This window comes from Dendropsophus ebraccatus, chromosome 1 (assembly GCF_027789765.1).
Source record: "Dendropsophus ebraccatus isolate aDenEbr1 chromosome 1, aDenEbr1.pat, whole genome shotgun sequence".
NCBI classification, from domain to species: Eukaryota; Metazoa; Chordata; class Amphibia; order Anura; family Hylidae; genus Dendropsophus; species Dendropsophus ebraccatus.
This window is the reverse complement of record NC_091454.1, coordinates 68944171-69088349: the sequence shown is the minus strand read 5'-3', so window position 1 is coordinate 69088349 and position 144179 is coordinate 68944171. Positions and strand designations below refer to the sequence as shown.

At 42.5% G+C, this 144179-nt stretch overlaps 3 protein-coding genes across 4 annotated transcripts; all 3 read right to left on the bottom strand.

Annotated features, from left to right (window-relative positions):
- Window positions 1-10122: 10122 nt before the first annotated feature.
- PCYOX1L (prenylcysteine oxidase 1 like) lies at window positions 10123-23871 on the bottom strand. The gene is made up of 6 exons (XM_069955140.1): window positions 23769-23871; window positions 22377-22583; window positions 20518-20692; window positions 18663-18874; window positions 17240-17380; window positions 10123-11911 (listed from the first exon to the last, which is right to left on the bottom strand). The coding sequence occupies exons 1-6, from the start codon at window positions 23851-23853 to the stop codon at window positions 11244-11246; spliced, it is 1488 nt and encodes a 495-aa protein (XP_069811241.1). The 5' UTR covers window positions 23854-23871; the 3' UTR covers window positions 10123-11243.
- An 8054-nt stretch (window positions 23872-31925) lies between these two features.
- On the bottom strand, window positions 31926-46380 carry GRPEL2 (GrpE like 2, mitochondrial). Of its 2 annotated transcripts, XM_069955119.1 has the most exons (5): window positions 46250-46380; window positions 40957-41064; window positions 39588-39741; window positions 38558-38639; window positions 31926-34414 (listed from the first exon to the last, which is right to left on the bottom strand). In XM_069955119.1, exons 1-5 carry the CDS (start codon window positions 46321-46323, stop codon window positions 34083-34085), a joined length of 750 nt encoding a protein of 249 aa, XP_069811220.1. In that variant the 5' UTR covers window positions 46324-46380; the 3' UTR covers window positions 31926-34082. The 2 variants fall into 2 exon arrangements, with proteins under 2 accessions (XP_069811220.1, XP_069811229.1); XM_069955128.1 differs by lacking the exon at window positions 40957-41064 and having other exon boundaries at window positions 46250-46378.
- A 19910-nt stretch (window positions 46381-66290) lies between these two features.
- On the bottom strand, window positions 66291-141680 carry AFAP1L1 (actin filament associated protein 1 like 1). Its single transcript, XM_069955106.1, has 18 exons — window positions 141280-141680; window positions 99129-99257; window positions 97755-97832; window positions 95261-95449; window positions 94907-95005; window positions 88990-89201; window positions 88209-88388; window positions 87565-87645; window positions 80553-80643; window positions 80154-80306; window positions 75091-75302; window positions 74749-74894; window positions 74580-74646; window positions 74335-74449; window positions 71135-71299; window positions 68967-69145; window positions 68287-68406; window positions 66291-66881 (listed from the first exon to the last, which is right to left on the bottom strand). Exons 1-18 carry the CDS (start codon window positions 141293-141295, stop codon window positions 66858-66860), a joined length of 2256 nt encoding a protein of 751 aa, XP_069811207.1. The 5' UTR covers window positions 141296-141680; the 3' UTR covers window positions 66291-66857.
- Between the last annotated feature and the right edge of the window lie 2499 nt (window positions 141681-144179).

Below are 144179 nucleotides of genomic sequence, written 5' to 3'. Positions count from 1 at the left end.
GTACCTTCAGATAGCTGCTTTTAATCGAAGATCTGTCCTGGGGTCCGTTCGGCAGGTGATGCAGTTATTATCCTAAAAAACAACTTTTAAACTTGCAGCCCTGCAGACTGGGCTGAGGATCCCTGCCCAGTACACCCTATGGGCAGGCTTGCTTCGGGGCTCCCAGTGTCTTCACGTCCCGCTCAGCCAATCAGTCCGCTGCGGCGGAGCAGCACACTGATTGGCTGAGCAGAACGTGCTGGGAACCCCCGAAGCAAGCCGGAGCGGGGACCAGGTGATGTATAGGCTACAGCGGCCGGGGGGTTAACGGGGCGGGCTGCGGACAAACTCGCAGCATGATGTGCATCCTGCTGCGAGTTTGTCTGCCCATAGGGTGTACTGGGCAGTGATCCGCAGGGTGTCTTGCTGCAAATTTGCAGCGAAAAACCCGCTGCGGATCGGTTATGTGTAAAAGCAGCCTTAGAGTTCCTGCAGAGTCCATGCTCTAATGGGAAAGAGCTGATTTGGTGATATCAGAGACACATATTTATTTTGCCTTGCACTGCATTTCTGGGAAATGTGATTGTTATGAAACCCTTATGTTAGTCTACAGTTAGTTAGTATGCAACTCTAATCAGATACTTAACTTGGCAAATACAATTATTATTATTTTTTTGTATCTGGATCTAGTTATCAGCACTAGTTACTCTCACACTCAAATTGTGTAACCCATTATTACTCTGACAGTGCTAGGTTTCTGGATCTGTAAGAGAAGAACAGCTTTCATTTACTGTTACTACCTATTACTTGGTCACAATCAAAATGATAAATGGCTCAATAGAAGGAGACAATGTCACTAGTGATTTTCCTGACAGTCAAAGCTGTAAGTTCACAAGCGGCAGAACGTCGGCCATAACTTCAGTTATGCTTTCCAATATTTTTTTACTTATTTTATCCTGCGTACATTGGCCCAGATTTATCAAACTGTGTGAAATAGAAACTGGTGTAAACCGCCCTGCTTTCATTTTAACAGAGCTGAAAACTGGGCTGTGATTGGTTGCCGTGTGCAGTTTACACCAGTGTACATTTTACACAGTTTGATAAATCTGGGCCTAATTTGTCAAAAACAAAAAATGATTTCTGTGCCTGAAAAATTAATTCTATACAACTGAATAGGGTTGAATAGCTCTATTCAGATTAATAGGAAAGTAGCAGAAGTTTCTAAAACTTATCCGCTACAACTCACCCTATTGTTCCCCATAGTAGGGATGAAGTAGGCCGTGTTGCAATTCCTTTAATAATTGTAAGATTACATGCTATTATATTGGATAATAAAATTTGCATTGCAGCTGTTACCTTTATTTAATTTGCTTGTGACTAGGTTGATGTAAATTCAAAAAAACGTATTTGGCCCAGCAGCACTAGTCAATCCCTTCTGTTAGGTACAAATGAAGATGCACGCTGGAGCCCACTATCCCTGGTGGGTGTGTAGACTTGAAGAAGGAGAATCCAACAGCATCCAATGTAATCAGGAAATCTTCAAATTTGTATTGGCTCACAAGTATAATACGACGTTTCGACTCTACATGAGTCTTTGTCAAGTATACATCAACAGTGTGCAAGCAGTGGTTTAAAAGGGACCAACCCAGATATCCCAACCAATCAGACCACAATGTGGGCGTGAAAAGTATAAAACACGGGGCTTAGCTACAAAACCTGGCACGGGCACAATTCAGTATGTACTATAGAAGGCATAAATACATAGCAATAAGTGTATAAGATAGACACCACATGGTCTGGTAAATATGTACTGACCGCTATAAAGGTCCAAACCCTTACAATACATAATAATAATCATATAATACCGGTACAACAGTACCTGCGTAGATCAGGGACACCATACCTGTACATCAGTAACTGTGTGATACATCAGTAATCATGTGGATCAGGGTCACCATATCTGTATCATAGAAGACATAGGGGGCCAGGTTGTGATCCATGCCAGAGAGTGTATCGCTCCGTGCTGAGAGTGAGCGGCGGCTAGTGCACCTAAAACCCGGCCGTGACGTCAGGCGGGCTCTGCCGCACGTGGCTGAGAAGCCGGAAGTGACGTATCGCAAGCGAGCGAGGCCGGTTTCCAGGAGGAGGATCCGGAGGCGCGGCCTGGGAGACAGCGACGCGTGTCCATGGTAACAGCAAGGGAGCTGTCAACCAGGACCAGCGCAGGAGTGGGAGACCGAAATAGCATCAATCACGGCTCGTGGGGAGGTGAGTATATACAGAAGGCTGAAAAACAGCAGCCTGAAAAACAGCAAGTGGAAGATCAAGGAATAGAGGAGACTGTGGACCTGCACCCAAAGACAATCAGCCAAAGCGCTGGGCAGGGGCTAAGGTACTACAACATAAAGGCAAATGGGGGGACTGACATGTGATGTCAAATAAAGTGCCTATGAGAGGTCACAGGGGCTGAATACAGCCAGGCACAGCCGGGTACAAATAACCCTGGTAAGGTAGGTGCCACTCGCGGCTATGGAGGGTGAAAAGCCATACATCCGGGGGGGGATGTGCCACCAATGACCGTAACCCACTGCACCCACACAATGTCGTGCAAGGTCGGTGTGATCATCGGACAACTCATTCAGCTGATGGTCCCCTGTAGGGGAGGCCAGGAATGGTTCCACAGGCTCACCCAACAGACAACGCACACAAGGCAGAAATGTACCAAGTAACAGTGACCAGGCAACTCCTGTCCATATACCACACACACCCTCTAGTCATATGCAATAAGGTTTATTAGGGTCTATAGTGACAAAATATCAGTACCAAGTGTACTCAAAATGGGAAAATGTGACATGCAGCCATATGGCGCTATGGGTATATCGGGTGCAGGAACCACAATCGGATAGAAGGAAGTTCAGAGATGAGAAGCTCCATGAGTCGGATGCTCGTTCCCTTCCAACAAGGCCGCGTCACCGAGAGTCCATCCTGTGTATAAAGGATACAAGAAATATATAAGTAACTGGTGACACTAGGCAGCATAGTCATAAAGGGATATATTATGGGATAGGTCCTAACTAGAAAGTAGTGTGTACTATATACATAATAAAAACAAGCCATTGATGTCAAACAGCTAATGTATCAGATGAGGCAAAAAGAAAAAGAGAGACATGAGCAGAGTCATAAGTGCCGTTTGAGTTCATGGTTCAAACCCCTGGGGTGGAGGGTATCAAGCTGGAAAATCCATTCAGCTTCCCTCTTCTTAAGGAGTTGTCGTCTATCTCCACCCCTCCTTAGAGGTGGGATATGATCGATGACCCGAAATTTAAGTTGACTGATTGTATGTTGGGCTATGTGAAAGTGATTGGGAATAGGTAAATCAAGCATGGAGTTTCTGATGGTACTCTTGTGTTTGCTAATCCTTGAGCGAACCTCCATTGTGGTTTCACCAACATAAGCCAGCCCACAAGGGCATGTGATTAGATATATCACGAACCTAGATGAGCAAGTATATCTGTGTTTCAGCATAAAGCGTTTGCCCGTGTGTGGGTGTGGGAAAGAGTCCCCCTTGGTCATGTTGCCACATGCTGCACAGTTAAGACATGGGAAGTTACCTTTTCTTGGAGGAGGAAAGAAGGAAGAAAGTGAGGAAGGATTGGGTTGATTGGCAGTCAGGGTGCTGTCACTCTTCACCAGTAGGTCTCTAAAATTGCGTCCCCTTCTATAGGCCATGATGGGTGGTTCCCTGAAGTCATGAATGTCAGGGCAACCTTCCTGTATGATCCTCCAATTTCTTCTGACAATAGAGGCTATACGTGGACTAAGGGGATTGTAGGAGGAGACAAAAGGGATCCTGGAGGTGGATCTACGGTCTCGTTGTGTCAGGGTTTCCTGTCTGTCCATCCGGCTAACTGTGTCACGGTGTGTTTTGACTAGTTGATGTGGGTAGCCTCTCTGTATGAATTTGTGGCACATCTCGTCCTTTTTAAACTGCTGCTTGCACACTGTTGATGTATACTTGACAAAGACTCATGTAGAGTCGAAACGTCGTATTATACTTGTGAGCCAATAAAAATTTGAAGATTTCCTGATTACATTGGATGCTGTTGGATTCTCCTTCTTCAAGTCTACGCACCCACCAGGGATAGTGGGCTCCAGCGTGCATCTTCATTTGTGCCTAACAGAAGGGATTGACTAGTGCTGCTGTGCCAAATACGTTTTTTGAATGTCGCATCCCAGCCAGCGGGCACCTCCCGGCACAGGCAACACTCCAGGGTTGCCACCTATTGGTTCTACTGTGGCTCCAAGTACCTTCAGCTATACAGAGGATGAAGCTAAAAGAATAGTGGACAGACCCAGAACCAACGGGACCTTTCTCCATGCACCAGCTGCCGATGTTATCAAATGTAAGTGGGAGGCTGAACGTAAGAGACTAACCTCATTAGATTTACATCTGACAACACTTATTGAATATTACAAAGCGAAGAGGATCCCCAGAGGATTGCGCCCCCACTTGCGTCCTACCTTGTATTCCAACAACCAGGCGTTCTGCTCGAAATTTGAAGCAATTACAAATAAGTACTGTTTTGATCTTATTCTGTTGAACCTTGAATTTCTGGAGCCAGAGGTCGAGACATGCCGCATGAATATCGAGAAACTTGAGGGGGAACTCCTCACCCTCCTGAACTCCACGGAGTGGACCGATCTAAAAACCAAAGTGGATAACACAACTGAAAGGTTTAAAGACGAAATCAAGGCTGTCAAGAGAACAAAATGGCACAGAGATCTCGATGACTATACCCATGGTCATATATACAGCTGGCAGAATCCAAACCCCGCGGCCGACCAACACTGTGGTAGAGGAAGAGGACAGAGACCAAAACCGCCCCAATATAGGAGAAGGCGACCAAGGAAACCCGCAACAGTTCGGCTTCACCACAGCAGAATCCGACACATCGGACGACGCCACTCAAGCCTCAGGACCCGTAACAGCAACTGGATCCATTACGGCGCCTTTTTTAGGCACAACCCCCAGGGGGGGTCCAAGCAGCGAATCCGGCGCAGTGGCAAAAAACACCAACGCCAGCGGAAGAGCCACCACCACCACGAAGGGGACAACATCACGGATACGTTAAGAAGACCCCCTGAAAACAACGAACTTGTGGTAAATATCTCTTCTTCACATTTTGACCCTAATACGTTGACTGTTCTAGCTAAGGGCTTATAATTTTGCCCAGTTAATAATACTGACTGGTTCAAACTGGAATCGGAGTTACAAACATTTTTTAGACAATAACGACTGAAGTCTTTCTTTCACCAACATACACCTAGTGACACTAATCATTCCCTCCCCACTACGGAGCTGACCTCGGCCAATCTAGGTTTGAGACCCAAAAGTAATTTTTCTCCCCCTCCCAATGATAACTGTGTTGAGGCCTACGTAAAACTAGTATCTGAGGACATTAAGAGACTGCGCAATTCTCAGACTAAAGCAAGGGTCTCCCAGAATCTCTCACGACAGGAAAGGGGACTTATTGACAATTTGACAAAGAACACTGAGATTACAATTAAGCCCGCTGACAAGGGTGGTGCCCTGGTCATCATGGACACCTCCCAATATGTTGCTGAGATCATGGGACAATTGTCGGACTGCACGATTTATGAACTACTTGATCATAATCCCACCATTTTGTACAAAACGGAACTAGGTAAACTAACCCTTACGGGCAAGGATAACGGATTGATCGATAATAAACTATACGAGTTTTTGTTACCTCCCTTCCCAGTGGTCCCGTTACTATATACTCTACCCAAGATCCATAAGAACCTCCAACAACCACCCGGACGCCCAATCGTATCGGGTTGTGGTTCCCTTTTTAACAATCCAGCTATTTTTTTGGACAAGGTACTACGCTCATTTGCTATGGAGGCACAATCATATAAGATACAACTGATTTCCTGCTCAAAATTGCAGATATCACGGTAGATTCCAATACTATTCTTGCTTCATTTGATGTTGTTTCTCTGTACACATCCTTCGAGCACCCATTAGGGCTACAAGCTGTCAAGAAATGTCTATTGCTTTCAGAATTGTCACCACCATGCATTGAGTTCATCCTCGGCCTTCTGCAGTACATCCTGGAACACAATTACTTTGAGTTCCAGGGGCGGTACTACATACAGCGCCAAGGGACCGCCATGGGGTCCAATGTGGCCCCCACATACGCTAACATCTACATGGCGGTCCTGGAGGATGAATTCATCTACCCCTTGGTACACTGGGGACACGTTGTCAAATGGTTAAGATATATCGACGACGTATTTCTTGTTTGGTCAGGGACTGGGGACACCCTGCACGATTTTCTTTCTGCTCTGAATCTGATACACCCTAAACTACGTTTCACACTGGTACATTCGGACACAGAGATCCAGTTCCTAGACACACGCATCTACAAACAGGGGACGACCCTTAGGTCCGACTTATATGTTAAGCCCACAGACCGTAACAATTTATTGACGTTCAAAAGTTTTCACCCCAGAAGCATGGTTGAATCCCTACCCAAGAGCCAGTTGCTGCGGGTAAGGACAATCGTAAGCGACCCCACCGTAGTAGATGCCCGACTTGAGATGTGCCACAAATTCATACAGAGAGGCTACCCACATCAACTAGTCAAAACACACCGTGACACAGTTAGCCGGATGGACAGACAGGAAACCCTGACACGACGAGACCGTAGATCCACCTCCAGGATCCCTTTTGTCTCCTCCTACAATCCCCTTAGTCCACGTATAGCCTCTATTGTCAGACGAAATTGGAGGATTTTAGAGACCTACTGGTAAAGAGTGACAGCACCCTGACTGCCAATCAACCCAATCCTTCCTCACTTTCTTCCTTCTTTCCTCCTCCAAGAAAAGGTAACTTCCCATGTCTTAACTGTGCAGCATGTGGCAACATGACCAAGGGGGACTCTTTCCCACACACGGGCAAACGCTTTATGCTGAAACACAGATATACTTGCTCATCTAGGTTCGTGATATATCTAATCACATGCCCTTGTGGGCTGGCTTATGTTGGTGAAACCACAATGGAGGTTCGCTCAAGGATTAGCAAACACAAGAGTACCATCAGAAACTCCATGCTTGATTTACCCATTCCCAATCACTTTCACATAGCCCAACATTCAATCAGTCAACTTAAATTTCGGGTCATCGATCATATCACACCTCTAAGGAGGGGTGGAGATAGACGACAACTCCTTAAGAAGAGGGAAGCTAAATGGATTTTCCAGCTTGATACCCTCCACCCCAGGGGTTTGAACCATGAACTCAAACGGCACTTATGACTCTGATGTTTGACATCAATGGCTTGTTTTTATTATGTATATAGTACACACTACTTTCTAGTTAGGACCTATCCCATAGTATATCCCTTGATGACTATGCTGCCTAGTATCACCAGTTACTTATATATTTCTTGTATCCTTTATACACAGGATGGACTCTCAGTGACACGAGTGGCACCTACCTTACCAGGGTTATTTGTACCCGGCTGTGCCTGGCTGTATTCAGCCCCTGTGACCTCTCATAGGCACTTTATTTGACATCACATGTCAGTCCCCCCATTTGCCTTTATGTTGTAGTACCTTAGCCCCTGCCCAGTGCTTGGGCTGATTGTTTTTGGGTGCAGATCCACAGTCTCCTCTATTCCTTGATCTTCCACTTGCTGTTTTTTAGCCTTCTGTATATACTGACCTCCCTACGAGCCGTGATTGATGCTATTTCGGTCTCCCACTCCTGCGCTGGTCCTGGTTGACAGCTCCCTTGCTGTTACCATGGACATGCGTTGCTGTCTCCCAGGCCGCGCCTCCGGAACCTCCTCCTGGAAACCGGCCTCGCTCGCTTGCGATACGTCACTTCCGGCTTCTCAGCCACGTGCGGCAGAGCCCGCCTGACGTCACGGCCGGGTTTTAGGTGCACTAGCCGCCGCTCACTCTCAGCACGGAGCGATACACTCTCTGGCATGGATCACAACCTGGCCCCCTATGTCTTCTATGATACAGATATGGTGACCCTGATCCACATGATTACTGATGTATCACACAGTTACTGATGTACAGGTATGGTGTCCCTGATCTACGCAGGTACTGTTGTACCGGTATTATATGATTATTATTATGTATTGTAAGGGTTTGGACCTTTATACCGGTCAGTACATATTTACCAGACCATGTGGTGTCTATCTTATACACTTATTGCTATGTATTTATGCCTTCTATAGTACATACTGAATTGAGCCCGTGCCAGGTTTTGTAGCTAAGCTGATTGGTTGGGATATCTGGGTTGGTCCTTTTTAAACCACTGCTTGCACACTGTTGATGTATACTTGACAAAGACTCATGTAGAGTCAAACGTCGTATTATACTTGTGAGTCAATAAAAATTTGAAGATTTCCAGATTACATTGGATGCTGTTGGATTCTCCTTCTTTAGGTTGATGTAAATGTCCAGCTGTAGCATCTATGAACTCTGCATGTTACAGAGGTATACTTTGTTAAAATTTCTCAACATTTTGTACATTTCGACATAAATATACAGTGATATGCATCACTCTTAGGTACAGCTGGGTTCACACTACGTGAATCATTCAGCTGCATTTGTGGGCATCCATTTTCATCCATTTCAAAATGGATATAAAAAAACCAGCACCACCTTTTTGTGTACGTTAAAAAAATTGATTAGTTTGGATCCTCTTTTTTTATATAATGGAAGTCAATGGAAAACAGAAGCACAAAAATGCATCAGTTTTTTTTTTTGTTTTTTTTTAAAGTATGAAAAAAATGTAGTGTGAACCCAGTCTTACCCGTAAAAACAAAATGTATAAAATGTATAAAAGCCCAACAGATGCCAGATGGACATTCTCCGGACATCTTCACAATTCTTAGAAAGTCCAAACAGCTAATCTCTGAGCACCATAAGCAATAAATTGCTGCTTGGACATGAACTTTGGAAGCTTTAGGACTTCTTTGAATTGTAAGTGCATATGGCATTGGGGATTGCAGCAGTCCCGGTGTGCATCCCATACATCTACCTACTGGATATGCTATGGAGTGCAGTCAAAATTTGTTTTGTCTGATATCTTCTGACATTTGTCAGGTGATTGAAACTCTACGGACACGAGCTTTCCCACTGCATACACCAAAGCTGCAAAGTCAGCATCTTGGGCTGGGTTCATACTCTGTACTGTATTTACGTATTTTATTTGTTTGCCTTCCATTTTAATACAAAAGTGAACAACAAGCCAACAAGCTATGTATACAGCAAAAAATTTATAGGTTGCAATGCGTTTTTTCTTATATTGTATGTCAATGGGAATCAGAAGCAATACATTTTATCTATTAACATATACATCTTTGTATATGTTTAAAAAAACAAAACAATTTTTTTTAAATATTGTTTTCTACTTTACTTTGTTTTTATGGCCTTAGGCGAGTTTCACCTGGTCCTATTCTCTAAAGACAACAACCTGCTGATCTTACTCCTTGCAAATCTGCAATTCAAAGGTATTTCCATAGGAAGCCGCCGTTTGCCATACATGAAGTAGTAACACATGCTTTCAATTCAGATGAAATCGCCAACCATGTAACACATGGAGGCCTAGGTAAACCAGATCAGGAACCAAGCACTCTTCAAAAGACACAACATTTATAAGTGCACATTAGTTTTCCTGCTGTAAAAAGTTCATACAACTTGATTTAAAATTTTACTCTTTGAACAAAACATAACCTCAACCACCAAGCAAACTGCTGCTGACCCAGGCTTCCCGTGAATAAATCATGACTCTTATTGTCTAAAAGGTAGTCTGGCCCCGAAAAGAGACTACTCATGCAATTGTTCCGGTGTGTATATAAACGCATGCACAGGAAACATAACCTGGTGACAATTCACAGATACAGACTGGAATTAAAAGTAGTCATCTGGACAGGATCCATTGGTTTCAACTGCAGGTCAGGTAGTGGACTACAAGGGTGTAATCCAGTTCGGGCGCACTATATAATATACACTTATAAAATGATTTACAATCTTCTCTGGCCTCTGGGAAACAAAAATGTACTAAAATAAAAGAAGCATATTTAGTTAAAATCACCGATAATTTATTTAATCAAGTAAAAATAATTCATCACTTCACCTTATTCCTGATATCCATGCAAAAGTGGTAGGATGGAGGATTCCACCAAGTAGGTTGCTACACATACACTACAACATACAGTGACTTTCACGGATACAGCGCTGACTGCTTTTTGTAGTGACGTGGTGTGAGCTATAACATGGAAAAATTACAAAGCAACGGCAGAGACATAATACGACCACAACAGGCTGCATTTAACAAGGACGACGACGCAGCTATGCTTAGTACAAAATCAATATTGTTTTTCCAATTTCCATGCAGTTATCCTAATGTTATAGTATGCAGAAAAGTCTCTTCTCTAGAGCACTCCCCGGTCTGCACCATAGAAAAATAAATGTAGCAAAAATCTGGTTTTAAAGCTTTGATAGAGGGTGCGACCAGCTTGTGTTGAACATTGAAGAGTAGAAACCATTGTAGCTCTGGTTGGCTAAATAATAATAAATAAAAAGTGACTGGGATTTTGTGTAGTTTATCTTTGTTAATATGACCAGTAGAAAGAATGTAAACTTAACAATGCGTATTCTCTCCCTATAGAAAAGCAAAAGTGCAGATCTTCAATAACCTTTCATTCTGTTTTATATGCCATGTACAATCACAGAGCAAAGTTCTTTTATACATGGCTCCTGGCATTTCTTCAGTCCAAGGCCCCCAGATCTTCTTTATACGAAAGGGGTACAATCCACAGTGTGTGCCCAGAGAAATGTTCAGCTTTTATTATGTAGTGTTAAGCGGCTTATGACATCCCACTATTACCAGGTGCGCGACTTGCCCATCCAGGTTTATATTGTAGAGATTAAAGTCTGATGCTGACACAATGAAAATAGAGTGAAAAATGTTAAGCAAAAAGACGCACGGATCACAATGTTTGCTCTTTCTATGTGGGATGCGGTCCTCAGTAATACAAATAACCCAATAACTTCCAGTTACTCCAAGCAAATTTTAAATAATATTGTAATCCAACATCCGATAAGAAAGCTGTCCAGCACAGAAGACCCAGAGGATATGCCGTTCCTGGATATACAGTGTTAAATGCATTATGTCATGATAAACAGTCACATACTTGTGCCAGGTGATAAATCGCCCTACAGTTCAGTCTTCAGTTTGTGCATTAGGTCTTGCTGGTCGATTTTCTCATTGAGTTCAAACCAGCGATTAAAAGCCAAAAGAGCCACGTTTTTTGCAGCAACTGCGCTCATCTCCACAGAGCTAGCGGCCCACTCTGCGCCATTGAGGTAATAGAGACCATCATGAAGAATAATAGGAGGGAGTGGCCTTGAGGAACCAGCTGTTGCATAGCTAGGAAAGGCTTGCCACTCTATTACTTGAACAGAATAATAAGACTTAAACAGGGTCTTTAACTCCTTTCTGTCTAGAGGCCTTGGAGACGTCACTCGCCATACTGCAGCTTCCTGGGGAGGCTTGCGGCGGAAGCCAACAGACACGTTTACCGGGCACAGACTTTCCAGGCTATGAAATATAGCATCCGGAGTGTCCATAGAGAGGATACTTGCAAAAGGAAAAAGTTTGGGATCAGTAAAGCCGAAGTAGGAGGAGTTAAGGTAGCCGTGGACAATGGAAGAAACTATCCGATGGTAAGAGCCCACAGGTTCAGGAAAAGAAGGCTGGAGGTTCAGGAACGAGATAGGATAGCCAGATTTGTGCAAAGGGGCAGCCACAATCACCAAGTCATAGTAATCTGACCCAAGAGTCCCCTCCTGCTCGTATTGAACTTCATACAGGCGCTTCTTCTCTGCAGAGGAATCAGACAGAATAAATGGACGGGTGAAGATGTAGAAAAAATAAGTTACAGTGCATTCCTCATCTTTACATAGAATATACCACCACTACATTACAGAGATGTAGACCTGTTTCCCCTAGTTTTAAAATGGTTGTCTGGGAAAATAAAATCTATGAGGGAGGGATAGGCTTTATCAATGCTTTCATCAGAAAACTATTGTAAAAAAAAGTCACACATTCTTGCACAAAACACAAGAAAACTTAATGTTTGGGCAAAAAAATACTAAGGCAGATTTACTAGAAGAAGCAATATATAGGAATAAGAATTCAATATTGTAACTTCAATGCCTCAAATTTTCCAGGATAACATTCTTCCATTTCTGTATGTTTACAGAGAATCTGTCAGCTGCAATTCTCATTCCAAACTGCTGACATTGTTAGATAGGTGTTAGTGCAAGGAGACACATGGTACCTTTCATGTATCCAGCACTGCTCTCAGAACATAGAAAAAAGTCAAAGAAGCTTCCCTGAGGGCTGTTCTTACATAATAAGCTAAATTCTTTTATTCTATGGTGCAAATAGTCAAAGAGGCGTTCCTGAGGTGCTGAGGGCAGTAATGCAGCACTCAGCAGTTCAGGAGCTGAGAAAAACACCTCTTTAACTAAAGAATAAAAGCAGTTTTTTGTTTTTTCTATGTTCTGGGAGTACAGTTGGGTGTATGAAGGGTACCATGTGTCTCCCCTGCCTAACAGCTATCTAACAGTATCAACAGTATGAAAGGTGAATTACAGCTGAAAGATTCACTTTAAGGAAAGGCATTACTAAAGTAAAAACTTCTACATTTACAAATGTTGCTGTTATAGTTAAAATATTTGAAATTAATATATCATAAAATAAAAAGCAAGGCAGGGGAACCTAATAAACAATGTTTACTTACCAGTCCTTGTGCCATTTTTGGCTAAAATCCAGGTACGTCACGTACCCAGCTCTTCCTACTGAAAGGTCATAGCACAGCTAAGCAATTGCCCGCTCAGCCAATCAGTGACTGAAGTAGTGTCCCATCTCAGTCACTGATTGGCTGAGCGGGCAAAATTGATCAGCTGGGTACGTGATGTTGCAGCTTTAGGCTATGTTCACACTACGGATGAGACCGGCCGTTCGTGACTCCGGCCGGGTCACGGAACAGCCGCTCTCAGCCCGGATCATCACGGCCAGTACTTAAGTACCGACCGAATGATCTTTCCTCCGTGGAGCTCTGATGCGGGCGCATCAGCACACGCCCGCATCAGAGCTTCCCATAGCCCACAGTGAAGCAAGCGGCCGGAGCCGCTCGCTTCACTGTGTGAACTGCCAGGCTCTTCTGCGGACGGAATTCACTGAATTCCGTCCGCAAATAATGGACCTGTCAGTTTGCGGCGCCGCATGGGAACCGGCTGGAGCGTATACGATGTGTGTACGCTCCGGACGGGATCCCATAGCAAACAATGCTATGTTCCACCCCGCAAATCTATGGCTGTAGTTCTGCGGCGAGAACTACGGCCGTAGATTTACGTAGTGTGAACATAGCCTAAAGAGATGCAGGACACCACGGCTGTCATCCTGCCTTCCTGATTTTTTTTTATGTCATGGGACATAACATACAATGTATTTCACCTTCTGTCTCGCTCCCCTTACCTTGTAAATTGTAAGCCCTCATGGGCAAGGTCCTCTATCCCTATGTACCAGTCTGCCATTTACCTTATTCATGTAACGTGTGATTTTGTAATGTTCAACACAAGTTCAAAAGGATCTCTTTATCGTTATTGTTTTTTCTTAACTTAACATTTGCTCTAAAAATGAGCATGACAGATGTTACTGCAGCTCTTCCATAGAGCATAGAGCACATTATCATGAAATACAGTGACACAATGCAAGGTTGTGGCTCCCTCTGGTGGAAAATACAAAGCATTTCATAACCTTGTAACGTCTGGACTAAACAGATGCAATCTGAAGACTGATGATACAGCTTAAACTCCCTGTTAAGAATCAAAAACTACATTAAAGCAGTGTAATTTACCATTTTTCACTTTGGATGTTACTTTTATGCTGATGACACAGATGTTACTTCCTTCCTTACTTTCTAGGATTCTAGTGTCTACTGGCTATATCCTCCTGCTTTCTAAAACTGAGCATGGCAAAAACATAATTCATGACCTCCCCCACTACTGTAGATTTGATACGGGAAGATTTGAACAGGTTCAGAGCTCCTGGCATCTTAATGACAGATGATGCCAGGAGTTTCTGATGCCGTCCCGCAGCTTCACACTCCGTAGCATCAGTGATTTACAGAGCATGTGCAGGCCCCCTAAGTCAAATTGAGACCAATAAAATTTAATTAAAAGAGAAGTCCCATGAAACTAAAAAGTGACATGAAGGCAGGGGGGTGCGGAAATAATAAACAAAGTATATTTACCAGTCCTTGCGCCCCTGTAGCACTGCTTCCGGGTCTCGCTGACAGCTAGTGAATGACTAGGACGGTGTCTCACCCCAGTCACTGATTGGTTTAGCGGGCAGTACATCAGCCAGGTAGGTGACACTGCAGTTGGAGGAGCTGCAAGAGGCCAGTGGCTGTCAGCGAGACCTGGGAGCGGCACTATGAGGAAGTATACTTTGTTTATTGTGTTCCCTCACTGCCCTACCTTCCTGTTTCGTGGGACTTCTCCTTTAAAAGAAGCCTCCCAAAAATAAAGCTAAAAATAGTACCATAGAAAAGATTTTTGGAGTATCCACACTTATAAGGACCCTTCAAATAAAGCTAACTTATTATTTATACCGCATGGTGTAAAAATAAATAAATCAGTTTTTTTCCCCTTTATTAAGCATGCTTTTAGTTTGCAAAAATACTAAAACATTGAAAAATGTACTAAACAAGTTTGAAATAACCATATTGATAGCAACCTATGGAATTGAGTTATGTCTACTGCACATTTAGACTAGGTTCACACTGCATTTTTGCTGTCTGTTTAATGTACGTTAAAAAGGGAAAAACAGATGCTGATGTATGCCATATTGTAGATCCATTTTCCATTGACTTACATTACAAAACAAAGGATCAAAGTGGATCAGTTTTTTTTAACATACACAGAAAGGTGGTTGACCACATTTTTCTGTATGTTAAAATGAAACATATGGAAACAGATGGGGAAAAAATGTGAACCCAGTCAAAGGTTTTTTTTGTTGTTGTTTTTTAACACCAGTTTTTTTTGCAGTATTTTACTGAGCATTTTTTACCTGCTTACAAAGCTGGAGCTAAAAGTTAGGTAGAAGTCAATAGGAAGGAAAGATAAAATGCTTTTTCACCTAGTTCGAGGCACAAAAAGATCACAGGTATTTTGGGGGGGATTTTTTATACCAAATCAAAACATATTTTTGATGATATTACATTTAGGCAGAAAATGCTCATTTAAATACTTGCAACTCATGACTAAATTAAACATCATAGGAAGCAGGATGACATGGAGACAAGGCACTGCTAAAAGCGGCGGGGGATCAAGGCAGATGAGTACGACTTTTCTTTCTATTTTTTTTACAGAACCTAGAGTTCATTAACCCATAGCTGCACCAGGACGTTACTGAACGTCCTCGTGCCGCTATGGGAGTTCAGAGGGGGGTCGCGCGGCGACCCCCCTCTGAACTGTGGCGATCCCGGGTGCCGCATGTAGTCCGGGATCGCGGCTATTAGTGGGCACGGTCCGATCGCCGTGCCCGCTAATTAAGTACTTAGAAGCAGCTGTCAAAGTTGACAGCTGCTTCTAAATACTTGCTCATATCCATCCCTGGTGGTCTAGTGGGGGATCGCCCCCCTGCGGCGCGATTGCGGGGGGGCAATCCCCGCATCCATCCCGGGCCGGGGTCTGCGCCGTAATGGCGCTGATCCCGGCTCGGCATTCTATTGCTTTTGGCTGCAGCAGCCAAAAGCAATAGAACACCGATCTCATGGATTCATGCAGTATAACTATACTGCATGGATCTCTATGAGAGATCAGAGTGCATATACTAGAAGTCCCCCAGGGGGGCTTCTAGTATATGTGTAAAGTAAAAGAAAAATGTATTTTTAATAACACAAAATCCCCTCCCCTAATAAAAGTCTGAATCACCCCCCTTTCCCCATTTTATAAATAAAAATAAATAAATAAATTAATAAACAAACATGTTTGCTATCGCCGCATGCGTAATCGCCCGAACTATTAATTAATCACATTCCTGATCTCACACGGTAAACGGCGTCAGCGCAAAAAAATCCCAAAGTGCAAAATTGCGCATTTTTGGTCGCATCAAATCCAGAATAATTGTAATAAAAAGCGATCAAAAAGTCGTATATGCGCAACCAAGGTACCGATAGAAAGATCACATCATGGCGCAAAAAATTACACCTCACACAGACCCATAGACCAAAGGATAAAAGCGCTATAAGCCTGGGAATGGAGCGATTTTAAGGAACATATTTTCTTTAAAAGGTTTTAATTTTTTACAAGCCATCAAATCAAATAAAAGTTATACATGTTACATATCGTTGTAATCATAACAACTTAAGGAACATGTATAACGAGTCAGTTTTACCCCAGGGCGAACGGAGTAAAAACAACCCCCCCCCCCCCCCAAATAAAAAAAACATTTTTTTTTTTTCAATTTCACCACACATATAATTTTTTTCTGGTTTCCCAGCACATTTTAGGCAAAAATTACATCTGCCATAGCAAAGTACAATTAGTTGCGCAAAAAATAAGGGCTCATTTGGGTCTCTAGGTGGAAAAATGCAGGCGCTATGGCCTTATATACACGAGGAGGGAAAAACGAAAACGCAAAAATGAAAACTGGCTGTGTCCCCTAAGTGTTAAATATTTTTTTAATATTTAAAACACTCACAGTAACAGATCTTATACATGGGGTAGGAAAAACTATAATGCAAACTAAGGGTGCCTTTACACAGACAGATTTATCTGACAGATTTTTGAAGCCAAAGCCTTAAATGGATGTGAGAAGAGGAGAAATCTCAGTCTTTCCTTTATGACCTTTATAGTCTGTTCCTGGCTTTGGCTTCAAAAATCTGTCAGATAATCTGTCTGTGTAAAGGCACCCTAAGGTAGTACTAATTGTTGCATGATGGTAAAATTCCTATTGACAAAACTTCGCTTATATGGCAGTAGATGCTAAAATATTTTATTTTAGGCTTAGCATTACTCTTTAATTATTTATTTTTTTATAAACCAGCAATGTTGGCATTATATCAGAAGCATTAAGATTTGTTATGCCATGTGTGCATATGTGTTATGCCATGGACAGGTCTGTGAAAAATATATACCTGTGTTGTGGAGAGACACTGCCGTCACCCTTGCGTGGATAACATTAGCTTTTGTCAGTTTCAGCAAACCTGAACAGACCAGCTTATTACCACCTTCTACGGACCACATACTTCCCTGAGCAGCCGCCAAAGACATGGCACCTAAAAGAGATAAACAGCACATGTGATAACGCAGATAATATAGCGTTCATGAAATACGTCATCTGACGCTACAGAAGAGACAGTGATAATAGCATTTCAATAGTTTACAACAAATCCTTGCTGAAATGGGCATAATGAGACAGACATGTGTAGTACCTATTATATCATTGATGGGTAGGAGGTTTCTGGGATGCCAATATTGTTAACTTATCCTTATGAAAGGCCATCACTATCAAATGCGAGAAGGTCCAACTCTCCACACCCCTACTAATCAGTTGTGTGATCAGGAAAATGTAGCGGCCCCCTCATTGCTTTCCTTCCAAACATCTACAGCAGAGTTAGTAAGGACTTACACTGCCCATTAGGGCAGGGCGATATAGACAAAAAAATTTAATTTTCGATTTTTAAAATTTTTGGGATGATTCTCTATTTAAATTACTACATCGCTGCAGTTACAGGATCCTGCTGTACAGCTCCAGTAACTGCAGCGACGCTATCACCTCTGCCCCAATCACGCCAACTCAGTTGTCCCTGCAGCCTCCTACTGCTGTCAGGAGGGGAGCTCGTCCAGCACCTCGCCGTGCCGCCAGCCCCTTACCTCGCCACGCTGCTATCTCCGTCCATAGCTTGCCACATCGCACTGTCAGCCCTGTGCCTTGCCACAACGCCAGCCCACCCGCAATGATTTTTTGTGAAAATCAAATTTATCACAAAAAAATCAAATAGATTTCCAAATTCTGGGGGCGAATTAATGGAATTAATTCGATTAATCGCCCAGCCCTACTGCCAATACAAGCCTATGGGGGGGGGGAAGTTGGCTGGGTGGTAACCAGGGGGAATATCATAAACTAGTTATAGAATGGCTGAAAAAAGTGCTACTCCTCATGTACACACACAGGATACTTTATCCAAAAAAATCTCCTGACATGACAGACACGTTTTCATTTCATACAAGTCTAATGAGGTATCACAATGGAATATGGCAGAGTTCTTAGAAAAGATGCACTTTGTAAAGTAGTATAGGAACCTGAATGAATAAATGGATGCAGTACAGCCATGAGAGTTGAGTTTAACTTGCATATTGTGGGTCTTTTCCCTTCTCTATACACTGTTCTTTTGTGAGTGTTTTGCTCTTTTCTTCTCTGTGGCTCCCCCTCCCCTCTCACAGCATGCAGTATCACATCAAATGATGATGAAGATGATGAGTGATGAAGAGAGTTTGCAGCTGCTTGTCCTTTACCATTTTTAGGCAGCTGAGCAAAATTATAAATCTATAACTTACCAGCTAATGCTGGAATCGACACAGGTTGTCCATAGCTGGATTTCGTTACAGCGCTGATCACATCATCAATAAATCGCTGTGACACTCCAATACCTTGCAAAGATTCCCCAACCGACCTGTGTGTCATATTAACAAAGTGATCCCCTCCCAGTGAACGAAGGAGCCCTTCTATGGTTGAGAAAGCGTATTCATGAGCTTGATATTTATATACTCTGTAAAAAGAACACATTAATAACGTGTATTATATCCTAGTTGGCTAGGCACTTTTTTAAAATGACTTCTGTTTGATCATAGCGTTGCCTCACTTCTTGGGTTGTCTATAGCTAGTTGGGGTTGTTCTGAGCGTATACAAAAATCGCTGGATAGCTTGTGAGTTAGACTACTATAGCTTGTGACTTATTAGCTACTATATATCATGCAGTAAATGTTGTTTTATTTTCGTTTTGACACAGTGCTCTCTGCTGACATCTCTGGCCGAGAAAGGAACTGTCCTGAGCAGGAGAGGTTTTCTATGGGGATTCATAGAAAAACGAGACAAAGTTCATGTCTCGGCCAGAGATGTCAGCAGAGAGCACTGTGTCAAAACGAAAATAAAACAACATTTACTGCATGATATATAGTAGCTAATAAGTATGGGAAGACTTGAGATTTTTTAATAGAAGTAAATTACAAATCTATATAACTTTCTCATATAAGTTGACTTGAAAGAAAAAGATTAATCGCTGGACAACCCCTTTAAGGTGACTGCTGCTTACATACTTGCGGCGGGATGACATTTCCACTGCAAGTATGTAATCCTATTGAAACTGACAGGAGGGGAATCACAGAAGATTTTGCTGCAAACTAGCAGTGTAAAATCTGCTGCGATTCTGTTACGTGTGAACCCTCTCTACTTGTAACAAGCTGATTGCTGGGGGTCTGATTACAGGGACCGCAACCATTAGGGGCCTATTCCAAGGAGCGATAATCGGCTGAATCAGCCCGATTCATCCGATTATCGCTCCGTGGAATAGAAAGAACGATCAGCCGATGATCGTGTCATCGGCTGATAGTTCATTTAGGTTCAAACCTAAAATCATCGGTCGCCACCTGCGCATCGCTACGTGGAATAGCAGGCGCGGAGGGCGACCAACGATTTCACAAACATCATACATTACCTGTCCAGACGCAGGTCTTCTCCCGATCCCGTGCGGCAGCATCAGCTTTGGATCGGCCTGTCTGAGCTGACAGAGCCGCGGCCAGTGATCGGCTGAGCGTTCTGCCCATTCAGTCAGGCCACTCCGAAGCTGATGCTGCCACGCGGGACCGGAAGAAGGAGAAGACCTATGCCTGGACAGGTAATGTATGAAACAAGGGCTGCAAGGACATCGGTAACGATGTCCCTGCAGCCCTCACTAACGATTGTCGGGCCGCGGAATAGGCCAAGTAAACGAGCGTCGATCTAGCAGAATAAGGAACTCTGTCAGCTCTGCAGAGAATGAATGAAGAGCAGGCCTCCTTGGTCGCACAGTGATGTCTGTGTGTCTTTCTTAAGATCAGTTGTCACCCAGTGATCAAACCCACAACAATCAGCATGTTATCACCTATACCGTGCATAGGAGATAACAAGCTGATATCGGAATAATGTGACCCTGTTTGCAAAAATTATAATTTCAACATGGGGGATGGCAGGCTGATCTTCGGTATGAAAACAATCAAACATTCAAAACCTGAAGTCTGGTGTGTGTGTCTATTTTGTTGAAAATCAACTTGAACAACTTGAAAATCTACCATAATATATATTTCAAAATAACAAAGTGTGAGGGTAACTAAATGGCTACTCCAGACTTGAGAAAATATTTTACCAATGACTTACCTCATAAATTTTTCCATGACTTCTTCCACCCACATCTGTAGTCTCAAGAAACTGATTCCATAATGCCACCAGAGCCGAAAAAGATTTAAGAGATACCAGTCCGTCTCCTCCAGAACCAAATGCTCGCCATTGAAAATAGCACTCTTCCCTGCCACCTCTTTACGATGCTTTAGCCCTTAATAGGAAAGAAGAATTTAGTCAGCAGAACTAGCCATAGATGGAAAAGATGCCACCAATCTCATCAGTATTCTGATACATTCTGTTGTTAAAGTGGTTGTGCAGGAGAAAACAATGGATATTTAATCCACAGAATAGGCAATCTAATAGGTTGACCACATTTTATATACAACAAAAATAAAAACTATAATAAAACAGCTACAAGTTTTTTCTAAAAGCTGGTCTATATGCAAGATGGCGCCATCCAGGAAACTACATTTCCCAGCATGCATTGCACCTCAGAGCCAACTGCCAAGTATCTGCCTCATCTTGTAGCATCTGCCCATCTCTGGCTCAATCTGCTTCTGTTTTACACTGTAAACAAAATATCTATCTTTTATCCACAGACATCCTTATGGTATGGCAGTATAGGGTATTTTGAGTTCTTTAAGATTCTGAGGGAATTTGGGGGGGGGGGTGCTTTGGGTCAGGTACTTTAAAAATGATGTCTAGGAAAACACAAGAAAGGGGAAAAGTAGGAGGTCGCACGGGGTCTGACCTCTGCACCCCCCGCCAATCTCTGTATCGGGCCCCGCCAGCTCTGTTATGAATAGAGCCGCTGGCCCGGCATACAACCTCTTTAAGCGTATCCTCTCTACAGCGCACCTCATGAAGTTAAACAGGCTTTAACGTAGTGCAGTTTAACAGAATTTATGTAGGTACATACAGTGCAGTACACTCCAACAGAAAGACAGGGGTGACAGTGGTGACAGTGATAAAAAGCTTCTTAGCACCCACACATTCCCCCTGCTTCTCACAGGGGGGATACGGTACAGATACCCGAGTTTCGCCAGTGTTATCCTGTAATCCATTTGATTCGTACTGGGCTGAATTTTTTCTCCTTATGGCAAATCCAGCTCCTGTGCTGTGATCTCTGGCTGCTGTTAGCACATAAATCTTTCCTTCTCTTTCACTGTTTCTACATTACACACAGGACACTGCTTCCTTTTACCTCACACAACACTGATTGAACTACCTTCCAGATTACTGTTAACTTCCTCACTGCTGGACAACTAGCAATGTTGTGTGCTGACACCTCCGGCGTTCCCTAACTGACAGACAGATTAATTAAGGGGTAATTAATTAACCCTTGACATTGACAGTCAACCTTACCCAGGAACACATATCCATCTACATAGATAGATTAGAAACAGAGAGAGATGAAACAACTGTTTCTTTTCCCCTATACTGCTCTGAAGGCTGTCACTGTTCTATTGTTTCCTCGTCCCTTAGCCAGGTGCTCACTGATTGGTGTGATGTTTATGGTGGGTGGGGTTAGAAGATAAGGTGTTACAGCTTGCTTGGTAACAGAAGAGACAGAGTTTATGTGACTTTAGCCTCAGAAGGGAGGGAAAGGACAGAGGAGTCGAGACCATGTGGAACAGAAAGTGAGGAGTTTCTGCAGCTTCAGGATGTGCTGCAGACAAATGGCCCAATTCAAGTAACAGAAATATATTGCAAGCAAAAATTATGGGTAGGAATTCAACAGGGTAAAAGTTTCTTAAGTGGATTACCCCTTTATGAATCTGATGTAATTTTAGGCTATATTTATGCAGGAATAAAGACTTTTTTGAAGGATTCACAAACTTTTAAACACCAATGTAATTAACATGAGTTGTAAGTATACGCATAAGAAGACTCACCCAAAAGCTTGACAAAGTCTTGCATGTGCAGGTTCAGTGAGTGAATGGATGGGCTGCCACATTCATACTGCTGGCTATTCACGGTTAGGGTGGCCAATCGCCCACCGACACGGTCGGCCTCATAAACATCAATCTGCACTTGGGGTCCAAACTGCTGATGAAGAAAATATGTAACGGCTGAGCCTCCTATTCCGGCGCCAACTACAGCTGCAAAAATATCAAGAAATACACAGTATGAAAGAATAATCCCATAACAAAGCAAGTGTAGCAATATGCAACCATTTTGTTTCTTCCTTATTTTCATATGATAAACATATCTCCCTACTACTTATTAAAGAAGAGCCAAGCTCGAGCACTCTCAGATTCTTCTGAACCTGAACGCTCTGCACTTGATTACTAGTGGCTGAAGAGGTTGGAAGCATCCATAAGTACAGTGCAGTGCGGCTGGCTGTGGCTTCTTCCACATCTGAGCAGCAGTGAGTGCAGATGTGCAAGGAATTGAAGGGGCAGCTGCAGCACTACACCAGTGATGTGTGTCCCCTTCATTCTCATGATCAGTAGGGGTCTAAGAGGTGAGATCCCTACTTATAATAGAATAACGATATATCCTAGAACTAGCCCTCAGCCCTTATTACATTAATTGCGACCTTATCGTTTGGGGTCTATATCTCCTACAAAGACCTATGTGCCCCATGTTGATAGAGCCCAAACTCTGTGGCTTCTGATCATACTCCCTTTCATCTGCCCCACAGTTATTACTGATGTACATTAGGCAGAATAGTAAAAAAGTAAAAAAAAAAAAAAATAGAGGTAATATGACTGCAGTATCAGACTACAGTGTTTGCAGTCTGTTGCCATGGATTTCTAATAGCAGACTATTAGCAGTTTGCCAACATTGATAGATATACATTATTAAAAAGACATAAAACAACATAGTATCTGACCGTCCCTCTTAGCATCCTGTAGGGATGAGTGTATTCTCCATTCAGCACCAACATAGGCAGTCACCAGGTTCAGTTTCCTAGGTCAAGGTGTTACAGCACTAAAGACTGCAAATGAGGGCGACATCAACATCAACGGCACATAGTATAGCAGCATTTCTTCATGCAGCCATCTGTACAGTTATATTAGGGAAGGCAGACATATCTGACTATGCTGATCCAGTGCCCCCATGTTATTCTATACATATCCAGATTCCACAGCCCCTACCCCAGGGAGGATACATAGAAGCCTCTGCCACAGGGTTATTTCCCATTGATGTTAATGACATCTGCATACTGGGTCCCTGGTGCAGTCCCAGCCATACGGAGGGAGCACAGGTTGCACGATGCAGCTGGTACAAGCAGGTGCCGATGGAGGCTCCACCTTGTGCACCATTATCCCCATATATACCTATTCTGCCAGGCGGGTCTGGGGGCCCCGGCTGTCCGGCGCATAGCTGGGTGACCACAGCCATCAGCAGCAGAAGCGGAGCCATGCTGAGGATGAGAGGGGAAAGGAGAAGCTCACTGTGCCGCGGCTGGCCAATCACAGACCAGACAGGGTAAGGTGAAGCACACTGAAACCGAGGCGTGGAACGCAAGCGTCTCAATACGCATGCGCAGAAGTGCATCTGTGGTACAGCGCCACGCACTGCAGACGAGAGCTGTGGGTGCTGTGCTAATGGCGCAAGCCCTGCGCAGAGGTTGTGTCTCTGAATATATGTAGAATGCACCATATACACTATACAATACATGGAGATTGGTGAAAAACGCCAGCCACAGACTGAGACAACTCTACATTTTATAGATAGATCACATTATTTATAACCTGCCAGCAGGAACAATCCTGACCAAGGATTTAAGAAAGCTTTGCAAAAGAGGTGCAGTGGGCAGGGCCGTATTTACCACTAGGCACCCCTTGTGTTTAAAATCGTATTGGTCAGGTCTGGTATGGCAGTGTTATCCACTCACAGTAGGGTGGTATTGGTCAGGTCTAGTATGGCGGTATTGGTCAGGTCTGGTGTGGCGATGTTATCCAGTCACAGTACGGCGGTATTGGTCAGGTCTGGTGTGGCGGTGTTATCCAGTCACAGTATGGCGGTATTGGTCAGGTCTGGTATGGCAGTGTTATCCAGTCACAGTAGGGTGGTATTGGTCAGGTCTAGTATGGCGGTATTGGTCAGGTCTGGTGTGGCGGTGTTATCCAGTCACAGTACGGCGGTATTGGTCAGGTCTGGTGTGGCGGTGTTATCCAGTCACAGTATGGCGGTATTGGTCAGGTCTGGTATGGCAGTGTTATCCAGTCACAGTAGGGTGGTATTGGTCAGGTCTAGTATGGCGGTATTGGTAAGGTCTGGTGTGGCGGTGTTATCCAGTCACAGTACGGCGGTATTGGTCAGGTCTGGTGTGGCGGTGTTATCCAGTCACAGTATGGCGGTATTGGTCAGGTCTGGTATGGCAGTGTTATCCAGTCACAGTAGGGTGGTATTGGTCAGGTCTAGTATGGCGGTATTGGTAAGGTCTGGTGTGGCGGTGTTATCCAGTCACAGTACGGCGGTATTGGTCAGGTCTGGTGTGGCGGTGTTATCCAGTCACAGTATGGTGGTATTGGTCAGGTCTGGTATGGTAGTGTTACCCAGTCACAGTATTATCGTATTAGTCAGGTCTGGTGTGGCAGTGTTATCCAGTCACATTATTATCGTATTGGTAGGGTCTAGTATGGCGGTGTTATCCAGTCACAGTATGGGGATATTGGTCAGGTCTGGTAGTGTTACCCAGTCACAGTATGGCGGTATTGGTCAGGTCTGGTGTGGCGGTGTTATCCAGTCACAGTATGGCGGTATTGGTCGGGTCTAGTATGGTGGTGTTATCCAGTCCTAGTATGGTGGTATTGGTCAGGTCTGGTATGGTAGTGTTACCCAGTCACAGTATTATCGTATTGGTCAGGTCTGGTATGGTAGTGTTACCCAGTCACAGTATTATCGTATTGGTCAGGTCTGGTGTGGCAGTGTTATCCAGTCACAGTATTATCGTATTGGTAGGGTCTAGTATGGCGGTGTTATCCAGTCACAGTATGGGGGTATTGGTCAGGTCTGGTAGTGTTACCCAGTCACAGTATGGAGGTATTGGTCAGGTCTGGCAGTGTTATCCAGTCACAGTATGGCGGTATTGGCCGGGTCTGGTATGGTGGTATTATCCAGTCACAGTATGCCGGTATTGGTCAGGTCTGTTATGGTAGTGTTACCCAGTCACAGTATGGTGGTATTGGTCAGGTCTGGTATGACAGTGTTACCCAGTCACAGTATTATCGTATTGGTCAGGTCTAGTATGGCGGTGTTATCCAGTCACAGTATGGGGGTATTGGTCAGGTCTGGTGTGGCGTGTTATCCAGTCACAGTATGGCGGTGTTATCTAGTCACATTATGGTGGTATTGGTCAAGTCTGGTATGGCGTTGTTATCCAGTCACAGTATGGTGGTATTGGTCAGGTCTAGTATGGCAGTGTTATCCAGTCACAGTATGGCGGTATTGGTCAGGTCTAGTATAGCAGTGTTATCCAGTCACAGTATTGCGGTATTGGTCAGGTCTGGTGTGGTGGTGGTAAATGTGACGCCTGGAGCTATTACCTACCAATCTACCAATCCTGTGGTGAGAATTCCCTCAAACAATATGCAGACGGCTCTAATCATTGATTCAATGTGAAAATTTGTTTACGTTTTGAGCAGTTAAAAACCATGAAAAACTTGATTCAGACAATGTTTCTACATGTAGAGAAATGCATGTGTCCGAAACCAGGCTCCCATTTCTTCTCCAGTAGTTATGTGCTGTTACGTGGATTATTGGCCATATGCCTATTGGTTACCGCATGAGGGTCTGGTTTCGGCTGCATGTGGTGTCGTACAGTAAATGTGGGAACGCGGCCTAAGACTGATCAATATGATGTTTAGAAAGTAGAAAATCCTAATGGTAATTGGTGAGTGAAGATGGGGCGTCTGCAGGTTTAGTGCCTAGGGCAGCAGCAGCTGGTAATATGGCCCTGGCTGTGGAAATCCTTTTGCATATCTAATGCATGTTTCTGTCTATCTATATAAAATGTAGGGTTGTCTCAATCTGTGGCTGCCGTTTTTCACCCGCCAATAACATTATTTAGTCAGTCTCCATAACATTCCTAGCATATAATGTCCCTAGCAATGTACATTGCAATGAATATAGTCAGCAGTCTGCCCAGGAGATGCTGGGGTGGAAGGGACTTAGGTAGGTGCTACTTGTCAAAGTAATATCCACATGAATGACTCTACAGTGTACTCCAAGACATGTGCTCCATTGACAGATTATGTAGGGGGGCACATAATTGTATGTGGGAAGCGGGATTGTCATTCTGTTGAATTGCTTGCCGTCATGGACGTTTTGATAAAGTTGTTAGGAGGTGTTGTGAGCAGTGGGTATGTGATGGCGCACACAAATTATGGAAATTTGCTTTCATGGCACCCATTACATGTCCTGCCATTGACAGACAGCCACCGTCACCTTCTTTTCAGTCATGTTGTCAACAAGAAACCTGCACTGTAGCAATAAATCCAGGTTTAGAATCCAACAAGGTCTGGTTTTGGTATGGAGGTCCATGGTGAACCCTTTAAACCTCACTTTCTTGTGAAGCGACGCAAAGGCCCATTTGCTGGTGTGATGATTTGGGGAGCCATCGCATAGGATAGCTGGTCAGCCCTAGTAGTGATACCAGGGACACTAACATCTGAACATCTGGCAGCCATGTGTGTTGCCTCTCATGGCAGAGCCTCCAGCAAGTGGCTTAGCTACCATAGAGTCAGGGCAGGCAGCAGCTATGGGGCTGTGAAGGAGAGGGCCCGGGATGAATAGGGAAGATAAGAAGCATCCTGTGTCCTTCTGCTTAACCCCTTATATACTGCAGTGTGTAAGTGACCCAATGTTCACTTACATGCTGCACAAAAAAGGGTTAAAAACAGATGACAAGGAGATCTCTACTTCACTGCTCTAATAACCCCTGACCTCTGTTCTCTGGAGCTCCTGCAGAGGTCAGGGGTTATCAGTGTTCAAGCCTGAAGCAGATATCTAATTGTCTTCTGTTTTTAACTCTTTTTTTGTGCTGCAGCATGTAAGTGAGGTTTGTGTACATAAGGGGTTAAGCAGAAGGTAGTCTGCTCCTGCACCTATGTATTCAACCATAATGGCTCCTAATGGGCCCTTATAGTTAAATACAGTGGACTGACAGAGCAAGCAGCCATTGGCTCTTCCAGTCACTTTTGTGGCTGTAGGCAGGATTCTGCTCTGACAGAGATTTTATTTTTTGGCCACATCACCGAGCCTATATATATATATATATATATATATATATATATATATATATATATATATATATATATATATATATATAGTGCATTGTGTTGTCCACAGAGGACCCCATGAATCCTAGCTACGCCCTTGCCTCCAGCTGGCATTTTTCAGCAGCATTATGCTCACCCACACTTAACAAGGTTTTCCAGGAATATGTCTGCTGGATTGCAACATGTATAGCGTCACTGTCATAACTTTCAAAATCTAAATCAATGGGATGTAATATAAAGCAAGTTTGCAATTTACATTCATTATTTTTTTTATTTATCATGCTGTAAAACAAAGCTATTCTTACTTGTATCCAGGTCCAGTCTCCTGAAGGCAGCTTTTTAGTCTTGTGCTGGATAAAAAAAAAAAAAAAAGACTAAGGGGAAGTTCACACTGAGTAAATCAGTCGGACATGTCCATTCTTTGAGCGGAGAGTGGAGGCGCGCAAGCTCTCCCATAGAAAGGCTATGCTACACTGAGGTAAGCAGGATTTTCCACCGCCAAATTCCGCCTGATTGTAAGCATACCCTAAGGCCTTAAGCACACGTTCAGTATTTTTTCCGTGTCCGTAGATTCCTCCCATTATCGGATTGGGCATCTGTAATGCATTCGTATTTCCGTAAATTAGTTTTTTTTTAGAAACACAATCTTTCAACATGTGACTAATGTCTCATTTTTTTTTGTGAAATATGGATGCCAAAAGCTTACAAACCATAAAAAATAGTGGATCCCATTGATTTCCATGAGAGAATCCGCAAAAAATATGGGTCTGCACTGGGACATGTCCTTTTTTTCAGGATGGGTTTGCGTCCTTGTAATCTACTGATCATGTGGATAGCCTAATAGACATTAATGTGCACTAACTCTAGTACGGAAGTATGGATCCGTAGATTACGGGGAGTGTGAATAAGGCCTAAGTCCCGGCCAGTACATAGTGTCACACCTCAATGCGTCCATCAATCACATGCCTTCTCTGTGAGTGCAGATGACCTGGGAAACATGGGACTTCCTGTGTTTATTTATTTTTTTCAAAGAGTCTAAATACAGGAAGTGCCGTGTTTTCCATGATAAAAAAAATGTAAATGGCAAACTTGCTTTATATCACATGCCCTGCTGATTTTGAAGTTATAATGACAGAGACACTAACACTCCCTTGGCATGCCTGGTTGCCAGATTTACCACCAATCAAATAATGATGGCAAGCTGGCTTCACCGACCTAAAGCGTGCAGGATGTACATCCCATTTACAATATTTGTGGGCAAATCTGCCACAGGATGCCAAATGGAACCTATATGCCTCCCTGGCCAACTTTATCTCTTTTTGTATCCAGGCTACAGGCTAAACAGGGTACTAGCACCTGCATTCAGTTATACAGTTTTTCCCAATAGACCTATCCTTTAGCTGTAGTACTATATTCACTAAAAAGAGGCCCCAAATATTTAGTTGTATCATCCACTAGAATGAAGCAATGAACAACCCCCCCCCCCACAAAAAAAAAAAAAAAATAATAATCACTACTAGTATAGTGTGATGGTAGAAGTGATCTGTTTTCTGCAAGGCGCATTTTGACAGGAGGCTTTATGTTCCTGAATGTATCAGCAATCGGCAAGCATATTGGTGGATTAGCAATTTCAGTTTGGATGTTTTGCTTCAAACCTACAGTGCAAGCTTTGTTCTAGTAGACTTTGCCTTTGAGAATACACCAAAGGAAGAAGTCTGGTGATCTCAGATCCAGAATTTGTAGTGGCCAAAGCCCCTTTTAAATTATCTTGTTGCAGAAAACAACCCTCAACTTTGATCATCCAGTTCATTCACTGACAAGTCCATGTATACAGCAAGCTCCTCTCCATCGCCCATTTAATAGGGGCTTTACTATGTATATATGGACAATCTACCACTTCCACAATAGATGCTGTTTTGTTTGTGAATTTACACAGTTCACTGCTGTGCACAATGTCTGGCTGGGGTAAATTCTGTCTAATTGTAAAAAAAAAAAAATATATATATATATATATTTTTTTTTAACTCTTCTCTCTTTAACCCTATTTAGTACTTTAAAATACACCCTCTACCATTTTTGTAGCCCATCTTTGTACCCATTCTATTTTATCAATGTCCTTTTTTAGGTGAGGTCTCCGGAACTGGACACCGTATTCCAGATGTGGTCTCACTAGAGCTCTATACAGCGGGATCACAATCTCCCTCTTCCTACTGGTTATACCTCTAGCTATACAGCCCAGCATACAATTTGCTTTCCCTACCGCCTGGTTGTACCAGTTACTCATTTTAGGGCTGTCAGAAATCACTGCCCCCAAATCCTTCTCCTCTGCAGTCTTTACCAACACAGAACTGCCAATATGATACTTGGATACATGATTCCCCCTCCCCAAGTACATTATTTTACATTTGCAAATATTGAACTGCAGTTACCATTGTTTGCATCTACAGTTTTCCCCCAAAATAAGATAGTACTTAAAATTATTATTTTTTTGCTCCCAAAGTGGCACTATGAGGGACATTTAGTAAGGAGTCCAATGTGTATGACTATTCTAATAAGTAGTGTATATTTTGTTCCAATATCTTGTGACTGATTTATTAATGCAGCACGGCTATAGTAAAAGTATTGAAATAAAAAGACGCAAAAATTGCGCAAGCATATTCACCTGGCACTGACCAGACGTAGGCCTACACCTGTTTATGAGACTTTATAAAAATGTCGCAAATGATAAATTAGGGCGCTATTCCCAGATTGTCCCAGATTTTTTTGGCGAATACTCAAAACAGGCAGATTGAAAAAAAAAGTTGCATCTAAAATATTTGCTTGGCCAATACTGGTTCATAAATAGAACTTAGAACAAAAATGGGTAAAAAACAATTCAATAACATACCTAGAAATATCAAAAAATCCCTTGCTAAATCCCCCACGTCTTATATTTGGGGGATGTCTTCTTCCCCATCCCCACACCCACCCCTCTGGGTCTTTATGGGGAGTTGTATCAAAGGCTTCGCTGAAGGCTTTGAGAACCTCTGACACTATGTACAAACATATCTTACACTACCAAGTAGCACCACAAACTGTCCAGTGGCTCACAAGTACCTTGATTCAGATTTCATTGGAGTTCCCCCAGAATACCATACACCATCTAATCAGGCTTATGTCCAGCTGTTGTCAGGAGTACACACAGACACATGTACTGTTCTGAAATTCATGCAAATTGGATCTGGCTGGGAACATTTTTTTTCTTTTTTTTAACTTTGATTGATTTCTATGTAAACTAGAACCTCAGAGGGTAGATATGTCTGGTTTCCATTGACTGTTGGTATAACATTTGGTTCAATGAATTACAATTACAGTAAAGATCATTAACATGAATAGTTCAATAGCAAAGGTGTGATTAAGTGTTCCGTATGGACAGATTCACGTGTCCGTGATATATGGTCTGTCAGCTGGCTATATATATCATATCACCACTAACGGAACTCCCTGCATCATAATTCATTATAATGCAGTGAGCTCCAGAACGGCTACAGCTACACACTACTGATCTGACATGGCTGTCTCAGTACAAAAGCATAGTGCTATAACCGTTTAGGAACTCAATATATCATAATAAATTATGATGCAGGGAGTCCAATAGAGTTCAGTCCATGATATACAGCCAGCTTACAGACAGAATATGTGAATCTGGCCCTAAGGGTATATTCCCACTGCAGAATACGTGGAGACTTCAAGCAGATTCCACTGCATGGCCTCCGCTTGAAGTTCTGCCCATCCCATAGACTTTATATTCACCAGTGAATTCCGACGGCGAATATCATTAAGTCTATGGGATGGGCGACCTAACGCATGGCGGAATGTGCTTGAAATCTCTGTGCGTATTTTGTAGTGGAAACATACCCTAAGGGTATAAACCCACACACCGTATACGCAGCAGATACGCAACAAATACACAGCAGATTTGTTGGTAAAGATTTGATGCTGTGTTCAGTTATTTAGATCTAATCTGCTGCGAGTTTGCTGCGTATCGCAGCAGTAAATACGCTGCATATACGGTGTGTGGGTTTATACCCTAATAGTTTGAGCAGTGTGTATTGTAGAGAGCACATCACATGTCTAATGGTCCTAAAATTGTATATAGAAATGGTAATAAAACTCTGAAATACTGTATTGCAATCAGCTAAAGGAAAAAAAAAAAAAAATTCAATACACTAATATGCACAAATCATTTTATTTGTTGAAACACAACTAAAAAAACAAAACAAAAACAACAAAAAAGTGTGTCCCCTGAATAGACACATTTCACGCTTTGCTGCACAGTTTCCCCTTTCCAAAAGCAGCTCTGTACAAGACCAACAGAGGCACACAATGACAATGTCACATGCTTCCCTGGCGACACTGCACATAGAATTGAGAATCAAAGCCCTTGTAGTGCGTTTCCCAGTAAACCATGTACACACATACATATCAGTCATAAGGCCAGCTCACTGGTTATGTACAGAGGTAGATAGAGGAGTATAATACAGTACCCTGACATTCACTAAAAATGGCCTGGTGAAGAAACATTTTTCCTCCGTTTCACCAGCATGAAATGTTAGTCTTACAAACCCCCTATATAAAACAACACCCCCTTCATTAACACTTCTCTACAACATAAAATAAAATCAACACAAACATTAGACCAATAAAGTGGAAAACTATTACAAATTATGGAAGGTCTCAACTACACGAGGCTGCAAACCATTTACTATACTATTTTCGGCATTAGATCCCTGTATGCACAAGAACCATTAGACTAGCAGCCTGGTATCTGTAAACATCAACGTTTGTTACAGAAAGAAAGGTTTAACATTAATAAATCAATAACAATGTGCTTATATGAGTCGATATAAAAATATTCTATTCATTCTAATTTTTCTCTATAGAAGAGGATGCATATCTATAATATTTTGGGTCCAGGTGTAAATGTATGCAGCTCACCTATTTTGTAGACAACATTTTAAACCCAGTTTAGATGGCACAGGAGCATAATACTTAATTTTAAAAAGGTGGAGCCATTACTCTTTATATTTGGGACAAAAGGGGCAATGTGTCTCCTCTGGGAGACTGCCCTAAGCTGGCATATGGAGTCAGGCCATGCAATGCTCCACAGCCAGGCAGTAGCTCTCTTCCAGAAGAGAAGTCTTGCTTTCTTATGCCACCTGTTGGAGGTCGCTTCCTGTAAATCACAAGCTCTTTTCCTTCTGAAAGTTAGTTACTTTGTTTATATATTACATTTAAATAAATATTATAAACCTAACACTAACAACTCCACCTTTAAGGAAGTGATGTGGTTCAGTGGAAACAACCCCTGAGGCCACAGGTCACAATTGATGTATGCTGTGGTGCAGAATAGTTGTTGGCCACCCAGAAGGTTCAAATATATTGCTAAAGGAATAACCATTGCAGTGGTCTCTACATTTATAGATTATAGTATGTGAAAATACATTCTATTTACTTAACATCTGAATGGTTGCCATTTGTCCTACATGCATCTACAGTGGCAACTAGGAGACGCTGCTATTCTAATATTCATTAGTGTGGTGTAATATGGGTTGGAGATCAGTTTCTTTCTTTTTCAGTACGGATTTCCCCAGCTCTGTATGCTGTGCTTTTCCAACTATATAGATTTCAGCAACACACAGCCACTACAAAAGGGCAAAGTGAAAGTGTATTTATACAACCTGAGAATATGTCTTCACTCTACTCCGAGAGGTGGTTATGTTCTACAGAAATGTACATAGCTGACAACCATGAATTGCAACAATGCCTGGAAATCAGCTCAAGGTTATGCTATGTTGACACTTTTCTTCGAAAGAATAGCAAAGCATGCTACTATTTCACAGCATGCAGCACCATTTTGTTTGGGAAAATGCCAAATTGAGCGCCAGAAACCGACATAAAAAATAGGCCCTAACGTAATAACTGAAAATGATACAAACTACCCACAATGAACTTTTCTTTTAGCTTTTCTATATAACTCCACCCCTAAGGAAAGCTTTAAGAAAAATAAACTAAACTAAACTATAGACCTAAAATATTCTTCATGCCATCCAAACATCATAATAAACAGATAATAAATAAAACAAAGATGTAAGATACGTCCCTTAATCCCAGAGATGATTGTAAAGCACAGTGTAAGAACTGCACCAATGTGAGGTTAGGGTAAGGCACTCCAGCAGGGAGTAACCCGCGACTTATGAGGAGCAAAGGCTTTGAGTAAAGTCTCCCAGTAATGAAAGGAAAAGAAGCACAAGTAATCTAATCTGAAAAAATAAATAACGGGGATTTCTCAGAGGAACAAAGAAGGGGTTTTGGATCAAATATGCTTCATTGCTGTGTTTGCACCGCAATTCCAACATGAGCATGACGTATGGTTCTACCATGTAATTTGTATCCATCTTGCTTTATGGTGGTTACACTCCCATGCCTCATTCCCTCTGCAGGCAAGTGAGCGACTACTTCATGGTCGTAAGGGTCATAGTCTTCTCCCACCGGGGTCATTTTCAGTAGTCCGTGTTTAGTGAAAATGCTTTGCAGTTTCCCTTGAATTGAACTTAAGGTTTCCGACACATCCATCTTCCCTTGCTCTTCTGATTCGATCACTGCCTGTTCCAGCATATCTGCCACCTCCACCAAGTCCCGACAGAAGCTCTGGATACCTGCAAAATGATCACAGTGAACGTCAATTCTCTTTAACGGATTTTACGAAGCCCAATCACAACTGATCAGTCTACTAAAAGTCTTTTGCATGCATTTATTTTATCATCATTTCACAGTTTAACCCTAGATATAATGTACTGGGTCTTTTGCCTTAAAGAGTCACTGTCGTTTTTTTTTTTTTTTTTTTGGCAGAAATCAATAGTGCAGGCGATTAAGAAACTTTTTGTTTGTTAGGGACAAAGTTCTTGATGATATCCTTGACTTCCTAATGTTACAGGGAAAGTCTTAGCATGGGGGCCCTCCCCTCTTCTCTGCCGACATCTCATTCCTCTTTTCTGAGGTAGATCTCGAGAGACACAATGAGGGAGGGGGGTGCTTAGTATGGACTCGGGCTAAAAACGTGTCTTCTCGTGGGAACTAGGGGGAACAGCATTGTATGTCTCCAGTTATATACTCTTTCTTTATGTATGCTCCCTGGCAGTATCATATATTGATGTCGCTGTTTATGTATCCTTTCTGTGAGTTGTAAAAACGTAATAAAAATTTTAATGTATTTTTTGTATACCTATTTTTTTTTTTTTTTAAAAGCTTTTGTACCAATTTTGAGTGAACTTTTTCATGAATCCTGTGCTCAGGGTAAGCTACCCGTGTCCATGAGTGAAGCAGTTGTTGCACTCATCCTAAAGAAAGGAAAGGACCATCTGGATATTGGGGCATATAGACCCATATCGTTATTGAACGTAGATGCTAAGCCATTTGCTAAAATCATTGCTGCAAGATTAAAGAACTGTATCACCAAATTGGTGAGTGCAGATCAGAATGGATTTATTCCTGGACAATCAATTTTTATGAATATAGAAAAAGTGATGACGAATATACAGACTGGAACAGAGGCGCCCTGCTCCATCCTGTCTATAGATGCGACCAAGGCATTTGACAGGGTGGAGTGGGGCTTCCTCTGGGCCACACTTAGGCAGTTTAATTTGGGTTCGGAAGTAATTAAATGGATAAGAATGCTATATGAAGCCCCTATAGCGTGTGAGGATAAACGGCACCCTGACTGAAAACTTTCCCCTGTTGAGGGGTACCCGACAAGGGTGCCCACTGTCCCCGCTGCTTTATTCTTTATATATCGAACCCTTAGCTGCGGTGATTAGAAGGGATACAGGAATAGAGGGGTTTGGCGCCCGAGGGGAGAGCGATAAAATAACAATGTATGCAGACGATTTGCTCTTATTTGTTGGTAACCCTAAAAGATTCCTACCCAGAATTATGGATAAGATGATGGAGTTTGGTGGTTATGCTGGGTTGGACATTACCTGGTCAAAATCTACTATTCTAAATAGTGGTAAAAATGAACTTCTATATGAGGTTCCTGGGTTACAGATAGCCAAAAAGAGCATCGAATACTTGGGAGTCCATAAAAGTAAGGATCCAAAAGAATTTTGTACACTCAATCTGAAACCATACCTTAAAAAAATTAAAAAGCAAGTGGCTATATGGTCTAAGTTGGCCATTTCTATGGCAGATAGAGCGGCTTTAATAAAATGGTGGTACAACCGCAGGTTCTTTATTTCTTGAGGGCATCCCCTATGTGGGTCCCGGATAAGTATTTTAGTAAATTGGACGGGATTTTGGGAACTTTAATTTGGGGCACGGGAAGAGTAAGGGCAAGATATAATAGGTTTGCAACACTATCAGAACTGGGAGGTATGAATACGCCAAATTTTCGTCTATGCTATTACCCTCTCTAACATTAGGAAAAGCAATATGAATTGGTTGGGGGAATTTATTTTAGGGGCACTGTCGGGGGTATATGGATCACTGAAGCCTTAGAAGGATGGAATAAGTACTATGGTTTGTTGAGTCACTTTTCTATTTTTGTAATGTGGCACAGAGTGTGGGAAAAATTGAAAAGATGGTTTAAGATTGATGGTAGCTTGGTGTATGCACCATTATGGAATAATCCCATAAAGGAATTAGATACCTTTCAGGGTAAGACAATCTGGAAGGAAGCAGGAATAATTAAGATTAAACACATGTATAAGAATGGTTCCCTCGGATCTTTTAATGACCTGAGAGAACAATATAATTAAAAAAAAAAAAAACACTGGTAACACTATATACAATTAGTTCACTTGACACAGAGAATACAGAATAAGGATAAATTAGTTATTAGGGAATGCAGGCTCACTCATTTATTAGATAAGTTAGTTGGGGGTAGGAAAGGTGAGATTAAGCAAATTTACACGGTGATAATAGAGGAGTTGGGAATAGCATATGATAGTAAGGTAAAGTGGGAGAAAGAAATTGGTCAGATTTCAGAAGAGGAATGGGGTAATGTTATACGGAATTGTAACAGGATATCTTTAAGTACAAACCACCACTTTACGCAATTTAAAATAATACAACGGTTGCATTTCTACCCAGATCTGCTACGCAGAATAAAGAAAGTGGAGAGGATTGAGTGTCCAAAATGTAACGAACCCAATGTCAGTTACATCCATATGCTGTGGGGATGTAATAAAATTCAGGAATTTTGGGGTACTGTAGTGAGGGAAGTAAACACTAGGTTAGAAATCTCACTTCCGTATGTTCCAAGTGTTATGATCTTAGGGGATACTACCAATATACAGACTAACTATAAGCAAGTGGTTAGCCTAGTTTTATTCCTGGCAAGATTGGTTATACTTTGAGGATGGATCCAAAAGCAAGCCCCAGTGATGAATGAGTGGTTGAATCTTGTGAATAGAGTGAAGCAATATGAGTATATATATTATAATAGAGGAATTAAGGGTATGAAGAAATATAAGGCTGTATGGTGGAAATGGGTAGGAGGTGATCAATAGGCAACATGACTGATGGAAAGGTTTTTTGTTTATGTTTTTTCTCTTCTTCGCTCCTGCTCTTTGGGGGAGGGGATGGAAAATGTTGTAGTATAATTTTTTGTATATGTCCTTATTTTAAATGTGAAAAATAAATATTGAAAAAAAAAAAAAAGAAACTTTTTAACTGGGCTTATTAGGCAAATATGCCATTATCTGCATTCAAAAAGCCTTGCCCCAGGCCCCCCCTCCTCTCATTATCAGGAAATCTCGACTCTTTTACACAGGCAGGCCCTGTCTGTCTGGAGAGGGGAGGGGGAGGAGTGAGGTTAGCTGCCAGCAGAGAACAAAGGACTACACAGAGGGGTCTGTGTGTATTCAGAGGTCAGTGCTGAAGTCAGAGGAGATAGCCTGGTGATGTAGCTGTAAATTTACTCTTTGCTGTCCTGCTTTGGTGCCTCATCTCCCTCCACCCCCCCCCCTCTTCATAGAGAACAATGAAGACAGGGCGGAGAGCTTCAAACTGCTTTTCATGATAAAAATGCATTTTTCAGCTAATAAACCCAATTACAAAGTTTCTTAAAATCGCCTGTACTATTGATTTCTGCAAAAAAAAAAAAAAAAAAAAAATGTAAACGACTGTGACACTTGGCAATTTACAGTGCAAATACCAATCTTTTATCTTTTTCTATCATATGAATTATCATCTGACAATGGCATTTTCGAGTCACCTGCAAAGCGTTCTAAAGGTAATGGTTATTGGCAAGTGTTATCAGGTTCTTTTTTAACCAGGCAAAAGAGACTTATTGCATAGCTCCCATTTAATTTGTAAAGCTTTTAATTCTGCTTCTGCCCTTCAAAAAGTGCCTAAATTGCACATCCTTATTAGTGAACAATAAGGTTTATGGCTATGATTTAATAAGCTCGATTGAGGAGAACTCCAGACATGCTGTACAGAGCACGGTACTGGCAACGGAAGGGTAAAGAGGAAGGATAGAACATAAGTAAGAGACACAGTAGCTGCAATGAACTAAAGAAACACTCTAGGCTAGTGATACATAATTGTGGTTAAATGCCAGTTCTAGAAATAGCATCTCTCTCCATTAACCCTGCCCTCATCACTCACACACAACCAACCCCATTTGGACGGTATCCAGACCTAGTTAGTTTATGTTTGCTGCATATGATAAGTCACGAGTCTCTTAACACTCTGTGGTGCAAAAGAAGTGGGAGAACAGGCAGAGTATTCAGGGTCGGTATATACTCGTAATGCTTGTGTCCGAGTGAAGCTGCTGACAGAAAGAATCCAGATCTTACCAAAGAGTTTTGCATCCTCCACAAACTTCTGGGTTTTTCTTCTAACACTTGTAGCGTCTGCTACAGCTTTTCTGTATTGCTCCTAGCAAAGAAAAGATAAGGATTATTATTATAGTAAGAACAATTTAGTGAGTTGTCTAACAGTGCTGTAACAGTACACCGTAAAAACCTTGCACTCTGGTACTGTCCAGATACCTGGAGGTGTAATTGCAGGTGTACAGTCATGTAATACCCACAACAGTAAGAAAGTTAAAAAAAAAAAAAAAAAAAAAAATGTACAATGTGGCCAACAGCAAAACACAAGATTTAAATAGGGCCATGCTGCAAATATTCAATTTGCTCAGTTACTCACATTAACTACAATCTATAGGCAAAGGGATCAAAGTTTTCACTATACAAATAAGTTATTGCCTGGGATTCCTGACATATAAAATAAGATAAAGTGAAATAAGTGAAAGCACATATCAGTGCAGCAGGATTACAAAAACATAACTGCTTTCTACTAAAAACAGCACGGCCCTCACAGTATGCGAGGTATTACAACTTAGCTCAATTCATTCCAGTGGAACTGTAATACCACACACAAACTCAGGGCAAAGGTGGCACTGTTTCTTGAAGAAAGCAGCGATGCTTTTACAATCCTGTATACCTTCTTTATAAGGGAATGATATAATATTACACAAGCCTCTATCACTCTTTTCTACATCCTGGAGAAACAGCTGGAAATAAAAAAGAAATGTTTCAAACATGGTGTTAAGTGAAAATGGCTCAGCTGCCCCTAACAACCAATCAGATTCCACCTTTAATTTTCCAAAGAGTGAGGAATGGAAGGTGGAATCTGATTGGTTGCTAGGGGCAACTGAGCCAGTTTCACTTAACACCATGTTTGATACATTTTTTTTATATTTCCAGCTCCCACCATGTGTCTACATGCCCTAACAGTGGCAGCAATCTGGAATGTGAATTACAGCTTCCATTTGACAGATCCATTTCAATTATGTATGACCACTGTATCTTTTTAAGAACCTACTGTTAAATCCCGAATTTGCTCTTCAAGCTTTGCAGTCTTCATCTCCAGCGATTTAATAGTATTGTTCTGTCCATCATTAGAACCACCACTGCTTGTGGTCTGGCCCCCAGAAGTTGTCTGTTGAGCAGTGGTGCTATAGTCACATGCTGAACATCTGTCATAAAAACAAGAAATAGTAATTGTAAGTCATTATAAATAATCCAGATTTTCAATTAACAGCAAACATCATTTATCCCAAAACATGTATAAACATAAACATGTACTGAGCCTCCTCAATAGGGAAACAGAGGGGGTAGGGCCAGTAAATAGAGGCCATTGTGTTCACAGGGTCTCCTACTTGACCCCCTATTATGACAAAACATAGTTGCTGCATTGAAGTGTTTAACAATAGGTTTATTCCTGAATGCTGCACCACAGGGACCCTATGTAAACCTGTCTTGCACTTGTAATTACAATCATATTCCAAGACCCCAGAAAGTGAAAAGGCAATAAGATTATTTGCTTTTCATATTAACAGAGTCCTCTAATGTGGCCATGTTTTGCAACAAATCTGCTCAGTGTGACTAGGTGCGTAGATTAGATATGAAAACCAAAGCCTCGAGAGGCACATACTACAAGGAGTGTGATTTCCCCAATGTCTAATTATTTCATGTAGATTGCTACCCAAGAATTTTGCGAATGTTAGCCAGCTAAAATTCTACACCCATCTATACATCTTCTGGAGAAAAAAAAAAGTTTTTAAATTAACTGTTGTCAGAAAGTTAGGGCCTGTTCACACTGAGTAAAATAGGTGGAATTCCACAGCGAAATCCCCCCTGCCTCAGTGTCTCTGGGATGGCCCGCACACCTCCCCTTCCACCCCTCTCTGCTCAAAGAAACAGGGCAATTCTCTGAGCAGAGAGAACATACCTTAGTGGGAACATACCCTTATACAAATTTGTAAATTATAGTTAAAAATCTCGAGTTTTCCATTATTTATCAGATGTGTTTCCTGCAGGAAGTGGTGTATTCTTTTCAGTCTGACACAGTGCTCTCTGCTGCCACCTCTGACTGTGTCAGGAACGATCCTAAGGGGATTTGTCACTACTCTGGACAGTTCCTGACATGGACAGAGGTGGCAGCTGAGGGCACTGTGTCAGACTGGAAAGAATACACCACTTCCTGCAGGACATACAACAGCTGGAAAATACTGGAAGTAGTAAGTTGTAAGTAAGTAAATTACAAAACTGTATATCTTTCTGACACTGGAAATTTAAAAACTATTTTCCCTGGAGTACCCCTTTAAGTCCTAAAAGATGTTTTCCAGGGAAATATAAAACTTTACTAAATGCCTCTCTGTCGTAAAACGATAGAAAGCCAGCAGACTTACTTCTTCGGCTCCTCTGGCTTTGATGTTGTCAGATCTTCCGTTCCGTCTCTCGGTCCTTTTCCTTCTCCATCCGATGACGCCCCATTTCCTGCTCCGCCAATCACAGAGCTGACAACGGCAGAGGTGGTAAGTATGCTGGCTTTTATTGTTTTACTATACAGGGGCATATAGTCTACTTTTACATTTCCTTGGGAACTACCTTTAGGTCATATTATGACCTATTAGATACCAATGTTATCAGTAAGGTGAATAACAGAATTATTGACCACTGCTTTTCACATGTATGAGCCACATGCCTAAAACATTAAATGGTAGAATGACTAAGGGCCCTATTTCACCAACAGATTATCTGATTATCTTTTTTTAAAGCCAAAGCTAGGAGTGGATTTGAAAAAAGGAGAAATCTCAGTCTCTCTGATTATAGTCCGTTCCTGGCTTTGGCTTCAAAAATCTGTCAGATAATCTGCTTGTGTAATAGGGTCCTAAATACTACATTATGTGATTGCTCCATGTTTTCAGATTGTCCTGGATTCTCTCGGCATGCCTTTGAAACACATAGGTACATTATTGGCTCATGGCAGTCTATGGGCCAAAAGCCATAGGTTAATAGAACAAAAATGCTGTATTGTGCCATCTATGCGAGGCCTTAGTAGAAATAGTAGCTAACAGCCATCCTTTCCAAGATATTGATGTGTGCATGACTGGATTTGTTGCTGCCCTGTCCCATGTAAGTCTAGTATGAGTTTTAGGAACTAGACGAATGTAATGCATTCTAGTTAATAGCAATGGTTCAATGAGACCATACACAGAAACAGGAGTTCTGAGCAGGTCTCCCTGTCAGAGATACAGGCTCGTGATTAGAGAGTTTCCCCTTGTTCGGTGGAGAGCCTCTCCTCTACAGCAGGAACAGTCTCATAAATCTGTAAGTGACTGAGACTACGTGAGGGAGAGAGGGAGTAGAATGGACTCCTTGGTTCCTCCTCTCCCCCTCCCAGTGTGAGGAACTCTGATGTACAGACTGAAGCTACAGCCCATATTCCCCAATCCAAAGTCCAGAACAGGACCCACAAAGCTCTCTCCTGATCTACAGCCTAAAGTTACCAGGATTTCATCCAACTTTCCAGTCAGACAATTCTTCATTCAGGGGCATAAGCAGAGAGCAGAGTTTTCTGTCAGAAACAATCATTTTTATGAGATTTCTAAAGCACATCCTGATTATGTAGCCTTGTGTTAAGGTCAAATACTTGTCAACCGTGTGAATGTAGCCTAAGGGCCCTATCACACGGGCGATTATTGGGAGAACAGGCTGCTATTGCCCTGTGTAACACGCTTAGCTCAGTCATTGGCTGATAGCATGCTATAATTATCATGTGTCAGCCGCACATCTCCCTATATAACAGGGCCTGTCAGATGAGTGAATAATCTAGTAATTACTAGTGTGGACCATGTAGTAGACTCCTTAAAGCAGCACTGATCTACCTCACAGCTGCTTACATCAAGTCTGCCAACGTAATACCACCAAAGATGCCTCCACATGGGGCAGATACACTGTAGATTTGTCACAGTGGAGAAAACTCTCCACCTATCAGAGTAGCAGAAAAGTGGATGCTATTCACATGCTGAAAAGAAAAAAAAAAAAAAAAGGAAGAAAATTTTCTTTTTGGGGGTGTGGGTGCTACTGCTGTATTTCTATTTAAAAAAATATAAGAAATAGAAAATAAACTACTCCCCCTAAATCCACACAGTTGCTGCAAAAATTTTGGAATAACAAATGCAGCCTTTGTAGAAACCCACTCTTTCTATGCATAATCCACAAACCTCTACTTCAATCATGTGACTGTCTTGTGAGATTGGGTCTAATGCAATGCACATAGGTCAGGATAATGGTGGTGCCATCTATGTAAACACTGCAGCAATGGCCATTAGCATTCCCTTGAAACAAGTGTGAACCAACAATGTGTCCTTATCTCTGCTCAAACACCTCGAGCACAGATGGGACCACCAAAGCTGATAACTAAACAGAAACTTCATTAATCTGGCACTCCAGCGACATGGGAACAGGATCCCAGCACTTGAAGTGGCAACACACCTACTATCCCCCCCCCCCCATGTAGAATGGGAAAGTATATTGAAAGTAGAAGTAATATAAAACTTCCTGAAACCAGTAGAAATTGTATCTGATGCAATAGTAACAATGGAACAAGTTCTACTTTGGGCAGTGATGAATGGACTGTCTATAATGTGACTGACTGCTCCCAGGGCTGAGGGAGGGGTGCAGGGTACTACAGAGGACTAGAGAGCTCCCCCTGTCCTCTTATCTGCTCACTGCTCTGCTGAGATAAAAGCATTCTAGTTTTTACTAGACAGGGCGGATATCAGCAGCAGCAGGGGGTCATGGGATAGTTCTCACTTCACTGCTCTTATAGATGGCAGAAGGAAACAGCAGTCATATATATGGGCTATATGGATATCATTATAGAAACATGCCACCTAGGCATTTCTGTGGGACATATAAGGTGACAGCTATATATTCAAGTATACCTCTATATATGGGGCTGGACGGGAAGCAAAGAGGTGGCAGCGACAGAACAGACGGGCAGGCAAATAAACGGGGAGCAGAGAGGAGGCTGACAGGCAGTGGCTTGCAGGCACAGCGGTGGACAGCCCCGAAAAGCAGAAGGACCTCCCTGTAGTCAGAACAGCACGCACCGGACCTCCCGACATGCAGTAAGGGACTTGTATGTTGCAGGGAGGAAATGATAGAATAGAATTCCATTCCACCATCTCCCTGAAAGGGGTCAGTGATTTGATCAAATCCCTGACTTTCTTCAGGGAAATGATGGAACGGCTTGGCCCATCATTTCCGGGGATTTGATCAAATATATATATATATATATATATATATATATATATATATATATATATATATATATATATATATATATATAATCACTGGAACACCACATTCAAGTCTTATATACTCCAAATTTCACACATAATATGAAACGGGAGGGGAGGAACGAGAAAAAAATAATCACTACTGCCTGTCTGGAATGTGCATGGTCTTCCTTGGCCTAGGAAGTATAAATGAGGTCTATGGCACATACACAGCATTCCTGACATGTCCGGGAGCAATGCTCACATTACACTAGGAGCTTACAATCTTTAGTTAGGATGACCCAACAGGTATTGTAGCCTCAGGCAACTTCCTACTGGGAGACATTAGACATGGCTAATTCTCAAAACCAGTGCTAACCCCCCCTCACCCACCAAGTACTGTACAAGACTGATTTATATATAGACCGCTCGCCCTGAGGTTGTGTACATTGGCACACCTATGGGGTCAAACAGCTGCAATCCTGGACATACTAGAGGGCAGATGGACTAGACAGAGACTGATTGATTGATTAGATAGATGGACTAATATAATGCAAGTATCTGGACAATAATTAGATAAAACATAGCAGCACTTTAACTCAAATGATGAAAAGCATGAGGTCCTTTACTCGCTCTTATAGGTGTGCAGTTTTTCAGACTAGCTCTGTGGGCTCATGAAACAAAAAAGACACCAATTTAACTATTTGAGAAGTCACTGAGATCATACATGGAAGACACTAGAGATGAGCACAACTGGAGTCCAATTGTTTGGCATTTGATTCCTTGTGGCAGAGTTGGATTCTGCCCTGGGGAGTTCAAGAAAACATTACACAGCTGTATCCACATATTAGGGCTGCATCAAACTACGTCGGCCACCGTTATCAAATGCCAAACAATTGGACTCCAGTTGTGCTCATCCCTAGAAGACACCTATAAAGGAAAGACTGAAAGTCTTCTCTTCAGATCCATTTCTATGTTCAATGACTGCAATAAAAACCTAAATGTGTAAAAAGACCCTAAGCCAGGGATGGGGAACCTTTGGCCCTCCAGCTGTTGCAAAACTACAATTCCCATCATGCCTGGACAACCAAAGCTAAAGCTCCTGCTGTACAGACATAATGGGAATTGTAATTTAGCAACAGCTGGAGGGCCAAAGGTTCCCCATGCCTGCCCTAAGTCAAACACCAAAAAAGTGGAGCTCCCTCTGCAGAAGATAAGTGGCTACTATCTCCTATGGTGTAATGCAGCAAGAATGAGCAGCAAAGTCTATCTGGTCTCATGCCCTGAATAGGAAATACACTGCAGGCCTATGCACCAACTGGGTGGGGGCAAATGCTCTAACAATCCGTGTCTATGATCAATGTCACTTAAATCACTTAAAGACAATAGGATTTTGTTATGGTAGTTACGTAGTCCACGCCATTAGGTATATGTGTATTATATGACCTGGGGACAACCAGGATGCTGTGGATTACCATAGGAATGTCAGCGATTCCTCCCTTACAGATGGTAATCACAGTCCAATCTCTTGTTCTTGTGTAAATGAGAGCTCTTTGTGTGGTAAGTGAATGGCCACTGCTGGGGTAGCCTGCTGTTCACACATGGCAGATAATAGCAGCAGGGGGGCTACTACATACATCAGTGATAACACAGGTGGCTCCAGTCACTGTGTGTGGCCTTTACACCTTAGGTTAGGTTCACACACAGTATTTTGCAACCAAAACATGCAGTGGACACAGAAAGGCTCTGTGCACACACTGTTGAAGCTGAGTGGATGACCGCCATATAACGGTAAATGCCATTATTTCAAGACAACAGACATTTTAAAATACAGCAGTTATTTACCGTTATATGGCAGCCATCCACTCAATTTCAACAGTGTGTGAACAGATCCTTTCTGTGTTTGCAATCCATTCCGTTTTGGTTGCAAAATACTGTGTGTGAACATAGCCTGACCTGCAGGACACAATGGGACACCAATCTAGCCAATACTTTCTCTGCTCACAGTAACATTCGGGATAAATGTATGCTAAAGACTCCCCATGATGTCTCTTACTGGCCCTGCTCACTTTTACTTCCACAACTCCCAGCATGCCCGGACAGTCCTGGTTTTAGGACAGCTGGAAACCCACAGAGCTATAAAGAAGAGAAAGGCTTTACCCTCGAAGTCCTGGTCACGTGACTGCACGGCTCCCTACATATGGGACACCTAGCCGCCCCCCCCCCTCATAACCATCCTGTCCCGTTGCCTAGCAGCCCCCTCCCCCCGCCCGCAGCATGTGTGGTCAGCTCTGCAGCGGTAACTATAGAGACTAGCGACCTGTAATGCACAGACCCCATAATAAGGCTGTATAGTGCTGTATCCACCATGTAATGCACAGAATGGCCAGCCACCCCCACAGCCCTTAGCGCTCACCTGCTATAGCGGGCCCCGTGTGATAGCAGCACCCGCAGTTGTCCAGCCGCAGCTCTCAGACCAAGTCCAGCCATGTTCACACTTCACGTCTTCTGGTAATAGTAATAGTAATAATAATGGACCTGGCGCGCATGAGCAGTAAAACTACTACAGTAAGGGGGCGGGGCAGGAGGCAGCCAATAGGAAGAGAGGGGCGGAGGAAACTACAATTCCCGCAATGCAATTCGCTGCCCAGCTGCAAGGTCGTGGCTGTGAATAGGATCTAGTGATTATTCTTTATGTCCTTATACTTATGCACATATGTTATTAGGATTTTCTTGCCAGAATTCACACACTGATGATTATTACAATTACACAAATTCCATCTCTAGAAAAAACTCCAAGGGCTAAGGTCATGGGAAGAAAGCACAGCAGAAGCAGGATATATATATATATATATATATATATATATATATATATATATATATATATATATATATATATATATATATATATATATATATATATATAAGACTAGGCAACCCCATTGTTTGCTACAGACAGCTGCTTCACAGTCCACCTTCAATGGCTGGAGGTGGGATTCTCTCAATGTAGGGTGTGTATATGTAATATAGGGCTCAGGATCTAGCAGAATAGGACCCCCCCCCCCCCCCCCCTAATACAGCAGAGCCAAAAAAGAGATACGCTTGTACTTGTCCCTTCTTTAGCCTATACACAAGGTCACAAACTCAAAACTATATGTAGTATAATTACAATCAACCATACAATATATGGGAATATAAATAATGGAATGGAAACCAAAGAATCCAGAGCACTGCTGTCCCCGTCAGTGACCCTGTTATATAGATTAACCACCCTCACCCGAACAATACAGTAGACAAACCAGCTTCCCCAGTTATAAATACCTCTCTTTATTAAATCATAGGGACAAGACAATAAACAGGGGATTGTTTAACCTCGCAGGGTCTTATTAAAGCCACCAAACTCTTTAGGAAGGGGCGTACCGTCCCAAAATGCATTATAGGTATATCAATGCAGTTATTGAATGCAAAGCCAGATATGGAGTAAAAGGGCCCTATTACAACAACAGATTATCTGACAGATTTTTTTTAAAGCCAAAGCCAGGAATGGATTAGAAAAGAGGAAGAATCTCAGTTTTTCCTTTATTACCTGTTCTCTGTTTACAATCCATTCCTGGTATTGGCTGAAAAACATCTGTCAGATAATCTGTTGGTGTAATAGGGCCCTAAGTGAAGGACATCTATCAAGCAAACACTGAATCTTCTCCTCTTCTCAAATTCAATCCTGGCTTTGTATGACGTCACTGCCGTTAAAAACCTGAATTTGTGAACACACCATGAACAGCACAGCCAGTAAAAACAGTGAAATGGAGATAATGGACATGTATGGAATCAAACATGGATAAAAGATTATTGAGCTGGTTGAATGATCATATATTGTAATTGTGACATGTATTCCGAGTCTCTAGAGGCGTGAATGATAAGTTCCCAAGAGGCACAATTAATGTCCGCCCTATGGATCTGTAGAAGACAGACTGAGTACAAAATCCTTTGAGAGAACTCTCTTCTATGCTGTCTGAGTGAAGAGCCGATCAGTCCCTGTTTTATACAAATGAAAATATATTTTGCTATTATTGTTTGTTCAATGTGTGAGGAAAAATGTATGAAAAAAAAAACAGGAAAATACAATGTAAAATGTCAACCAGCCAACAAAAATAGATGCGCCATGCACCATGATTCCCTATGCTAATCACTGTAAAGGGATATGAGAAGTGCCCTCACCTGCAGGGGCGTAGCTAATGTCTCGTTGGGCCCTGGTGCGAGAGGTCAACTTGGGCCCCCCCCCCCTTTCACGACCAAGTGATGCTACTGGTAGGTGTATGTGTGTGTATGTAAATATATATATATATATATATATATATATATACACACTCCAAGACAGATATTACCAATAACACCAGCATATAGGAAGTGAAAATATTATCACCATATATATTACCGCCATACTGTTACTGTATACTGAGACCAATATTGCCAATAATACAAGTATACAAGGGGCAAATATTAACGCCACACCACAACCATCACCACCATATTGTTACTGACCAAAACCAGTATACTAATTCCAATAAAACACAGTACCAGATAACAAGTAACAAATATTACCACCACATACTGACTAACACCACTGCTGCTACTGAATAAGATCCACTGTACACAGATCACTATCACCTCATACAGTCATATAGAGGTGAAAGCAGCTGTACACAGGTTCTGTACACCATATACATTACAGCGCAGATATACGCAGGTGACTCACAGGGGACGTCTTCTCTGATCTGAGTTCTTTCCTTTTCATCTTCTTCTCCATCTGCCCTGGGCCGTTATGAGAATTTCTCCGAGCCACGAATCCACAGAATCTGCCAGACAGACATATTAGTCTCCTCACACTGACACCACCCTCATCTCTATACACACTGCACATCTGTACTGTCCCCTTTACACCCTCATTTAGTAGGTATAGTATATATAGATGGCCCCCACTGCATGTTGCACCCCCCCTTCCCTTATAGATGGCCCCCTCTCCCCCTCTACTTATAGATGACCCCCTCCCCTTATAGATGACCCCCTCTACCCCCATTATAGATGCCCCCTCCCATTATAGATGCCCCCTCTCCCCCCCATTATAGATGCCCCCCTCCCCTTATAGATGACCCCCTCTACCCCCATTATAGATGCCCCCCCTCCCCTTATAGATGGCCCCCACTCCCCCCCTTGAAGATGGCCCCCTCTTCTCCCCCCCTTATAGATACCCCCTCCCCTTATAGATGACCCCCTCTCCCCCCCTTGAAGATGGCCCCTCTTCTCCCCCCTTATAGATGCCCCCTCTCCCCCATTATAGATGCCCCCTCTCCCCCATTATAGATGGCCCCCTCTCCCCCCCTTGAAGATGGCCCCTCTTCTCCCCCCTTATAGATGCCCCCCTCTCCCCCCATTATAGATGCCCCCCTCTTCCCCATTATAGATGCCCCCTCTTCTCTTCCCCCCTTATAGATGCCCCCTCTCCCCCATTATAGATGCCCCCCCTCTCCCCCCATTATAGATGCCCCCCTGTTCTCTTTCCCCCCTTATAGATGCCCCCCTCTCCCCCATAATTTAAGGGGTGAGCAGTGCAGTGGCAAGGGGGGCCCTCGCGGGCCCCCCCTCGTAGCGGGCCGGGTCGCAGCGGCGACCGCTGCGACCCTGGTAGCTACGCCACTGCTCACCTGGGTGAGTCGGACAGTGGGCACGACTACAAGCATAGCTGTAGTGGATGCCTTTTATTTCAGCCACCTCCTCCCCGGTCCCCAAAAAAAGTGCCCCCGTGCTGGATAAGCCCTTTAAAGGGGAATTCCTTCTCATAATGATGTCTTCCTGCTCCCAGGAAGGAGCACAGGAGTTACATAATATGCTTAAAGTGTACCCGTCCTTTGTAAAAACTTTTGACATGTCAGAGACTTGTCAAAAGTTTTGATTGGTCTGGGTCTGAGTGTTCACACCTATACCAATTGGGAGAACGAGTCGGGAGAAGACTGCGCTAGCCGCGATCCTCTCCCCGCTCTTTGTCACGTGATCAGTCTGGCTCCGACTGATTGTCTATGTAAGTCCATGGAGCCTAACTGATACGACGTGATACAGAGCAAGGAGAGGACACACTGCAGCATGGTCCTCTCCCCGCACATTTTGCTGATTGATACGGCTCTGAACACTCAGACCTGGACCGCTGTTTTTATGTCATAGAGACATGTTAAAAGTTTTTTACAAACAACAATGACACTTTAACTCCCATTGACTATAATTAGAGATGAGCGTGTAGTACTCGATTGAGTGGGTATTTGATCAAATAGTACACTATTCAAAATACTTGTTTTTGATCGAGCAGCCGACCAAATACGCAGTAAAAATTCAATGCTCCTCCCACCTTCCCTGGAGCCTTTTTTTGACAAATAACTATGCAGGGGGGTGTGAGAGGCCCTAGGAGCATGCTGGCATCGTGTAAACAGTGTCTACACTGATTGGCTGGCTTACTCATGTGACCTACAGAGTATAAGAACTTGGCTTTTCCTGCTACCATCATCTGACCATCGTCAGATACCATGTTGGACTTAGACCAGGAGAGAGATTGCTGCAGGGAAAGTGAGGTTTTAGGTGATTGTGGGCAGGGAAGACCACAAAAGCCCTTGTTAGGGCTACTAGAAGACACAACACAGTATATTCTGTCCATATATACAGTGATTTGGCCAGCTACCTGTACAGCAGCTGCTTTATTCAGACAGACAGGCAGCTGGTGTGTATTCTAAACGTCCTGCACTGGGTTTTGTTGCTTCTCCAGTCCAAGGGTACTATTAGACGGGCCGATAGGGGCCCGATAACAACTGCAAACGAGCGCCGATCTAGAAGATTTACTGGGCCTATTACACGCCCCGATAATCATTTAACAAGGGCTGCATGGACATCGTTACCGATGTCCTTGCAGCCCTTGCTTAAATGGTATAATTTACCTATCCACGCTCCAGGGCTGCTGCAGGCGGTCCCTGCCTGTGATCGGCTGAGCGGGCCTGTCAGCTTAGCCAGGTCGCTCTGAAGCTAGAGCGCGTGGGACCTGTAGAGAAGCGGACCGCAGCAGCAGCCCTGGAGCGTGGATAGGTAATGTATATCGTCAGTCGAATTGGGACAGTGAGGATTGTCAGACATTTTAGACAGGCAAGACCCGAAAACCCTTTGTTAGGGCTACAGCATATATCTATATTCATACAGTGCACAGACTACCAGGCATCAGCTACTTAGGCAGGCAGTGTATAATTTTCCTGTGTTGGCCTATTACATGTAACATCCAAATTGCCACAGTGCAGTACATAGGCTGTGATAGTGGCGTAATGCTGCGACTTTGGCGTGTTAGATGTACCCAGGCATGCTTCCCCTGCTGTCCCTGTTGCATTCCAGAGGTGTTGGCATGAATTTCTGAGGTGTCGTGGTGGACTTGAAAAACTAAATTCGACCACTTGGAAATCACCAAGTCACATGCATTTTTCTCCCATAGACTTTAATGGGATTGGATATTTGATGGAATACTCGAATTTCGCAGTCTGCTTGAATCGAATTTCGAACCTTCGAATATTTCACTACTGCAAGCTTGGCTGTTTATATAGTTTTACATAAACAGCTTAGCTCGCGTAAAGTCAATAGAAGTTATGCAAATTGTATAACCCCTGCTGTTTTCCTCTGGCAACTGCAAACAGATCAGAGGGGGCTGGGAAGCTATCTTTATGAGATGGAGATACCTCTTATCATGGCTGATCGTCGGGTGAATGATTGTTTGTAGGAAGATAACGTTCATTTATCGGCTGATCGCATCTTCTGTGGCTATTCATACTATTGTTACCGGCTGCGCATTGTCTTGTGTTAATAGGGGATGTGCGACTGACAATGATGAAGTACAGGGCCACACTAATGATGCAGCCCACCCACACAATTGATCAAGGCTCAGTAAACCAAAGTCAATCACAGAGACCAGACAGGAGTGATGCTATTTTTGGAGACAAAAAGACCCCTTTTATTCCTGGGAAACCCCATAAGGAAAATACCTACTAGGAAGACAGAGAACCTCACATTGTGAATTGTTGTGCCCATATTATTGCCAGAAGCTTTGGCCAAACTCCCAGCATTACAGGGATGTATGATGCAGTTAGTTTGGGTCATTACTCATTGTTGAGCCAGGACTTATGGCTACAATATGGGTGCAATAATGTAACCACATGGTGGTATGGGTCTGGCCTGGTAGCTATGATAAATGATGCATTGTATATCTCCTGCCAGACTCTACAAGGTCACCTCTGCCTGTGGGGGCTGTTGCTAGGCAGGTAAGACCTGTTGCTAGGCAACTGTCTGAGGTCACCAAGACATTTCCTGGCACGCTGTGCATTTGCAGACATTGGTTCATGCATGCTCGTGTATCATGACTCTATGATAATGGTTCATGCATGCTCATGTATTATGGCTCTATGATAATGGTTCATGCATCCTCATGTATTATGGCTCTATGATAATGGTTCATGCATCCTCATGTATTATGGCTCTATGATAATGGTTCATGCATGCTCATGTATTATGGCTCTATGATAATGGTTCATGCATGCTCATGTATTATGGCTCTACAATACAGGTTCATGCATGCTCATGTGTTATGGCTCAATGATAATGGTTCATGCATGCTCATGTGTTATTGCTCTATGAAAAGGGTTCATGCATGTTCATGTATTATGGCTCTATGATACAGGCTTATGCATGCTCATGTATTATGGCTCTACGATACAGGTTCATGCATGGCTCATGTATTATGGTGTTATGATATCATGCCTCTATGCTTTTATTCTGAACCATCCTGGAAGAAAAAATATTCTCCAACAGAAAAATTGACTTAATTGAAATGTAAACATATTGTAGGATAATCTGCTATGACTATTGCACAGGTACATTTTCACATGGTTGGGAAATTTGTTTTCAGTGAGTAACTTTGGGATTTTTCAGCTATGGGCGGCCGGAGGGGGGAGGTTAGGTAAGATTAACAATTACCAGAAACAAGGAGGGTGGGATATCTAAAGTGGTGTCTATATAAGCAAATGTGTGGTCATTGTCTTGCTGATGGGGCATACCACACACTGTCCTGACTCCACACAGGAAGCCAGGGCTATTTGATATGCTAATGACATATGGAGTTGTGGAATGTTACAGATCTCCCTAAAAAGAGTCACCATGTGAAGTGCTAACAAAGGGAAGGGGATAGACTACGCACACAAAACGTCCAGCACCAAACAAGCTGGTCTGGTTCCCTTAAAGAGAGTGTACACTTTATCTTCTTATGGCCCTATTCCACGGAACGATTATCGTTCGTTTTCGGACGATATCGACCGCTACGGACGATAATCGTTCTGTGGAATAGAGTGCAACGATCAGCCGACATCGTTCATGTCGGCTGATCGTTGCAGTCGCTTGTTTTTCAACATGTTGAAAAACAAGCGACTGATATAGCAGCGATCTGCTGCCGTCGCTCCGTTGAATAGGAGCATCGGCAGCAGACGCTGCTATATCCTATGGGCTGCCCGGACGATCAGCGATCCTCCGAGCAGCCCCCCCGCAGCTCCCCGCCGCCCCTCCTGCACTCACCCGCTCGCTGCAGCCGCGTTGAATAGCAGCGGCAGCGAGCGGCGAACGAGGAGCAAACGAGCGCTAATAGCGCTCGTTTGCTCCTCTAAAACGACCCGTGGAATAGGGCCATTAGTGGAAAAAGAAAATGCATTGTGTCTGTTCTCTGACATAATAGTGGATAATACCAGGAAATTGCAGAAGTTCATTTAAGTAATAAAAGCAATATAACAATAATATACTGTGCGGCTGTGTTTGCATTTACATTGAAAGTGGCATCTGCAAGGGAAGCATACGGTACTACTTTTGCCATCAAAACAACAGAAACCCCAAAAGACCCAACTGAAAGCCAATGAGGTCAGTTGAGTGGCATTGGAATCGGGTGTACAATAGATCTGGCACAGCATTGTGTTCTGAATGGAAGCAACAATATGTGTATACAGAGCCTTGGTGCAATGAAAAAAAACCCAAGAATTGATTTCTGTTTGTTCATTTGTTCAATCTAGACATGGCAAAGAAACACCAACTTTCAGTCCAGGTTGATGGGGTTGCACCGATCTAGCAAAGGGCCCTCTGCTAGGACCAACCACAACCTGGCCCATTAGGGCAAAGAGCAGAAACTCCATCTGAAAGGTAGCATTGGAGAAAAATGAGTGCTACTATGTTTTATTTTCCATTTTTTGTAGATATATTTTAGAAATATATAATATTTTAGTCCGATATAAGGACCTGTAATTGTAATTACAGGAGATGTTATTTTTCTGAAACACTGGTAGCTAGTGGGAACATGAGATTACCCAGAGTAATACCATCCAAACACGGGGTGTAGCTCACCTTATATGTATTGGTGGCGACCAGGTAGTGTAAAGACGCCGGCACCGACCAGGTAGTGTAATGAAAAAAATTCAGTAAGCTAATTGCTGCATTAACTTTACAGAGATTGTTTTTGTGCAGCCTGAAGTCCTCTATGCTGCTGCCCTAGCATAGTTTCTCAAGATCTTTAGGTACACATTGTGTGGACTGGGTTTGAGCCTTCTAGAATGGATTGCAGGTCCTCCTGACTTCTCCCTGTAGTGTAATCCACAATACCCTCTTTTTCAAGTATCATTAAATCTCACCCGATGAGATATTGTATTGGGTATACATTTTATATTTTAGGACACAAGTGTCAATCCTGGGGACAGTCAGCTGTTGCAAAGCTACAATTCCCATCATATCTGGAAGCCAAAACAAAAAAAAAAATGTTGTTTTGCAATAGCTGAAGGGCTGCAGGTTTGATGCTTCTGTTCTAGGACCTTAAAGGGGTTATCCAGCGCTATGAAAACATGGCCACTTTCTTCCAGAGACAGCCCCACTCTCGTCTCCAGCTTGGGCGGGTTTTTGCTGCTTAGTTCCATTGAAGTGAATAGAGCTTAATTGCAAACCACACCCAAACTGGAGACAAGAGTCATGTTGTCTCTGAAAGAAAGTGGCCATGTTTTTGTAGCACTGGATAACCCCTTTAAAATATTCTAGGTCAGGTCCAGGCTCCCATGCCACCTAGCTTCACTTCCTGCTCCCCTCCTGTTGGTCACAGCATGACGCTCAATTGGACATCCATCAGGCCACTTATCCTGCATCACAACAGTGACAGTAACGGGCATGTTGTGGAAGACAGGAATGCCAAAACTTCCAAGGTGGAAAGACTGCCAGGCTCATGGTCCCACACACACTGCCACCAATGGAAAAGAAAGCACAAATGTACTAGGAAACACTAGACAAAAGCTATTAGCTTTGGAGGAGGTGCACTCATCAGCACCCTTCCCCCTCACCCATAAACCTTATGGTGCACACAATGCTGCTGGCAGGAAAGAGTATAAAGCAACAGTACCTGTATTATCTTCATATGCAGCTGTTAACAAGATATTGATCTTCATGGGTCAAGCTGTTCCAGGAAAGCTCTTATATTGCATGCTATAGGTAAACAATGCATTACAAAGGGCAGTAACCAGTAAATACTCTAGGCCATGGTTGGAACAGGTGTAAGGATTCAAACTATTAGATAATAAATAATAAATGGCTTTTAAATTCTGCAATAGATGCTGATATTTTTCCCTTATTCTACGTTGTGACTGCTGTCTCCGCTCTCTCATGGGAGAGCCATATGAATGGACCCTATGTGGTGGTACACAGAGTAACTATGGTTACTGTTTGGTCCACCCATAAAATTCTGGAAACCTATACATGTTCAGTGTTTTCCCCTTGCTGCCACCAATGCCTGTATCGTGAACAGCAGGGCTCACAAATTCTGGTCCCAGCACAGCTAACAGGGCTGGCTTTACCAGTGCGGTCACACAGGGCGCCAGCCGCCACACGGGGGTGGTGCCATAGAGATGGATAAATGATTGATCTACCTATCCATGCTGCCCCCTCCAGGGCCGACGTCAGTGTCCCCACTACTGCACCCACCAACACTATAACTATGAGCCAGTGGCTCCCCGCCCTGTCAGTCATTCTTTTGGCCGCAGGCAGTGTTTTGCCCGTGGTCCATAGAGGCCACTCTCTCCCTGGAGTTCTAGCGCTTGAGTGACCACAGGGTGGTATAAATGTCTTATCTTTTCTTATTCCAGAGGAAAAGAGAAGGGGGGGGGGGGACTGCTGGGGGGGGGTACAGTTTCTGGGGAGTCTTAGCTGCAGTTAAGATACAACCTACTGAATGGATGCAAAGAGGGGACCTAATTACCAAATCGACACAAAGACTAACTTCTATATGGATGCACAGAGGAAGACTTACTCCTCTTTTAAGGCACAGAGGGGACCTGACTACTTTATGGGAGCACAGCGGGGTCCTAACTACTATATGGATGCACAGATGAGGTCCTTGCTACTCTATTGGGGACAAGGAGGACACCTAACTACTCTATCGCGGCACAGCGGGGTCTGAATACTATATGGGGACATAGTTGGCTCTAAATACTATATGGGTGTACAGAGGGGGCCTTATTGGGCCACAGAGGAGACCTGACTACTATTGGGGCACAGAGGGGGACTAACTATTGTATAGATGAACAGAGGAGCCTAACTATTATATGCATGGGGGCTTAGTTACTGTATGGGGCAAGGGGCAGACCTAACAGCTCTATGAGATACAGAGGGACCTAAGTACTATATTGGAGCTCAGAGGAGGCCTAATGTTATAGGTGCTGGAGCAAGGAAACTAAAATGTTTCTCTGGCAGATTCTGCATTCATGGCCTAGGTTGGATGGAAAAGAAAAAGTGAGCAGCTCCCATCAGAGAAGACGTCACCTGTGGGTCACTGGATATAAATTACTGTCATAATTTGTATGATGTAGAGCTGGTATCTACCAGTATATGGTCACTGTATAGGGGGATAGTGGCCTTAGTATAATGTAGGATTTTACATTTTACAGTAGCAGTGTTAATTCTGCAACCAACCAAAACACAGTGCAAGGTGACATGCACTGCATGTTTTACTCTAGCATTCCAACTATTCCTGCATGTTTTGCCCACTGTTTTTTACCTTTGCAATGCAAAGCTGCCGTACACTTGGTGTGATTACAGCAGGAGCCTGTATAGAACACATCAAACCTTTATTTGTATGTGTGTATGTGGTGTCTGCTTGACCTGTCACTTGCTAGATGGTAACATGTGAAACCATTTCTGTGGTGGTCGGTTGGAATATAGCTTAGCCAGATGGTATACTGTCATGACGCCAGTGTCAGTTGGGCAGTGTCAGTTGGCACACAGGTATGGTGGCTTTTAGTTTAGGGAGACTAGCTTTCCCCTTTTCCCCTGTGGTCGGTGAGGGGGTCCCTTGGGTACTTATCACGGTTGTCCGGAGTGGAGTTGTGGCCCACGCGGACTATCGGTACTTCCACCCACTTAAAGGGGAGATGACCCAGGGATGTGATGTCTACTGTGTAGGGGCTGGAGTTAAAAACACTGTTAGCATAAGTAGATCTTCTTTACTAGGAATACTTTGTACAATAGTTGTAAATCTAACAAGATAAGAACTGCACTGAGGACCTTTTGTATAAAAGAGCTGTGAGTAGTGGAGAGGAGTTTGTGCAGAGAGTATAGAACAGAAGAGAGAGGTTTGTACTGCAGGTTCAGAGTAGTAGAGAGGAGGATGTCGCAAGACTCCCAACCCAGGGTAGAAGTGTGCTCTGCCGGAATGTTAGAAGAAGAAAAAAAAAGTAGAATACTGTAGACCTGAGAATAGATGTTTACTTGTGCCTGTGTTTTGACTTCTTGTCTTTACACCACCTTTTGCCCACCAGTATTGCATGACCTGTGCTAGAGGGTACCAAACCAACAAGAAACAGCGGTATGTAATAACAACGTAAAGCACACCACAAGATTGTAAATTTAGAAAATTACATAATCCTTTATTCATAATTCATAATAGCAAAAAGACATACAAGTACATAGAACAAACATATGGCCACTAAGCCCCTATCCAGTTAAAAACAATTAAAAAAGACAACAAAGGTACCTGCAAAATACAAAGGTACCTCAAGACTCAACAACCTGTAGGATATATATATATATATATATATATATATATATATATATATACTCTGGATGAAAAAATAGATTAAATCAACACAGAAGTGAACATGTGCAAATATATTAATGTAGTATAATACCCTGAAATAAATCAGATGAGCAAATAAATAAAGCGAGACCCAAAAAAAACAGCCACCTAATATGTGAACTACATCATTGTAAACACATCAAACCCACTTCACCATATCAAAAATAGGGAACAGCCGGAGTAGAAAGGTTAGAGTCCACAATCCTACGCGTTACGTTCTCTACTGGAACTTCGTCAGGGACTGCTGATGTGGGGGTATGTGCCCATATTTATACACAGATCAATAAAATACTAATTAAACACATGTATTACCTGCCTATTGATGTGTGACGGCCCGGCATCCAAGGACCATGTGTGGATAATCTAAAATGACCGCTGCGTCCCATGGAGCTTCATGCGCATGCTCCAAGGAACGTAAGCACACGTAACAGATGCGTAATGCATCATCACGTTGTCTGACGTCAATCATGGGCAATCGCAGTGCAAGTAAGACCTGTCAATTTTACAAATAAGAAACAAATACAAGTACAGCAATGCGCAAGCACAAGTGCAGACCACATGATGCAGGTCCAAACAATAGCCCGGCGGAACTATGCGCAAGCGCCGTGCTGACAAATGTAAACAGGTCCATATGACTTGTGAAAAACGCATAGATCCATAGCAATGCACATGTCAGAATATGACTTACCACAATGCATATACATTCAGTGCCAGTAACAAAATATGTACTGGACAGCAACATTATGGTTATAAGACGTGAGAATAAAATATGCAATGATTGAAAATGTATCATTATATATATAATAGCAGTTACAGAACAATAGATGTAGAATATCAAACCATCTTCAAAAATATATGAGCGCAATGCAAACATGGGCCAGGAAATAATACACATGTATGAATATCTGGACTCATCATGTGCCTGCACTAGATCCTATATCAATCAATCCTGGCACTATACAATTCAGAAAAATACATCAAATTGTAGCACATCCTTACAATATATGTGAGTATATATCGAAGACACAAAAAGACACAATTGTGTCTTGTTACATATGTGTAGCTATATAAAAAGTTTTACCGCGGCCAGCCAATCATCTCTATTTCCTAAAAGAAGAGGTGAAAGAGATCCAGGGAAAGTATAGTGGCACCTCCTCACTTATTTGTCGGGCCGTCACCCACCATAGTATATGCCAATAAGTTCCATATATCCAATTAGGGATATAGGTATAGTATGTTACTAAAAATATCCCATACAGATGTGTACAAAGAGAACACAACATATATATATATATATATATATATATATATATATATATATACTTACACCAAATATCTACAGATCATAAGTGGAATAATATAGGAATTGGGGCATCGGAGTCCAGAAAAGTGTATATGCATAGAGGAAATATACATATACTACATGGAAAAGTCCATTCATATCGGATCCTGATCCTGTGCTAGAGGGTGACACAAGCCCCAGACCTTGTTACCTGGGTTGAGCAGAGTTCCCAAGGTTCCCTGGTGACACCTGTGCTGCAAGATAGAGTATGTAGGCTTCTAGCAACTTTGCTCTATCTGGATCAGTTCCTCTTGTTATCAGGATACTGTCCTGCACGTTTAGACTGGTTCTCTGCATTTTCTCTGACTTGTCCTCTCCCTTGAGTGGCTTTGCACTGCATAGTGTGTGGAAGTATTGCTTTCAAGAAAAAGGTGTCTAAGTCTCCCACATACGTCTGTTCTGCTCAACTACTAGACTAAGACTGCATAGTGTAGCCCTGGAGTGGGGACCTGGCAAAGCCAGGGCCCATATGGACCATGATAGGGACCAACTTGTCTTGTGTCCGCTCTGCTCAGAAACGTAGCTAAGACAGTCTAGGTGTGGGTGTATGCTTCCTCTCCCCATCTGACGACTTCCTACAGGTGATTCAATAATGCCTGTGAGTGGTGGAGAAGAAAAGCATAAAAGAAAGGAGCTCAGAGATAGGTAGAGAGAAAGAGAAGGTCCTCATTGGTGTACAGGTCACAATAAACAATTACCCTTTGGTTACCTGCAGCTGTGCAAAACATAAGTACCATTACATACAATAGTGATATCTTGTTGCAAAACGTAGGTACTGCTTCATCCCCACAGTTCACTTAGAGTACAGACTTTTGCGAAGGGTGTAACCATAAGTAATACCCGTGGTGGGACACCACATGTACGCATGCTATATAGTAGAAGTAAGGTAACTAAGGGGGTAAAAATTGCTATTAGTGTGGAGGGGGAGAAAGCTCCCAGGTGGCTAAATGCTAAATGGGGAACGGTCTGCTGCACTGTGAAGTTGGTTTTCTGCAGGTGAAGCATTATGTATTTCTGTGTGTATTGCTGCACTGCTGTGTTGGTTTACCACAGGTGAAGCAGTATATAATAATGCACTGCAGTGTCAGTTCACTACATGGAGCAGTATGTACTGTATTGTGCACTGCAGTATTGCTTACTTACAGGTGGAGCAGTGTGTGTTACTACACTGTGGTGTTGGGCTACCACAGGAGACGCAGTATGCATTTTTTCTCTGCATTGTTGGTTTATTCTAGGTTGGAGCAGTATGTATTTTTGCACTGTGGCATTTGTTTACTACAGGTGGAGCAATATTTGTTTCTGCACTGCAGTGCTCGTTTACTATGGGTTATTGCTAGTTACATAGTTAATATGGTTGAAAAAAGACACATGTCCATCAAGTTCAACCAAGGAGGGGATGGATACAGGGAAGGGGGAGGGGTGATAGGTTCTATACATATGCATTTATATTATTTTGGTCTAAGAACTTGTCTAGGCCGGTTTTGAAGCCCTCTACTGTTTTTGCTGTGACCAGATCCTGTGGTAGACTGTTCCACAGATTCACAGTTCTCATGGTAAAGAAGGCTTGTCGCCTCCGGAGATTGAACCTTTTTTTCTCCAGGCGGAGGCAGTGCCCCCTTGTCCTTTGAGGGGGTTTTACCTGGAACATCTTTTCCCCATATTTCTTGTAGGGGCCATTTATATATTTAAATAAGTTAATCATATCTCCCCTTAAACTTCTCTTCTCCAGACTAAACAAATTTAATTCTTTTAATCTCTCCTAATAACTAAGATGCTCTATTCCCCTTATTAGTTTAGTTGCCCGTCTTTGTACCCTCTCCAGCTCTAGAACATCCTTTTTATGAACCGGGTTCCAAAACTGGACAGCATACTCCAGATGAGGCCGCACCAAAGCTTTATAAAGCAGTAATATTATATCCCTGTCCCGAGAGTCCATGCCTGTTTTAACGCATGACAATATCCTGCTGGCCTTAGAGGCCGCTGACTGACATTGTGTGCTGTTCTGTTGTCTATTATCTACAAGTACACCCAGATCCTTCTCCATCAGCTACTCTCCCAGTGTAACTCCCCCCAGGACATATGATGCATGCGGGTTATTAGTACCCAGGTGCATAACTTTACATTTATCTACATTGAACCTCATTTGCCAAGTGGACGCCCAAACACTCAAGGTGTCTAAGTCATCCTGTAACATCTGTACATCCTCCATAGACTGTACTGTACTACAAAGCTTGGTGTCATCTGCAAAGATAGAAACATTGCTGTTAATTCCATTCTCAATATCATTAATAAACAAGTTAAACAGAAAAGGGCCCAGTACTGACCCTTGGGGTACACCACTTATTACCGGGGACCATTTGGAGTAGGAATCATTGACCACCACTCTCTGGGTACGATTATTAAGCCAGTTTTCAATCCAGTTACACATTAAATTTTCCAAACTGATAGACTTTAACTTACCCATCAGACGTCCATGAGGAACTGTGTCAAACGCTTTTGCAAAATCCAGGTACAAGATATCCACAGCCGCGCCGCCATCCAGGCTTCTACTTACCTCTTCATAGAAACATATTAGGTTGGTTTGACAGCTTCTGTCCTTAGTAAAACCATGCTGGTTATCACTTATAATACTATTTGCCACTACATATTCCTGGATGTAGTCCCTTATAAATAGTTTTCCCACAATGGACGTTAAGCTTACAGGTCTATAGTTACCTGGGAAAGTTCGAGAGCCCTTTTTGAAGATTGGCACCACATTTGCCTTACGCCAGTCCCTCGGCACAATACCTGTAAACAAAGAATCACGGAATATTTCATACAAGGGTAGAGAAATTACAGAACTGAGTTCCCTAAGAACTCTGGGGTGTAATCCATCAGGCCCTGGAGCTTTGGTTACATTGAGTTTGTTTAATTTATCTTGGACCATATCTATAGTAAACGAGTTTAGTACATTACATGTGTTAGCAGCACTGGCCCCACCCACCTCAGTACTGGCCCCACACACAACAGCTCCATCCTTTTCTTTTGTATATACAGAACTGAAGAACCCATTAAGTAACTCAGCTTTCTCCTGATCCCCAGTTATTAATTCCCCGTCACCAGTATTTAGGGGTCCTACATGCTCTGTCCTTGTTTTTTTTGCATTAATATATTTGAAGAATATATATTTGCTGGTAGAGAAGTATTTACTGTTGTACTGGTTTGGCATTACCTAGGGCATACACGTTAATGGGTGTTTGCAGGGCAGTTTCTAGGCATTTTGGCAACAGGGCGAATCTTGATAAAAGCGCCCCCCTCCCCCTTTATTAAGATTCGGGTTCTACTGAATACAAAAACATCATTCAGTGACCCACAGGTTACATCTTCTTTGATCTGAGGCGTCACTTTCCTTTTCCTCTCAATCCGGTCCAGGCTTCCATGACGGTTTCTTGCAGCTACAATTCATCTCTTCTGAACCTGCCAGACAAACATCTCAGGCTCCGCACTTATCCAGCAACTTCCTTTCCCTTTCACACCTATAAGGTCCCAAACTGAAGAATTCTGCTGCTTGGTGCAGTAAAGTCTGCATGGTGTGACCTCCATTACACTGACATACAGAATGCTGGTAGAGCTGTGAGACCTCCATTACACTGACATACAGGATGCTGGGAGAGCTGTGTGACCTCCATTACACTGACATACAGGATGCTAGGAGAGCTGTGTGACCTCCATTACACTGACATACAGGATGCTAGGAGAGCTGTGTGACCTCCATTACACTGACATACAGGGTGCTGGGAGAGCTGTGTGACCTCCATTATACACTGACATACAGGATGCTGGGAGAGCTGTGTTACTTCCATTACACTGACATACAGGATGCTGGAAAAGCTGTGTGACCTCCATTACACTGACATACAGGATGCTGGGAGAGCTGTGTGACCTCGATTATACACTGACATACAGGATGCTGGGGAAGCTGTGAGACCTCCATTAAACACTGACATACAGGATGCTGGGAAAGCTGTGTGACCTCCATTACACTGACATACATGATGCTGGGAGAGCTGTGTGACCTCCATTACACTGACATACAGGATGCTGGGAGAGCCGTGTGACATCCATTATACACTGACATACAGGATGCTGGGAAAGCTGTGTGACCTCTATTACACTGACATACAGGATGCTGGGAAAGCTGTGTGACCTCCATTACACTAACATACAGGATGCTGGGAGAGCTGTATGACCTCCATTATACACTGACATACAGGATGCTGGGTAAGTTGGGTGACCTCCATTACACTGACATACAGGATGCTGGGAAAGATGGGTGACCATCAGCAACTCACCCTGCTCTTCACCGCTCCTCTTGGTGAGTCCTCCTCTTCTGGCTTCCGGAGCAGGTAGCCAGCCTATAATAAAGAGGCCGCCTGCACAGGAAGCCTCAATGTCTGTGCCCCTGCGCTGTTCCCTTTAGCAGTGCGTGTGTCTTAAAGGCGTACTCACAGCTAAAGGTTTTCCAGGGGATCTAGAACTTAGATTCCAGATCCCCGGGCAAGCCCTGATGATGCGGAGGGTGCGGGCCGGGTACTGCCGCGCGCCTCAGGGCGCCCCGTGCGGTGGCCAGGCTCACTCAGCCCTAGAAACGGCTCTGGGTGTTTGTTACTGAGGCCCCAGTATCAACACTTTATCTGTCAGCACCTTAGGTAGGGCCCGGGAGCTGACAGATTACCTTTAATCTGCTTTAGATTTTATGCTATGGATCTTATGCTGTGAATTTAATCAATATAACTGCACAGCTGATGAAAGAAGAAGTCTGAGGAAATTTTTTATTAAAATATTGTATTGCCCCCCAAAAGTTATACAAATCACCAATATACACTAATTACAGGAAATGCTTATAAAGTGCTTTTTCCCCTGCACTTACTACTGCATCAAGGCTTCACTTCCTGGATGTAGTGGTGATGTCACGACCCGACTCCCAGAGCTGTGCGGCCTGTGGCTGTTGGAGAGGATGATGGCGGGGGGATGATCTTCGCCGGACTTCTCCTTTAAGTATGTGTGAACATACCTTAGAGAATGTACCCCTAAAGAAACGGTAACAATTGTCCACCTGGTAGTTTTAAAGGGGTTATCCAGGTGTAGAAAACATTGCCATTTTCTTCCAGAAACAGCACCAGCTCCATTGAAGTGAACCAAGCTGAATTCTAACATTCTAACCATACACAATGTGGAGACAGGTGTGGTGCTGTTTTTGCAAGGAATTACCTGCATGTTTTCTAATTCTGGATAACCTTTAAAGGACATTATGGTCTACAGCAGATGCTCATTGTCAACTGTTAACTGGAAGAGGGTGTTTAGTGACATGGATACGATCACCAGTAATAATCTTAATGAAAATGATTCAAATGACTTTGCCCGAGCCTCCCACATACTCTGGAACTCACTACCCCGACACATCCGGCTCTCACCCACCATCAAGTCCTTCAAAAGTAACCTGAAAACCCATCTCTTCAAACAAGGCTACAACCTATAATAATTCTGCATCACACTTGACTAGGCTGCACTTTACCTCCTGTTTTTCTCCCCGTACCTTATAGATTGTAAGCCCTCGCAGGCAGGGTCCTCTTCCCCCATGTATCAGTCTGTTTTTTGCCTTCATGTAATATGTTTTGATCTTGTATTCTGCTTGTTACCCCTATCTATTGTATAGCGCTCTGGAATTTAGGGCGCTTTATAAATAAATAATAATAATAATAATAATAATAATAATAATAATAATAATTAAGTGGACTATACCTATTTACTTGTATAATTTTAATCCCTCATAAATTCAACAATTCAGTATATAACTGCGAAATAAGAAAATAAAAGCACAGGGGGATTCTGTACATTGTCCTTTTATTGAAAAACATTTGGAAGATTCATAAAGTGCATACAGCTCTTTGTACATTAGTGGCACAATATGCAGAAAAGGCAAGGGCTCTTTTTAGGGATTTTCCTTCACATTATACTATGTCTTATAATCAGAAATTGTAACACTTTCCCTTTCCTTTATCACAAATTAATCATAACAATATTGCTTATCGGAACTAGTACAATAAGTTTTTCCATCATAGAAAGGAATGCCTGATCATAGGATATGCCATCAGTTCTGTCAGATAAGCACTATGGCTACCTTACAGAATTTTTCTTGCATAGTAACTACTATCCCCCTGCTATACAGGGAACTAAAACACAGACCCTTTCACTTCAATGGTGCGGTGATGCAATTCATTGCACAAAGGTTGACTAGTGGCGCCATGCAGGTCCTGTTGTTTTCCAGATTCAGAGATTCCACCATTGATCAGACAGTAATGACTTAAGGCCCTATTCCACCAACAGATCTGACAACAGATTATCTGCCAAAGATTTACAGCCAAACCCAGGAGTGGATTTGAAAAGAGGAGAAATCCAGTCTTTCCTTTATGACCTGTTCTCTGTTAATAGTCTGTTCCTGGGTTTGGCTTCACATCTTTGGCAGATAATCTGTCGTCAGATCTGTTGGTGGAATAGGGCCTTTATTCTAGTGATACGCCATAACAGTATATGATGGAAATACTTCAACAATGCCATCAATAGTTATCTGTCATACAGCTAACATTTTTCTAAGGCACATTAAAAAAACAAAAACGTCATTGTCTTTTAGTACATTTTTAGAAGCATGTGAAGTTAGGAAATCATAAATCTAGTGTTTAGGACATCGGAAGACTGTTCTGTTGGGGTGAGCTGGAGAACATGAACATATCTACATGACAAGTGACCTAAGTGACACATCTTACTATAATGGACTGCTGTAATGCAGCTCTCTTTGTTCCTGATGCAAATGGGGATTGAATCAATATGTAGACGCCATGCAAAGTGACCCTGACTTTTTTTTTTCGAGAAGATATGTTTCCTACCCAGTATGTAGCTTCTATCCTTACGTATCCAATCATTTCAGTGACAATTAATAGTAGACAAGTATAGTAGATACATTCTGAGAACACTGTTAAACATTCACAGTAGAGAGGCCATGTCCTGTATCCAGGGCACCATCCTGGCGGAATATTTCTTGGCACAGTTTACAATAGTGTTTCTCCAGTCTCCATCTCTCAAAATCCAGATTCATTCACTTGCGTTGACCATCAAGGGTAAATAATTCCAGGCTACAACTTTTATCACTGGACTCTATAATATGAAAAGTTGATGTTCCAATGAGTATAGTGTAACAACATAAGGTCTTTTTTTTACATTTCTTTTCCATTAAACCCAGTTTTAGTGTAAGAACTTATTTATACATCCTTTAGAATTAACGTGACACCAAATCCTCTTCTCATCATGTCAGTCCAGTGTTCATTCTTTGCCTTTATACATCTCTGTACTGTACGTTTCCTCTCATAAGGCACATGCATTTAACCAATGGTTTCATGTTAGAACTAGAACTGTTTTCCATTTATTTGTGCTTTAGGACTTCTTCATTTCCCACTCCTGAAATAGAACAATAGAACATTAGATTCCGATGAATTGATGCAGTCTTTTAGAATAGCCCTGAACCTATTACTGTATTCACACTGATGATATCAAAATTTAATTAAGTTTTTATGCAAACAATCACCATGCATTCTATAGAAAAGCAATGCTATCAGAATGAGATGTGAAGGATATACCATGCAATGTATGAAATACGCTAACCAACTTCCATAGGTGACAAACTTGCCACGACCCCTTTTGCACCAGTACAGGTCCACAATGCATTCAAATAAGTGGACGGTCACAAAATACACGACTGGGTCCATTCTATAAGAGCAAGGGCCCCATTACACCAAGGATAAACATTTGGTGTAATATGTCATGTTAAAAAGGTAACAATCAGCAATGTGGGCTGATCATTGTCTTACAACATGTTGAATCAAAATGATAACAATAGCAACGGTATGCTGCCTGTCTCCAGGGCCGTATTATTAGCAGCTGCTGCCCAAGGCACTAAACCTGTACAGGCCCCCCCAGCTTTACTCACCAATTAGCATTAGGATTGGTCGATTGGTAGGTAATATCTCCAGGCATCATATTTAACACTGCCATACCAGACCTAATCAGTACCACCATACCAGACCTGAACAATACTGCCATACCAGCCAGACATGACCAATACCACCATACTGTGACTGGATAACATCGCCATACCAGACCTGACCAATATCACCATAACCCCCACATCACCACCACCACCTCTCAAAAAGACACCAGATTTACTGGCAAGTATGAAGAGGTGGTGGGAGACTAGAAAAATAAAAACAAAAAAAAGTTGTTTTCTTCCCCCTGCTCCTTGGTGCTGCCCTAGGCACCAGACCACGGGTGCCTAGTGGTAAATACAGCCCTGACTGTCTCTCTGTGTAACAGGAGCAGCGGCTACAGTCTGCTGCTTTCTTTAATGGGCCACCCAGACAATCTAAGGACTGTCAGGGCAGCCTCCCTTGCTCCTTCCCGCTTGCGGTCTGTGTGTGTAATAGCACAGACAATGAACACGGAGCTAAGAGCTGTTCTTTGTTATCTGCTGTCCACTCTTTGAATGTCTATAATAAAGAGGCCATGACCTCTGACTCAAGTTTCTAATTCCTATATTACAATATGACTGGGTTATTTGATGGCCAAAATGTTAAGTGTTTTAAATATATCAGTATATGAAAAAGGGACCTATTCATATTTGCAAAAAAATGAAGTCAGGTTTATTGGCTTCTTTCTTACATAACTTATGTGCTGTGTTGCATGTGGAGCCCTAAGCCAATACCGACCAGAATATACTGTATTAACACAATAATAAGGGGCACGCCATGTTTTTAGTTACTGATATGGTAAAGGGAACGGACAACATTGTAGTTGGAACATAACTAACCTTGGCTTTTTGAAGCACCTTTCCTTTGTTGGTTGTCACTATGGATGGGGCTCTATGTCTCAACTCTGCCGCACTGTTGACAGGCACAGGACGCTCACTTTCTTGTTGGGGTTTTGGTGGCTGCAGAAACAAAAAATCAATATTCATCATATTAATCACAGTCAAATTACACAAAAAGTTGAGGCTTAGTATAGGAATGCGTTCTTTACAGCAAGTGTAGAACTGTTCGCTGCTAAATGTTAAAGTAAATGTATCACTTCCTTTACTTACATTTTTTTTAGACTATATGAAACATAACATTTAAAATACAATGGTCCCTCAACTTCAAATGGCTTCAGTAATGAAACCCTCAGTATTATTGAAGTACGCATGTTAAATGGTTGTCTAGTAGTGCCTCTTTACAATATAGTACAGGATTGCTCTTTTGGACACAGGTAATGAGGGTTCCATTTCAGGTGTGAGTGTTTTCTGTTCAGGACCCTAAAGAAACCCCTGTTACCTACATCAAAAGTGATAAACAGTCTCCAGCAGCTTTCTCACTTTTATGAGTGAGAACTTGCTTTATCCTTGATTCGTTTTTCCTAGAGTTCAAGTCTCCAGATATAATAGTTTCACCAATGCAATGGTTCTCCTAGAACCAATTAATATTGTAACGTGTGGGACCACTGTACTGTACTTACTGGATTTTCTGCTTTTCCTGTCACTGCCAACCCAAGTGATGGACCTCCAGCCAGTGACTTCTTTAGATTCTCCTTCACTTCTGTAAGTTGCAGCTCCAAATCTACACGGCTCTTTTCATTTTCCTTACACTGTTCTTCTGATGAGGCCAGCCTTGTCTCCAGATCCTGCTGCTGCTTCCCTGAACACAAAGAGTAAATGTGAATGAAATAGTCATAATAGAAAAGTTATATGGTGATGCTGTGCTGTCCCACCACGAGTGTTGCTATTGGTTACACCCTTCGCAAAAGTCTGCACTTATAAGAGTTAGTGGTGATGTAGCAGTACCAGAGTTTCGCCACTAGATGTCGTTGTTACTAATGTTTATGTCCAGATATTGCACAGATGTAGGAACTAAAGGGTTATTGTTTTTCTTATGTACCACATGGATCTGTAGGCCAATGAGAGTTCTTTCCCTTTCTAACCTATCATCTCTCTCTTGTATTTTACACACGCACTCTTCACCCACTCACAGCACAGTTTACATATGCTGTAGGAAGGAAGTCACATGGGTAAATGAAGTGTAGGGTCTTTTTGCTTTAGATTCTGTAGAGGAAGGACGCAAGCTAGGACGCTCCCTACAGCAGTCAAGTTGGGCCCTGGCTCCTGCCAGGTCCCCAGTCCAGAGTTGTAGCCTAGACGCTGAGCAGAGTACATGTAAATGCGAGACCTAGACACAGCCTCAAGCAACTCTACTACACACTATGCAGTGTTAAGCTACTATTAGAGAGGACAAGTCAGGGATCATCTCAACCCACGCCGTGGACAAGAAGAAAACAGTGCAGGACAGTATCCACAAGAAGTAAAGGAACTGATCCGAATAGAGCAAAGTTGCTAGAAGACTAAGCACTCTATCTCGCAGCACGGGTGTAATCAGAGAACTCTGACCACTCTGCTGATCCCAGGTAACAAGGTCTGGGGCTTGCATCACCATCTTGGACAGGTCACCCGACACTGTTGGGCAATAGGTGGTTCAAAGACCAAAGAGTCAAAATATGGGTTTCTCTCTACTTTCAAGTATTCTACTTATTCTACCTCTAAAGTTCTGGCACAGCACAGTACTACTTGGGTTGGGACTCTCTCAACATCCTCCTCTGTACTCTTCTGATCCTTTTCTACCTCTCAGCACGCAACCCAGCCAGCACGGCTGTATCACTCTTTCAACTCTCAGTACAGAACTGTTCTTGTCTCAAGTACAAAGTAACTTATTAAGATGAAAATATAATGTGTTGCCCTGTATCAAGTATCTTCACAGTAAACAAGATTATATTTATTCTAATGGGACAAGAACCTACACAGCAATCACACTTCTCTTGGGTTATCTCCCCTTTCTGTGGGTGGCAGTGACAATAGTCTGGGTGGGTCATTACTCCACTCTGGACCATTGTGATAATTGCTCAAGGGACCCCTGAACAGCACGGCAGCTTACTGTCCACAGGGGAAAAAAAGGTATAGCAAGCCCACTTAAAATAAAGCAGGTGTGCCACCATATGTGTGCCCAACCGACACTGGCATCACGACAAACCACCAACAGGCAGGGCTATATCTCACCACCGCCACCGCCAACGACCGCTGCATCAGTGGAGTCACGCTGTTCCAGCTAACCAGTGACCGGCCGTCTGTCACTGCTCACCGCTACGGCAGAACCCGTGTGGTAAGCTCTCACCACAATACCCACAACCCACAAGTAAAAGGGTTGCCCAATCATTGAGCCACATGAAAGGCTTATCAAACCTGGTACATCGGTGACCGCATTGAGCATGGGTCTGCTTGTATATAAGGACCCTTAGGTCTTCCTGAATCATGACTGCATTGTTCAGTCTTTATGTTCACCCTATGGCAAATTCGAAGTGTATACAGAGAACCCATTGCAGAAATACGGAACTCAGCTGCAGCACGTCTGCACATGGATTAGCCTTATTTTCTGAGCATGTGAATGGGATATAAAATACCCCATTCACATGCATTACCAATGGAACAATAAGTTCTTTTGCTAGCCTAGATTCCTTTCACACAAGAAATCAAAGCCCTGGAATGTTCCACAGAGGGTATTGTAACGTATTGTGGCGCCTTTGTTATAAATACAATTGGAATTCCTACATATAAAGCTTTGTGTCACATGTTACTTTACCTGTGCTATTTTTTAACATCTCCTTCAGTTCTCTTCTTTCTTTCCTCAGTGCTACCAACTTGTTTCTGATTACTTCTTTCTCCTTTTCCAGACGTTCCTTCTCTTTCACAAACTTCCGTGCATCCTCCTCAGCTCTGGTTTTACCATATTTGTACTGGTTGGCATCTGAAATAGAGTGTATTTGGGAATGTCTTTGTCATTGTGGCATACAAGGCATGTGAGAGAATGACACACCAATAGAGATGAGCGAACCGGGTTCGGGTTTAAGTCCATTCGAACCCGAACGATCGGCATTTGATTAGCGGTGGCTGCTGAACTTGGATAAAGCTCTAAGGTTGTCTGGAAAACATGGATACAGCCAATGACTATATCCATGATTTCCACATAGTCTTAGGGCTTTATCCAACTTCAGCAGCCACCACTAATCAAATGCCGAATGCTCGGGTTCGAATGGACGTGAGCATGCTCGAGGTTCGCTCATCTCTACACACCAACCATTATGACGGAGTGGGTGGTGGATAATAAAAAATATGTGGATTGAGTTAAGGTCCTATTACACAAAACGATTATAGGCCGTACTTTGCCGATTAGTGGCCGTTCTGGCCAATAATTGTTTAATGTATTAGGACATTATGAAAGACCATGATCAGCCGACATGCACAGTGTTGACTGATCGTGATCTTTCAACATGTTGAAACAGCCCATTCATGTCAGTGACAGTCTGCTGTGCATCGCTCCGCGTAACAGGAGCAGCGGCAACAGAACACCATTGATTTCAATGGACAGACTGAAGGATTTAAGGATCAACTGGCCAGCTGTAAGGTCACACACCCGGCTGATAAATTGACCGCTCAGCTAATCAGTGACTGGCTGAGCAGATAGTCAATTATCAGGGCCATGGCTTTGCAGCTGGAGGAGCTGGGTACATGCCCTACCCGAATTCCAGACTAAAATGACAGCTAGCGGCTATCAGTGAGACCCGGGAGCAGCAATATGGAGGCACAGGGATGGTAAGTATACTTTGTTTATTATGTTTCTCCACCCCTCTTCCTCTTTTTTTTTTTTTATTTCACAGGACTACTCTTTTAACTGCAAACTGAGTATTTAACAGCATTAAAAAATAAATCCACAGCAGTTTTTGATGCAGTCTTTGTGCCAAAGCCATAAGTGGATCTAACAGCAATAATAAAGATCTTTCCTTTATTATTACCATAATCTTTGGTTCCACTTCTTGCTTTGGCCAAACGGCTGGAAAACACTTTGATACTTTTAAGATCTATCTAATTAGGGGATATCCTGGAGGGAAAAATGCTTCTAAATCAACTGGTGCCAGTTATACTGATTCGATTATAATTCCTATTTTAGTACTTCCAGACCAGTACTTATCAGCCGCCGTATGCCCTGGTGAAAGTTGTGAAGTTCATTCCTGTCTGACACAGTGTTCCCTACAGCAGTGCTTCTCGAATCCAGTCCTCAGGCCTCACCAACAGGTCATGTTTTGAGGAGCTCCTTAGTAAGTCACAGGTGATATAATTATACTCAGTGCATCAGGTATTAGCACAGGTGTCCTTTGTATGGGATAGCCTTAAAACTTGACCTGTTGGTGAGGCCTGAGGACTGGAATTGAGAAGCACTGCCCTACATCCACCTCTTTCTTTGCCAGGAAGTGTCCAGGGGCAAACCCCTGAATAAATCTTTCTTGCTATGGACACTTCCTAACATGGGCAGAGGAGGCAGCAGAGAGCACTGCACTATGTTAAAAAAAAAAAAAAAAACTACACTAACTAATGCATTTTTATGCATCTACCAGCACAAAAAAGTATACTTCCTAGAAATAAGTTGAATGTAGTGACAAACAGACAACATTCTGTCAATGAATGTCAATGGGCCTGTGGTGGGTATGCCATGGTATACTTTTTTGCCGGTATCCTGGCATACTAGTAACATAGAGCAAAAATAAGATGAACGGGGCAAAGAAAAACCCCAATCAATGTTAAATGTCAAGTGTTAAATTGGCCATATGAATGTTTGACTAACACCAAGACCAGTATTTGATATCCCAAACATAATGAACTTGTTGAACTATTGTTGGTTATAGCCAACAGTAAAATCCCATTTACTTTTCCTGCTTTTCAAAAGTAGCAAGATGATTAAATGTTTGGGCTGTGTTCATCCAGTAAAATAGAAGTAAAATAAGTTGATGAAATAAAGAAAATATATGTTAGTGCTACATTACGGTCTATGGAAAAATGTCAGCCTGTGCAATATTTTTAACAATGTGTGCTCAGACAGCTGCTTTTCCAACACACACACACACACACACACACACATATATATATATATATATATATATATATATAAGTATATATATATATATATATATATATGATATATATATATATATATGCGTGAACATAGCCTAATAATGTGCTCTATTGAAGTTATTGAAGTCTATGGCTCACACAATGTCTCACAATGTCTCATGCTCACGCAATGTCATTTTGAGGCCGTAATTATCAAAAGACGGCCATGTTTTGGCATCAAAATGACATCCATCCAGAAAGATGGCTGCAAAACAAACTTTGTTTGAACATAACCTCAAGGGAACTGACCATCAGTGCACACACAATATGGACATAAAAATAATGGTCATCATATACAACCAGTTTTTTTTCCATAAAATGGCTGGTTTTTAACCTGTTTACATATTGCTTTCTTTTCACCCAAAATGACGGCCTTATTTAGCTTTTATTTTACTGTGTGTGAACATAGCCTTAACCCCATAAGGTTGTTGTGTCCACAAGTTTTTTCTCAATTATTGTAACCTACACTACAATTTAGTTTGTTTTCACAAGTTTTTAATGGTCAGTGGTCATTACTATTAAATTTTATGGAGTTTACAATTAAAGATACATCCAAAGGCCAATTAGTCCACCTGAACCAGAATAATGTACCAACAGCCGTCATTGCACTGACTGGCAGCCAAATAGCGAAATGATGAACATATTTTGTCCTCAGATTTTATTTTAAATATTAATAAACAGACATAAAAAAAACGTTGTGGGAACATAGCCTTATAGTGTTTTTTTTTATATTTCACTTTAGACTTTGGAGTAGCAGCCAGATGCAGCATTTGTGTCCAAATAACACTGTAAAAAATGCAGCAAAACACTGAGTAAATCTATCCTTATAGCTCTTACTTGAAGCATGGCGTTTAATTTTAACTTCAGGGTCCAGCTTGCGGGATTTCTCACTACAGGATGAGGCATGGCGTTTTACTTGTGTTCCTCCTTGGGAGCGTTTTGGGTCTTCAATCTGAAAACAATGGTGGATGAAATAAAGTACATTGGCTCCCACTACTGGTCACTATAGAGAATGCAATCAAGTACAATGGAATGGTGGTGGGTATTCTGCAGAAAATGATGTATAACAACCCCAGTATTACCTTTTCATATGCCACATCATCATAGACCTGGGAGTCACTGCTACCACTGTGTGAGGATTTTGCCCACCTGAAAGTAAGGTTCAAAATATCCTGTTAGTATAGCAAACACATTAGACATGAAGCTTTAGCATACACCTGTTTCAGTTCTATTTCACCCTTTGTAACTCACATAAAAGAGTGTCGCACAGCGGTCACTATATTGGCTATTGTTTCCACATCTACATAGTCATAGTGCAGGGCTTCAGGTCTGGTTTTGGACCCTGTTTGAGCAAGTAAAAGACCCAGCCATCGACCCATTTCTTCAGAACAGCTGGCCTGTAAATAACATGAATAGTAAATGTAAGACATTTGCATGTGAGACATGTAATGTATAGCGTAATGGTAATTGCTAATTCTACAAAAATTGTAACCAACTTAATTGATTATGACTGTTCAAATAATGAACAAGCTCATTATTTACCACCTGCTTCTGCAAAATACAGCCGTTTTTTTCCCATCTGTTCACACATACCTCTAACACAGAGATTTCTTGATTTTGACGTAGTATCCGGATAGCAAATGGATGCTTGGGCCCAAAACCTGGTAACACCTCACAGCCACGCAACGCAATAGAATTAACATGAGTCCGGAGATCATTGCGGTCTTTGTGAAAATAAAGAGTCTGTCCCTTTAAGCGGCACCAGCGTTCCTTCCAGCACTGATTCACAAGCACATTCAGGAAGCCTAGCACAGAAAACAGAAAGTACGGCGGAATGTAATGACATTGTGTGTATAGATTGCCTATATCAATATTTTTGTGTGTCAAGTAGCTAAGAATACAGGATGGTAATATTTCGTAGAAAGCTATCAAGAAGTATATTCGTGTTTCTTAAAGGGGTAGTGCGGCGCTCAGCAATTATTCATAGAATAACACACATTACAAAGTTATACAACTTTGTAATGTATGTTATGTCTGTGAATCGCCCCCTTCCCGTGTCCCCCCCACCCCCGCACGTGTACCCGGAAATGTGGTGCGATATACATACCTCACGTGTGTCGACGCCCGTCTACTGTCGATGCAATCTTCGAGAGGCCGGCCGACTCGCTGCAGCCGTCCCGCATGCCAGCCCCCCTCTGCAGCGTCATCAGCTGCTCAGCCGCGATTGGCTGAGCATAACTGTGCTCAGCCAATCGCGGCTGAGCAGCTGATGACGCTGCAGAGGGGGGCCGGCAGAAGCGGGTCGGCCGGCCTCCCGAATATGACGTCTTTGAAGAATATGGCGGACGGGGTCAGTCGATATGGATCAGGTATGTATAGCGCACCACACTTCCGGGTACACGTGCGGGGGTGGGGGGACATGGGAAAGGGGCGCTTCACAGACATAACATACATTACAAAGTTGTATAACTTTGTAATGTGTGTTATTCTGTGAATAATTGCTGAGCGACGCACTACCCCTTTAAGTATGTAGATCACAAAGGATTGTTTACACTGGATACAAGTATAGCAAACATTCAGCTGTGAGACATATTAGATAGTATAGGAGATTTGTCACTGCACACCTTTTTGGAGGTAGGTGCTCTGTGGAAAAGGGTTCCTCAACCCTACATCAGTGCGAGGGAAAAAAACATAGCACTCTGGTAGAAATGCAATTAAGTTTATTTACGAAGAAAATGTGCTTTGTTCCCTAATTCCAACCAATGAACAGAGACAATGGGGGAGATTTATCAAACATGGTCTAAAGTTGCCCCTAGCAACCAATCAGATTCCACCTTTCATTTTCCAAAGAGTCTGTGAGGAATGAAAAGTAGAATATGATTGGTTGCTAGGGGCAACTGAGCCAGATTCACTTTACAGCATGTTTGATAAATTTTCCCCAATACGTATATAGGGTGACAATTTGGTCCTCCCAGACCTTTCTCCAGCCAAAGTCTCTCTGTCTGTAGTAGCAGGATCGTCCTGGGCTGGTGGGCACAGTTCACCAGCCCAGGACAATCCTGCTACTACAAACACCTTTCACCTTTATTGCTTCTCTAACAGAATGCCATGTTTCTTCCCCTCTCGTGAGACATATTAGGTCTGTACAGGTTTTGAACCCCTGGCTATCATAGTGTCCAAATGGTTAGCACCGTTGCTTTGCAACACTGGGGTCCCCAGTGCAAATCTGCCTACGGTGCCTTCACACACACCGGATCCACAGCGGATTTCACACTGCAGATTTGCAGCGAAATCTGCTGTGGATCCAGTGTCAGTGCATACCTACGAGAATACATAGTCTCAGTGGGATTAACATCCTGCTGCGTGTATGTACGTTAACCTCCCCCCCGGCGCCCAGAACATACATCACCACCTCCCTGCTACGGCTTGCTTTGGGGGTTCCCGGCATCTGCTCGTCCTGCTCAGCCAATCAGTGTGGTTCCCCACCGCAGCCACTGATTGGCTTAGTGGGACGTCCTGCTGAGAACCCCCAAAGCAAGCCGGAGCAGGGAGGAGGTGATGTATGCTCTGACCACCGGGGGGATTAACGTACATACACGTAGCGGGATGTCAATCTCGCTGCGAGTATGTATTCTCATAGAGATGCACTGACACTGTATCCACAGCGGATTTAGCTGTGAGTCTGCAGCGTTAAAGCCACTGTGGATGCGGTGTGTGTGAAGACACCCTAAGGATAATATCTGGTGAAGTTGCATGTTCTTGAATTTGCACAGGTTCCTCCTGGTGCTCTGATTATCTCACCCACTCCAAAAACATACTGATTAGTGAATATGGAACTACAGTCATGGGCAAAAGTTTTGAGAATGATGCAAATATTACTGCAAGACTACTGCTTCAGCTTTTAAAATGGCAATTTGCATATACTCCAGAATGTTATAAAGAGTGATCAGCTTAACAACAATTACTTGCAAAGTCAATATTTGCCTAGAAAATTACCTTTATCCCCCAAAACACATTTCAACATCATTGCAGCCCTGCCTTAAAAGGACCAGCTAACATCGTTTCAGTGATTGCTCCATTAACACAGGTGTGGGTGTTGATTAGAGATGAGCGAACTTTTCAAAAGTTCGTTCCGACTAGACTTCCGGATTTTTTTGAAAAGTTCCATTCGACTGAATTTCGGATTTCTTCGGATTTCATAGTTTAAAGCATCTATATGATACGGGGGTAGTGTATTTGGTTGAATTTAGGGCTCTACATGTCAGTAACATCCTTATCTGTTCAATATCTCAAAGTCAATCTTTTTTTTTTTTTTTTTTTTTTTTAGATTTTAATATTTACCATTACAGGGTCTATGCAGGAAATTCACCATTACAGGGTCTATGCAGGAAAAAGGGTCCAAGTATAGTGCTTGTATATCTGTATAGCACTTTTTTTTTAGAGTTTTATTCTACATACATTCACAAGGTATATATTTGTGCTTCAGGAAAACACCTATGTTGTATACACTCTTCCAAGGGTCCAACTATAGTACTTGTATATCTGTATAACACTTTTTTTAGAGTTTTATTCTACACACATGCACAAGGTATATATTTGTGCCTCAGGAAAACACCTATGTCATATACACTCTTCCAAGGGTCCAACTATAGTACTTGTATATCTGTATAGCATGTTTTTGTTCTGTGCACCCTTTGCTCTCCTATGCCTAATCTATCTACCTATCTATCTTTCGCCCTCTCTATTTTTCTCTCTCAATCACTATATGTTTCTCCTCTCCGCTTTCATAATAATATTTTTGTCTTTGCTCTTGTGCAGCAGTGCAGTAGTGGCAGCGTTTTGTCACTGACGAGCTCTGTGCACTGCTAACAGTCTCCTTCCTCTCTCTCTGCAGACTGTGTCGTGCTGTCATGTGATCGCTCCTCTTAAAGCAATACCGACGTCACACAGGGGGTGGGCTAGTGCAAGGTCCCTGCTGATTGGATGTGTTCCGGGCATCATGGGAATGCGCTTTTCCCACCCACAACACTTCCTGCTTTCTAAAATGGTGGCTGCCATTTTAGAAAGCAAGAAAAAAAAAATTTCGGAGCGGACTTCCAAAAATCCGAATCCGACCGGACTCGGACTTTTGGAAAAATCTGAACCGGATCCCATACTGGCCGAACCGGTTCGCTCATCTCTAGTGTTGATGAGGACAGGGCTGGAGATCAATCTGTCATGATTAAGTAAGAATGACACCACTGGACACTTTAAAAGGAGGCTGCTGCTTGGCATCATTGTTTCTCTTCTGTTAACCATGGTTGTCTCTAAAGAAACATGTGCAGTCATCATTGCATTGCACAAAAATGCCATAACAGGGAAGAGCATCGCAGCTAGAAAGATTGCACCTCAGTCAACAATCTATCGACAATCTATCATCAAGAACTTCAAGGTTCCAGGGCGCCCAAGAAAGACCAGCAAGCACCAGGACTGTCTCTTAAAATTGTTTCAGCTGCGGGATCGGGCTACCAGCAGTGCAGAGCTTGCTCAGGAATGGCAGCAGGCAGGTGTGAGTGCATCTGGGTCTGGGTGAGTGCCTGGTCTCAAGGAGGGCAGCAAAGAAGCCACTTCTCTTCAGAAAAAACATCAGGGACAGACTGATATTCTGCAAAAAGTACAGGAAATGGACTGCTGAGGGTTATGATGAATCCCCGTTCCGATTGTTTGGGACATCTGGAAAACAGCCTATTCGGAGAAGACGAGGTGAGCGCTACCACCAGTCTTGTCTCATGCCAACTGTAAAGCATCCTAAAACCATTTATGTGTGGGGTTGGTTCTCAGCCAAGGGAATCGGCTCTCTCACAGTCTTGCTTAAAAACACAGCCATGAATAAAGAATGGTACCAGAATGTCCTCCAAGAGCAACTTCTCCCAACCGTCCAAGAGCAGTTTGGCGATCAACAATGCCTTTTCCAGCATGATGGAGCACCTTGCCATAAAGCAAAGGTGATAACTAAATGGCTCAGGGAACAAAACATAGAGATTTTGGGTCCTTGGCCTGGAAACTCCCCAGATCTTAATCCCATTGAGAACTTGTTGTCAATCATCAAAAGACGAGTGGACAAACAAAAACCAACAAATTCTGACAAAATGCAAGCATTGATTGTGCAAGAATGGACTGCTATCAGTCAGGATTTGGTCCAGAAGTTGATTGAGAGCACGCCAGGGAGAATTGCATAGGTCCTGAAGAAGAAGGGTCAATCGCTTGATCGTCCGGTCAGCCCACAGCAGATAGCCGTGGTCTGCTGCTGTCGCTGCTGTTGCAGATCGCTGCTATCTAGGTAATTTGTTTTTAAACATGTTGAAAGACAACGACAGACAACGTTCGTTCATGTCGGCTGATCATCTTTTCTACTACACAAGATGATTATCAGCCGTAATGGCCGATATCGGCTGAGCATGGCCGATAATTGTTTTGTGTAATAGGGCCTTTAGACTATCAGCCCTTAAGCGGATACGGGGCCAATGTGGTCTTTCAATATTTCATAAAGCTGTAAGACAACAGCATATGATATCATCCTATGAACGGCTTCATTGTACACATGTATGCAGTGGATATCCATTACACAAGCTGAGTGTGTACAGGTCAGTACTGTTTATTGGTATATTGCCACTTACCACAGCAGGGGACGTCTTCATCTGTAGATGAGGTATGCTGCTCCTCAGCTGACTGCTTCTTTTTAGAGAAACTTATTATTCTTGTAATTTTCTTCCCTGCAGCTCGGCTCATAGAACCTTTCAGTTCTGCCAGACCCGTCCTACGACACTTTGCTAGAACAAAAATAAATCCTTATTATTGTTTTCTACAGTACCAACAAAATATTCTAATTTAATTTTCTATACAATATGACAGTGAAACAATTTGAATTCTTTTAGCTTACAACTTCTGATTTAACAATAATTAGATGTTAATACATTGGAATATACAGACATTTTTAATTGAAATTTGCATACTGTGATCCCAAAATAATAACTTTGGAAAGGTCATAGAATCTATATTGGGGTAAGAGAACTCACCATTGTCTCTGTTCTCTTTCCCACTACTGGGGGAGCTGTTTTCTCCATTGGCCGCACTGTCCGAATCAGATGTTTTCTCATGGGATAGCCTCTGTGGACAAGTGTGTTCAAATAATTAAAGTGGTAATAACTGGCAATTTTCTGGTAATAACGTAATGAGATGAGAAATAAAAGCAAACAGACAAACAAGAAGCCTAAACATTTTCCTACCCCTCTGCTCACTCCCAGTCCAGAGTCCCTGGTCGAAGTGATGATGTCAATATACAATGTTTGTGGGGCAGCAGCCAATATCTGGCCTCAGTGTTAATGTGGCTAGCAGGACCGGACTGGGAATAAAATTCAGCCCTGGCACTTGAGAGCGTAGAGGTCCACTTGCTGTCTGGTTTATCTTAAACATGCTTTTTTTAGATTTAACCTTACTTGTCCCCTATCCACAGGATCTCTAGATCTGCGCCTGGCTCCTTTTTTATGAATGGAGCTGCCGGTTGGTGTGTGACCTGCAGCTCTATTTATTCATAATGGAGCCGCCAGAAAGAGTCGAGTACTCTCTCCAGCTGCTCCACAGAGAATGAATGGAGCTGCAAGTCACAAGCCGATCTGCAGCTCCATTCATAACAAAGGAGTCAGGGCACCAATCTAGAGATCCTTGGAAGGGAACGGAGGTCGAAATCTCATACTTGTCCCTTATACTGTGGATAGAGGACAAGTGAGCTTAAACGGGAAAACCCCTTTGGGGTGTGTTCACACTTAGAATTTGCAGCGGATTTCATGCTGCGAGTTTCACCAGTACCACTATGGTCTAATGGTCAAAATTCACTATGTGTGAATGCCCCCCTGATGATTTTTGTCAAAGTGTTTTTTTTTTTTGTGTGTGTTTTTGCACAATTTTAAATAGGGTGTTTCTGTCAAAATAGACTGATAAGCTATCCACAAGATAGGTCATCAATTTCTGATCAGAACCTGTTCATTTAAGTGGGAGCTAAGGTGAGGTTACTGGTCGCTACTAGCGATGAACACGACTCGAGCATGCTCAAGAGTGATGGCTCGCCATTTGAATACAGGCTGCTGAAGAATTTGGTTGCAGCTCTAGAGAGTCCTGGAAAACATGGATACAGTTTATTATGATATGACAAGCTATCACATTTTGTCATAGGTATGATATATTGTGGGTGTTTATTAACTATTTATAAGCCAATGGGAGGAAAATGCATGTTTATGGGTTCACACTATGTATATTTGAGGCTGTATTTGTGAGGCTGTATAGCAACCAAAACCAGGAGTGGATTGAAAACACAGAAAGGATCTGTTCACATAATGTTGTAATTGAGTGGACGGCCATCATTTAATGGCAAATATTTGCTGTTATTTTAAAACAACGGCTGTGGTATTGAAATAATGGCCGTTATTTACTGTTATATGGCGGCCATCCACTCAATTTCAACATTGTGTGAACAGATCCTTTCTGTGTTTTCAATCCACTCCTGGTTTTGGTTGCTATGAGGACCTGACATGAGGACCAAATACTGCCTGAAATATACATAGTGTGAACCCAGCCTAAGTATGTAAGTGGCACGTGCATGGTGCATTAAAAAAAAGCATTAAAGCGAAAGTACCATCAGGTACATGTTTTTTTCTTTTTCCATTTACATTAGCCGGCGAAGTTTTTTATATTGGTGGCACAGTCCTATTTTTTTTTTTGTTTGTTTATGAACACGCTCTACCTCGTTCTTTTGCCCCGAGGTTCTTTTGCCCCTGGAGATTTACCCGCCACCCCCCAGGGTGATGATTTCCCTTCCCCTCTGTGGCGTGGCTCCATTATAATCAATGAAGCCACGTCACAGAAGGGAGGGCATATGGTCACACTGGGGGGGGGGGCGCACAACTTTTAAAAAAAAGGACAAGACGGAAGGGTGCTTACATATCAGCCCCGTCCAAACTACAAAGTAAATGAGGCTGGAAGCAGCTTGTCCTTGTGTAGAGGCAGCAACTAAAGATGAGTGTGACTGGAGCATGCTTGAGTGCGATCCCTTGGTATTTGAATATTGGTGAAATTGATTAAATTGATTGCAGCCCTAGGGAGTCCTGGACAACATGGATACAATCTATGGCCTACTCTACCGATCAGACACTGATGGGACTATACTGTGGATGGCTCATCAGTCAATAGGCTTAAAAATAATAAATAAACACCCATAATATATCATATACCTACAGCATGCTGCATTGTGAAAAAACACCATCGACCCAACAAATCTATTACAAAATGTGATAGCATATCACTGGTAAATATATATGCCTTTTTACAGGGCCAAGATACAGGGCCCTCCTTACACTGGTGTTACTAGGCTGCTGATGATTGTTTTTTACCTGGCTGGTTATGAAAAAAGAGGGGGACCTCTTACGGAGACATAGCTCTCTTACATACAATAAATCACAACCCTCAAAAAAAAAAATTTAAAGGGGTTGTCCGGCGATAAAAAATTATTCACAGAATAACACACATTACAAAGTTAGACAACTTTGTAATGTATGTTATGTCTGTGAATGGCCCCCTTCCCCGTGTTTCCCCCCACCCACGCTAGACCCGGAAGTGTGGTGCATTATACTCACCGCATCTCGTGTCGTCCACAGTCTCCGATCGTCAGCAGTGACGTCTTCTTCGGGAGGCCAGCGGATCTTCCCGAGTGCCGGCCGCCCTCTGCAGCGTCATCCGAAGCTCAGCCGCGATTGGCTGAGCATAACTGTGGTCAGCCAATCGCGGCTGAGCGGCTGATGACGTGGCCGCGTCATCAGCCGCTCAGCCGCGATTGGCTGAGCACAGTTATGCTCAGCCAATCGCGGCTGAGCTTCGGATGACGCTGCAGAGGGCGGCCGGCACTCGGGAAGATCCGCTGGCCTCCCGAAGAAGACGTCACTGCTGAGGATCGGAGACCGTGGTCGGCACGTGACAGGTAATGTATAGCGCACCACACTTCCGGGTACACGGGTGGGGGTGGTGGGACACGGGGAAGGGGGCCATTCACAGACATAACATACATTACAAAGTTGTATAACTTTGTAATGTGTGTTATTCTGTGAATAATTTTTTATCGCCGGACAACCCCTTTAATCTTTAAACTTAACTATATAACATGGTATAAAAGTGTAGCAACACCTGTGTTATATTGTTGGGCTATCTATGGGATATGTAACATGGTAATTTATTGTAAGCTGCTGCACAGTACATTGTATGTGTATTAAAGATAGTTGGTTGTTAATAAAGCTACTTCAGTAAAAAAAAAAAAAAGTAATTGTCCAATCACGCAGTCTTAAGATTTGCATTGGCTGGTGACCAACTGCCACCATGACTGGAGCTGTAACCAAGTCTTGTGGCATCTTGTGGTTTCTGGGGAGCAATTTTCTGCCCATTTCTCCTGTCACAGACGCCTGATGGGCGGCACAGCTCCCCGCTACATCCCAGAACCTCTACTGGTAAGTGTTACTGGTGCACACAGCACAGCGGAGAGGAACACTGATCATGTGGGGAGAATGGTCATGTTAGGGGGCCATGTAACTAGCTGACATTTATCAGCTTTATCTGTACAGGACATAGGGGACATTAGTAATGGCAGCCATGGAGATCTGTAAGAAAAAATGTCATCTCCAAGACACGGCCATATAACATTACAGGTTACAGGCTGCTGCCATTTAGATCATACATAGCTTTGTAATCTGGACCATAGAGGAATATGGGGTTGTCTGCAGCCTTCTCTATGACAGATTGTGCTGCTCTACACATACTGGATATTAGAACGTATAGGGGTAGATTTATCAAGCAGTCTTACAGTAGCAATGTTCTTTGTTGCCCATAGCAACCAATTACAGCTTAGCTTCAAAGTTTTCATGAGCTCTAGTGAAATGAAAGCTGAGTTGTGATTGGTTGCTATGGGCTACAGAGGTCCGAATTAGGGGGCTGTTCCGGGCCAGGGCTAGGAAGGGAGTTGGGACAGTCCGCATTAGGGGTCTGGGAAGGGGGTCTGGAGGGTCTGTTAGGGGGCTGGGGTGGGCCTGGGCTGGGAAGGGTGCTGGAAGGATCCGTGCTAGAGGACTGGGGCGGGCCTAGGCTGGGAGGAAGAGGAGAAAAAGAAGAAGAAGAAGAAGAGGAGAAGTAGAAGAAGAGGAGCAAGATGAGAAAGAGGACTATGATGGGCCTGGGCTGGGAAGGGCGCCGGGAGGGTCTGCGTTAGGGGGCCGGGGAGGGCCTGGGCTGGTAAGGGCACTGAGGGGGGGGGGTCCACGTTAGGGGGCTGGGGTGGGCCTGGGCTGGTAAGGGCGCAGAGAGGGTCCGCGTTAGGGGGACGAGACAGGCTTGGGCTGGGAAAGGCGTCGGGAGGGTCTGTGTTAGGGGGCTGGGGTGGGCCTGGGCTGGGAAGAAGAGGAGAAGAAGAATATTAGGAGAAGAAGAAGAAGAGGAGAAAGAAGACTGGGGTGGGCCTGGGCTCAGAAGCGCTGCGGGAGGGTCCCCGTTAGGGGGCTGGGGCGGGCCTGGGCTGGAAAGGGCGCCGGGAGGGTCTGTTTTAGTGGGCTAAGGCAAGCCTGGGCTGGGAAGGGCACTGAGGGGGTCAGTTTTAGGGGGCTGGAGCAGCCCTGGGCTGGAAAGAAGAGTAGAAGAAGAGAAACAGAAGAAGTAAAAGAAGAGGAAGAAGAAGACTGGCACGGGCCTGGGCTGGGAAGGGTACCGGGAGGGTCCGCGTTAGGGGGCTGGGTCGGGCCTGGGCTGGGTAGGGTGCCGGGAGGGTCCGCGTTAGCAAAGGACAGGTAAATTAAGGGTTGGGATGGGTAATCGGGCTAGGGTGGAGGGGCTCCCTCATGGTGCCTTCACCTTGACGTGGTGAGGGAGCTTGCGTGCTTTGGTGAACCATTGAGCTAAGCTGGCGGGAGTAATACTCTTGGCGGGGTCACCCGTGCCAGACAGGTCAATGGGGAGAGGCCAGACTAAGCAAGGCACCTGGAAGAAAGGGCTGGTATTCTAGAAATTGTAAAATTATAAATACATTGGACATATACTATTGACAATACATCTAGCACTCTCACTACACATATCAGTCAGCAGGACACACCACACACATTGCTATTCTCATCTGCTTTTGTTGTTGTTGACTGTTGAATCTTGTAGCAGGCAAGCAGGAGATGGCAGGACCCCTGCACCTAAGATTCCTGTCCATCAATAAGCTGGATCTGACGGACATCTTACTATGTTGTAAGTGCAGGCAGTGTGCAGTGCTGGGGAAAATCAGGGATCAATCTGTTCATGGACTGGCCCACTTAGCACATCGGCTAATCTGGCATTTATAAAGACTAGAGGTGAGCAGCTTTACAGTAAGGTCACTCTTCTTTTATAAAGACCAATCTTCTCCCTAAGCAGCAACCATATAGACCAGGAGAAAGCAGATGGGTGAATATGAGTGTTTTTTTTTTTTATTTCCCCTCCCATCTCCTGCTCCTAGGCATTTTTTTCATAATCCTGGACAACCTATTCAAGTTTAAAGGGGTTTTCCAGTCAAAACGTATTTGTTCCCTATCCACAGGGTGCTGTACCCGTCTCTATCCGGTGGCCTTCTAGAGTATGAATATTGCTGAAGGTCATGTGCCAACCCATAGCTCCATTCAAAAAAAGGAGCTGGGAGCCACTCTAAGGATAGGGGAATCATTGTATAATGTAACTAATGCAACATCATTGCTTGCAGATTTTAAATTGTTGGCATTCAGTGATGGAAAAGCTATAAATGGTAAACCCAATTCTTGTCACAGTTAAAGGAGAAGTCCAGCAAAAACTTATTTTAAAGTATTGTATTGCCCCCCAAAAGTTATGCAAATCTCCAATATACACTTATTACGGGAAATGCACATAAAGTGCTTTTTTCCCTGCACTTACTACTACATCAAGGCTTCACTTCCTGGATAAAATGGTGATGTCACGACCTGACTCCCAGAGCTGTGTGGGCTGTGGTTGCTGGAGAGGATGATGGCAGGGGGATGCTCAGTGTCCTCCAGCGCCCTGTGTCCCTCAGTGGCCCCCTGTCATCATCCTCTCCAGCAGCCACAGCCCGCACAGCTCTGGGAGTCGGGTCGTCACATCACCATGTTATCCAGGAAGTGAAGCCTTGATGCAGTAGTAAGCGAATGGAAGAAAGCACTTTATAAGCATTTTTTCTGTAATAAGTGTATATTGGTGATTTATATAACTTTTAGGAGGTAATACAATACTTAAATAAAAATTTTCGCTGGACTTCTCCTTTAATAGTTTGATACAGTTTGCATATAACTGGAAATCACTTAAAGCTCTAGTCTTAATAATTCAACCCTTAATATAGCTGCAGTGTATGGTTATGTTCACACAAAGTTTGTTCTGCTCCATTTAAAATGTTCGTCATTTGGCTGTTTGGTCACCTGTCAGTGACGGCTGTTGATACATTATTCTAGTCTAGGTGAACTGATTGGCCTTTTTTTGTGTGTCTTTAATTAAATTAGAAAAAGCAACAGCCTTTTCTCTTTTTTTTTTTGATGTTGTGTGAACATAGCCCATGGCTTTCTAAAATAAAGCCTTTATTTTACATGCGGGGGCTATGAGCGGGTGAGAGCCGGGGGGCCGCGGAGAGGTGCTGGGGAGCTGCCCGGGTGATTGCTTGATCGTCCGAGCAACCCATAGCAGATAGCAGCGGTTTGCTGCTGCTGCTCTTGTTCCATGGAGCGACGGCAGCGGATCATTGCTATATTAGTCGTTTGTTTTTGAACATGTTGAAAGACAAACGACTGCAACGATCAGCCATTGTGTTCTATTACATAGGTCGATTATCGTCCGTAACGGACGATAATCGCTCCGTGTAATAGGGCCTTAAGAATGTGTACATTTTATGTCTCTCTAATATGTTCCTTTTGAGACTATTTACAGGATAACTGCACCTCTCTGTAAACCATAAATGAGAACTGCTGACAGGTATGAGGATGGAAGAGATAAAAGTGGATATCTCACCTTGTCCAGGTCTAATTTATGCCTCAGCGCTGGGGATGCCAATGGCTGCATTATGTTTGGACTGCTGGCCTCTCGGATGACCTACATACAGACAAAAGTACATATAAATTAATAATAGAACTTCCCCTACCCAAACTTGGAAATAATGTCCTTGAAAACACTGCCCTTAGTTAAATATTTGTCATGTTCAACATTCCATCTGATCTAGCGGAAGCATATTATAGAACAGTAGAGGCCGAGGTAGATCATATATAGTTTGGAGGGAAAACACTGAGTTTAATTTAAATGTTATACTTTTAAATCTTTGCTCATTCTGGGCTTAGAAGTCCAGCAACTATATCATACAGTGAGGGATATCAGTCATTGAGTAAGACTGCCACTGGACTAAGCCCAGAATAAGTTAGGATTTAAAAGAATAAAATTCAAGTCATACTGAATGTTTTCTTTCCATATTGTAAATCACATAGCTTATACTGCTCCCCAACGAATGGCTTAGAAGTAGCATGCTATTAAAGTCTCAAGTTTTTATCATATTTACTGGCAATTTATATTTTTTACATTGATATATTTTTGTATATTTTTCGGTATTTGGATATTTGTACTGTATTTCTTTGTTTACAAACAATGTATATCAGTGCCATTACCCTCATCCATTCTTCAGCCTGCTCCCGACTCTGAACCGCCAAGACAAGCAGCTCAGAATTCGGTAGACAGAATCGTAGCTCATGCTTCTTACGTTTCCCGTCCTTGGGAACATATGTAACACCACACAGGGGCAAGGGCATCTCCAAGTGAGGATGCTGGTCTTTGGAGCTCTTGTAACACTGTTGGCAGAAACATTCCAGAAAGGCAGTATAAGGACATATAATCAAACTAAAACTATTGAGAATTCTTGTTAATTTTCTGCTTCTGACCATAGTGGTGGCCTGTTAGGTTGCCCAGGACCAAATGTTAATATACTGTATATTACGTTTTTACTGTCTACTACCTGGAAGCTTTGCGTTAAGCTGTACAGCCCCTTTAAATACACTGCATGTGTTACTGACTCATTTCTATTGTAGGAGCTTTTAGCCTATGCAAATAGTGACTTTGATTTATTGGGTTCTGCTCAGAATCACTGACACCACATATTATAGTAGATGTTCTCAGCTATGGGCCTGTACAGTAACCAGGGCTGTTCACTGACCTTCCCAACACGACTAGCTCACTATCTCTCAGTTATATGTTATTTCCATAAAAGTGGCCAGTAAAATGTGGATACAGGAAATCCTTTCTGGCTGCCACAATATTTTGATACTGAGGGATGTAATAGAGTATATCCTCCTTCCTTCCTTCCTACTCTTACAATATCAGTCTCTGTTTTAGTCCTTCTTGACTCCAGGACTGTAATGTGAAAGCACAAGTAGAAGTCTCCATTGCTCTTACCAATAGCTTGTTGTCTCTTATGAGTGTAAGCTGCTTGGCCCACTGGCCAAAACGTTTCTTCCGTAGTAGAAAAGCGCAGATTCTGCTGTCTTTAACCAGATGCAAGGAGGCTTCCTGTGAAGGCCACTGGTGCATTTGACGCTGAGCTTTACCCTCTTCATCTTCCTCATCGTAAGACTCATAGGAACTGCTGAGCCCATCAGATTCATTATCTAAATATAAGAATACAAGAAATGGTTTTATAACACAACATGTGAGTAGTTTTGCAAGGTTTTTGAGCCATGGTTGTTAGTAGAGATGAGCGGAACTTTCAGACTTTCGGTCCGAAAGCCGCTCACTCCAGTGCGATGCCTGCGATCCCGGGTGCATAGTTGCGCTCCCGGGAATCTGCGGCCGGGATCTTCCCGGGAATTCAAGATACATTCCCTGGAAATCCAGGGAATTTATCTTAAATTCCCTGTTAGATCCTGCCCGCAGATTCCCGGGAGCGCAACTTTGCACCCGGGATCGCAGGCATAGTAATTGAGCGAAGATGCCGTCAGACCAAAAGTCTGACGGTTTGCTCATCCCTAGTTGTTAGGTAGAAGAGGCTCCTTATGCCTTTTAGGTGGCATGCACTTTTCCTCATTCAGCTCGCCACTCTACAGCCTCCATTCCTTGGACACTTTTACAATGGACAAGCCCATTATGGCTATCAGCCCAGCATTTGTATGCTATGTTCACACAATATTTTTTCAACCAAAAGGGTTGAAAAAACAGAAACTGTGCAAATATTTCCATCATAGTTTTTCTCTGTTGTTCCACTCCTGATTTTGGCTACAAACACTGACCAAAATATGCCTCAGAGTGGACAAACCACTTTACCTCTAGTCCACCAACACTTCCACAATGGACACGTCCAGGTCCAGCAATCACACGGGCTATTAAAAGGTTCTTCAGGAAGCCCATGCAACTCAACTGCAGGTCTTGGTGTAAAACTATTGTCTTATATCTGCTCCTCCTAACAGCATTTTGTTGCAGATTTCCACCAGCATCTACATTAGGCTCTTTCTGGGCCCTCACTGACTCTGGCATCTTATCCTGTGAGATGGCAGCTAGACAGTATTCCTATGACTGGACATTGTGGTGCTGGTTATGTACCATGGCCAGCTGTTCCATACAACCTCAGATCTGGTATGGAAAAATGTTTATATTTTAAAATTTAGTATGTTGAAACTGGTGGCATAAATTATGGAATTAATTACTATCATCATGCAAAAGTATGTGTCCTTATGTAAGAGTAAGATAAACATGTTAAGAGTCAGATAAATATTTGTGCTCCTGCTAAACCAGTTGTTACCACTAGGGGGAATCAGAGCAATTGTACATCCAAGTTCTGCACCAGCCCTAATCTGTAGTGGACTGTATGTGCTCTATAGAATATTCTCTTTTTAGATAATAATAATAATAATAATAATATTTATTTGTATAGCGCCAACAGATTCCGCAGCGCTTATTTAAATATATAAATACATTACAGGTTATATATTAAATTATACAATGAATAAATTACAATACCAAATTAGTGACCTGCTCTCAAGAGCTTACAGGCTAGGATGACTGGGAGTTACACGAGAGGCAACAAGTGCTTTATTTGTCAATGTTCCAGTCATTGTACGTGGAATCTCTAAGTGCTTATAGGTGACTGGGCAAGCCAGTCACAAGCCATTTTCTAAGCTCAGATGACAAGGACAGTGTAACTAGCACCAAAGAAGTTATAGAGAGGATGGAGAAGGGATAGCAAAGGGAGACGAGATTACGAAATGTTATAAGCACGCCTGAAGAGATGGGTCTTCAGGGCACGCTTAAAACTGGGGATGTTGGAAATAAGTCTGAGGTCTTTGGGTAAAGAGTTCCAGAGAACTGCTGCAGCACGAGAGAAGTCTTGTAGGCAGGAATGAGAAGTTCTGATAAAAGAAGAGGTTAGTGTAAGGTCATTAGCAGAACGCAGAGCACGGGAAGGATGGTAGGTGGAGATGAGGGAGGAGATGTATGGAGGGGCAGAGTTGTGAAGAGCTTTATGGGTGAGGGTGAGGAGTTTGAACTGTGTTCTATATTTAATGGGTAACCAGTGCAGTGACTGGCACAGAGGGGAGATGTCGGTATAGCGGCTGGAGAGGAAGATGAGCCTGGCTGCTGCGTTCAGGATAGACTGGAGATAGGAGAGCTTAGAGAAAGGAAGACCGATTAGTAGGGAGTTACAGTAGTCAAGACGGGAATGGATCAGGGCGACAGTCAGAGTCTGAGCAGTGTCAGCGGTGAGAAATGGACGGATTCTGGAGATGTTTTTGAGATGAAGATGACAGGAGCGTGTAATAGCTTGGATATAGGGAGTGAAGGATAGATCGTAGTATACCATAACCCCCAGACTTCGAGCTTGATGCACAGGAGTGATGCTAGTACCACAGACTGAGAGGGAGATGATGTTGGGTTTAGGTTTGTTAGAGGGAGGAAATACAAGAAGTTCAGTTTTAAATAAGGCTAGGTTCACATCTATGTAAGATATTAATAAGGCTGGGTTCACATCTATGTTAGATGTTGATAGGGCTGGGTTCACATCTATGTTATATATTGATAAGGCTGGGTTTTTCTTATGTTGGAGGCTTCATTAAAAGTTGTGTCAAAAATTAGATACAATAGCACAACATGCTATAATATTTTTTCCAGCTATAATATTTTTTCCAGCCAAATGCTGGACATTATGCGGAAAACCTGATAGACCCCATTAGCCAAAGGGCTCGATTAGTCAAAGGGCTTGATTGGGCATGGATAATGTTCAGTGGTAATAGATCTGCTGGTGCCATTTAATGTACATCTGGCACTAATTGAAATAACTAATTCTTTATGTATTTGTTGTGGTAGTTTTTCACAAATTTCTTTATGGTCCTATATTTTTGGAATTTATTGTGCTGTGTCTTTCTAATGCATTGATGCACCACCAAAGGTATGGGTTAACATGTGTACTAGATCAGTGATTTTCAACCAGTGTGCCGTGACACATGGTCGGGTGTGCCGCGGGGAAAGTTCCCCAAACTATGGTGCCCCTGTGAAACAGGAGAAAACAATGGGGGAGAGAAACCTGGGGATGGGGGAGAAACAGGGGAGAGAAGCACGGGGGAGAGAAGCACGGGGGGAGAGAAGCACGGGGGGAGAGAACAGGGCCACAGCTAGGGGGCGCCCTGCGGCACCCGACAGAACCCAGCCCGCAGCCCCCGCATCATCAGGGCTGGCCGGGGGATCTGGAATCTAAGTTCCTGATCCCCTGGCCAGAGAGACCATTAGCTGTGAATACAGCACGCACAGCTAAAGGAAACAGCAGGCGGGGCAGAGACAGAGGGGCTTCCTGTGCAGGCGGCTGTGTATGACAGGTGGCTGCCTGCACCGGAAGCCAGAAGAGGACGGGACTCACGGAGAAGAGGAGCTGGAGGCAGCAGGGGGACAGGTGAGTATCTGGTGGGGGAATCCTGCACATAGGGAGCCCCGATATGTTCCGATAATCCCGCCCCCCGATAAGCCCCCCCGCGATAAGCCCCGCCCCCGCGCCAAAGTTTACATGTCATCCAGCTCTCCCAGCATCCTGTATGTCAGTGTAATGGAGGTCACACAGCTCTCCCAGAATCCTGTATGTCAGTGTGATGGAGGTCATCCAGCTCTCCCAGTATCCTGTATGTCAGTGTGATGGAGGTCATCCAGCTTTCCCAGTATCCTGTATGTCAGTGTAATGGAGGTCACCAGCTTTCCCAGTATCCTGTATGTCAGTGTATAATGGAGGTCACCCAGCTTTTCCAGTATCCTGTATGTCAGTGTAATGGAGGTCACCAGCTTTCCCAGTATCCTGTATGTCAGTGTATAATGGAGGTCACCCAGCTTTCCCAGTATCCTGTATGTCAGTGTGTAATGGAGGTCATACAGCTTTCCCAGTATCCTGTATGTCAGTGTATAATGGAGGTCATACAGCTTTCCCAGTATCCTGTATGTCAGTGTAATGGAGGTCACCCAGCTTTCCCAGTATCCTGTATGTCAGTGTGTAATGGAGGTTACCCAGATTTCCCAGTATCCTGTATGTCAGTGTATAATGGAGGTCACCAGCTTTCCCAGTATCCTGTATGTCAGTGTATAATTGAGGTCACACAGCTTTCCCAGTATCCTGTATGTCAGTGTATAATTGAGGTCACACAGCTTTCCCAGTATCCTGTATGTCAGTGTATAATGGAGGTCATACAGCTTTCCCAGCATCCTGTATGTCAGTGTATAATGGAGGTCATACAGCTTTCCCAGCATCCTGTATGTCAGTATATAATGGAGGTCACACAGCTCTCCCAGTATCCTGTATGTCAGTGTATAATGGAGGTCACCCAGCTCTCCCAGCATCCTTTATGTCAGTGTATAATGGAGGTCACCAGCTTTCCCAGCATATAGTTTGGGACTTTATAAGTGGGAAAAGGGGAAGAAAGTTCCTGGAAATGTGCGGAGCCTGAAATGTCTGTCTGGCAGGTCCTAAAGAGATGAATTGTTGCTGCAAGAAACCGTCATGGAGGCCGGGGCCGGATGGAGAGGAAAAGGGACCCGTCAGATCAAAGAAGACGTCACCTGTGAGTCCCTGTATAATGATTTTGTATTTAGTGGAACATTATTTGGCAGGGGTGCAACACTGATCTATGCCGCAATACACACACTGCTTCTTTCTAAGAACCCGAATCTTGATAAAAGCCCCCCTTCCTTCCCCAGGGCTGAACTGAGTGTGTGTGTGTGTGTGGGGGGGCTTTTATCAAGATTCGCCCTGTTGTCAAAATGACCTAGAAACTGCCCTGGGAGAGAAGCACGGGGGAAAGAAGCACAAGAGAAGTATGGTGGAGAGAATCACAGGAGAGAAGCACAGGGGGGAGAAGAAAACAGGCCCAGTTTTCACACTGAGTATAAATACATTTAGAATCTATATTATTAACTATATGTATAATATGTACTGTTTTAGTGTCATTTTGTGCCATTTTGGTTGGTGGTGTGCCCCGGGATTTTTTAAGTATAAAAAGTGTGCCGCGGCTCAAAAAAGGTTGAAAATCACTGTACTAGATGACATTATCTGAATTTAAAGCGAATGTACCATCAGTACATATGCTTTGAGTTTTGCATATGGATAGAGTTGTGCTGGCGCGGGGAAGCCGGTGCCGCAGTCTTTTTTTAAAACTCCATTGATTCTAACAGGAAAAAGGACCACGGCACTGCCTGCCCCGCACTGGCGCCGTTCTATCCATAGGTAAAAAGTGAATGTACCATCAGAATTACAGTACTGATATTTAAGGAACAGACATGTCAAAAGTTTTGATCAGACCTTGATTATTGTCTATTTCATTGCACTTCCATACAAACATTTTGGAAGACAGTGGAACACTTGGCAACTACTCATTTGGTGTATCCTTTGTACCCAATTTGATTGGATTAAACCTAAACTCTATAGATGCAACTGGGGATCTAGAAAACTTCCCCATCTGATCTCTTCAGCTGCCGGCAGATCTATTCTACAAGTTCAGATATTAATAGTGCAAACACTTCAGAGTTCAACAAAGGGGCAAAGAGAATTGATTTATACGCTACTGCCCACTGTGCTAAACTGAGGGATAAATCACTTGCTTTTGAGAACTTGTGCTTCACCTCACAGTCTTTGGTCGGGATTATATTTAGTATTTTGATCAGTCTTTTTAGCAAAACCCAGTGAGACCAGCACAGAGAAAAATTATAATAGAAAGATTTGCATCTTTTTGTGTTTTTTGGCTAAAAAAACAGCCCTACAGTTAGGTTGTTTGAGCCCACGACACCATAATATTACTTGTTATCCTCTTTTTATGTATAAATTAATACACAATGCAAAGTTACTGCTTACAGGAATGTTTCTGTTCTCCATTGATCTGTGTCAGGGGATAGTTATTATCTGCTTCTTCGTAATATCCGTCTTCTATGGAATTTGGAGGACTAGAGCTATCTGTAAAAAACAGGAAGATAAACCACATATGATCACTAGAATAATAACACAATGACACCAGGCCCGCTTGATATAACAATGCAGTAGGCTTTTTTTAAAAACTATAATGTTAAATGCAACTTTGCAACATGTTAAAGAAGCTTAAATTGAAAAAATAAGGGGGGTGATCAGGGGTCAAATTGAATGAAACTAGTGGCATCAAACAGACTTAAATATAGCAGGTAGATGTGCATAGAGAAGATTGAAAGCACTTACTGCGAGAGGTAATATACTCTGTGGACTTTCCTGGTCCTAGTGGCACTGCTTCTTCGTAATAATCTTCTGGTGGTGGGGTAGTGGGTAATGGTGGTGGAGGAATACAGGGTGCAGGTGGGGGTGGAGAGGATTGACCTTCTATTTCTCTGTAATCATCCTGCATGTCTCGTAATTCTTGCAGGTCACAGTCTTTAAAAGGAATCGCAAGTCATCAACATTTCCATTATAGAGCTAAACATCCAAAACACATACTTTCCAGTAATGCAGTTATATGTGTCCAATCATGAGGAACTACGCACGTTGTAAAGAAGAGTTTCCCATACACAAGTGTTCTGTATCTCTTAAATTTAGCAAAAGACAAAGTAGCGAGGTTGTCATGAAGATTTAACAAGAGTGACTCACACACAATGACGATAATGATGCTTGTGTTTTAGGGTGGTCTGACTGTAAACCAACTAACTGGCTCTGTATACAGATACATTGTCTCCGCCAGTGCCAAACTGCAGTAATAGGGTGTAAGAAAGGCATTTTAGTTGACATTTCAGTGTAAAAGTAGTAGTAGTGCAACATTCAGATGTCAGACTTTTCCTTGGGAAGGAATAGTTGCGCTGTGGACTTGGATGAGGATTTGAGAACACTCCTTTTTTTTGTTTGTGCACATGCACACATAAATCCATGTTGGAAATATTTGAGTTACCTGCACTACAGCATAGATTCCCACTGAAAACAATAGGATACTATTTTTTTTCATGCATACTACAAGAGTTTAGAAGCAGACTATTTTCACATGAAAATAATTCTGCATGGATTGCAAAGTTTCTGCATAAAAATAGCACCCCATTCATCTATGCAGTTGTTTATAGAGTCAGAGATGTAAATCTGTGTATGGAAAAAGTTTCTTGCCACTTTTTAATGATAGTTAAAATGTTTTTGGCTTGATGGTTACATTTTTAGGTTGGTTCTATGCTTTAAAGTGAAACTGTATCCACCAACCCAACCCCCAAACCGCTGGCATGAGAGTAAGGGTCCTATTCCACTGGCCGATTGGGGCCCAATCAATAATGTAAACGAGTGCCGATCTGCTAGATCGGCGCTCGTTTACTGTGCCGATCACACGGCCTAATAATCGTTTAGCGAAGGCTGCAGGAACATCGTTACCAATGTCCTTGCAGCCCTTGTTAGAACACCATACTTCACATAAACATGTTGCAGGTCTCCTGCGCTCCTTCTTCCTCACGGTACTGCGCGCAGCAGTAGCTTCGGTGTGGCCTGTCTGAGCTGACAGACTGCTCAGCCAATCACTGACTGCAGCGGTTCTGGCTAGTGATTGGCTGAGCGGTATGTCAGCTAAGACAGGCCACGACGAAGGTGCTGCTGTGTACAGGACTGGGAGGAAGAAGGAGCGCAAGAGAAGACCTGCAACATGCTTAGGTAAACCATGGTGCTTGTGAAATCTTCGGTCGCCTGCCACGCATCACTATTCCACGGAGCGATGCGTGGTCGGTGCCCGATGATTTTAGGTTTGAACCTAAATGAATGATTAATCGATGACACGATCATCGGCTGATCGTTGTCTCTATTCCACGGAGCGATAATCGGCCGAATCAGACCGATTTTCGCTCCGTGGAATAGGACCCTAAGATCTTCCCAGTTGTGTCTTTTAAAATGTTCACGGTGCCTTAGTAAGGGTAAAACATTTTCTTTTACTCTGCAGCAGCCGAGTCAATGAGGCATGGCACTGTTTAATAAGCAATAAATAAGAGAAATCCTGGGGGCGTTCCTAATGACAAGGAAGGTGAGGGGGAAGAAAGGAGAGATGTCACAGGCCTTGGGGTCGGAGACTTTAGGCCACACCTCATTGACTCAACTGCTTCAGATTAAAAGATCATTCTTTACCCTAAGCAAAGCTCCAGTCACAGTCCAGTCCAGAAGGGCAACCTGAACTAAAATTTTCATTTCTTTAGGCATCAACATTATTAAAATATCATGTATCAAACATATCAATGTTTGGAATCACATTGTATTTTGTTTCTTTTCCACTAATTTATTTGCATCTTACAGGTATACATGTTTAAAGGGTACAAGCGCTGCTGGACATGATGGAAATGCACTTCCGTCACACATAGTACGCTACAAAGGATTCCCAAACTTTCAGATTAGAAGTCGCTGCTGCCGCAAGTCTGGCAGTGTCTGTGCTGACAGGTTCCCTTTAATTTTTTTTGTACTCTCTTACACTTTTATTTGCCTTTTATTAAAAACAATTAAAACACAATTGAAATAAAAAAATGCTATGCCCATCAGATTGTACAAGCTTAAAGAATATTTAGCTACTTTCTTCCTAAACCAGTAACATGCCTGTCTATCATCTGCTTGATGAAACTTGTGCTTATTATAACTTAGGGTGCTATTCCACAAAGCGATTTTTCGCCAATCAACGGCTAAGGATAAACGTTCTCAAACGATCGCTATAGCGAACATTATTACTATGACGTACCAAACTCCTCAAAGAGGGACTCCACAAAGCTGGTGCCATTGTGATATGCTGCTGTGTTCATGTACTCAATATCATCCCCTAAAGACAGGGAAGAAATGTAGGAATTAATACAAACTATGAGCTAAAATACAAATGGAAAAGTTACATGCATTTCCATCAGGGGACAGCGTATCTCAATCCCCCCCCCTGTGTCCAAAATCTCTGCAGGCTTCTACTTGGTAGACGAAACTACTGCTTATACAGAGCTGCATCATATGTGCATTGAGGAAGGGAACATCCATGTTCTTTATGTCCTAATTTGCATAAAACTGCTAAAGCTTATAGCTCAGCGCTGGAGCGACGGATTGAAATGAAAGTTATATCTTCTGCAAAAAGTTGCAGACAGATTTGCTTTAAAGAGAGCCTGTCACCACTCCTGACCTGTGTTTCAGTAAATACTTGTACTTACTTTTGCTTGTTGAATACTTTTCTTATAGTTCTGTGCTGTGTCGTTGCTCTGTTTTTCTTACTAGAAATCTATGGCTAAATTAACCAACTGTTATCGGAGGCGTGTTGCTACACACTCTGGCACTGTCAGCTCTGATTGGATACCTATGACATTAATTACTATGGAATCCTGGCCGGCTGTGTCACAGAATGGCTGGTGTCATACATAGTGTGAACCCGGCCTCAAGCTGTATATTGTCTGGGCATCTCTGGTGGTGCTTTGCACTCACAAATATTTCCTCATGACTTCCAGCAAAGAAAAAAGTTGCTGAATGTTTGTATCCATGACTACGCTAATAGAATAAACACTTGTTGCATCAATTTAGTGAGTGCCACAGCACCTTTTTTCTTTGCTGGATTTCTGATTGGATAGTGTTACACAGTGTAGTGACACCCTCATGGTTAGTAACACCCTCTTAGTTACTGAGTCTTATACTTTCACTAGGGACAACAGTGAAACAGCACGACATGGCTATAAAAAAAGGTTATTCAGAATTGTTATTTTATGGGCATTGCGTGTATTTGCTAAAATGGACAGGCTAGGAGTGGTGACAGGTCCTCTGTAAGGTAAAAGTTGGCTAAATATATTTTGCTGGTGGTAAATATCAAAATATCTTTTTTGATAACAGATTGGTGTCTATAGGGGGCCCCTTGTGGGAGTACAATTTACCCATAGGAATGGCAGAGGATACTTGTAGCTTCACTGGATACCATAGTATATGTCTGTGTTGTCTTGATATGATATTGATTAAGTGACGAATATTAGACATGACAAACAGGATCCTGAATATTATTTTATAATATTAGTCAATTGTATAACTATCAAGTACAGTTTGCAAATAGGAAGATAACAGAACATTAGTCACATCAGTAGCAAATGGTTCCTACCAGGAGGTGGCTGCAGCTGGCGCAGGATATTACATACTGCACTTTGTTTCTCTCTTGTGGTGGCGCTCAGGAATTCATGGTCTAGAAGCTTCAGTAGTACGTTCAATTCTGGCAACAGCTGGTCAAGAACTGAGATAAAAATATACACATACAGATCACTATATTAGAAATTGCAGATAAATTATTAATCCCATAACATGAAGTAAGATATACCAAGGAAAACACAAAAGTACAATAACCAAGTAAGTTGAGGCCTCCGGCAATTTTCTTTTCCATGGCATGGCATAGCAATTGTTACAGCAATAACATAGCAGTTGGGAGCAGTTCTAAAAAGCAAAATATCTTTTTAAAAATGCATGTTTTAAGGTGCATCTCTCATTGGAATTAATGGTAGAGGTGCAAATAAGTTTGTCAAAAATGTGTTTTCCTAATATATTATACCAGAAATTACCAGGTGTTTTTTTTCTGGATCTCAATATTAAAACGATGGTCATATTTGTGAGCTGTAAAACATCAGTTTTTGGGACATCTTATGATCGACAAAATTGACAAAAACACTGTGTGTGAGCATAGCCTTACTTGGAAAAAGTAATTCCCTATGGAAATGTATAAGTTGTTATTCTCTTTGTCAATAGGATGAGACAGACCCCCTTAAAGAGAATATGTCACCAAAATTTTCTTTTACTGATTAGAATCACATACTAAAACTTGTTCTTTTATTCTAGCCTGTTTTTATCTTCTGACTTTAATTTTTATTTATTTCACTTTTTGTACATTGTTATGAGGGCTGCCATATTGCCTGGGCTGTTTTTAACAGCATTTAGTGACACGCTTTACAGCAAGACTCATGACAAAGGCAATAGACAATAATCAAAGTCTGTTACCTTGAGATGAATGTAAAACATCATCTGGTGCACTGTCATTCCACAGGGAGTTACTATTGTCTTTTATTAATACTAACTACCTATGTCACATGATGCTGTAATGCTATACAGATCACTTTACAGCAGCCTCCTCTTATCACTACATACAGAACATGAAGTCTCAGCTTAGTTTTAGCCCCAGTGGTGAGAATTAAAACTGCAAGATATCAGGATTAATTTATAATATGGATAGAATATAGAAAATTTTAAAAAATGTCACCAAAAATCCTTTAAAAAATATGTTTAACGTAAAAACATTATTTAAACAATAAGTCATTTTCTGATGACACATTCCCTTTAACAAAAAGACTAACAGAGGAATATCACAACACAAGACATTTTGCTCCAGAATTCTATTGAAGATGAAAACAAACATGTCAGAACTATCAGGTTCTTTTCTGTTAAATAGATAGTAAGAATACAAATAGTAAATAGTAATAATAGAAATATCATACAACATATAAAATATACGTATTTCCAAGGTTAAAACTTTGTACAATATATACTTGCAGACATCTTAAGGTTTACTAGAAACAGCCTTCTACAAACTTTGAAAGGTTCTTTTTTCAGTGTTAAGTGTCACAGTATAAAAGGAATATGAAGAGCACTCACAAGGCCTTCACCTATCTTAGGCGTTTGAAGAGGCAGGTGGAATGTGAACAATGAGAGTAATAGAGAAGAAATACTAAGGCATGCATGGATAAAAGCTTTATCTCGGGTGTTTACAATGGCAGAACATCAAGGTTGAAGGTATTAATATGAGAAATAAGGCAGAAGGCAGACAGCTCACACAGTCCAGGTACAAAGTGGGAACTCTCTGCACATTTCTACCTCTAGCAATGTTTTATTTCTGCAGTATCTATGTTAAAATGTTATCATCAACTACAAATACCAGTGGTGAACATGCTGCACCAAAAGGTGACAATGATAAATCTCTAAGCTGTCACATTTGTGCCTGCACTTACCCTTTACAGACATTTTGAAACCAACCACAAGGATTTCACAAGCAGCACTAGTTGTAAAGCATATACTGTAAAGAGATGTACTGTACTGGTTCACTGTAAAGAGATGTGTACCATCCCCACTGTACTGGTTCACTGTAAAGAATTGTGTACCATCTCTACTGTACTGGTTTACTGTAAAGAATTGTGTATAATATGACATGGAGAGAAAGGGGTTGCTGCACATCACACCTATGGCTGACACTAATGCCACTTGGCTACATTTAAAACAGGGGCGTAGCGAGGGTGGGGGGGCAGGAGGGGCAGCCATCACAGGGAGCAGAGAGAGAATGATCACAGTGGATGAGGCAGCCTGGAAGCCTCCTGCCTTCTGTCAGTGTGGGGAGGCAGGGGACGATTTTTACTTGATCAAAAGAGGTATTTCCCATACTGTATTGTCTCCTGGCTGCTGTTTAGCTATAATTTGTGCAAAATCACTGCGTTTTTACCGAGATTTTGTGCAAATCAGGGCTAAACAGCAGCCAGGAGACAGTACAGCAAAGTTACTGTGTAGATGGTGAAGTACCTTGACATGTGAATATGATGTCACTGCAGGTCCTGTATGTACACTGCACTATAGAGGAGGAAGAAATACAGGTGTGTGGAAAGGGGAAGACAATCAGGGGTGCCCAGTCGGGGGGGGGGGGGGTGAAGGGTGCCCAGTCTGGGGAGGAGGGTGATGAGTGCCCAGTCTGGGGAGGAGGGTGAAGGGTGCCCAGTTTGGGAAAGGGGGTAAAGGGTGCCCAGTCTGGGGAGGAGGGTGAAGGGTGCCCAGTGTGGAGTGGGGAGGAGGACAGGGGTGTACAGGGTGACGCCAGTCTGGGATGGGGGGAGACACACAAAAAAGTGTCCAGTGTCTATCTAGGGGTCTGGTCTGGTTGTACATTATCCTATACTTAACCCCTTAATAACTGCCCTCTCCAAATATATATCATATTTATATAAACCTTACCTACTATCTGCAGGGGTAGGGAACCTTGGCTCTCCAGCTGTTGCAGAAGTACAACTCCCATCATGTCTTGAAAGCCAAAGTTTTAGCTGTCCATGTATGATGGGAGTTGTAGTTTTGCAACAGCTGGAGAGCCAAGGTTCCCTACGCCAATCTATAAAGCCCCTGTATCTGTATATACAGTGACTATGATACAAGAGTCATTTTTCTAAATGATTTCTATTTTGAATTTGGTGACAGAATACCTTACTGGAGGTATTGCTGCTCTTGTCTCCGCTGCTAAATAGAGTTGATTGAACCTCGGGAAATCCTAGGTTCGATTGAACTCGAAAATTCCCGGAATTCCAGGCAGTCCCCGGGATGTCTCCTTCCCCACGGACTGGGAGGGCATCGGGAATCAAATGCGGCAGGTTCGTGAATGTTCGAATTTAATCGAACTTAGTATTTCCCAAGGTTGGATCAACTCTATTGCTGAGCGTACCTGTGCATTAGAAGACGGCATCATAGAATCACATTACACTGGGTGTCACACTGGAGAAAGATCAGGAAGCTTCGCCTCCTAATTCACAGGTACAGACAGCAGGGAGCGGAGACAACAGCACCTCCTCAGGTACAGACAGTAGGGAGCGGAGACAACGGTGCCTCCGTTAAGGTACTTAGGGACCAAATTTTAAATGGGAAAAATGGAAGTACTTTAAGAAATGCTGATTGAGTTCAGAGCTGCCTGATAATCATTCTTTATTCCAGGTGCACAGTAAATATGACATTATGTATCCCAAATTGTGAACACCACACTAGTGCTGCCAGTAGAGATGAGCAAATCACTCATGTAAACAATCCCTCATTTAAACTTCATAAAAAAAAAATAAAAAAAAAATTTATATATTACTGTGAACACGGGGAGGGGGGCAAATTGAATCTTTTTCTCGGGTGCAGGAGAGCCTAGCTACGCTACACCTCTGTTTAAAAACCAAAGCCAGGATATTGGTATATAATTTGATCAAACCATATTGCCCCATGTACCACGTGCCGGTCTCCTAATTCACATGGGTCCCTACGCTAACTCCACACTGTGTCAGTCAGCAACCGCTAACCCCGCAAAGTGTGCGCAAACAGGGAAAGGAGGCCATGGAATGGCCCTGCAACCCCAATGTCACAGGACCAAACCCAAAGTGCCCCCCCAAAACCCAGTTGGCACCAGCAGCAGAGAAAGCTGCTGCCAAACAATACAAGTGTGAATATGCTCTTGTACTCACCATTATTGCTGCAGATAGAATGGGAAAGATAGGAGGTACTGACATGTGAGCACAGGAGTATCCTGCTAATTTGAGTCATGTGGGTCTTACGAAGGGTAATGCCAACTGCTCAGAAAAGGGAGAAAAATAAAATATGACATGGAGAGAAAGGAGCTGCTGCACATTCCTTCCCTATTTGTGCACACTTTGCGGGTTAGCGGTCGCTGACCGACACAGTGTGGATTTAGTGTAGGGACCCATGTGAACCAGGAGACCGTCACATACATGGGGCAATATGGTTTGATCAAATTATATACCAACATCCTGGCGTTGGGTTTTAAATGTAGCCTAGTGGCATTAGTGTCAGCCATAGGTGTGATGTGCAGCAGCTCCTTTCTCTCCATGTTGTAAAGAATTGTGTACCATCTCTACTGTACTGGTTCACTGTAAAGAATTGTGTACTGTCCCCACTATACTGGTTCACTGTAAAGAATTGTGTACCGTCAACCCACTGTACTGGTTGTACTTGGAATAGTATTCTAAGATAGTATATTTCACCTCACCTTCCAAAGACACATCAACATTTTCATGTATGATTCTTATTTTAGGATAAGATCACACAAATAAGCATCACTTTGTGTGGTTAGAAGGGTCAGTATCATAGAAATCATATAGCAAGCTATATTTACTGGAAACAATTGCTTGACTCTGATAAATGATGGAAAATACCACATTCACAGAACCTATTTTGTTATCAGACTTCAGCCATTTACAGTGATGGAGCTTGATAATTAAGAAGGGACTCTCCTCATGTACAATCTATGAGATCAAAGAAACAATGCTGGGAAACCAGAAAATAGGACCAAGAGAGCCTCAAAATCAATAAGCACATCAGCCATTGAGTGGAGGCAGACACCTGTAGAGAGTCCTAGGAATTTGCTGAACGCCTCTTTTCTTTCCCATACCACTCCCTCTTTTATTCCTCCTATTTCCACTTCCTTCCAGATTTCTCATAATTGTGTATCAGGCAGTCTTTCTTTTATTCCTTCATTCTTTCTGTGAATATAGTGAGTATGCAGTCTTGTATTCCTGCTGTGCAGGCCACGTGATTACTTCCTTACACAGTTTTTCTTCAAAGTCCAGTTTCCTCCATTTGTATTCACAATAGTTTTTGTTTCAATGTTACAATATGGTTTTTACACTTGTAAGCTGAGAATATTATTGCTCTTACAATATTATTAGAATGTAAGGCTCTTACATTTTCGAGGTCATAAAAACAACAACCCAAATACACAATCCTTACACCAGCTCCCTCACAAGTTTGACCATTAAAGCTGGACCAACACACAAGATAATTACCAATTTAGGCACGATAGGACAATCATCTAATGTGCATGGTGGCCTCACAATTCTCCTCTGTAGATAAATGTTGACGGAAAAGAGGATCAGGCAGTTGGTTTCCTTACTCTTATCTTCAGCACTGTTTTCTTGCAATCCTGTGTTTTGGGGGTGGGACTACAGCACTTGGTGCACTGATCGACCCACTCCTCCTTATGAATATTAATACGGCTGGAATGATGTCACTTCAGAGTGCCATCTGAATATTCATGAAGAGGTGTGGGTGGATCAGTGCACCAAGGGCTATTGTACTGGCCCCAGTGCTGAAACCGCAAAATTAAAATAGTAATAAGACATAGGATTGCAGGAAAATGGCGCTGCAGACAAAGGTAAAAAAACCAACATTCTTCCTGCCCTATGGAAATGTAACAGCGGGTTAGATTCTTCTAACTTGCTGTTAGTTTTCACTTTAACTCAGTTCCACTTGACCACAAGATATGCAGCCCTGCCCATCATTCTAAATTAATATTCTCCAACAATGTGACCTGTGACCTGAAATCTTCTATACTGCTGTGCTGTGACTGGCTACATATTGTTTAATCTTCATCTACTGAGCAAATTAAGAAGACCATGTAGTGGAAACTGTATACAAAGTGATCCCAGTGAAACACCCTTAGGGTCCATTCACATGTATAGGGCCTGCAGCATATTTAATGCTGTGTTCAACTATTTAGTTACATTGATATCTGCAGCATAATCTGCAATTTCAAATCTCCAACATTAAATCTGCTATTGTACATGTGAATGGGCCCTTAAAGAGGTATTCTACTCAGGTAAAATACATGCTGAATTATCCCCCTCCTAGAGACTAACAAAATAATTCCATACATGGACTTACCTTATGTCTCCTTTCCCCTAGTTCTGAGATTTCTGAGACACAGAAAACTGTATAAGAGCGGTTCTCTTTGTCTTTCTATCTTTCACTCTCCCTTCCAAGGCGGTTCATGTAAACAGTGTTCCTGGATTGCTAATTATTAGTGATGAGCGAATAGTGAGATATTCGATCCCCTTAAAGTCTATGGGAACAAGTATTCGATTAGTGAAAAACATCTATTTGACCATTTGGAGGGTAAAAGCGGAAGCTGGGGGATTTGAACGCTTATCGAATATTTATCGAATGGGACGAATATCGAATATTCGAATATCTCACTATTCGATCGAATATCTATTTGATCGAACAATATTCGCTCATCACTACTAATTATGTAATCCGTCATGCAATTATGCAATCTGTAATGCAGTAATGCTGTAATGTGTCACCTAATTTTTTTTTTACTGATTAGAGTTAATAATAAAAGTTGTTTTTTTATTCTAATCTGTTTCTAGTTTCTGACTGTAATTTTTTTTCTATTTTACTTTTTGTACATTGTTATGGGGGCTGGCATCTTGCCTGAGCTGTTTTTAACAGCATTTAGTGACATGATTTACAGCAAGACTCATGGACATAGACGAGAATAAACAGAGGCTGTCCCCTTGAGATGCATGTGAAACATTACTAGCCTTTTAAAGAGGTCATTCCACAGGGACCTGCTGTTGTCTCCTCTAACCTAGCTTGTGTATCACCTGACGCTGTAACTAATGCTGTACAGATTACCTTACAGCAGCCTCCTCTTCTCACCACAGAAACAACAAAAAGTCTCTGCTTATTTTTAGCTCCATTAGTTAAAATAAAAACTGCAAAATATCAGGATTGTTTTATTATATACATAGAAAAATCTGGAAAAATTCTTTAGAAAATATTCTTTAAAAATATATTTAACATAAAAGCTATATTTAAGTAATAAGTCATTTTCTGATGGTACATTCCCTTTACTCTAAAGCACCTATTACAAGGGGCGATTCAGAGGAGCAAGCCAACACCGACCTGTCATGTCAGCTCTTGCTTGCTCCTCGTTCCCTGTTCCCTGGCAGCGAGCCGGTAAGAGCCAGGGGGCTGTGGGGAGCTGTGTGTGTGTGTGTGTGGGGGGGGGGGGGGGCTGCCCGGTGATCACTGGATCGTCTGGGCAGCCCACAGAAGATATGCAGTGGTCTGCTGCCGATGCTATTATTGCATGGAGCGACGGCAGCATATCGCTGCTATCTAGATCTTTGATGTTTCAACATGTTAAAAAACAATGATCAGCCAACATCGGCATCGACATGTTGGCTGATTGTTGTCTTCTATTGTCATCCATTACACAAAACAATTATCGGCTGTAACGGCCGATATTGGCCAAACACGGACAATAATCGCTTTGTGTAATAGGGCCTTAAGGTCAAGTTTCTTGGAACCTTACTGATTACTCTCTTGGCCTCCCAGGGAGCAGAAATGGTGCAGATACAGACATCGAGGGACACTGTTTACATGAGCTGTCTCGGAAGGGAGGGGGATGAGGGGAAGACACATTAAACATACTGTTTTCTGTGTCTTCAGCACAAATCAGCAGGCTCAGAACTGTGGGAAGGAGACAGAAAAGGTAAGGACATGTATGGAATAAATGTATAGTGTCTAGGAGGAGGAAAGATTCAACATGTATGGAATATCCTAATTAGGGATGGATTTACCTCCTTAGCCCCAGCCTGAAATGGCAGCTTTAGGAGAACACTAGATTACAATGCACTGCCCAGAAAAAGTAGATACGATAAATTTTAGCTTCAAAAACTCAATTCTATTGCTGTTGGCTACACAAGTGTTTTAACCACATAAATGTGTAAGTAAACAAAGACAGATTCTTTTCCTTGCTGCAACTATGTTTTCATTGCATTAGTTAAAAATGTGTATTGTAATATTTATTAGATTCCTTTAAAACAATGGGCAAACACATACATCATCCTGGTGATATTTGTCAGACATGCTAATTGCTTGTAACATTCCATTTGCTAATTTAACAGAGTGTTAAATAACCATGGGTGACCCTATCTGGGTCACTTTCCACATTTGCTACCGTGCTGGATGTAAATTGAACATCTCACCCCCACCTTACAACCACTGCCCTTCCTGCCACCTCCTGCTGTAAACACATCAGCAGCTAATGTATATCTATCTATGCAGCCCTTCTGTTTCCTTCCAGCTCACTCCAGCCAAGTGAAACAGTGACTATAGTCAAACTCAGCAATTTTCACTGAGGGGAGTCACCAAAATTTACTCTAGACTTGGCCTGAAAGATAGTCAGATTTATCAATGAAAAGGTTTCCTCCTACTAAAACAGGAAAAGTGGTTGCAAGAGAAACCTAGCTGGTTAGGGCTGCCAGCCTGTCATGATCTGCCAAACACATGGTCAGAAATCCTGGATTTTTTTTACACTTAAAACCAAGCTGATTATTGGGTGTAGGGATGGTCCGAACCCGCTGAGGTTCGGGTTCGGCTGAACCAGAACGCTCGGCATCAGATTCCCGCTGTCTGCCCACTCCGTGCAGCGGGCGGATACAGCCGGAGGACCGCCTGGAAAACTGGGATACAGCCTATGGCTATGGCTGTATCCCAGTTTTCCAGGCGTTCCTCCCGCTGGATCCGCCCGCTGCACGGAGCGGGCAGACAGCAGTAATCATTGCGAAGGGTTCGGGTTCGTACGAATCCCGTCGGAACCAGGTTCGGACCATCCCTAATTGGGTGCAGTTAGTTTTATAGACCTTTAAATTATCAATTTGGTCATTGTAGAGTAAAATAGATCACATGATAATCCATTATAGATATACATATTGTGCAGCATTTATAGACAAACGTTACACAAAAGTTGTGACTTTTTGACTCTTTTAGTCTATGCACAGAGCATTGTGTAAAATAGGCATTTTCACTGCGTCCTGCCACATTTACCAAAGCTACATCACCATATTTGTTATGGGCTAACGTCTCTTAATAAATCTAAAAATTACCAACAGCGGGAGTTTACGTAGACCAGCGTGAGATACACCAGTCGAAGCTAATTCTCTTCATGGAAAATATGGTCTATACATCACATTGTTTGGCTGTCTGGAATCACATTTTTAATAGTTTTCATTTAAAGAAATGCTAATATTTTTCACTCTGGCCACTAAGCCTAATAATAAGCTAACACTGCCTGTTCTGCAGAGATCATTTTCCAGCAGTGTCCTCCTTATCACAGGCAGAATTACAGTAATAAGGAAACAGATTAGAAATAAGAAATATATTTAGGATCTGGCCCTAATCAGTAAAAAAATTTAGACAAAATATATCCCTAAAAGGGGATTCCCATCTCAACTCAGGGCCCTTTTACACGGGCTGATTATTGTCAATGCCAGAAATGCTCATACGGCTGATAATTGGCCTCTGTAAAAATGTCAGCAATCAGCCAAGCAACAGGAAAATGCTCATTTGCTTGCTGATCACATCTTTTTAGGCAGCCCTAAAAATCATTGTTTATGATCAAGGATGTCAAACTCCCTCCCTCCAGCTGTTGCTTTGGCTGTCCAGTCATGATGGGAATTGTAGTTTTAAAACAGCTGGAGGGCCTGAGTTTGACACGTTTATGATAATACAGTGATCGTTCATGCAGCCCGGCCACTCTATTAGTTGTGCCCTGTAAAAGCACTGCTATAGAGCGCCAATCTTGGAGGTTCCTAAAGGCCCCCTCACACTACATAATTTGCACTGAATTTCAAGCAGAGTCCACATCGCAGACCCCGCTTGAAGTTCCGCATGTCCCTTTGATTGAATAGGATGTCTCACGCACACTCCCCCGTCCGCCCAAAGAATTGACATGTCAATTCTTTGGGCAGATGGCGGAGTGTGGGTAGGACATCCTATTCAATCAATGGGACAGGCAAAACTTCAAGCAGGGTTTGCAGCATGGACTCTGATTGAAATTCAATGCAAATGTGTGAACTTACCCTAACATAGTTAAACTTGCAGGGCATAGAAAGCCAAATATTTTCACAAATACATTCATGTAGCAAACTTGCTTCTTTATCCTTGTATGCTGTTCTTTTCCTCCAACTGATGACTGCTTGTTGTCCACTCTGCTCTAAAAGCAGCAATTGGGCTGGTAGACACATATATATATATATATATATATATATACACTGTACACACACATATTCGAGTAGTTGGCAACCAACGACAAGTCGAAAAGGTAAGGAAAAGAGCTAAATGAATATATTTGCAAAAATATTCAACTTGACATCCCCTACAAGTTTACCTATGTTAAAGGGGTACTCCAGCGGGGGGGGGGGGGGCATTTTTTGCTGGGACTGGGGAGGAGGTGGCTGAGGGAAACGACGTCTGCCCATCTCCCCGATTCCAGCGGCGGGTCCCGCATCGCGGCGCTCTGGTCCCCGGCCGCTTCCTGGTGTCTGACGCTCAGGTCCGCTCAGCCAGTCAGTGACGGAGGCGGGATCCATTTCAAGTCCGCTCAGATCCCGCCTCTGTCACTGTCACTGTCACAGCCCCTCCGCTGGAGTACCCCTTTAAGGCCCTATTAGATGGGCCGATGGTGAGGAGCAAGCGAGTGCCGACCTGTCAGATCAGCACTTGCTTGTTCCTCGTTCCCTGCTAGTTGCCGTCGCTATTACACCCACAGACAGCGAGCGGGTCAGATCTGCTATTACACAGGGCAACGGCCAGCAGACCTTTTTTTGCATGTCGGCTGATCTCTACCTTTTAACAGGAACTATTTCACCGAATGATTATTGGCTGTAACGGCCAATAATCGGACAAATACGGTCAGTAATCGTTTGGTGTAATAGAACCTTTAGTAAGATGGCCATACCCCTTCAGGTTCTTTGTCCACTAGCCAGATCGGAGACTGATCTGCTGTAAATATCCACATAGTCATGAAATCAGCTGCCTATGAACAATAATAAGTCCCATCTAGTCATGTGTCCACAGAGTACATTATCCTCTGGAAAAGAAATTGAATTTTACATGTCCTCAGAGATAGTAGAAAACAGTTCCACCTTCTCCCTTTTATATGATGCATTTTCACACTTTGCATGTGCAGTTTATGAGAGAGTTTATGGAAGAACCAAAAACTGAACTGAGCAGCATAGATTTGTTGAAGCAAAAAAAAAAAAAAAAAAAAAAAAATATATATATATATATATATATGTTTTGTTTTGTTTTTTTGTTCACAAACGGCACTGTTGATGTCCAGGGCTTATCTGTGACATTACAAATTATTCACTGGAACCTGCAATACCAGACACATCCTGTGTGTAAGTAGCCACACTCTTTTTATTTAAAGGGGTAGTGCGGCGGTAAACAATTATTCCCAGAATAACACACATTACAAAGTTATACAACTTTGTAATGTATGTTATGTCTGTGAATGGCCCCCTTCCCCATGTCCCACCACCCCCACCCGTGTACCCGGAAGTGTGGTGCGCTATACTCACCTGTCACGTGCCGACTCGTCTCCGATCTTCAGTCAGCGATGTCGTCTTCGGCCGAATCCTGAGTGCCGGCCGCCCTCTGCCGCGTCATCAGCTGCTCAGCCGCGATTGGCTGAGCATAACTGTGCTCAGCCAATTGCGGCTGAGCATCTGGACGCTCAGGACGCTCAGAGGGATTCGGCCGGGCCGTCCGAAGACGACATCGCAGACTGAAATCAGAGACGAATCGGCACGTGACAGGTATGTATAGCGCACCACACTTCCGGGTACATGGGTGAGGGTGGTGGGACACGGGGAAGGGGGCCATTCACGGACATAACATACATTACAAAGTTGTATAACTTTGTAATGTGTGTTATTCTGTGAATAATTGTTTACCGCCGCACTACCCCTTTAATATATATACCAAGAAACAATGGTGCATACATTACATGAACCCATAGCCACCCAATTACTGGCACGTCAGGTGTATTGTTATGTTACTGTATGATCTGACATACTTGGGCATACACAGACACACAGGTTATCATCTTTTAACAATAAAGGCCTATCTCTCCCTACAGAGAACACTTAAAGATATCTTTTAGAAAGTATATACTATAACTGGTCAATTAACCAATCCATCGCCATATTTAAAAAAAAATCGAATCTATTTTATTCTCCAGTCTACATTTCTTGTGCCTTGCCTTTTCACCATCTTTTTCTATTGCAAGTTGCATAGATTAGGTGACGAGAAAACCAGCAAATGTCCTCTAAGTGTTGCCACCATAGAACCACAGACAAAACACAAATATCCCAAATTAAGGGCACAATAAATTGGTTTATTGCTGTAGTAAAAGTTTATTACGTTGTGTTACCTGACACCTTCACTGCTGGCTGCCAAGCAGATATACATTAACTGAGTTTACATTTCATATTCAAAGGAAAGGGTGTGTGAACCACCACCATATGCAAAAGAGATTACTTTGATTTTCCAATCATCACCCATGCTGCAAATAAAAAGTACAAAATGACACAATGTGTCAGAGGGGATGGAAGTGCACAGCAGCAAAGGGCAGTTAAGGCAGCAGCATGGGGCCACAGCAGTCACTGGAAGGATTAAATATTTCCTGCTGGAATGGAGCTCACTTGCTTTACTGCAAGATCGGATTACCCTGCAGGGAAAACAGGCCTTCTTTGAAGTCTTTTGTTTGCAAAGGAGCAGATTAATAGGCAGAGATATCCAGGCCCATGTGTATAAGATAAAACAGCTCACAGGTCTATTTTCTGCAGTGCTATAGAGCAGAACATACTACCCTGACTAAACACTAACAACCAGCATAAAATACATGTCCACTGATTATCTACTTCCCAGGTTTATAACATCTAGTACAAAGGGTTCAGGTTCTCCTGCACTGCTGACCTACCTTCAAGTGTTAACATTTTGTAGTGTATATTTTTGTCCCCCAAAAAATCCCTGCCCCTATTACACAAATTGATTATTAGCTGTATTTGGATGATTACCGGCCATTACAGCTGATAATTGCTTCGTGTAATAAAAGGCAACAATCAGCCGACATGCATGTTGACTGATTGTTGTCTTTCGTTGTTTTTTAACATGTTGAAAGACAAATGTCAATGATGGCAATGACCTGCTATCTGCTGCCATCACTCTAGATCGTCCGGGGAGCCCCTCCCGCAGCTCCCACCATCCCCTCCCCCCCGCACTTACCCACTCGCTGTCGGCGTGTGTTTGGCCCACTTTACACTGAGCAAACAGCAGAATCCCGCCGTGCTAATTTTTCCGTAGTGTTTGAATGGGAGGGTGTGCTCTTCCTACTTCCTCCCATGTCCATTCTTTGAGCAGAGAGCAGCGGGAGCAAAGGCATGCAAGTCCTCCCATTCAGACACTGCAGCACAATGAGCACGGCGGGATTCTGCGGTGGAGAAGTCCGCCACAAAATTCCGTTGTTTTTGCTCAGTGTGAACTGGGCCTAATAGCGCTGGCAGTGAGAGGGGAGTGAAGAGCACTGCTGACCTGACAGGTTGGTGATCGCTTGCTCCCGCTGATTGCCCCATGTAATAGGGGCTTAAGAGGTCTACACCTCTTAGTAAATTTAGCGGGGCCTGCACCTGTTGCACGGCGGATGCAAAAATCTACACCTGCTCTGCCATGATTTCTGCACCCCCCCCATCAGGCAGCTGGGCCATATGCCATGTAAAAGGCGCAGATTTTTGTATAAATTTATCTGAGCATTGTACAGCCCTATTTATTCCCCTATACCAGGCTATACATGGTGTCACGTCGATGATACAGTATGTCACCATATTGTGAACCATGGTGCTAGCATGGACAGAACCATAATCAGAGTATATGGAAAAATATCAGAAAAGTCTAATCTATATATATATATGCGTAATGCCACATTTTCTGCAGAAACATATAGCATATGTATAAGTAGTTTCTTGTTTCTAGCTGAATGCGACAGATTGTTACAAACAATCTTGTTTGCACAATAGTTTTCCTTTGTCAAGGAGGAAATCCGGTGTATATTTGTATCATCTTATTTTTAGATACAGGGTGTCCCCTTTCCTGAATAAAGGGCCACCACAGAGCCCCCAGTCCTTCCTGATCACGTTAACTGTTGTAGCTGCAGAAACTGGTGTTGAAAAGGTGCTGCTCCGGCCAATGGCGGTAACCAGCCTGAATGCCGCTGTCACTGACTTATGAAGGATGAGACTAATGTTGCACACCATGGAAAGGGATTTTGATGACTTTTCTCCCAAATATCTTAAAATGTTTTTTTTTTTTATGTGTTCAAAGCCTTGAAAAGGTCAAATTACATCCGTGGCCAGTTTATTTCTAGTTTAACTGACTGAAGTTTATTAAAATGATGATAGGATTTTCCAATCATTTTATGAAGGGAGAAGACTTTGATTTGGAAAGATTGCCTGAAATGTAGTCACATATTTTAGAAATTTTATATGATAGTATTAGAAATTTTATATAATAGTATTAATATGAATATAGTGAATTCTAAGGATGTCAGGGGTAAATGTGAAGTGTGCATTAGATATTCAAATTTGTTAGAAATGTATGGCAGTATATATTTTTGCAAGTGGTCCAGGGCTTTATCTGTAACTACAGAATTACAAGCTCCATGCTACTGCATACTACCGTATACAGTATATAGTCCAGCTTTGTCAATTTTAGACAGGGATTGCGTAGAGTCTAGGTTGTAGACTAGTCAAGTAGCAGCACTTAGGTTTGACTCCTAAGAAACAAGTGGCAACATACAGTAAAACTATGTCAGAGTTGAAAAGGACTAGATCAGAACAAAAGTTCCACTCTTCCTGAAGAGGATGTGCATTCTTCTCCCCCATAGAAACATACATTGTAGACCTCTGAGCTCATAGCAGAGTATGTAAGTGTGTCTCTTTAAGCACTACTATAATTAGCTGAGCAGCCATAGTGACCCAGTCACCTCTACAATAGTGGAAGGGCAAGGCAGACGAGCGCAATGAGGCTAGAGTGGATCCTGTTAGGGTCTTTTTTAGACTTGCACATTCTTGTCTGATACTAGCAACAATCCAGTAGATCAGTGCTTATTAAATGAGCCTTTTACATAGACCAGTGATTCAGCAGCCAGGGCCATATAAATGACCATTGAATCGTCCGTCCTGTGTTTTACTTAAGGCTCTATTACACAGGCCGATCAGGAGGAGGAAGTGAGCATTCTCTTGCTCCTCGTTCCCCGCTTGCTGCCGCTATTAAATACACCAACAGCGGGTGGGTAAAGCGGAGAGCTGCGGGAGGGGCTTTAGATTGTCTGGGGAGCCCATAGGAGATAGTGGCAGTCTGCTGCAACCACTCCTACTACATGGAGCGACGTCCAGCAGGCCGTCGTTATCGTTGAAGATTTTTTTCGACATGTTGAAAGACAAGGATCAGCCAACATCTTGCTGATTGTTGTCATTTAACACTAGCTATTAGACCAAGCGATTATCGGACTTAATAGCTGATAATCGCAAAATACGGCCAATAATCGCGTGGTACAATAGGGCCTTTACATCATCAGGCAACCATCTCCCTCTTTTAATCTAGTCTCACATCCACATTGGAGGTTTTTGTGTGGTGAATAAACAGGACAAACAAAATGTAGCATGATTGAAATGACGGACACCAGCCAGAAACTCGATTGACAATATTGAAGTACAGTGGTGCCTTGGATTATGAGCATAATTCGTCCTGGAACTGTGCTTATAAGCAGGGCTGCTGTCAGAGGTCTGTGTGGTCACATGACAGCAATGGGGAAGGGGTGTGTGTTCAGCATAGACCAATCAGGAAGTGAGAATCACAGATCTGTGCAGGAGGACAGTGACAGAAACTGTTCTATACAGCAGTGTAAATGGCTGAGTGTAAGTGCAGGCACTTAAATTAGAGCAAGAATGGAGGGAATGGGAAACACAAGGGCTGAAAGAGACTGCAGGGAGCGTTAGGAATATGCAGGGCATATGTGGGCACAGTATAGCAGCACTCTCTAAACGGGAGAGAGGGGTTACAGTTATGAAGAGATTACCCCCACAGTCATGTCCTCTGATGCAAGCCCCAGCCTGAAGTGGATCTGCTATGATTTGGAAGGTGAGGGAGACTTCCTGGGCCAGAGTACAGAGCAGTAGACCCTGCTATGTAGACCAAAGGGAGCTCTTAAACCAAAGCAATGCTCTTAAACCAAGTTACAATTTTGAAAAACTGTGAGCTCTTCTTGCAAAACGCTCTCAATCCAAGTTACTCTTAAACTGAGGTACCACTGTAATTGGGGTCTCTCAGGCTCTGTTGGTGTCTGGTGTACAGTGGAGGAGTTGGGTCTATTTGCACCTGCTGAATGGAATCTGCGACAATGGTCCTAAATGGAGCGTCCCACACAGATGTTAACTTGGATTTACACAACTCAGTTATGCAAACGGGAAAGGGGAAACAAACATTCTATCCTGGGTGGTAAAACTGGCACTTTGATCTTTGATATATTTACTTATGTATTCCAGTGAATATGGATTTAAATGTATGTTAAATTAAGGTTTTACTAAGTAATGAGAACTAAGATCATAAAAGGTGCATTTTAAAGTAGTCCTAAAAAGTCCTGAACAGTGACAGTGAAGCAGAGACAAAGGCTATAGATGTGTCCTATCATTTGGAAACTTTAAAACCTTTATAAAATGTAGCCTTAGTGCCAGTACACAGTGCTTAACAGTCCAAAATAAGTCACATCTGCTAATAGTAGTAAAATAATATCAGACATTTCACACATTTATCCCCTTCCAAACTTGAAATTCTGAATGACCTCACCCGTACCAGTGAACAAATTGTAATTCTTATTCTACATTGCTATTAAAGGGTCACATCAGTTCTGCTGTCCAGCGGAACTAAAGAGATTAATCGATGGATTGTGCCAGGAAGTGAAGGGTGAGCTATTTGCTTAGCTCATTGTATGGGGGGAGTTAATTGAGAGTGAGTAGGGGGATTAATGGAGCGCTCAGTCCCCACTTACTTCCCTCAGGCACTGATAAGTGATATCTCTCTTTAAGAAAAGGAGAATTGTGCTTGGTTGTAGAGGTCAAACTTTTATGTTTCACTAGTGTGGAGATTTATTCCGTGTTTGTGGTTTAGAGAAATGCATACAAAACATAAAAATCCTCCTCTTCAAAGGCGGGCATGATTCTTATCATCCTGGGACCAAGTTTACCTGCCTCCACATAGACTCATTTCACAGGCATGCTTCCCACTCATGTTACCCAGAAATCTCTGTGTGTATACTGAAAACTTTATTACAGTTACAAATGGCAGCACATTTTCATAGAAAAAAAGCTGTTATTTTGTCCCTGGAGCCTGCTACTGCCATCACGATGATCTGTTCTGTATGTCTATGGAAGCGCCATAATCTATTAGATTCTAATTATACTACATACCTAGGTACCATATTTAATCAGTGATTCCAATGAGGATTACTTTCAGGAGCCGTGTTAAGAAGCCCATACATTTTAGACATCTGCTAGACAACCTTTCATCCCCAATACTAAATAATGGTGCCTTTTGAAATTCAGCATGTCCAACCGATTTGCCTTTGGGGAGAATCAAGAGATCTTCATATATATTATATGTTTGGCTTATCCCGCTTAAATTGACTTCATCTATGACAAGCTTCAGACTAGGGTACCTTGGGTCAACCCTACCTTGATGCATATATGAATACATTTTGGTACATCATTTTTAATTAGATCCAAAACTAGTTGCTGGTTATATTATGTCAATAGCAGGATCAACCAGAGGGCCCCTGGCTACCTCATGGACTAGTCAAACCATGCCATGCCTGGACCTTTTTATGATGTTAGAAATTGAGTTTACAAAAGAATCTTTTTGTTAGAATTGTCCATCCCTGCACTGTATTTATATAAAACAATGTTTTCCATCCCCAGAATTGTTAAGTGCTACAGAAAATGTAGGCATTATATAAAATTATTATTGTTATTATTATGACTTACAATGTGGTTGTTTTATGAAAAAAAACAATACTGAAACTGTTAAACGTGAATAATGCAGAATCGGTGCATCTGGTACTTTTTTTTTTCCAGGCCTGTATGATATCAGGGACAACACCAATAAACCCTGCAAACAATGCAAAATATTCTGGTTTGAAGAGGAACCCAAGGGAATGCAAGGAGCAAAGCAAAGTTTATTTTCATCTATAAACACTGGGATTGTCAGGTTTCCTCTCTGATGGCAAAGACACTTGAATGGAGACAAGCTGCCGAACACAAAAACAGGGATGGAAATGATAAATAAACCAAGAATGAGGTCACAGCCAAAAGAGAGCCAGTGGACTTCAAATTTGTCACATAAGAAGCCGAATCCATCCCCTTTATTATCTGTCAGTAATAATTTTGGAGGTCGCTACACACATATATGGTTGGCTGGTGTCTCCCTGTTATGAATGGTCGCCCCTATATGTGGTTTAAGAAGCTCAGAGCGAGATAGTCAGATAAATCCATAAATCCATAAATCCATAAATTGATTTGGAAAGATTGCCTGAAATGTAGTCACATATTTTAGAAATTTTATATGATAGTATTAGAAATTTTATATAATAGTATTAATATGAATATAGTGAATTCTAAGGATGTCAGGGGTAAATGTGAAGTGTGCATTAGATATTCAAATTTGTTAGAAATGTATGGCAGTATATATTTTTGCAAGTGGTCCAGGGCTTTATCTGTAACTACAGAATTACAAGCTCCATGCTACTGCATACTACCGTATACAGTATATAGTCCAGCTTTGTCAATTTTAGACAGGGATTGCGTAGAGTCTAGGTTGTAGACTAGTCAAGTAGCAGCACTTAGGTTTGACTCCTAAGAAACAAGTGGCAACATACAGTAAAACTATGTCAGAGTTGAAAAGGACTAGATCAGAACAAAAGTTCCACTCTTCCTGAAGAGGATGTGCATTCTTCTCCCCCATAGAAACATACATTGTAGACCTCTGAGCTCATAGCAGAGTATGTAAGTGTGTCTCTTTAAGCACTACTATAATTAGCTGAGCAGCCATAGTGACCCAGTCACCTCTACAATAGTGGAAGGGCAAGGCAGACGAGCGCAATGAGGCTAGAGTGGATCCTGTTAGGGTCTTTTTTAGACTTGCACATTCTTGTCTGATACTAGCAACAATCCAGTAGATCAGTGCTTATTAAATGAGCCTTTTACATAGACCAGTGATTCAGCAGCCAGGGCCATATAAATGACCATTGAATCGTCCGTCCTGTGTTTTACTTAAGGCTCTATTACACAGGCCGATCAGGAGGAGGAAGTGAGCATTCTCTTGCTCCTCGTTCCCCGCTTGCTGCCGCTATTAAATACACCAACAGCGGGTGGGTAAAGCGGAGAGCTGCGGGAGGGGCTTTAGATTGTCTGGGGAGCCCATAGGAGATAGTGGCAGTCTGCTGCAACCACTCCTACTACATGGAGCGACGTCCAGCAGGCCGTCGTTATCGTTGAAGATTTTTTTCGACATGTTGAAAGACAAGGATCAGCCAACATCTTGCTGATTGTTGTCATTTAACACTAGCTATTAGACCAAGCGATTATCGGACTTAATAGCTGATAATCGCAAAATACGGCCAATAATCGCGTGGTACAATAGGGCCTTTACATCATCAGGCAACCATCTCCCTCTTTTAATCTAGTCTCACATCCACATTGGAGGTTTTTGTGTGGTGAATAAACAGGACAAACAAAATGTAGCATGATTGAAATGACGGACACCAGCCAGAAACTCGATTGACAATATTGAAGTACAGTGGTGCCTTGGATTATGAGCATAATTCGTCCTGGAACTGTGCTTATAAGCAGGGCTGCTGTCAGAGGTCTGTGTGGTCACATGACAGCAATGGGGAAGGGGTGTGTGTTCAGCATAGACCAATCAGGAAGTGAGAATCACAGATCTGTGCAGGAGGACAGTGACAGAAACTGTTCTATACAGCAGTGTAAATGGCTGAGTGTAAGTGCAGGCACTTAAATTAGAGCAAGAATGGAGGGAATGGGAAACACAAGGGCTGAAAGAGACTGCAGGGAGCGTTAGGAATATGCAGGGCATATGTGGGCACAGTATAGCAGCACTCTCTAAACGGGAGAGAGGGGTTACAGTTATGAAGAGATTACCCCCACAGTCATGTCCTCTGATGCAAGCCCCAGCCTGAAGTGGATCTGCTATGATTTGGAAGGTGAGGGAGACTTCCTGGGCCAGAGTACAGAGCAGTAGACCCTGCTATGTAGACCAAAGGGAGCTCTTAAACCAAAGCAATGCTCTTAAACCAAGTTACAATTTTGAAAAACTGTGAGCTCTTCTTGCAAAACGCTCTCAATCCAAGTTACTCTTAAACTGAGGTACCACTGTAATTGGGGTCTCTCAGGCTCTGTTGGTGTCTGGTGTACAGTGGAGGAGTTGGGTCTATTTGCACCTGCTGAATGGAATCTGCGACAATGGTCCTAAATGGAGCGTCCCACACAGATGTTAACTTGGATTTACACAACTCAGTTATGCAAACGGGAAAGGGGAAACAAACATTCTATCCTGGGTGGTAAAACTGGCACTTTGATCTTTGATATATTTACTTATGTATTCCAGTGAATATGGATTTAAATGTATGTTAAATTAAGGTTTTACTAAGTAATGAGAACTAAGATCATAAAAGGTGCATTTTAAAGTAGTCCTAAAAAGTCCTGAACAGTGACAGTGAAGCAGAGACAAAGGCTATAGATGTGTCCTATCATTTGGAAACTTTAAAACCTTTATAAAATGTAGCCTTAGTGCCAGTACACAGTGCTTAACAGTCCAAAATAAGTCACATCTGCTAATAGTAGTAAAATAATATCAGACATTTCACACATTTATCCCCTTCCAAACTTGAAATTCTGAATGACCTCACCCGTACCAGTGAACAAATTGTAATTCTTATTCTACATTGCTATTAAAGGGTCACATCAGTTCTGCTGTCCAGCGGAACTAAAGAGATTAATCGATGGATTGTGCCAGGAAGTGAAGGGTGAGCTATTTGCTTAGCTCATTGTATGGGGGGAGTTAATTGAGAGTGAGTAGGGGGATTAATGGAGCGCTCAGTCCCCACTTACTTCCCTCAGGCACTGATAAGTGATATCTCTCTTTAAGAAAAGGAGAATTGTGCTTGGTTGTAGAGGTCAAACTTTTATGTTTCACTAGTGTGGAGATTTATTCCGTGTTTGTGGTTTAGAGAAATGCATACAAAACATAAAAATCCTCCTCTTCAAAGGCGGGCATGATTCTTATCATCCTGGGACCAAGTTTACCTGCCTCCACATAGACTCATTTCACAGGCATGCTTCCCACTCATGTTACCCAGAAATCTCTGTGTGTATACTGAAAACTTTATTACAGTTACAAATGGCAGCACATTTTCATAGAAAAAAAGCTGTTATTTTGTCCCTGGAGCCTGCTACTGCCATCACGATGATCTGTTCTGTATGTCTATGGAAGCGCCATAATCTATTAGATTCTAATTATACTACATACCTAGGTACCATATTTAATCAGTGATTCCAATGAGGATTACTTTCAGGAGCCGTGTTAAGAAGCCCATACATTTTAGACATCTGCTAGACAACCTTTCATCCCCAATACTAAATAATGGTGCCTTTTGAAATTCAGCATGTCCAACCGATTTGCCTTTGGGGAGAATCAAGAGATCTTCATATATATTATATGTTTGGCTTATCCCGCTTAAATTGACTTCATCTATGACAAGCTTCAGACTAGGGTACCTTGGGTCAACCCTACCTTGATGCATATATGAATACATTTTGGTACATCATTTTTAATTAGATCCAAAACTAGTTGCTGGTTATATTATGTCAATAGCAGGATCAACCAGAGGGCCCCTGGCTACCTCATGGACTAGTCAAACCATGCCATGCCTGGACCTTTTTATGATGTTAGAAATTGAGTTTACAAAAGAATCTTTTTGTTAGAATTGTCCATCCCTGCACTGTATTTATATAAAACAATGTTTTCCATCCCCAGAATTGTTAAGTGCTACAGAAAATGTAGGCATTATATAAAATTATTATTGTTATTATTATGACTTACAATGTGGTTGTTTTATGAAAAAAAACAATACTGAAACTGTTAAACGTGAATAATGCAGAATCGGTGCATCTGGTACTTTTTTTTTTCCAGGCCTGTATGATATCAGGGACAACACCAATAAACCCTGCAAACAATGCAAAATATTCTGGTTTGAAGAGGAACCCAAGGGAATGCAAGGAGCAAAGCAAAGTTTATTTTCATCTATAAACACTGGGATTGTCAGGTTTCCTCTCTGATGGCAAAGACACTTGAATGGAGACAAGCTGCCGAACACAAAAACAGGGATGGAAATGATAAATAAACCAAGAATGAGGTCACAGCCAAAAGAGAGCCAGTGGACTTCAAATTTGTCACATAAGAAGCCGAATCCATCCCCTTTATTATCTGTCAGTAATAATTTTGGAGGTCGCTACACACATATATGGTTGGCTGGTGTCTCCCTGTTATGAATGGTCGCCCCTATATGTGGTTTAAGAAGCTCAGAGCGAGATAGTCAGATAAATCCAAGCATCACCGTGGCTGTAGGCTAAGGCCTTTTTCACAATGTATATCTTTAATGCTTTTTTTAATTCCTTTAGCTTTCCTGTCATTAAATATGCAAGTTACCTGTAGTATACTGTATATACACATAATTTGACTGGTCTCATCTAAATACAATAGGTTTTAAAATAGCTTGACACCATCATAGACACAACATCTATGGTCTATAGTGTACTATGTACACCAAGTGGACTACTTACAAGTAGATGAAGCTCTCCAAGCGGGACTTATTGATAGGCACGAACATGCCTTTATGTATCCTATGAGCTCCCTGATCCCTACCTTTTATGGTCTCCCTAAAATCCATAAAGGACTAGATCCTCTAAAGTGCCGACCGATTGTCTCGGGTAATAACAACCTTACACAGAATATCGGAATATACTTGGACAAGATCCTAAGACCGTTTGTCACTTCTCTTCCCTCTTACATACGTGATACAACTGACCTCTTATTGAGGATCCAAGATGTTACATTAGAAAAACATCACCTGTTATGCTCGGTGGATGTAGAGGCCCTTTATAGTTCTATACCTCATGACCTGGGGCTACTAGCAGTTGGACATTTCCTTAGAAGCCGGAGTATCCATGATATCCCCCATAACAACTTTGTGCTCTCACTATAAAATTTGTCTTCACCAAAAATTATTTTCTTTTTGCGTCTCAAATCTTCCACCAGCTCAGGGGCACGGCCATGGGCCCTCCTGTAGCGCCCAGTTTTGCCAATTTGTTCCTGGGCTGGTGGGAGGAGACCCACTTCTTTGGTGACAGTATGCAGAAGTACCAAGACCAGATTATCCTCTGGGGCAGGTATATTGATGACTGCCTGGTGATCTGGTCTGGCTCACGCCAGGAATTCGAGACATTTATGGGCGAATTGAATGCCAACAACATCGGCATGCGATTTACCTATGAAATACAAACTAACCGACTATGTTTTCAGGACGTACTTCTTGAACGGGGTAATGGTGGCCAAATTAATACATCGGTGTATCGTAAACCCACAGCAGGCAACAGCCTGCTGAGATGGGATAGTCACCACCCTGCCCCGATGCGACGTGGTATACCCAAAGGACAATATTTGAGGGCCAGACGTAATTTTCGTCCCCACAGGCATTCAAACGGGAAGCATTGACCCTCAAGAAGAGGTTCCTTGACCGAGGTTACCCTATCGGCACCCTTAAAAAATCCTACCAGGATGCCCTATGGAGGGACAGATGTCAACTCCTGTTAACCCGGAGTAAGCAGGATGCACCTTCTAGGACCAGAATTATCGGCACTTTTGACTCCTAAGCCCAACAGATCAGGGACATTATCACTCAATATTGGCCTATTCTCACCTCAGATCCACTTACATCACAACTAGTGGATACAAGACCCATGATCACATACAGACGTGGTAGAAATCTGGGGGATAGGATAGTGCATAGTCACTTCTCCCCGCCATCATCCACAATGTGGCTTAGACAGTCCAAACCACCAGGGACAATCAGATGCGGATCTTGTAAAGCATGCAAATTTGTCTGTCCAATAAAAACATTTTGTGGCACAGGGGGCCACCCGACTTTTATGAACCGTGACTTCGCTAATTGTAAAACTGAGAATGTGATCTATATGGCCACATGTCCCTGTGATCTTCGATATGTTGGGAAGACGAAAAGGGAGTTTAGGAGGAGGATCTTGGAGCATGTGGGCGACATCTCCCACAATAGGGATAAGCCCATTGCCGCCCACATGCAACATTTCCACCGAGATGCCCTCCTAGAAATTAAGTTTCAGGTCATAGAAGTTATTCGCCCATCTCCACGAGGGGGAGATATTGACAGACGGCTTTTACAGAAAGAGACCCAGTGGATTTATAGACTGCGGACGGTCAATCCACTGGGCCTTAATGAAGCCCTTTCATTTGTGTCCTTTATCTGACATATATAGACCAGCATATCCTCTCTTTTCATTTTTAGTCAGTTTCACCTAACATCTATACGGGTCCAAGTCAATAACATAATTGTTTTGACGGCGGGTGTACTATTCATCAATAGGTTACACCCCATCAACATGGGGGTTAAGTGCATACTGTTACCTGTTGGTACGCATTTTGCGTTCCACTACTGGGTTATGCTATTTGAACAGGTTGTCTGGCTCTAACTGATTATTCACCCATTACTCATGTTTATCATCCGAGCGCTGCCAGTTCTTCTCTTTCTCTTTTTCTCTTTCTCTTTGCCTTTATTTAGCATTTTATTTTATCACCAATAGTTTATTTATTCTTTTCTCCATATCATACGCTTTACCGCGGGTGGAACGCTATTTGCGTTCCATCGTCTATCCCGTGGAGCGCACAGTGCGTTCCGGAAGCGCATTCATTACCACTTCCGGGTGGCTGCCATCTTAGACTACCCGGAAGTATGCTCGGCGTGGGGCTATATAACACACATGTCCCATCTCAGGGCCAATATGCTGTCTGATGCATCCTGACAGTCGGCCTCACAGGTAGCGTCCGCTGACGGTTCTCTTGTTTGGGTTACAGGTAACATGTGTTTGACTCCTGGTGATCTTTATTCATTTATATGTGTATGACATGATATCCAATATCTAACATACAGCAATTATCTGCATTAGCTTTGCCAGCCAATACATTCGATAGGGGACAATTGTTTGTTTGTTTATTTATCATCATTTATATATGTATGCATATTTTCCTTGCTTTATATATATCTATCCTATTTCTCTTGGACTTGAATATGATGTGGTGTATATCTTTCTGACTGACTGTATATTATCCTATCAGACACTATCCATCACTGTATATCATGGTATGCGCCTTCACTGGAAGCATGTATGCACAATACGCTCAGTAGGCTTTATCTTAGCCAATACAATAAATAATAAATTAATAAGTTCCCTGATGAACCTGGTAGATATCCATACTAATTATCCAGGGGAAACGCGTTGCAACAGGAACAAAGGGATATTTTATAGGTATCTCATGTATTTTGGTTTATGGATACAATAACCATTTATCGTTGAATATATATGTATATAGAGGGCGTGTGATTCACCATTCACTGTATTTAATCGTTTGTCTGTTTATTATTTTATCCTGGGCACTGTATTAAGAGTAGGGGCTGACACCCTGATTGGGGCCATCCTATTAAGGAGGTGGGTTCCCCAAAAGGCAGCGCAAGACTATATTGCTCTCAGAGCAGGGCACACATTCCCTGTGTCTTTCCCTTGCCGTATAACCTACCTATCCATATTTGGGTTATACCTGCCCTACGTCTTGTATTGTCTAGCACCGTGTACTATATCTTTTTTTGAGTCAGTGTTCATTAGTGTTCACAGGTGTGTATTATTATAAACGTGTACTTTTAAATAATTAATCATCTAGTAATAAAAGTTAAGTTTTAAGATTAATTGACCTCCGTTGTTCTATTTGCTACGGTGACTTTATTTGGATTCTTACCACTAGGTCGGACCCATCTAGGGCTAACGGACCCCTATATATTTTTCTCCGCTACTTTGAAATTGGACTACTTACAAGAACAGAATCTACAACCAGAGGGCATCCATACTTTTGCCTCTGCTTTAAAGTGAATGTACCAACGGTTAAATTCGCTTTAAGTTTTGCCCATGGATAGAATGGCACCGGTGCGGGGAAGCCGGTGCCGTGGTCTTTTTTTGATCCGCGGCCCGGTTCCCACGCCGGTACTGCTCTATCCATGGGCAAAACTTAAAGCGAATGTACCATCATACACCTTAACCATACATTCGCCTTAACCCTACTACTCAAATACCAATGTCAACTCTTGTAGTCACCAAGTTAACGTCTTCTGTATAACTCTGCCTAGATCATAATAGTCCACCGATGGCTGTTGTTTCCATGTGGTAGACACATCTAGTGATACATAATACATGGCAATATAACATTGTAAACATGAAGGATTTACCAACAATAAGAACATTTTATATGCTGTTTCTCAGGGCACAGTTTGCTCATTTGGAAATGGGTGTAGAAGACAATACAATATTATAGGATACTTTTCTAAGGAATATCAAACATAACAGCTATTCTTGGTTTGTTCCAAACAACAAGAGTTTGTTTACTTGGTTAACATCAGTATTTTTGGCTTCTAATCATTAAACACAGAACAAAGATATCCACCAGACCTTCAATGCTATTATTTGATGGGTATTTACAGAACACTAAGGAAAATTATTTAAGAAATTTAAGAAAAAAAGATGTGAAATCCACATCTGAATCTGGACCAACTTTTTACCCAGTTTTCAGACATTTTGGCTTGAAATAAATGTGGATTTTGATGCAGATTTTTAATGGGAATCAGCATCTTAGAGGAATTGAGCACTAAGGGCCCAATTACACAAACAGATATGTGACAGATTTTTTTACGCCAAAGCCAGGAATGGATTTGATAGGAGGACAAATCTCAGTCTTTCCTTTGTTACTTGTTCTTTGTTTATAGTCCATTCCTGGCTTTGGCTCAAAAAATCATTCAGATAATCTGTTGGTGTAATAGGGCCCTAAGATCCAGACCAATCTTAACTTTTGATGTTTCTGTGCAACATATCATATAATGAAACACTCCAACAGCACTATAAAGGAACATCCAATAAGTTAGTGGGTAGTGGATGGAGTATGTAGTATGCCAACAATGCCAAATGAAGTTTAAATCAACTTACAGCTATAAGCAAGTCCAACAGCTTTGGAGAGTAGTGCCAAATTTGGCAATACTTCTGGATGCTATTGGACTCTCTTACAGCTGTATGCTTCTGCAACACTTCAAAAGCTAATTCATACGATGGTTAGGCTTTCACGTCTTTAGCAATTTGTGCTACAGTGGATTCTCTTGAGTTGTGACCAGATGAGCTAGATTTCACTCCTCACCGTGTCAGTGGGCCTTGGGCACCCATATTCCATGCTGTGTCACCTCATATCTGCTCTTGCTAGGTAATAACCCACATATACTGAAAACACACCACAAGACCTGCCCTTTTGGAGATGCTTTGTCCCAATGATCTAGCAATCACTATCTGGTCCTTGTCAGAATCTCTTAGATTCTTACTCTTTCCCATTTTGAATCAAAAGCATCAACTTTAAGAACTGACCGTTCACTTTCTATTAAATAAATTCCACCTCTTGACAGGTGCCATTGTAATCAGAAGTTATTTACTGTATATAGATATACAAACTGCAGTCATATACTGTACCTGTATTCCCTATTATGTTATATAATCCAGTGCACACCCTGACCCCACTATCACAATATAGCCGCACACTGCTTTGTTTTATGTATATTTTGTTTCCAGGAGGCAACATATATGAATAAAGAGGAAGTAAGCTGTTTTCAGACTGGACTCAAAATAGATGCAAATTATAGGTGTTTATGTGTCTTGCACTTTGGCAAATGACAAAGAAAAGAATAAATAGGCTGACAAACATAGGAACAGATAAACATAATCAGAGATGTGAATAAACATGAGAGCATGCATAGGGCGGAAAGACTGCCTCAGAGTCTTCACCTGTAAGGAGTAGGAAATGCTATTTCAGAGGAAGGAAACGCTTTGAGGTCATCCATTGCCGGTCAATGTTAATGCAACCCAGGGGAGAGACAGATGGAGAAAGGGGGATATGACCATCAGTATAACCGGGAAAACATAAGATGACTTTCCACAGCTTCAATGGTCTGTAACACTCGAGGAGGACCAGCTACAGTAGTGCTGACAATTGTGTAGTTGTATCGGACACTATCAGGCAACAAAAATCTTTGTACATGGCGGAAATATGGTTCTAGCAATTGCCGTTCACCAAAGTATAACAAAGTATGAAATCTGAAGTTCCTTTAATAATAAGGTATAAAACACTGCAGGACTTACAGGCTTATAGTTTATTCTATAGATGAGACACATGTAAGACTGCTGGTGTCTGATATATCATAACATAGATACAGATCAGCATGATTCACAATTCTGATGTTTGGCATTATATACAGACAACTTGTTTAGACACATCTCTAACAGCTTAGTTTACATTCTATAATGCAGTGAGACAGATAGGGCACAACTACACCGGGTGATCAATGCCTTGTATAAAAGAGCTGTAACAGAGGATGTGTAGCCAACAGCTGATTGAAGCAAAGGGCCACATGATTATCAAGCTTCGTAATAAGCTTTGTATATAAGTGCTGACCTATTAAACCACTCAGCGGCTCGGGCCATGTAATATGGCTATTAGTTCTTACATCAGATTGCTGTACAACAGGAGCATTGTGGGTGCTGATATAACAGTACTTCCCAGGCTGTACTGCTTGAGGGGGTCCAAAAGAAAACACCAGTATTATAAATAGCACATGGTAGGGGAGCATGACTATTAAATTTTTTTTATTGTGACCCTTCAAATGACAGCTCTGATGTACAATCTATAGGCAATACTTCCCAGTAAATCATCTGACCTCTATGAAGACTTTGCACTGCCTCTACATAAATCCCGTGTGCACCAGTGTGTGCGCAGAGGAAACCTACGCCAGCTCAGAGTTTCCTTATCATATTTCGGCGAGAAAAATAATAAATTAAGCAGACCCAGAGTCTGCGCCCCCTGTTCCACCTCCTCCACACACACACCCACCCCCCTTGCGCAGCGGGCGGGAAATGACCAGATGCAAAAATTTATTCAAAAAATGTCCATTTGCGAATACATTTATTCGCATCTGCCCATTTTCTGCCGAAAAATACACCTTTTTGGGATGATAAATATCCCCCATAGTCTAGATAGACACAGACAGCTCATGGCAGCAGAGGCTAGCAGATCAATATTTTAACAAAGTGGTTTATTTCGCCCTCAATGCTAAAATGACCTGCTTCATTCAATTTCATTGCCACACTGTTCACATTGTACTGACATATGTAGACACAACTACATAAAGTAAGCTGGGAAGAAAAAATATTCAAAAATTATTCAATTCAATATTTCAATGTTTAATTCTAATTGGTGGCCAAGGGTTAGTTTAGTCTGCAGTTGAGGATGGCCACCCACGGGAGAGCCCAAATCACATGCTGATCCTGTTTCTTAGAACTCTGCTAAGCATCTGTTTTTGCCATTGCGGTGCTGAACAGGACACGACTAAATTTAACCTACTTTTACACTTTAGAAAATCAGAAAAGTACAATTAGTTCCATTGTAACTGGAACCCATTTTGCCTAGCATTCTCCAGTTTTCAAGTGAGTACGTGTGAAAACCTACTTTAGACCCTGAATCTGCTCATTTATTATTGTATTTGTAGCATAAGACAATGATATGCAGCAAAAGGTTGTAAGCATGTAATAGTCACCTTCTCACGGTTCCATTAGTTATTCTATCTACCTATATAACCTACATAAGCAATGAGGTCAACATAGGGGTCGGCAGATGAGCAATGATAATTACTGTGACAATGGACCAGCAGGGACACATCAAGATAGATTAGATTAGATTAGATAGCCATGAAATTGGACTAAGGCCTCATCCTAAAGTCTTAATGACCCGCATATAGTCTCACAAATCAGCAGAATGGCTGATTACATTTACTATTGCTTGTTTTTAGAAGTTATGGGGGCTATTTTTTGTTAATTAAGTAAGTATAAGGAAAAAATAGTAAAGCATCTGGTAGAAACATGTAGGTAAAGTGTTAATATATTTGCACTTTATTCCATTGGGTTGTAATAACTGTAAGGTAAATCTGATGTACTGCTAAAGACTAGATAAGCAAGATTATGCAACAAAAAAAATCTAAAGGGATAGAGTATATACATAAACACATGGCTTTATATGGCAGGGACAGTCTTGTGACAGGGGAAACTATTATCCCCTATACGGTTAAGGGAAGAAAAAAACGCAATTAGCAGGAGACACCTGAGTGTTCATGGCTTTAATCCCTCCTGTCTATCCCATTCTATCTTTGATAGCTATGGTGAGTGCAATACCTTATCCAGACTTGTGCTGTTCTAGGGAAAGCTTCCTCCGCCGGTGGTGCTGGCTGGGTTTTGGTGTGGCATTTTTGGGTCTGGTCCTGTGGCATGGGGGTTGCAGGGCCGTTCCATGGCCTCCCTTCCCTGACTGTGCACGCCTGCGGGGGTGGTGGTCGCTGACTGGCACAGTGTGGACTTAGTGTAGGGACCCATGTGTATCAGATACCTGCACGCGGTACATGGGGCAGTGTGGCTTGATCAATTCACATACAGAATTCTGATGTTTTTTATGCAGCCGAGAGGTACTAGTATCAGCCATAGGTGTGATGTGCAGCACTCTTTTTCTTCCTTGAACTGTATTTTGTTTCTCTCTTTTCTCCGTGTTTTGCACTCCTCCTGGTGAGACCCACATGACCGCAATTAACATGAGACACCTGAGTGCTCATGGTTTTAATCCCTCCTGTCTGTCCCATTCTATCTTTGATAGCTATGGTGAGTGCAATACCTTATCCAGACTTGTGCTGTTCTAGGGAAAGCTTCCTCCGCCGGTGGTGCTGGCTGGGTTTTGGTGTGGCATTTTTGGGTCTGGTCCTGTGGCATGGGGGTTGCAGGGCCGTTCCATGGCCTCCCTTCCCTGACTGTGCACGCCTGCGGGTGTGGTGGTCGCTGACTGGCTCAGTGTGGACTTAGTGTAGGGACCCATGTGTATCAGATACCTGCACGCGGTACATGGGGCAGTGTGGCTTGATCAATTCACATACAGAATTCTGATGTTTTTTATGCAGCCGAGAGGTACTAGTATCAGCCATAGGTGTGAGGTGCAGCACTCTTTTTCTTCCCTGAACCGTATTATCCCCTATATCTGTATGATTTACAATTCTATAATTGCAGTTGAAGCATAAAATAAGATTTTGGTTTAAAATAATTTGGTAGTTAAAGGGAAACTATCAACAGGTGGGACTGATCTCACCTGCCGATAGCTCTTTATTACACAAGGAGCGCTGAGGATGAAGGTAAGTCTCTTACCTTCATCTTTGGTGCCATTTGCATGCAGTTTGTAGTTTAATCCTGCATCTAGTAAGGCTGTTTGAAGCGGGGCTATGGCCCCAGTGCACCGATCCGGCCTGCCTCTGGACGGCCCGTTACACTGACAATTATTAGAAGGGGTGGATCTGTGATCTGGGTGCAGCAACCAGGAGCTATCAGCAGGTTAGGTTTGTCTAACCTGCTGATAGTTTCCCTCTAAATGAATGCTTATTCTGTTACTTTATTCAATATAACTAAATTTAGTTTCAGATAGATTTACTGAGGACATCTTTGAAGCAGATCATATATTCACTAAGACATTGGTATAACAGCTGCTTAATCCTTATATATATTAAGAAGGATCCAAAATACACTGGTATAAATAAATATACAGAAAACACTTGTAGATATTTCTATATGATGTGATAGAGATTATCCACCCCATATAAGTTACAGCAAAAAGCTGCAAGCAATGCAATGCCACACTATCTGTCACACATATTATTTATACCATTCTGTAGGCTCTAGTGCCCTGATTCCAATTCTCTACCCCCCCCCCCCCTTGCCCCCAGCCTGTTTGGTACTTCCTACGCTTCATATACACTTCCCTCTGAGCCTGGTTCAAGTTCCCTCAGCTTCGTATTCACAGCCACTGTGTAAAATCCTAATGTCCCAGAAACAGAGGGGCATAGCAACAAAATACAAACAGCGTTGCAACCAGGACACCCCAAGCTTCAAAAAGGTTTGAAAATAAACATATATTTTTTATAGATCACAGGTCCTCTTTGATTCAACAAGCTGAAGACTGGTTTATAGTTTAGAGAAGAAGTATGGTTTAATATTAGCTGAAAAGGGCAAATGAGACAAGTAATTTAGTTTCCAACCAGCTTATAGCGTCATCTGACTGCAACGCCAGTTTATTGTACTACGTGTTGAATACTGTTCCTTGTGTTAGATTGCCCTAAACATAATCCTGAAAAGCATCCTTGGGGGTCACTGTGGAGTATAAAGGCCACTTCTTCTGGGAGATGATTCATAACAAGAATATACTTAGGTGCACATTGTTGATACATCCCTGTCAAATGCAAGGCTTTGTGTACAATTACAATAGTACCTTTTCAGGTAACATAAGCTGTGGCTCTTTTGAAAGACCAAGGGTCACATGTGATACCTCTAAAATATCTAGTTACATATTTGTGTTAAATAGTGTCTATATAGTTAAAGGCAATATATAAATTGCGTGCTTAAGAACAGTGTTGGGTTTCTTGCAGTTGTGACCTCTGAAAATGTTAGATTTTGTGTTAGGTGCATAATGTTACAATTGCTGGTTCAATGTATAGGTACGGGTCAGGGAACACTGCTGTAGAGTTAAATGGTAAAATTCTGGCTTCTTGCAACAGCAACTTGTAGTTTACGAATGACAGATTTACAAATAGGCCATGACTATATGATTAGTGTGAGTCTGACCCCCAAAATACCCACCAATCATCAGGCAAAAAGGGCAACAGTATATGCTATAGATCAACAGCTCCTTTTATAGCAGTACCCAGAACAGTAACATACATATCAGTGTGGCTGTGCCTGGTACTGAAGCTTAGCCCAGTCAAGCTAACAGGGTTTAGGTCGCATTACATGATTGTGAAGCCGACCTGTCAGCTCAGTGCTCACTTTCCCCTCATTGCCTGCTTGCTGCCTGGGCTCTTACATGCACAGACAGTGACGGAGGAGTAGTGGTAGGGGCCACCCAAATGATCCTTAGATCGTTCAGGCTGCCTATCTGCTACCACCGCTTTTATTACACGGAGTGACACGCAGCAGACTGCATGTTGAAAGACCACTATCATCTGACATTATGCATGTTGGCTAAATGTTTCCTTTCAACATGCGTTATAACACTAAATGATTATTGGCCTGAATGGTCGGTAATTGGCCAAGTAATGCTGATAATCATTTAGTGTAATAGGGCTTTTATAGTGTGGTTGAACTGTAGTTGTTCTAGGCACAGCCATACTTAGATGGACATCTCTGTGTTTTGTACTTCAATAAAGTACTCTGTTAGTTCTGCTTAACAATAGAGATGAGCGAGTAGTGAAATATTCGACTTTCGAGAATTCGAATCAAATAGGCACCGAGACTCGACTTTTCGGATAAGTATTCAATCCCATTATAGTCTATGGGAAAAAAATTCTCTGCACTTGGAAATTAAAATTCGACCACTTGGAGGTCACCAAGTCCCCCATGAAACCTCCCTAAACGATGCGAACACCTCCAGAATGACACTGGGACATTAGGGGGAGCATGCCTGGGTGCACCCAACACCCCAAAATCGCAGCATAATGCCACTCTCTGCAGTTGCGAAGGAAAAATATTGGCGAATGCTTTACGGCAATGTTTGCACATTTTGTTTGTATTTCTTGCACAGCGTTACATACATGATTCCAATGTGCGTCTGTAGAGCGTCATGTTATTCACACGTATCACACATCATGCTGTACGAACCTTACTGGAACAGTATGTATGACGTGCTTTTTTGTGGGCTACTGGCACAATAGGTATCAATATGTCATTGTGAATACAACCACTGAAAGGCTCAGAGAATGAGCAATAAGAAGGGAACACCCACCTACTTCAATGTGGAGATTATTCATATAGTTTTACACATGCTGTATTGCAACAGGTTATATGTGCTTTGGCTGCGACTAATCTTACCCAAAACAAAGGGGTTAGTCAGTGATTTACCATCACGCCCAACCGCTATGTCCACTGACATTACCTGTCAGTGGACAGTTGGGAGAGCCCCACAAACCTTATACCAGCATCCAAACCTGCCACGAGCGGTGGGTATGGCTGACTAAAGGGTAAGGTGTATGGGAATCTTCAGTCTTTTGTAAAGCAATGTCAACTTCAGGGCCCATGGGCTCAGTAGAGGTGCACAGCCAGTGTACATGCTCCACTTGATGTGTTATATAAGAGAATGTCCTCCTGTTTCTCTTTACCTGTGCTCTGGGCAGTTAAATGGGCACTCTCTCTATTTTGGACGCCCACCCTGCTACAGTTCCCCTTTATCTAGACATTTTGTGTGATTTATTTCCAGTACACCATACAGTATGCACAGTGGCCATTTTCTTTGAGAAGATCACTTTTGGCTGGTTGTCTTAAAAATATTTCACTTTTGTAAAGTGTAAACTGTCATAGTATTCTATTCTATGATGTATATATTAATGCAAATCCATTGGTTAATTAATAACCATTTTTTAAGTGATAGATTTGAATAAAAATATTCCCAGATCTAGGTTTTTGCATGTTTCCCTCTAACTAGTGTATATTAAATTTTGATAAAAATTCTAATATTGTTCTCAGTAATCCATAATCTAGAAATTTTGTAGGTTCACACTATTTGCTGTTCCTCTTGCAAGTCAGCCCTTCCCTTCCCTTGCTATGCAAGAAGGGGATGGATCAGGTGCAGCTCCAAGGTCAGAGATTCCAACTCAGAAGTTTCCTGTACAAGCAGCATCCTGTGTTGGAATCAGGCCTTGCTAGCAAAGGGGGGAGACAGGGCCGGAAAACAAGGAAATGCTCCTATCCTGTCGAATCAAAAAGCAGGGTGGAGGTGGAGGTGCTGAGGGTGGGAATATTCCGTTTCAGTGTCTGCTCCATGAATTGTATATAAGCAGGACTCAATGGTAGAAGCTGATAGCAGATAATAGCCAGACTTCATCTGTTTCGTCACCTTCTAGTGTTAACTAGGATGGTGTCACAAGAGAATTTTGAGAGGGCTCTAAAGTGCTTGGTACGTTGGTATTGCATAAACTTATATAGACAATAACACAAGTTGCATTTAGGACATGAGGTGTCAAGGCTAATAAGATGGAAGCAGCAATTTTAATAAAAAAAGAATAGATGGATGGAGTATTTCAATTTCCTGAAAGTAAGCTTTTGGGATTGATTACTATGAGCCAGCAGGGGACGTGAGGATGGTCAGGCTCCTGCAGTGACCTCTCATCAATTGAGTTTTGTCTTCCTTTCTGGTAAACCAGATATTACATGCCTTTGAGATGTGCCCTGAGGTGTGGCATTCAAACTGGAATGTATAAAATCATTGCTATAGCTATGGCTTCTAAAGGTATCCAGCCACATACAATAGCTGTCACTGGACATTAAAGGGGTATTCATTTCCTAGAGTGAAAATGAATATGCTGCTGGGTGGTGTTAGGGGAAGGAAGGGTGTAGAAAAAAAATAAAATACTTACCTAACCCTGCCCCCTTGATGCTCCCCTGCAGCTCCTCTTGTATTGTTCCATCTAGTCCTCCAATCTTCTCTCTCTTCTTCTTGCTTTCAAAGCAAGAGCTCAAGAGCAGAACGTGCCACCTAAGCCAATCACTGGCCACAGCAATGTTCAGTCTCTGAAAGTAAGTAGCTGGGGTGGCAGATCCTGCTCTTGAGTGCTCCAGATTTCCTAGGGGAGCAGCGGGGAATCAGGGTTAGGTAAGTATTTTGTTTTTTGTCTTTCTACACCATGCCAGCAGCATAGTAAAGGGGTATTCCAGGGAAGGGCCTTTTTTAACATATGCCCAGGGATGGGTTGTTTAAATAAAAGGGCACAATAGAGCTGCTAACAATGACTTATCTCCTGCAGCGGATGAGACAATATGAAATCAAACCTTCTTGATCTCTTTCCTGGTATTTGCCATTAGTGAGGAGTCCGAAGACCCTTAAACACATTCAGCTGACCACCATGTAATGTCTACTAACAGCTTTGCTTTGTAGTTCTCTATTGTAATAGAGATAGGGTGGTTATAATGCATATGGACAGAGGTTGTCATCATGAGACAACTGCCTTCTACTGGATTATGTTTCTTCTCCTGCCAATGAGTGACATGAAATTGCAAAGAGAACCGAAAACTACTGAGGCCGAATAGTTTCCAAGCGTGCTTGCTTTATTGTAACATGCTCTTTTTCCTCAGTTGCCATCATGTTCTATAATTGGCAAAACTAGATATTTACTCTAAACAGTAAAAGTCAATAAAACGTTCCAAGTCTTCACTTTCTTTGTTGCTACCAACATAGAAAGGGTTGCTTCTTTGTATCACATCTATCAGCTGTCTGTGTGTGGTTAGTGACTGCTAGAAAGCAACAAGCTCCAACAAAGCTCTATATTTGTTATGTTCAGAGCACTGTTAACTATGTGGATTCCAACAATGATCCTTTCTATTACTAAAAACTGAGATCAGCATTACATCAACAGCATCAGATAGCTCGATAGAGGGACATTTGTAGAAATGCTATGTCTATTCTCTGCTGTGAATTCTAAGGTTTCCCAGTCAAATTTCCCAGTATTATAATTCTGATCTGCAAGGATTACAGCCCCTGAAACGTAAGCTGACAGCTCTGTCCAGAAACAGCAGTACTTTGCCCGTGACTTTGGGTTAACTCAATTAAACTCCTTAAGTCCCATCACAGCAGGAGAAGGGAACTAAGATCTTTTCTGTTTATTTTAGGAGAATACCAGTGCAAGACACTAAGGCCTGAATTCAAGCTATGTGTCGCTGTCTGTCTAGCTAACCACCACATATCTGTGGATATAGGCCACCCACAGCTGGTGATAGTATTAATAACCTGCTCTGTTCTGACATGTCACAACTGGGCAGTGGAGGAGACAAGTGTTTGTACAAGAGCTCAAAAACACATGGAATTGTCAGCTTTATATGTGAACATGAGCAACCATAAAACGATAGTAATGGAGTCTAGGCTGATGTGCTTTTCTTTTTTCTTTCTTAGAGATCTGTCAAAAGTTTTGATTTGTCTGGTTTCAGACCACCGCTGATTTATAGAATGTGCTGGGAGAAGCGCTCAGCTAAGTGCTTCTCTCTAGGATGCCTTTTGCATCTTACTGCAGAGGGGCTCCATTGTAAAGTAAAGCCACTATTACATGTAGCAATGTGCGCCAATGATTTTTCAATATACTGAAAGACAACAATCAACTGAAGAAACTGTCAACGTGTCATAGCAATTAGCTGATAGCTCATGAATGTGTAAAATATAATAAAAAAATGAAAAATAATAAAGGTTTTACAAACCTGTCTAGGCTCCCCAGTGTTCTTCTAGCTTCTCCCTGCAGCTGCCACTGGAACTTCTGAGAGTGAGACAGTCTCTGAAGTGACAGGCTGCTTAGCCAATCACTGTCTGTGGCACTGTCCCATCTTGGCCAGTGATTGGCTGAGAGGCCTGTGACTTTAGAGACTGGCTCAGAAGTTCCAGTGGCAGCTGTGAGGAGCAGGCCAAACCTAGAAGAACACCTTTGCACCTAAGGCAAGGGCTGCACGGACATCACTAACAATATATACACAGCCCTTGCTGCATGGTGAGCCGTGTATAGTCTCAGTAAGCAAGCGCCAATGTAACCCTAAGTCCATATAGCCCACTCCCTGCAGAAGCACTTACATGAAAGCTTATCCCAGCTTTTTTTTTTTTTAGATTGGTAAGGGCCTGAACACTATGGGGGAGATTTATCAAAGTGGTGTAAAGTGGAATTGTCTTAGTTGCCCAGTTGCCAATCAGATTCCACCTTTTTATTTTTCAAAGAATCTGTGAGGGATGAAAAGTGGAATCTGATTGGTTGCTGGGGGCAACTAAGACAATTCCACTTTACACCACTTTGATAAATCTCCCCCCATATTCAGACTATTCAAAACTTTAGACATGTTTCTATAACATACAGCACTGTGGGACCAAGATCAAATGGGCAAATGGAGGTGAAGAGGATGCTTGAGAGTCAGCTACCACAAGTGCTGGCCAGTAATGAATTAAATGGAAGTCCAACAGCATCCAGTATTCTGTGAGAATCTTCAAGCTTTACTGCATAATGACTACAAAAATCATGTATGGGGCAACATACAGGGGCTTCTCTGCTCAGCTTTTCTAAGAGCAAGAAGGCAAATGCTAAGAGATAGAGAAGCTATACAGTGCTAGTGCTACTTTCCTTTGGTAAGGAGAGGACCAGGGAACATTACATCATTACATCCTTATGCTCTAAGACATATGGAAAGGGGGGCCCAAATCCACAATCTATATATGTATATATCTATATCTATGTATCACTGCTTTGTAATCACCTTTGATTCCTTTAGTACCACGACTCACAGTGTCATTATTGCTACAAAGTAAACTGAGAACAGTGTCAGTAGAGGATCACAGGGACTGTTCAGACTACAAACATCAATGTGTCATTAATACTGACAGTAATAACCCCTGTGGTTATGGGTTCAAAGGATATGACACACACACAGTAACCTGCTGAGCATTTCCCTGTCTGTGACACAGTGACGGACACCACAGGAGACCGGCTTACCCCTCCTGCACTCTTCAATCAGCTTAGCAGTTAACTACAGTATGTGATATGGTTTATTTCACATCAGTACAGCGCAGGAGATGGATATACAGGGTGCTTAGGTAAAGCACACATGACAGTTTCATCTAACATTCTAAAAAAGCTAGGTGATACCAAGCGGATTGTTGGGGTCTGACTGCTGGGTCCCCCATGATCACAAGAATTGAGGTCAGATGATCCATGAGTGAATGGAGAGACAGCACACATGCTTGCCCACCGCACCATTTACTCTCAATGGGAATTCTGAAGATAGTGGAGCACTGCACTCATCAATAGACAGTTAAAGGAAACACGGATTTCCACCAATCAGTCTTGTATTTATTGAACAAATGTACAAATCCATAATGATCACAGAGACAATAGTAAAATTCCCCCAAGTGCAAGGACAGTCAGCAAGATATGGTCTTCATGCTGTAGCCACAATGCTCTTCAAACCAAGTTGTCCTTGGAGGCTCTCATACTCCACCAACAGGGCGGAAGTGAAGTAGGCACAACATTTTGGGGTCCTCCCCTTTCTTAGTGCTTGAAAAGGGGAAGGACCCCGAAATGCTGTGCCAATGTCACTTCCGTCCTGTCGGTGGAGGGTGAGAGCCTCCATGGATGACTTGGTTTGAAGAGCATTATGGCAATAGCGTGAAGACCGAATCATTTGCATGCGTAATTCATGATACAAATCTACACCGGATGGAAGCAGGTGTAGAGTTAGTGCAGCCGACCGGCTCTACTAAGAGACGTGTGCGCCTCTTAGTAAATCCAGCCATTAAAAAAAGGAGACAGGACTTTATTTAAAACCGGCGCACTCGTACTTCTTTAAGAGCTCATTGTATTGTCTATGGTTGTACAAAATTTTGCATAACCAGTTAAAGTAAACCATACCAAAGTCATCCAATTAGGTTGCTGTTTTAATTACTCAGCTTAACAAATCAGTACGGGAAACAGCTTACCACGACAAGGTACACGCCACCCATAAGAGGTCAAAAGCTAATGTTGAAGGGAAGCTGTCACTTGGAAAAAAACATTACAATCTACAGGAAGTCTAGATTACAGTAGGAGCAGTTGAGCAGGTTGATGCATATGTTTATGGGAAAATTTCAAGGACAACTTGTCATTTATTCATGTAAATTTCTGTTCTTTCTGGGTTAAATAATCGAGTGGGTGGTCTTACTCAGTGATTGGCAGATGCATACATGCATATAAAGAGAGCTGGTAACCACTAGATATGACCACCCACTTGACTACTTAGGCCACAATGAGCAAATAATGAGAAGTTATACAGAATCTTTTCCTATAAATTATATATCAAACTGCTCTGTTCCTTCTGCTCTATAACATGATGCCTGCAGATTGGACTATGAGGGGTAGGCATGTATTGGGCAAGCTCCTTTACATGTACACTACATTCATAGTATATTCATAGTATTGACATTTGCATCTTTTTTTTTTTAGTAACTGATATTTATTGTGAAATTCCCTTCACAAGATAGGTATCCTTCAATCTAGACCCAGCATGGCCTAAGGAGTGGGAGTTCTGTCTGATAAGCTCTGGTGGGATCGTGATAACAAATAGATATTTTAATGGTTTAAAGGTCTTCTAGGCTATGGACAACTATATGTGTAAAGTAAAAAAAAAAAGAAAAAAGACGTCAAGCATACCATGCCCTGCTACAGATGTTTACATGGTAATAGTTTGTCCATAACCACAGCCCTTCCATTGTGTATGTATGGGGGGGGGGGCACCTGAACAGACCCAGCTGACACAGTGTAATATGAGACTAAGGGATTACAGAGGGGCTACAGCGGTTGTCTGGTTAGAGGCATACGTTCAAAGAAGTTGTAGTTTATGACTCACAGAGAGTGGCTGCACCTAATACAAGCTCAGGTGCTCTGCTCACATCTGCACTGCAATTTTTGCTTTACTGTTCCATCATAGGAGCAGAAAAGGAAAAGATGGAGTGCCAGATTCTTTGCATGTCAGATAACAGATACACTGACTTTTTGACTCTATTGTGGTGTCGCACATTTTGATGAGAACGATAGGGCTGCATGCCTCACTAATCTCCCTGTCAAATGTAATGGAAACAACAACGGAGCCTCCAATGCAGGTATGGACAGAGCTACTGAAGTATCACTATCATTATTATTTATTTTGAAAGCCCCCTTAATTTCAGAGTGCTGCATTTATCATAAGATGTTAACATACAGAATATAACATAAAATCAAGAAACAACATGCGTAAACAACAATAGCGTAAATGACAGACTGGCACATATGAAGAGAGGACCCTGCCTGCGAAGGCTTACAATCTACAGCGTATTGCCCTATACATGCCAAATATTGTTGCCAGCCCCCTAGTATTGCAGGCCCTGTCTTGGAATCAAGAGAATTTTCCATGTTTAATTGGGTCAGTCAATATCATATAAATTGCCTAATAGTATGTCATTTATTTACTTTAAAAACACAAAACCTAGTGTTGTACTAGGAAACCTCTCACCATCTGATTCTGGGTGCTGAGACAGAGGTACACAGCTGTCCAGTACCAGTATCCCAGGCAGACAGGTCCTCAATTCACTAATATTGTATCTATAAATTAATAAAGAAAACTGATTGTGTGCTCAAGATTAGGTGGCTTTGAAAATTGTAAAAATAACGGAAAACAAATTTAGAATAAAAAAAAAAACGCAAAAAAGCAAATCAATTGTTCATGTTCAAAAGCTAAATGCACCAAGGTCTTTACATAAAGTAAAATAAATGCACTAACCTTTAATCCGCTCCATTGTGGTTGCTCAGTGCTGCATTCCCAGGTGTGATCAGGGTCAGGGACCAGCACTATGGTCACTATTACCGCTCTGCTCTCCACCAGTGAGACGTCCACTTGCACTTATTCTGATGTAAGCTGATGCCTCCTCTATGCTCTCCTCTGTGTTCTGCTTCTGAGCAATGTCAATGAGATCTAGTGTATCAGCTCCTTATCTGATCATTTAGACTGGCCAGAGAGCCTCCTCCAGGTCCTGCATCTGAACATTCACCCTTCCTAATTGTTTCCCTATGAGTTTGATCTAAGCAGTGCTATCTGCCAGAAGTCTCCCTGCATGTGAGCTGCTGAGCTGAGGTGACTGATCCCTCTGTGCTCTCATCCCCCTCCTCTCCTCTCTTGACAAGCAAGCTAAAAAGTTTGTAGCAACATGTAAGTTTTTTTTCCTGTGTCCTGTCCTGTGTCTCCTCCTCTGCCCCTTGATCAGAGGGGTCTTAGTATTTCCCCACCCCCTCTACTCTATAACCCACACATTGCTAACAAGCTTTTCCAGGGAGGGTCTGCAATTGAGGAGTGCCCTGCCTCACCCTTCTCTAGGAGAGGGAAAACGTTCCACTCCAAGAGTTTCTCACATACTATCCCTTTGGGAGCATAGAGATTGCGTTCCAAAAATATACCCCCCTTGTAACAGTGAATGTGTAAGAGACAGGTGTGCTGCTCCCTACAGAGGCTTGAAAAGGAATAATTTACTACTCTACATGGACCTCTCTTAACCCACAATACAAGGATTGATGGCTTCCACAGCTGCGCATTGTTACATTGTTGCAGAGTTTTAGTTTTTTCCCAATATTTTTCCAACTACAACAGTTTGACAAAAGCTACCCAATGGCTATACTGTACTAGCCAAGGGATCACTACCATCACAAGCCAGATTCACAGATAATTATGTTAACCTCCTGTTAGGCATGTTGCGCAACAAGGACATTGCTGACTATGCAGATATGTTACAAAAACAGCAACAGGTACAAATAAGAAAAGGAACAAAAAAGCCTCCTGCTCCCTATGTGGGGCTCTCTAATATGGTGACTGTGTGCAGTCTACAAGCTCTTACAGCTTCTACATACAGAAGTTTTCTATTGAATTGGTAATTTGTATGACTTTTCATGACCCACAAAAGCTGTCCACTAGAGATGAGCGAACCGGGTTTGGGTTTGAGTCCATCCGAACCCGAACGATCGGTATTTGATTAGCGTGGGCTGCTGAACTTGGATAAAGCTCTAAGGTTGTCTGTAAAACATGGATACAGCCAATGACTATATCCATGTTTTCCACATAGCCTTAGGGCTTTATCCAACTTCAGCAGCCACCGCTAATCAAATGCTGAACGATCGGGTTTGGATCGACTGGAGCATGCTCAAGGTTCGCTCATCTCTAGTGTCCACATTTCACCCTGTGTGAAGCTATTCTTGGTCTTTGGAGATATGTATGTCTAATGTAGTTTTATGGTCAGACTTGGCTTTTAAACAAGGCACATGAGACAAATGCTTGCGGGAAAATGATAGGTCTATGGGGGCAATTTAGTTGACTGAAAGGAGATGGTGCAATCATCTAAATTTTTGAATATATCAATGAAGCTCTGCTAATTCTTTTGTCATCATCACAAAAGATTTATTTCAGACTATGGAAAAAATCGCGTGTTTTGTGATTACAGTCCTTGCACAGAAGATGTGCTATGGACCAGAATCATGGAACTCCCATCATCATGTATTGTTATGATGTCAGAAGCTCCGAATCAGTATAAATCTTCCAGTACAGTGCTGACACAGCTGTTTGGCTGTATAACTAGAGTAGCGCACACAATCAGGCTGGGTTCACACTACGTATATTTCAGTCAGTATTGTGGTCCTCATAGTGCAACCAAAACCAGGAGTGGATGGAAAACACAGAAAGGATCTTTTCACACAATGTTGAAATTGAGTGGATGGCCGCCATATAACAGTAAATAATTTCCATTATTTCAATATAACAGCCGTTGTTTTAAAATAACAGCAAATATTTGCCATTAAATGGCGGCCATCCACTCAATTTCAACATTGTGTGAACATAGCCTTAGTGTGAACCCAGCCTTAAACTGTTTTGGAGCTTCCGGCATCATAATGATACATAATGCCGGGAGTTTTTTGATTCCGGTCCATAGTATGGAACGTTACCACGCGAATGCCCCCTAATCCTTTGTTCCAACTTCATCTCTTTTTGGCAGTTTAAGGCCAATATTGATCATATTATGCAAATAACCGCCGTTATTTTAAATTAAAATGATGGCCGTCAAGTGGTCAAAAAAAAGATGGCGTGGGAACTTAGCCTAAATCTAAAGTATGCAGTATTTGCATAGAAGATGTGGTTTTCAGTATGACATTAATAGGAAGGTATCTATAGACCCACACAAAGCAAATAACGTCTATAAATAAATAAATAACGTTTATGATGTTACTGTTGATAAAAAATATATTAGTTGTACTATTCAGTCAGGTAAAGGGTATGGTGCCTGTGGAGCACTGTATCTTTTACAGGTGAAAAGTCTGATAGCAGTGTGTGTGTGGGGGGGAATCAATGCATGTGCCCTGGAGGAGAGAAGGATCGGACATGTTGGATTTCATCTATCTGACCCATTTGTTTTCAAGGTCGGGTAGTTTTACATCTTCTCTCCGACAAGGCATACATGAACATTTGGCTGACCCGAACATTTGTGTGTATGGGTGGATAAGGTGAGATACCTGTCAAATTACTGTTTGTTTGACAGCTATCCAGACAGGTCCTTTTAGACTTTACAATCTTTGGCTGCCCACGGCTACAAACAAGTACCGATCAGTGAGATAGGCACTTGTAGTAGGCACAATGAATCAAGC

Bases quoted from the DNA above. Each gene is read 5' to 3' on its own strand.
- GRPEL2 (XM_069955119.1), bottom strand. From the start codon at position 46,323: ATGGCTGGACTTGGTCTGAGAGCTGCGGCTGGACAACTGCGGGTGCTG. The intron at 38,640-39,587 runs GTAGGTTCTTAA...TTTCTTTGCTAG, and splicing joins AGCAAATTCGGGATTTAACA to GAGCAATACAGAAAAGCTGT. The intron at 34,415-38,557 runs GTAAGATCTGGA...ATCATTTTGCAG, and splicing joins GGAGGATGCAAAACTCTTTG to GTATCCAGAGCTTCTGTCGG.
- PCYOX1L (XM_069955140.1), bottom strand. From the start codon at position 23,853: ATGGCTCCGCTTCTGCTGCTGATGGCTGTGGTCACCCAGCTATGCGCC. The intron at 18,875-20,517 runs GTAAGTCATTGG...TTCTTTTTACAG, and splicing joins GTCATGGAAAAATTTATGAG to AGTATATAAATATCAAGCTC. The intron at 17,381-18,662 runs GTAAGTTATAGA...TATCTCTTTTAG, and splicing joins GTCGATTCCAGCATTAGCTG to GTGCCATGTCTTTGGCGGCT.
- AFAP1L1 (XM_069955106.1), bottom strand. The intron at 80,644-87,564 runs GTGAGATATCCA...ACTTGTCCACAG, and splicing joins ATAAATTAGACCTGGACAAG to AGGCTATCCCATGAGAAAAC. The intron at 68,407-68,966 runs GTAAGTACAGTA...TTGTTTCTGCAG, and splicing joins CAGGAAAAGCAGAAAATCCA to CCACCAAAACCCCAACAAGA.